Source organism: Anoplolepis gracilipes, chromosome 3, assembly GCF_047496725.1.
Source record: "Anoplolepis gracilipes chromosome 3, ASM4749672v1, whole genome shotgun sequence".
In the NCBI taxonomy this organism is placed as follows: domain Eukaryota; kingdom Metazoa; phylum Arthropoda; class Insecta; order Hymenoptera; family Formicidae; genus Anoplolepis; species Anoplolepis gracilipes.
This window is the reverse complement of record NC_132972.1, coordinates 16,669,880-16,814,058: the sequence shown is the minus strand read 5'-3', so window position 1 is coordinate 16,814,058 and position 144,179 is coordinate 16,669,880. Positions and strand designations below refer to the sequence as shown.

The following is a 144,179-nucleotide window of genomic DNA, read 5'->3' as shown; positions in this document are numbered from 1 at the left end:
GTGAAATTCAAACGCAGAGTATAAGGGCCAATTTCACCATCTCTTTTTCTTAAACTTATCTGAAAAAGACAAAGATATAGTTTAACCTGTAGTTAGAGTTAACCGGCGATGGTGAAATTGGCCCTAAGTCAGCCATTCTGCTAAGGCCCTTACTCTTTGAGGCAACACGCGCCATTATAGCGCATGCGCAAAAAGAGATACCATATACACTTGTACATAAAATTAGAGCCGCCTTATATATAAGGAATTAGCAGTCTAGTAATATATAGAAATCTGTGGTTATTATCCATTAGCACATATTTAATTACACAATTTTAACTATATTTGACATACATATGCATGTAGATATGCAAACATAAAATTTACAAAAAGTGAGCGCCCGTTAGCCTTGTTACACTACTGCTTTCTTCAAGAGAGATCAAATAGCATCTTCATGCCATATCTCTGTACTAAAATTGCCTCTCGGTCCTGTCAACCCTTAATTTAAATTATTTATTTATATAAAATTTATAAAAATTCTTTAGCTCAATATGTTTCTCAGTAATTATTTCATATCCTTATTCTCAATAATGTTTATTTAAAAAAGTCATATACATCTCTCATATAAGTTATAAAATTTTTTATAGATGACACAACACACATACACGCGTGTGCACGCTCACATATGTACAAAACAATACTCTATTTTAAATATAGATTATTTATCCCACATTGCAACTTATCAAAACATTAATATTAGGTATACAGTATACATGAGTCATATATGCACAAGGCATACAGTATATATACAGTCGATTTTTTCTATTTTCTAAAATTTATCTATTTCAAGCCAATTGTTTTTTTTAAAAGTCATTCTACATCTACATTAATCGCATCACAGCATTATAAGATTCTTCTCTTGCACTGCTTTTTCACATGCAATAATATATAACAGGCATTTTATAAACTTCTTTTGAAATATTACTTAAGTATTATCTTCTTCAAGATTAATATTTCAATATTAAGAAAAGTTTCAGTCTTTAGAAAATAATCTTAAAATAGAGAAAATCAACTGATATATACAAAATCTAATCTTTATACAAATTATAAAGCTCTGCAAGTACTTTACCTGACAAGCAAGCTTTTGCATCACCACTTTCAGAATATAAATCATCATTTTTTGATTGTGAACAATTAAAATGTTTAATATTAGGTGTTAACAAACAACTCATACGTGACTTTAAAGCCATATATTCCTTTAAAGGTGTCTCTTCTTTCTTGTTTTTGTATTTACTTGACTCAGGAATGCTTTTTTTAAGTGATACAATCATTGTATTAGATTTTATATTCGTGATATCCAGTTTATTTTCTAAATCCACAAAACTATCATTTTCTTTATTGCTATCAGAAGTAAGATCCATCTGATATGATGTCTGAATCTTGGAATTGTTCTTTTCACAGACATTTATTTTTACAAATTTTATTAAATTAGTATCAGGCGTTTTATGAATTTCTTTTGGAATATTATTTTCAAGATTAATACTTTCTTCAATATTAAGATTTTCCTGAACATTAATATTATCTTCAGTATTAATATTACTAATCATACATAGCGATTTTGTGTTTATATTATTAATTTTTATATGATCGTTTAAATTTTCAGTCATTTGCTGCATAATCGTGGTATTATCGCTTACCTCATCTGTTATATTTATTGTAGATAATATATCCATAATAGTAGTAAACATAAATCTTAAATTTGGCAATATATCTTTTTCTAATTTACAAATACTATGTTTCAGTTCAGATGCCAAAACTGTAAGGTTTGTCTTACGAATAACATATTCATCATTCTTGTTAATGCTATGGTTTAAATTCAATGATTGATTTATTATATGAATATCTTGTATAGATTGATGCAAGTCTTGTCTATAATTGTTTGTAGTCGTAGACAAGCATTTCTTTTCCTTAACATTAAGTGAATCATCAGGAATTTTTCTGACTGCATCATTCTTCGAGTCTGTACAATCTGAATGTAAAATATCTATCCCGGACTGATCGTTCACAGTAAACATTTGCGACGACATACGTTGTATTACTGTTTTGTTAACTTTTTTGTGTATGGCAGAATTAATTCGCGCATTTGCAACTCTCACAGAAGATGGGCAACTTTTTGTTTCCTCAGATATTCTAAGATACTTGTTGTCACACATAGAATATCCTGAGATGCACGTTTGAGGTAACATAGACTTGCTTTGCTTGGATTTGTTTTTAATATACAAATCTTTTACAGTATTCGGTGGCAGTAAACAACTTTTTCTTGTAGACAAATGTGAGTTTTCTTCTTTTAAATTATCATTTAAATCATTTCTGCTTGTTACGGGCATCCCAATTTTAATCGCTGGAACTGGTATTTTCGTGAAATTTAAATTTCGCCGTACATTTCTCTTACTACAAGATAATTTTCCAAGTATGTTTGTCTCTGTACAGAAAAAAATATAATAAATAAAGGAAATATAAAAAAAGAATATGGCAGTTGCTACAATAAATATATAATATATAAAAGAAACAAAAAAAAATCTAACAATATTAATAGTAAAGACAATACAAATAGTGAGGAAATTATTAATATTAAAAAAAAGTATTAATATTTAAGATACAAAACAGTAATATTCCAAAAGAAATTTATAAAACACCTGATACTAATTTTAATAAAATTTGTGAAAACAAATGTATGTGGAATGAGCAATTTCAGAATACAGTCATTGTGTCAGATCAATCTTATTTGAATGAGCAATAAGGAAATAATAGCATTATAGATTTAGAAAATGAGTTGGCTATACTGACCATTTTTTTTCTTATTTGACATATTTTTCAAATAAGGAGTAAGTCTTTCAGGTAATCTAATTTTAACAGCTGAATCTGAAAATATGTTGATTTGTTAATAATATAAACATTAAAATAAAGAAAATTCATATAAATATCAATTCACAATATATTCTCTCTCTCTCTCTTTCTATATATATACACACACACACACATATATATACATATATATACTGTTAAAAAATTTTTTGGTATATATAAAAAACCTGTCATTACTTGTTTGGCCATTTTGGGACTGCTTACATGATCCAAATAGTTCTTTAATTTTTACAGGTTTGGATATCTCTCGTACTAAAATTGAAAAAAAAAAAAAAACATTAATTTTCTTTAAATAGTACAAAGAAAAAATAAAAATTTATGAAATATAATATGACTATATAATTTTTGAGTATATTTATATATTAATTAATAGCATTATATATAGATTTTATATATTTATAATTTATTTTTCAATTAACTAAACTTGATAATTGAATTATTATACCAATAAGAATACACACAAAAAAAGAAAAATTTTGACTAACCTGTGCTCTTAGATTGATTCAACGTAGAATGATCAGATTGATATGCTGTACTTCTTATTCGAAACATTTTTACACAAATTGTGCTAAAAATATAAACTCATGTAAGTTTTAATAAAAATTATATCAAAAAACAAAATCTTTTTCAAAGTACTTAAAAAAAAAAACAAAGTGTAATAATTATATCATTCACAATATCTATATAAAATTGATTCTTTCAACCAGATTAATATAAAAGAAATGACTATAAAAGTGAATTTTATAAATGATCCATACAATTTATTTTCCTAAGCACAATTGTGCCTTTTGTGTCTTTAGTAATACAATACTTACTATAGAATAAATGTTTTGTAATTTAATTTCTGTTTCTTCAAGAGTATAAACACAAAAGATTTATCCTTTTAATTAAGAAATTGTCTGTTGTATAAAAGTAATTATTTTTCCAATTTGAATTCTTTTTATACAGCTTGGCTTTCCTCCATATTTTTTTTATTCGTCTTTTCACATTCTCATATGTCCTTTTATTAACTGCTATTTGAAGCAACAATGTAAATTATGCCAAACAAATCCTGCAGATGAAAACAATTGCAATCACTTCGCGATTCTAAATTATTCCGGACTCCGATGATTTCAAACTGGTCTACAGCATAACGGTCTGTGGTCTGTTGTTACCATAGACCACAGACTTCTAGTCTGTGCTATAGACATATAAAATGGATTGAGGACTGAGCACTGAGGGCCATTTGCACTAACGTTGATTAACTTTAATCACCGATTAACTTATATGTTCCTCTCTTTCTCTTGAACTTATCTGAAAAAGACAAAGATATAGTTTAATCAACGATTAAGCTAATCGAAGTTTGGTGCAAGTGGCCTTGAGCATTGCGATAGCTAAACGCGCGCCCGGTTTAGTGACTTTAAGGTCGGTATTCATAGTCCGATCTTATATTTAAGACCATCTTAAGATCCCGTTCAACCAATGAAGTAGCCGCATAGCATCATTTTATTGGTTGAACGAGCTCTTAAGACGACCTTAAATGAATACCGGCCTAAGTATACAGGGTGGACCATTTTAATCCATCCAGTCGAATATCTCGAAAACCAAGCCCGGGAGAGAAAAATGTTTCAGACAAAAGTTGTATGGTTTCGAGGAGGCCATAAGATGGTACCATTGGTTTGACCTTGAAAAGTCATTTGAAGGTCACGTGAAGGTCACTTCAAGTTTTTTAAATGGAACACCCTATATATTTTTACATATTCTTGTAGCTCATCTCGACAGCTTTCCAAAACACTTATGACAAAGTATTTTTCATTAAGTATTTTTTGAGTTATAAGGCTTCAAAGTTGCAGTATTTTGACATAAAATACAAGATATCTCATAAAATATTCATTTTTTGATTATCTTATTCTAATACTTTTATGCACACAATAACGAGACGAATCGATTGGTGTAAAGAAAATACATAATTATGTTAAAGTAAAAATGTGTGTTAGTTGCAAATTCAGATTTTTACTTTAACATAATTATGTGTTTTAATTATGCCAATTGATTCGTCTCGTTATTGTGTGCATAAAAGTATTAGAATAAGATAATCAAAAAATGAATATTTTATGAGATATCTTGTATTTTATGTCAAAATACTGCAACTTTGAAGCCTTATAACTCAAAAAATACTTAATGAAAAATACTTTGTCATAAGTGTTTTGGAAAGCTCTCGAGATGAGCTACAAGAATATGTAAAAATATATAGGGTGTTCCATTTAAAAAAATTGAAGTGACCTTCACGTGACTTTCAAATGACTTTTCAAGGTCAAACCAATGGTACCATCTTATGGCCCCCTCGAAACCATACAACTTTTGTCTGAAACATTTTTCTTTTCCAAGCTTGGTTTTCGAGATATTCGACTGGATGGATTAAAATGGTCCACCCTGTATACAGTCCAAAGAGTAAAAAGAAATAGGAGGGAGCATATGGCTCGAGCTAAACGGACAGAAATACCTATATATACCAGCATAAAAGTGGACACTTAAAATGGCTGCTTATGGGCGTCAAAATTGAATAGCTTTTCGGAGATGCTGGAAGAACAAAGTTTTAAATATAAATATGGAATATACTTAATATTTTTAATAAAATCAACTCAATAAGATTAAATTGAAATATATAATTTTAATATGCAACAAATAAAATAATATATATTAATAATATTGAAATTTTAACACATTGTTTATTGTCTTTTAAATAGTATATCTAAATAGAACATTAAATTCTTGTTATTATATTGATAACAATTATTAATTAATGAAATGTTATCTCATAATTTCGCGCTGTTGTTATGCCACAGGCCTGACAATGAATCATAATTTTATTTCACTATTTTTTTTAGAATTATTAATTGTGCAAAATAATACGCGCATGCATGTCTCTCTGACAACAGCAGCAGACGATACTAATAAGCGTCAAAAAAGTGGACACTCAAGATGGCGGCTTCCGTTAGCCCTCACCATCGATACATTCCCTCCTGTTTCTTTTTACTCTTTGGAGCCCATATATAGCGTTCTCCTTCTATTTCGCTATCGCATACACTCACGGGCTAGCATAGCACTCCCGTGCTCTATATATAATGGTCGGTATTCATAGTCCGTTCTTATATTTAAGATCATCTTAAGATCTCGTTTAACCAATAAAATGATGCTATGCAGTTACTTCATTGGTTGAACGGGATCTTAAGACGACCTTAAATATAAGATCGAGCTATGAATACCGGCCAATATCTCTATGATAAGAACGAACTATAAATACCGTCCTCTGAATACCGACCTTGATGTTTAATCGTGCGGTATCCAATATTACGTGTCCAATCGTGCCGTGTCCAAACGGGACGCTGCCTTCTAGTACTCGTCGGTAGTATATATATTAATTATTGCAATGTTACCGACGATTGATAATATAATTACGTTTTTACGCATAAATTGACACTTTTATGTAAACTATATAAACTATTGTAATTTAAATGTCATAATGCAAATTAACAATATAATTGTTGCTAAGGAGGTAAATTTTATCAACATTTGTCGATAAATAATCGATAAACTATCTTTTTCTCAACTAACTTCGCATATTTATACGAAATGCGACCGCTATCGGGCGTTACTATCGCGTGCCAGATTTTTTAGATTTCTCAGATGTGCTTCGCAATAGGAGCATGATGACACAATTTAATTTATGTTTTTATTCCCAATACAAATCATCGTCAACCGCGTCAATTGTCATCGTTTGTTGATCATATCATGCCGATATAATATATGCGCGAATAAGTGTTATTAATCAAGGGAGGACAAAAGTATGGCGCGTCCGAAACACAAAGCGAGCGCCGAAGTATGTGCAGACTGTGGGACACTTGGTGAGCAACGTTGTTTTTATGCCTTCGGACTTTTGAGATATTGTAGTTTTTTTTTATTTTAGGATACCTATAAGACATGACAATTATCTTTGTGTCAAACGTGTTTTAATTTTTCATATAATTATTTACTACAATTTTATATAATTTATATATGATAATTTTTCATAATTTTTAATTATAATTTTTTGTATAATGTATAATCAAAAATATAAACATATATACATATATTTCCTTAATAGAGCATTTTAATTAAAATATTTATTAATCATCAAATTATTCATTTATTTAAGAGAGAAAAATTTATAAGATTGGAAATGATTATTGTTTTAGAGCCAGGATGGGCATCAATAAATAGAGCTATTTTGTTATGTGACGACTGTTGTGGGATTCATCGTAGTCTGGGGCGTCATGTGTCGCATATTAAGTCACTGCACAAAAGTGTTTGGAATACATATTTATTGAATGTTAGTGTGCAATTACTGAAATATTCTTTTAGATTTTTTTATGTATACACATTATGAATGAATTCAGAGATGGTTATTTGTACTAAAAGTATGATTCTATGTTTGTTACTTACTGAAAGTTGAACAAGAATAGAGCATCTCTTCAAACACAGCTTATATTGTCATGTTTGAAGTTACTTGAAATATTTCAGATGGTGCATACTTTAAGTGACAATGGAGCTAATAGTATTTGGGAACATTCTTTGCTGGACCCTAGCAGTTTGAAAATTAGTAGAAGAAAACCTCAGGCTAAGGATCCCCTACAGTTAGTAATTTATATAAGAAATTTTATCTTGTGTGCAGAGAGAAAGAACAAAATTCTTTCACCTATAGATATGTTGATGTTTTGGAAGATCAGATTTAAATAAAGATTAGTTATTATGATTTTTTAAAAATATATTACTGATTCTAAATACTAGAAATATTTTTAAACATCAAGTATTTTTTATATGCTTTTTTTTACACAAAATTGTTTTTTATATTTGTTATATTACTTGCTTATAGTCCTATAAAGGCAGACTTTATTAAGGCAAAGCATCAACATCTGGCATTTATATTAAGACCAAGTAAGGAAGAATGTTGTACTGAGGAGGAACTCAATAGACAGTTACATAGTAGTGTTCGTACAAGCAATTTAGAAACTTCATTGAGGCTATTGGCACAGGGTGCTAATCCCAATTATTTTTACAAGGTATATATTTTAATATTTATTAAGATAATTTGTACAAGTATATATTTTAAAGTATATGTTATTAAACATATAATTGAATTATTATATATAGAAATATTTTTGTTGAATTATACACAGGGTGTTCGGTAATTCATAAAAAATCTCTCTGGTACAAGTAGAGCAAATCAAACTGAACAAAAAAGTTCTATATTATTTTGCGATTTTCGCAATCGATATTTTTTAATTATTGAAAAATTAATTAAAAAATATCGACCAATTTGTGTGAATATTAGCACGGCGAAAAAAGCCAACCCGCTGTCATGCGGTTGCTAGTCGCACGCATAGTAACCATATGACAACGGGCTGTCTTTTCGCAGAGCGCTAATATATTGGCGCGAATTAGTCGATATTTTTTTAATTAATTTCTCAATAATTATTGCAAAAATTGCAAAATGGTAAAGGGCTTTTTTGCTCAATTTGATCCGCTCTATTTGTACACGAGAGATTTTTTACGAATTACCGGACACCCTATATATATATGCTATGTATACATGTGTGTACGTGTTCGTATGTACAGGAAAAAGGAACCACACCCTTACACGTTGCAGCTCGGGCCGGACAAAATCTCCAAGTGGAACTTTTAATAGCTAATGGTGCAGATCCGAGTGTAATAGATCTAAATGGACAATTAGCTGCCGATATTGCTAAGTAAATAAAAAATTAAATATTGAATAAAATAATATCGTTGTAAATACTTAAAGGGTAAATATTGTCCATTACTTCAGGATGGCAGGACATATAGATTTGTCCGAACGCATAATTGAATGTATGTATGAAGTGACAGATAGACTGACGTATCACATATGCTCTCGTAAACCAAATCATCGAGGCGATGAACATCTCATTTCTGATCTTACCTTTAACTTAGATAAAAATGAACCAGCTTTGGAAGGAAAAAACAGATTACAAGTGGTATGTAGGAATTTATGTTGATTATTTACTTTAGTCATATTTTTTTTGTATTTTGCTTAATTTATTCTTTTTTTTTTTTTTTTTTTTTTTCAGTTGTCAAATCACTTATTGGAGAAATTAGCCATGGATGTTTATGATGAGGTAGATCGCCGAGAAACAGAAGCAAGTAGGTGCTATTTTTTAATTATTTAAATGCTTTATGTACAATATAAAAAGTACAAATATGCTAATCATAATTTAAATTGTTTGAATGATATACATATATATATTTTTGTCATGCTATTCTTATGGAAGGGTAAGTAAAAAAATTTTAAACTTAACAATATAATTCTAATTCCTAGTTATGAGTGTAAAAATACATTTATTAAAAAATATAATAATATATAAAAAAACAGACTAATATTTAATATTTTATGCATAGTCTGGTTTTCAACTGATTCTCTTCCAGAGAAATGTGCTGTTCCGTTTTTGCCAGTTAATCCACAATTATCGTCTACCAGAAATCAAGGAAGACAGAAATTAGCAAGATTTACGCCAAAAGAATTCGCCACACTTATAACAGATTTACTGGTTGAAGCAGGTCGAAGACATATACTTGCCAACAATGCATTTCAAAGTAATACTAGCAAATTAAAAAATATTTTATTTTTTGTGACAAAACTTTAAACATTTTGTTATATCACGACATATATATATATATCTTTTTTTATCCTTTAGATCCCGCGATATCTATGCTTTACAAAGAACAATTTGGTAAACATGGATCACAAATGTCTGATGACGAACCTTTGTATGATAGTGTTGCATCCGACGATGACTGTACTATTTTAACATCTACAGATAATACTTCTGATGTTGCAAAACAAGTTAAAATTAATAATGAGGTAAGCTTTAACAAGTAAGAAATTTAATAAATATTGTTTAATAAGTTTGTGAAATTTGTTCTTCATAACTTTAAAGTTAATACAAATGTAAACAAAGAGAATTGATTTTATTTTTAAATTAATAGTTGAAAATCTGATGTGTCTTTCTTGTTAGTATAAAATCAAGTATTTTATCTGATTTATATAGTACAAATTGTGATATATACATATGTTATGATAGTATACTAATTTTACAAAGTATTTTTTTTTTAAATTGCTTCAACAGAAGAGATGAGAAAATATTTTTTTTTTTTTTCATAAAAGATATGTGTAGGCTGCGTTTAGGGAGCATACTGTCAGTGTTATAAGTATGCTCTCTTTGTTCAACTTTCAATAAGTAATAAAGGATGATGTATATAAGACGAACTTAGCCATTATCTATTTATGATAAAAATATTAAAAGTAAAAAAAGCAAGCTAAGTGAATTATAAGTTTAAAATATAAATATTTCTCCTTCAATATCTTAACAAAATATAGAATGTGTAATACATATTCTTTATTGATATTTTTTATTGTAATTTTGAATAATAAAAAAATGAATTTTTTAATTTATTTATTTAAATATTGGAAAAAAATAAAAATTTTATGCAAGTAAAAATGCTTATCTTGTGAAAATTATTCAGTTTTTCTCAGTATACTTACAAATCTAACACTTGAAATTTAAGAGGCTCTATGTTTTTTTCATACAAATAAAGAATAAAAAATACATGCAATAAAAAAATTTATTTTAGGAAATTACATAAAATTTTTTAAATATTTTCTTTTTACCTGAAATTTGAAATAAAAATATTGGTATAGTTAAAACATTAAGAAATTTTTTACAAGATTTGAGTTCAGATACTCTGATATACTAAATTATAATAATTTTTTATGTCATTATAATATGTTAAAATAAAGATTATTATTATGTTGTCTAGGATGCATTTGCACCAATGGCCAAAGGTCTTCCATCTATGGTAGAAGTTTTGAAAAAACAATTAACTTTATCTGAATCAACTGTACGAGATCTTCGCGAACAGATATATACCTTACAAACCGCTGTCGAACAACTTACTCAAGAGAATAGTGAACTTAAACGTATGCTACAGGTAACTATGCAAAATTTTATCTCTTGCATGCTACAGACAAATAGTATTAACCAGTAAGTAATACATCATAATATTTAATTTTATTTAATACTGAAAATCGAAAAAAATTGATAATTTAGGTAAGAGGTCCGAGTGATGATAGCATAAATGGGCATGTCGGTGGAGAGCAGGAACCCGAATTAGAGCCAGTGCACGATATTAAAATGTCCACTATACGTGGAAATCAACGACCGGCATCTATGTACGAAACAAGGGAAGGCTTACGGAAACCAGTGTCCTGGTCAACGACTATTTATCAAGTAATTGACAATTTTTTAAACAACTTGGATATTAGTAAAATATATCGAATATTTATATAATTAATATATTGAATAATTATATAATTAATATTTATATAATTATATAATTAATATTTATATAATTATATAATTAATATTTATATAATTATATAATTAATATTTATATAATTATATAATTAATATTTATATAATTATATAATTAATATTTATATAATTTATATAATTTTTTTATATAAATATATAATATTTATTTCAATTTAGACCAAACGCGATACAGAGGTCTTATCACGGAATAACACGCAAAGTCTGTGGGAATATGGGGCGCCTAGTCTGCCACCTAATGAAGAAGTGACTCGGCGAACGGAACAAGTCACCAGACGAATCCAAGAGCTGTGGATGGCTATGCAAGATCCGAGCCAGCGAGAAGCTTTTGTCCCTTGCGCTGAGAGGATACGCGTGGCTGTTGCCGAGTTAACTGCTATATTTCCTCAAGTAAAATTCATTCTTTCTTCGAGCGTTCGTTCATTTTCTCACATTAAATTAAAAAGAAATAATTGATCTATTGTACCAATAGAAACCGCTGGAGGAAAATATCAAATCTGCCTTACGTCAATTAAATGGCAATACTGGGAGGCTTCAAGCGGAGTGCTCTGGTCTTCAAAGATGCACCAGTGATGTCGAACATATGGATCGTTGCCTGCAGCAAGTACGTTCATGCGCTTACGATATTGCCAAAGCAACCAAGTTACTCGTTACGCAATTTCAAACATAGGTTTTCTTCGTAGAAAAAAATATTGTAACTCAATATATATAAATATACAAAAAGGCTCTTGATGAACATGAAATTTAACGAAACAAATATAGAGCAAGAGGACCAAGAAAGACAATATCATTAGTGTAAATGTAACGAAATTTTTTTTTAAATATAAAAACACAAGCAGTTTAATGAAAATGAATAACAAATACAAAAAGATAACAAATTGGTATTAATAAATTTATATATAATGGTATAATTTATTATTCATTTTTATTAAACTTCTCATGTTTTTATGTTCTTGAAAAGCTTCATTGTGTTTACACTCTAATGATAATATCTTTTTTGCTCTAGCTCTATATCTGTTTCATTCAATAAATAAATAAGTAAATAAATATACACACACACATACATACACGACATACATACATACATACAGAGTGTTTCCTTTAACTAGAGCACTTAGAATATTTCTATTTTTTTTGATGATACAAAAAAAAGTCAAAGGTGAAAATTGTTCAATTCAAGTATTAATATCCAGAGAAGCAAAAATCTTTTTTTAATGTCATCTTTTATAAAATTTCAAGGTTACAGATTTTTTAAATGAGATGACATTTTTATTAATGTAGTGATATAGTTTATTAAAATAAAATTAACCACATAGGATATATTGACCTTCATGTGACTTTGAATCACAAAAATCACGTTTAGGAAAAAAACTGTAATAAAATTTATTGTATGTTTCAGTACAAAGATATATTTTTTAAAAAGGTACATCCTTTAATAGATATTTTTTTATAGATTTTTGACTTTTTTTCGTATCATTAAAAAAAGCTATCGTATCATTAAAAAATTTAAAGAGATATTCTAACAATAAGTGCTCTAGTTAGAAGAAACATTCTGTACACACACACACACACGCACACGCACATGCACACACACATGCGCACGCACACACACAGACACGCGCGCGCGCGATGTTTGAAAAATTACTCGCAGCAATTTAGGAAGTGATTCGGAACCCAAAAAGAAGGCTATAAACATAGGTTCGGAAATAAATTGTTTCCGAGTTATAGCCAGTTTTATGATAAAAACATCGTAATTTGTTTTTCATGTTCATAATTATAACAATTATAATTTATTTCATAGTGTTTTAATATAAATAACTTCATTTCGGACTAGTTTGGCATTACTCAATATGCACCACGTGAAGGCATTGGGTCCGCTTGGTATTCCACTTTTTCTTATTTTAAATTTAAATTTTTTTTATTCTTAATTTTTATCTTTTATTTTTTTTTCAATTTTTCAATATTTGTAAATATGAATTTTTACTGACACCCTGTATACACGCACATACACACGCGCGCGCACAACACACACGCACGCACGCGCGCACACACACACACGCGCACGCACACACACGCGCACGCACGCACACACACGCGCACGCACACACACACACGCGCGCGCACGCACGCACGCACACACACACACGCGCGCGCGCGCGCACGCACGCACACACACACACACACACACGCACGCACGCACGCACGCACGCACACACACACACACACACACACACACACACACACACACACACACACACTTGTAATAAATGTAAATAATTTTACATAGCACATCAAGCTTATTAGAAGTTTTATCTTTCAAGCCTTAATTATATAATTATACAATGTGCTTTATGTTATGTGCAGTATATTTACTTTTATTGTGGCGTTCATTTTTTATCATTTTCTATTAAATTTAATTCCGTTAAAATATGAAAGTAAAGACTTTACTCTTTTTTTATTCATTATTAAATTATTTAATTGTTAAACTAGATTAGTAAATTTATATTCTAAACTATCTAAATATGTGTGAATAACCTAATAAGTAAGGCATGACATTATTTGAAGATATATTTTGTAATGTATACTATTTAATATACCTGTGACAAAGACTGAATAACAGCAAACCAATGAGTTCTACACATTCTAAGTTTATAAATTTTGTTTAATATATGTATAAATTTTATTTAAGCATATTATAGAAGAGGCCTTACCAATTAAATATTAAAATAGAACACATAAATAAAAGAAAACATTCATTTTTACATTTGATATATATTCTATGTAATGGACATAGAAAAAAAATTATTTATAGATATAGCTATTCAAAAACATTGTTATTATTATTTATTATAAAAATAAGAGACATAAATCTCCTTAGAGATATGTAAGTATATTTTCATTAAAAAATATTTAACAATATATTATAATAGACTTTTTAGCTAAAATAAAATTTGTATTAAACACATTTAAAAAATTTTTCCAAATATCTGATACATTTCTCATCTGTATGATATCTTTTAATTATGCAATTAAAAGCATATAAAGTTCTTTACAATACTTACAATATCTTCATATCACTAGTTTATATAGAAATGACTAATAATATTAAAGTCTTTTAATTTGATTAAAATTATTCATATTTCCTTGTATGTTATTTTTTATCGTATTATATTATTATTTAATTCAAATAATTGTTTATTTTTATATATCTTACATTTAACAATTTTTTAGTATTTATTGACCAAACTGCTTTGAAATAATCAGTATAATATATTACTAATAAATTATCATATATTATTTTATTTTATAGTCGGACCTCTTATCCTACGACCCTCTTATGCTACAAAACCTCTTATCCTATGACAAAAAATCCTCTTATGCTACGACCGCGAATAGGGAATTATATCCCCACTCTCAAATTTTGTCGTAGGATCAGAGGTTTAAGGGGAAGATTCCGGACCCCCGAAAATATCGTAGGATAAGAGATCTGACTGTATATTGAAATATCGGCTAAACCGCAAAATTACCCAAACAATATCGCCTAAATTGGCACCTATCGCACAATCAAAATTTACAGCGCAAAGTTGAGCTCCGTAAAGTTAGCCGAACCACTTTGATTTTTTTATAATTAAAATTAACTAATCGTTTAGAAATCGTGTGGAGATGATCGGAAGTCTAATTAAAACGTTTGGAGGTTCATCGTTTTTTTTTAATTAAATAATTAAAATTTCGATGTAAAGTTTGCTGAACATTTTTATTTTTCGTCCAATCGAGTTAAACAAGAGTTTATTCGATGCAGAATCGTTAGGTGGTCACGAATAAATTCTTTACAATGTTTGGAGATCCATAGCATTTTCGAAAATGCTTGACTGTCATTGGTCAATTTGCTTGCGATCTTACGTTCTACGGCCATTGTAGATGACCCATTATGCATTATGCAAGAGTGTGTGCATGACATATAAAGCCTCGTCTACAATAGCCGTAGAACGTAAGGTCGCAAGCAAATTGACCAATGACAGTCAAGCATTTTTGAAAATTGGTCAATTTGCTTGCGACCTTACGTTCTACGGCCATTGTGGATGACCCATAAGCCGTAGTCGAAAAATTGCGGCTCCATAAAGTTAGCCGAATCACTTTGATTTTTTTAGAATTAAAATTAACTAATCGTTTGGTGGTCCATTGGTGGTGATTGGTAATCTAATTAAAACGTTTGGTAGTTAATCGTTTTTTTTTAATTAAATAATTAAAATTTTGAAGTAAAATTAGCCGAACATTTTTATTTTTCATCCAATCGAGTTAAACAAGAGTTTATTCGATGCAGAATCGTTAGGTGGTCACGAATAAATTCTTTACAACGTTTGGAGGTCCATAGTTTATCCGAAAAATGAAAAAAATCATGTGCGGTAAAATGACAACGGGCGACGTATAGTGATATGGACGTGCGCTGCGGTCACGCGCGCATGCGTTTTAGTAACACTTTCACAAAATTTTAAATAAATCCTTTCTAATTTTAATAAATCCTTTTTATGTTGCTATGCAAGTTGCAAACCCATGTGGAATCGTATATGCATTGCAAAGTACATGCTTAGATGGGAGTGCATAGGGGGACGGGGCTTCGTCCCGTCCCCATAAAAAAATATAACAAAACTTGAAAGCGTAGAAACTACCAAGGCTGACAGTACTGTGTGGAAGTTTCAATGTAAAATCTTAATTCAACTTATGTCCGAACTCATACTATATTTATAACTTTTTATTCATAATTTTACAAAATAAATACTGAATGCATCGATGCACGATTCATTGAGCCATTTGCCTAACAGTGCTTCAGTCAAATAGCATTTGCTTAGGAAAATAGCATTGAAACTTCCACACAGTACTGTCAGCCTTGGTAGTTTCTACGCTCTCAAGTTTTGTTATATGTTTTTATGCACTCCCCTTATGCACTCTCATCTAAACATGTACTTTGCAATGCATATACAATTCCACATGGGTTTGCAACTTGCATAGCTACATTATTAAAAATGATTTATTTAAAATTAAAAAAGATTTATTTAAAATTTTGTATAAGTTACTAAAACGCATACGCACGTGACCGCAGCGCACGTCCATGTCATTATACGTCGCCCGTCGTCATTTTACCGCACATGATTTTTTTCATTTTTCAAATAAACTATGTATGACCAAACGTTGTAAAGAATTTATTCGTGACCACCTAACGATTCTGCATCGAATAAGCTCTTGTTTAACTCGATTGGACGAAAAATAAAAATATTTGGCTAACTTTACTCGAAATTTTTATTATTTAATTAAAAAAAAACGATCAACCACCAAACGTTTTAATTGGACTACCAATCACCACCAAACCACCAAACTACCACCAAACGATTAGTTAATTTTAATTCTAAAAAAATCAAAGTGATTCGGTTAACTTTATGGAGCTGGGACCGACGAGAAAATTTCAGCGTCACTGTCACCAACATTGAGAAATGAATTCTTATTCAATGTATTGGTGTATGTCTGTATACGTACAAACATCATTGCATTTCAAGAGAGACGAAGACGACATTATTGTCTTTCATTGTCTCTCCTTAGCAAGCGGTGCTGCCAACTCAATTTCTTACAATTAGCTGCACTTGCACTTTAGGTACTGATACAATATTTTATTCGGTAATATTTTGCCTCGAAGAAGTTATATTTCTTTATAAAACTTTTTTAGCTACATTCCTTGCAAAGTTTATTACCCCGCTAAAGAGTCGGATTTTGCATTTTGGCTTTTAAAAAATTTATAATAATTACAATCGGTGCACCTGGTCTATATACTTCATTCACGATCAGTATACCTTATTCATGTCAACTTTATGAAATTTTATTTTAAGCCTTTTTTTCAAAAAATCGCTCTTTAGCGGGCTGCGAGCAATCCTTCTAAATAAGAATATCATTGTTAAATATGATTCTTTCTTAATTTATAACCGAATATATCGTCGAAAAGAATTTGTAATTCCGAAGTCTCCGCATGAGGTCTCCACCGTGTCGCCTGCCGACCCTTAAGCAGCAAACGGAACGATTGAAAATAGCGCTTATAAGCGTGAGCGATTACAGCGCGTGAGTGTTCATACGAAACGCACCCTATGTCCTTTTCTACCTGAACTTACCGCCACTCCGATTATGGCCAGTCTATCTTTACTATGTCTATGGTCTATACTTGTTACGTCTATGGTTATAGAATAGAGTTCACTATTCAGCTTAAACAACAACACTGGTCTGGAGCTGGAGAGGTTTGTCCCTCCAATTTGCAACATTATTATTCAATTGAGTTTTTCGTACAATTTAATAGTCAAAATGACGAAAGGTACAGTAAATATATATATATATATATATATATACTTTAATTTTAAATCTATATAATATAAAACTAAATATATAAAATAACTATATGAGTATAATACACAAAATTAATATATAAAATAAGTACATAAGAATGAATATAAAATTGAAATAACGAAATAATTATATAAGCAGATATAATAAGTGTTTAAACAACTTATTTATTGTATTTTATTTTCGGGAACATAAAATAGCACTTAACAATAGGCTATATGTTTTTACTATTTTATAGAAGAAAACTTGGAGAAAAAATCAGTGGAACGTAATGATAGCGATAAGAAAGCAACGTCCGATTCGGGACCTGATCCATCAGCTCCGATTACAAGGAAAGGAGTATTAACATCCTTTCTGACCAGTAAACCTATGGAAATACCAGAGCAAGACATTGTAATAAACTTTCGATTTATTTCTATGCATTCTATCGAATATATTTATACAACATTAGGTTTTATCCATATTTTTCTTACAGCTTGGTAAATGCAGGTTTGTTTCTGAATTTGAAAAGTTAAATCGTATTGGAGAAGGTACTTACGGAATTGTATATCGAGCCAGAGATACTAAAAATGATAAAGTTGTTGCATTGAAGAAAGTAAGGATGGAGCATGAGAAGGACGGACTACCAGTGAGCGGTCTTAGGGAAATATCAGTCTTATTATCATATCGACACGAAAATATTGTACATTTAAGAGAAGTAGTAGTAGGCAGAAGTCTAGAAAGCATATTCCTCGCAATGGAATATTGTGAACAAGATCTAGCGAGTTTGTTGGACAATATGCAAGCGCCGTTTTCGGAGAGTCAGGTTAAATGTATAGTATTGCAAGTACTAAAAGGTCTTCGTTACTTGCATCATAATTTTATTGTTCATAGAGACTTAAAAGTCTCTAATCTTCTTATGACTGATAAAGGTTGCGTTAAAATTGCCGATTTTGGATTGGCCAGATGGTTTGGTTTACCATTAAAACCAATGACTCCTAGGGTAGTAACATTATGGTACAGAGCACCAGAATTGTTGTTGCAAGCTAAAACACAAACCACTTCTGTTGATATGTGGGCAGCTGGATGCATATTGGGTAAGAAATTAATATAAACAGAACATTTTAATATTATGTTGCTTATAAGAAGCTAAATGTTACATATACATTGTAATTATAATTTTACAAATATTACAATAATTTAATGTTACAAACATATTGTATATAATTGTATATATATGATTTTAGGAGAGTTGTTGGGACATAGACCTTTATTACCAGGTAGAACAGAAATTGCACAATTAGAATTGATCGTGGACTTATTAGGTACACCCAGTGAAGCCATTTGGCCAGAATTTAACTCATTACCGGCACTGCAGAATTTTACGCTTAAACAACAACCATATAACAACTTGAAACAAAGATTTCCTTGGTTGAGTGCTGCTGGTCTTAGATTGTTGAATTTCTTATTTATGTACGATCCCAAGAAAAGAGCAACCGCCGAAGAATGTTTGCAAAGCAGTTACTTCAAGGAAGCTCCTTTACGTCAGTATATATATGTATATGAATATATATATATATATATAAATACATTTAGTTCTTAGTCTAGAATTGTTCTGAAACAGAGCTTATAATCGCTATCTAACTAATTCGATATTATTGCAGCTTGTGACCCAAAACTTATGCCTACTTTTCCACAACATAGAAATATGAAAAAAGCAGCTACTCAGAAAGAAAATCGGGAACAAGAATCTACTGTTACCGATCAAACCAATAATCTACCAGCAATTTCGGATCTTGTATGTACATCATATGATACGTAACATTGCATACATAACGGTTAGAGTTTTAGAGTTTTCACACACAACTTGCATAAGCTGCATGTGCATTGCATAAGATTGTATGGATCAAATATTGAGCCATATGCTTGATACTTATTGATTCATACAATCTTATACTATGTATATGCTTATACACTTTGTATGTGATAGCCCTTAGACTTAATTTAAAAATACTTTGCGCGCGCACACATACAAATATATATGTAAGATGTCCCAAAATTTGCAAATTAAAATACTGTAGTGGGAAAGTTCTTGAAAAATTAAGTAAAAAAATTATTTGCAGTTTCTTATTTTAAGCAATAATTTTTAAGATATATTATTTATAAACAGTAAGATTTACAGCTTTTTAGTCAATCACAGAAGGCCAGTCTGTAATTGGCCAGCATTTAAATTCTTTTATCTTAAAAACTATTGCTTGGAATAAAAAAATTCCAAATAATTTTTTCACATAATATTTCCAAAACTTTTCCTGCTATAGAATTTAGAAAAAATAAACAATACAAATACTAATAGACTTATGTAAGAACAAGAATAGGTTGCTGTATCTTAAAAAAATCAGATAATCGTCAAATAAAAATATCTTTAATCTTTATGAATAGAACGTTTCAATACTGATTAGTGTTTCTTCAACTACAAAATAACATTCATGAAAAATGAAAATCTCATGATAAAAATAGCATACATGAAGAATATACATAAATCATGTGAGTTACGTAATTTTAAACAAGTGCATGTATATTGAGAAACCTAGTATTGTGATTCGCAAATTTCGGGACATGTATATAAATTTTAATCTATGTATTTATATTTATTTATTTGTTTCAGCTTAGATCATTAGTTAAGAAAAGACGTGTCGAGTGAATGATTTATCATTTTTTCAAATCTACGTATTGATCTCTTGACATTTTCTTTGAAATATATATGTATATATGTATATCAATATTTTTTGGAATCCATAAATATAATATCCATAAATATAACAATGATATAATGATTAATAATATTACATGTAAACTTATTGACAAATATATCTTGCATAAAACATTTTAATAATAATGATGTGGCATTTGTTTTATTTGGAAAAATAATCTGTGAGCAACAAATTAATAAGTTGCATTACTGAAAGATGCTGATTTAACGAATAAAATAAAACCTATGAAATTTTACGTTACTTGTTCTGTATTTTTGATCAAAATACATCATTATTACATCTATATATTGTATCTTTAATATATCAACGGATATTTTATGTTTCATATATTTACAAAAACCGCATAATTTTTTTTTATAAAGTCATGATTATAATTAAAATATTTATTATATCAAAAGAGAGCTATTATTGCTAGTAGCGTTTTTTATATTCGCCACGAGGATCATATTTAGCAACAAGACGATCCCAATCCCTAGATCGTTTTGTTTTAAGATGATTTATCACTTTTTCTGCCATATCCTTTTGTTTATCATTGCACTTGCTGCAACCGTTCGATAAAGCATCCGGTAAAGTTTCTAATAAAGAATGAAACAATTTATATACATATATACTAGAACAGTTTAAGCACGCGCTACGCGCGCTATTTATTTTGTTTGTGTTTATATTGTGTTGTATGGTTAGGTATATAGTGTATGTTAAAGCTAAGCGTTAAAGTTTTTTTCCGCAATGCTAATTGATTGTTAAATATTTATGGTTAGCTTTAAAAAAGCATCCTTCTTTCTTTTTCTTTCTTTCTTTTTCTTTATTTAATATATTTTATCCCTTCTCCTTTTTTCTTATATCTCTTCTTTTTTCTATTAATTACACAAATATAAATTACATAATTAATATACATAATATCATGGGAAAATTTTACATAGGTTTATCATATACAATACATACATATATAATATATGTACCTTTCTTTTGTCTCTCTTTTTCTCTTCTTCGTTTTCTTTAATTTAAATTTTCTACAAATTGTCACACAACTGTCAAAATTTGACAGCTGCAGGCGACACGCGCGAAGCAAGTTACAAAACGCATTTGACAACGAGACTGCGAGACAACCAATCAGCATCGCGGAAAAGCGATGACGATATCAATAACATGCCTTTTTTTAGAGAGGGATATATACATATATATAAATGTTCCATTATAAAGTAATATGACTACAGCTGTAATTTAAACTATTCCGAGATAGCATGTAGAATATATATCTTATAAAAATATTATACTGTTAAGAATAAATTTTAAAAAAGATCAATATACACTATAACTTTAATATTGCTTATATATTAACGTAATTTCACGATTAAATACTATTACTAATATTTGAATGTAAAAAATTGAATATATATATGTAATATATATGCTATTTTTCATATTATTATTTCATATTATATTATTCTTATATATTTGAAACGCGATTAAATGTTATATACAGGCTGTTTTGGGCTACAATTAGAATAATTTTGATCTTAAGAAATAAAATATAAAGAAGTAATGTTACTTAAACAACTTCGAATATACACGTAATTGCGCGAGAAAGTGGATAGTAAACATTATGTAATAGAGAAAGGCAGGAAAGGAAGAAAGAGAAAGAGAATTATGTATTGAATCTACCGTAATATTGCAGCCATAATGTTATATGTGTTCATTGAATTAATATGGATATTTTTTAATTAAGAAATTAGGGAAAAATGTTGAGCAAACTGAATACAATTGTAATCGAAATGAAAAATAAGAAAGAAAATATCTTTTTCTTTACTTACTTCTTAATTCGCGACCTTCAGCAGTGCAGGGTCCTTCGTCCAAAATGCATCGGATATAATTATTAAGAACACGATTATTTTGAAGAATTCTGTCCACATCTATGTCATCGTATTTTCTGGTATATTTCTCAGTCGCGGTGACAACGAGAGTTATCAACGATGAAGCCAAAAAGATATAAGTCAAAAAATATTTCTTCATTATGCGGAAGATTATAAGTACGAAAACACACAATTTATTTAGTCTTCGGTCGGCAAGACTGCAGACAGGAGTTAAAAACTAAAGTGTCAATCGCCGACCAGTCTAGCTTTTATATAGTCGAACGGAGAACGATTCGAACGGAGGGGTTTATACCTGTCGTGCAACTTGAACGTCTTACAATTACCCTAGAAGTGCTTAGACAGCACACGATATTTATACATATTCTTAAATATTTTTACTATTTAATTTTTGAAATATATCAACATTTTATACATATTTTGTATATATTAAGAGAACAAAATTATGAAAACTATATTCGACAAATTATTAAAATATAAATTAAATATTTTATATAATATTTATGCAATAAGTAAAAAAATAAATACTTGTGGTAATAATATTTTACAAATATTTCTCAAATATGTGCTGGGATATAATAAATCTTTATAATCTGTTTAATCTAAGATTACAAAAATCTTTATAACATGATTGAAACATTGGATATAAATATTTTAAAAATATTCAATAATTATTATAAATGTTTCATATATGTATACTTATATTTTATAAAGATTGTATGCTTTATTATAACGTTTTATATTAAAATTACTTTTATTTATGACAAAGAACTATTTGAATACTTCCCGGGAAAAAAAAGTCCATATAAAATTGACCATATATGGATTTTGTCAATATCTGAGCATATCTTGTCAAATATAGTTATATATGATAATATGATAATTAAATAAAATCATATATGATATCATATATGACTATACTTGGTAAAATATTGACAAAACCCATATATAGCCAACTTTTTTTCCCGGGTTTTATTATACCATTATTGTTTATTTGCTCGTTTATACTTCGAGTGATAAAATGATAGCCTATCCTATCCTATACCTATATATATATATAGGTATATTCTCTTTTTTCCGAAATAGAATTTATACAAGATTTTATGATGATATTATTCATAAATGAAACAAAAAGGAAATAGATGACGGCAGGAGTTTTTCGTGGATAGGCTATCATTTTATCACTCGAAGTATAAACGAGCAAATAAACAATAATGGTATAATAAAACCCGGGAAAAAAAGTTGGCTATATATGGGTTTTGTCAATATTTTACCAAGTATATATATATATATATATATATATATATATATATATATATATATATATATATATATATATACAGAGTGGACCATTTTAATCCATCCAGTCGAATATCTCGAAAACCAAGCCCGGGAAAGAAAAATGTTTTCAGACAAAAGTTGTATGGTTTCGAGAGGGTCATAAGATGGTACCATTGGTTTGACCTTGAAAAGTCATTTGAAGGTCACGTGAAGGTCACTTCAAGTTTTTTAAATGGAACATCCTATATATTTTTACATATTCTTGTAGCTCATTTCGAGAGCTTTCCAAAACACTTATGACAAAGTATTTTTCATTAAATATTTTTTGAGTTATAAGGCTTCAAAGTTGCAGTATTTTGACATAAAATACAAGATATCTCGTAAAATATTCATTTTTTGATTATCTTACTCTAATACTTTTATGCACAGAATAATAAGACGAATCAATTGGTGTAAAGAAAACACATAATTATGTTAAAGTAAAAATGTGTAACTGTTAGTTGCAAATTCAGATTTTTACTTTAACATAATTATGTGTTTTAATTATGCCAATTGATTCGTCTCGTTATTCTGTGCATAAAAGTATTAGAGTAAGATAATCAAAAAATGAATATTTTATGAGATATCTTGTATTTTATGTCAAAATACTGCAACTTTGAAGCCTTATAACTCAAAAAATACTTAATGAAAAATACTTTGTCATAAGTGTTTTGGAAAGCTCTCGAGATGAGCTACAAGAATATGTAAAAATATATAGGGTGTTCCATTTAAAAAACTTGAAGTGACCTTCACGTGACCTTCAAATGACTTTTCAAGGTCAAACCAATGGTACCATCTTATGACCCCCTCGAAACCATACAACTTTTGTCTGAAAACATTTTTCTCTCCCGGGCTTGGTTTTCGAGATATTCGACTGGATGGATTAAAATGATCCACCCTGTATATATATATATATATATATATATATATATATATATATATGTATGCGTGTGCGTGTGCGTGTGTGCGCGCGTGTGTATGTGTTGCGTTAAAATATTTTCTTCTGATTGCAAATAATTGATATGTACAACATGTCGAGTCTTTGACCCACTCTTTTAATGCGTTACATCAAGAGAAACAGATTATAAAATTTGTGCTTTGGACAATATATTTATAAGATATTTTCGATAATAATTGTGAGAGATATTCTGTTATAATTTTGTTGTAGTTTATTTTAGCATAAGCTTTCTTTTACAATGAAAATATGACACACGCCACTTTAATAATATACAAAGTGATCCACTTAAGTCGATCATCTTAATATTTAAATATCTTGCTTGTTTAGATGATACGAGAAAATATTTCAAACAAAAGTTAGCTTAAAAAAGAAAAAAGATCTTAGGTGGGTTCATCTTGGTTTTTTTTATGAGTCGATTCCTCGTAATATTCTAAAATTAATCGTAAAAAGAGTATAAAGACAAAAATTTAAAATAGTTCATAAGATATTTTAATTCGACATAATTTTACATAACTATTAAATATCTCGTAAAATATTCTTTCTTGATTATCTTCCTCAATCAATTAATGTAAAGAAAATATATAGTTATATTTAAGAAAAAAAAAGGAATTTACAACATGCAGTTACATATATACCGGTAAAAATTTTGTTATGTATAATCATATATGATATATGACCATATAAAATTATATAGAAATATATAAAATTTTGTATAAGTTATGTATAATTATATATAATAATATATTACTTATAATATAATTATATATAATTTTATATTAATATTGGCTAGATGTCAGTCAACATAATACAAAATTATGTATACTATACATAATTATACATAACTTATACAGAATTTTATATATTTCTATATACTTTTATATTATTATATATAATTATATATGAGAAATTTTTTACCGGGATACTTTCTTAAAAACAACTATATATTTTTTTACATTAATTCCTTTCATTATTCTGTGCATAAAAGTATTGCAATAAGATAATCGAAAAATGTCCTTATAACTTTTTAATTAGAATATAGCGAAGAAACAATTTATATTAAAATATTAGAGTGGTACCATTTAAAAAAAACAAAGTATAACCTAGGCACATACATTCAAGATCAAATTAATATGCTTATCTTTTTTCCTCTTCAAACCAAACAACTTTTGTTTAAAATATTTTCTCATATTATATCTAAAACAAGCGAGATATTAAAGATTATTTAAGTGGATCACTTTGTATATTTTCAAAAACAATTTTATTTTAGATATTTTTCAAATTGTCTGTTATATAAAAAAATACAAATGCAATGAGATATTAATTAAAAAATCTGACACATATTAATAAATAACGCACATGAATGACACAAATTATTAAAACGTGTGACGCATGAAGAGAAAGTAGTTCCGATGAACTGCTATCGGTTTACCGATAAAACTCACTGGCTGTAGCTTCTTATCGCATAAAAGAATTTTTAAACAAACGTACTTTTTTCGACGTTAAAGATTCGAGACGTTTGAAACATTATATTCAACTGTGGTAAAATTTTTGCTCTTGTCGAACTTTGCAAAATAAACTTTTTTTTTATATATATTGTAATTCATATGTATAACTGATTTTATAAACACGCATAAAAATACAACCATACAAAAAATAACATAGTATAAATTTATTTTTATGACAAAATGTTTAAATTCTTTATGTGTATATATATATATATATATATATATATATATATATATATAATGCATATTTTGCTTTAAGAAGTTTTCTAAAGTACTATAATTAAAAACTATAATTAAAAAAACCTATTGCTACAAATCCTTTTTTTCGTACTGAAATTCGTCAACGGCTAGAGAAAAACATATAAGAGAATACATATAGGAAATAAAAAAATGTATACTTTTTTTGTTTTATGTATAAAAAGGGATAAAGAGAAAGTAATATTACATAAAAGATGATCTAACTCATCAATAACACTATCATAAAAAGAGCTGATTAATGAATTGATTTTTATTGCTAATATATGTATTTATGTTATATGATCATTTCCGAAACAAACTAAAATAAACTATCTGTTTTCATTTAAATGAGCAGGTGAAGTGTATATTTCTTCGATCGTGCGCTATTCCGTGGGATACCGCGATTGTAGAAATTGTATCAATCTGTGTAGGTTTATTTTCTGCTGCGAAGTGCAACGGCGACAATTGTCCTTCAGTACTACGGGTAGTATACCTGTATATAGAGAGAGAAAATACAATTTTCAATGAAAACAATTACATGTCTTAGGAATGTCTCTATCTTAATTATTTAATAATAATAATAAGATACTTCAAAATACATAAAATTCAAATATGCTTTCGTAAATTTATATAATTATAGACCCATTTATAATATCCCAGACACAATCCTTATCCTTATATAAAAAAAAGTATATTAATTGTTGGCGCTTTTCCGCGATACTGACTGGTTGTCTCGCTGTCTCGTGCATTGTGACTTGCTTCATTCGTGTCATTTGCAGCTGTCAAATTATTACGCAAACTTTGACAGTTTGTGTGACAATTTGTAAAAAATTAAATTAAAAAATGTTAGAAAAAATAAAGTTAAAGAAAAACAAAGAAGGGAAAAAGAGAGACAAATAAAGAAAGGTACATATAATATATCATAAGTGTATATATTGTATATGACGTACCTATATAACATGAATGAAGCAAATCGCAGTGCATAACAGAAACAGTCAATTAGCTTACGGAAAAGAAACTTTAACGCTTCGATATGTTCGCGTTCGAAGCTTTATGCTATTTTTTATAAAGAGAAAGATTAGATTATAAATTATTATTATATAAATATATAAATGATAACTATTATTTTACGTGTTATATATGTTATATATATATTGTATTGTGTGTACGTGTACATACATACATACAACACAATATAAAAATATACACAATATATAAACATACACAAAATAAATTACGCGCGCGTAGCGCGCGTTTATAGTATTCTAGTATTTATAAAATATATATGAAATATATATGAAATATTTATAATAATTATATTTGAATATTTTATAAATATTTATAAAATATTTCATACTATTTCCTAAATATTTTTATAATCTTGGATTAAATAGATTATAAAGATTTATTATTTAAATATCTTAAAACAAATATTAGGAAATATTTACAAAATATTACTAATATAAATATTTATTTTTTTATTTACCGTAAATATTATATAAAATATTTGATCCATGTTTTAATATTATGTTGAATACAGTTTTTATGATTTTTCTCTTGTCTAATATACATCAAATATATAAATATACAAAATATTTTATATATATTATATAAATATAAAATATATATGTTTCATATGTTTATGTTTCAAAAATAGCAAAATATTTATAAATATTTATCATAAATATCATATATATGCTATCTGATAATGAGATAAAAATAGAAATAATTGAGTATGATTTCTTTTATTTGTTCTCCAAATCCATCACAGTCCCCTGTTTTCAATAAACAGTAAAGTTCCTTATCGATGAAACGTTTATTTGCTAAATATGCCGAAATATCTTGTGCTCGGCAAAAAGTAACAAGTCCTAAGCTGATAATTATAATACTAATTCGATTGTTCATTTTTTTAATATAATAAATTACTTTGAAAGGTATATATATGTGAATCTAATACTTAATTGCTTGAATATAACAGAGATACTGCTCATTAAACTTCTGATAAACACTCTTTTAACCAGAGAGCACATATTTAGATCTCGTGACCTTTGAGCTTTAAAGCTATTGCACAAGTTTTTCCGTTACGTTACGTTAAGTATTGACTGTAGGGAGGAGTTCATTTGGACACACAGTACAATTAAACACAATCACTCATATTGATTGGTGCCTAAGGTAACCAGCACGTTTGACCAATCAAAAAGCTTATTTTAAATTGGCCAATAAGCATTATATCCAATTCAGTCAATAAAGGTGATTTTTGGTGATCGTTTGTTACATGTACCAAAGTTGCTATTGGTAGAGGCGGAATTTATTCTGGTAATATGTACCATACCAGCACCACAGTTAAACTGCGCCAGCACGCTAAAACATACTGGTTCTTTTCTGTAAGCGCGAATTTAAAACTATTTAAAAATAATTAAGGGTCTACCGGAGGCACTGTGGAGACTCCTATCGGCCGGCTGCGAACTACGGATTCGTTTTTGTTGTATTACAGCTAAAATTTAAAGAAAATCGCAATAAAATTATGATATTTTTAATCAGCAACATTGTCCGCAGGTTCATAAAGAGCGATTTTTTGGAAAAAAAGATTGAAATAAAATTTCCACAAATGTACTGCTACCCGCGGATCAGGTATAGCTGTTTCTTGAATTCGAATTAAATTTATTATAAATTTTAATAATCAAATTGCAAAATCCGGCTCTTTACAAACTTTCTAATTTTTATAAAAAATATATTTAAAAAAATTCATAAAGAAATATAACTTTTTCGAAGCTAAAAACGAAAAATTAGAATATGGCTATCTGTACCTAAAATACAGCTAACAAATCGATGTTGATAGCACCGCTTGCTAAGGAGAGACAATGAAAGACAATAACGTCGTCTTTGTCTCTCTTGAAATGTAATGATGTTTGTACGTATATAGACATACACCAATGCATTGAATAAAGATACCTTTTCATGCTGACGCTCAACGCTCATTTTCAGCGTCAAAAGACATCACGTGACCAAAAATAAAAATACCAATTCGTCAATTTTGATCACGTGATCTGTTTTGACGCCAAAAATGAGCGTCGAGAGTCAGCATGAAAAAGCACCTTAAGAATTCATTTCTCAATGTTGGTGACAGTGACGCTGGAATTTTCTCGTCGGCCGGTAGACCCTTAGGGTAAAATCACATGGTGCGGAATAGAAGTACGAAATAGAAAATGCGTCATAGAAACAGCCAATCAGAGCTTAAGTAGACCTTGCGGCAAAGCTCTGATTGGCTGTTTCTATGACGCACTCTTTATTCCGTACTTCCATTCCGCACCATGTGATTTTATCCTTAGACCATATATATATGAACCGCGCATGACCTCTGTACAGTTAGCCGAATCACTTTGATTTTTTTATAATTAAAATTAACTAATCGCTTGGTAATCGTTTAGTGATGATTGGTCGTCCAATTAAAACGTTTGGTCGTTCGTAGTTTTTTTTTTAATTAAATAATTAAAATTTCGAAAAAATTAATTTTTGGTAGCGTTTGCGTTGATAGTGCGATAGCGAGTTCCCCGAACGCATCCCATCTCTCGAACAAGCCGCGTATAATTAGGGATCCTCTAGTAAGGGATAGGACAAAGCCGCTAAAAGGTGCCATTAGTGGGATCCCGGAAATCGACGGTTAATATGAGGGCGTTTTTCAAATTAATTCATATTGTTTCTTTAGATAGATTCAATCTTCAGTTTGAGACAGATATAAAAAATTACTTAAAGTTAGCCGAACATTTTTATTTTTCGTCCAATCGAGTTAAACAAAAGCTTATTCGATGTAGAATCGTTAGGTGGTCACGAATAAATTCTTTACAACGTTTAGTGGTCCATAGTTCATCTGAAAAATGAAAAAAATCATGTGCGGTAAAATGACGACGGGCGACGTATGGTGATATGGACGTGCGCTGCGGTCACGCGAGCATCCGTTTTAGTAACTTATACAAAATTTTAAATAAATCTTTTTTAATTTTAAATAAATCCTTTTTAATAATGTAGCTATGCAAGTTGCAAACTCATGTGGAATCGTATATGCATTGCAAAGTACATGCTTAGATGGGAATGCATAGGGAGACGGGGCGAAGTCCTTAAAAAATTTGTTATGTATAATCATATATGATATATAACCATATAAAATTATATAGAAATATATAAAATTTTGTACAAGTTATGTATAATTATATATCATAATATATGACTTATTATATAATTATATATAATTTTATATTAATGTTGGCTAGATGTCAGTCAACGATAATACAAAATTATGCATACTATACATAACTATACATAACTTATACAGAATTTTATATATTTTTATATTGTTATATTATAATTATATATGAGAAATTTTTTACCGGGAAGTATATTTCATATTTAATTTAAAACTTTGTTCTTCCAGCATCTCCGAGCCATTCAATTTTGGCGCCCATAAGAAGCCATTTTGAGTGTCCACTTTTATGTTGGTATATATAGGCATTTCCGTCCGTTTAGCTCGAGCCATATGCTCTCTCCTGTTTCTTTTTACTCTTTGCTGTCTAGAGACCCTCTAATAAGAGTCTCGCCATAAGGCAATCTAGGCAAAATTCTGCGAGAGAGAAAGATATTTATTCACTTCCTCCTCTCCTTCTCTCTTTTATCTAACCTGACCCTAACCTCTTTTAATGCGCTGATATTATAATGTTTGTAATAGTAGTTTATGTTTTCTCATGAAATACACAAATATTATATATTTTAGGTTTTTATAATGCTTGTGATAACAGTTTATTTTCTCATGAAAATAAAGCAATTTATTATTTCATGTTTTATGTGTTTATTTTTTTTATTTTTATTTTATTTTGTTAATTTTTATACAATTAATAAGGATTAAATTTAATTAAGGATTTTATTTAATTACTAAAAATTAAATATAAACAGTTTTTTATTATATATATTATTTTGATGCTTAACATAAAAGGATTATAATATTTAATTTTAAAACGTTTATTTTTTATTTGTTACTGAAATATAATGTTTATGCTGTACATAGGTTTCAGGTCCACAGAATCTAGTAACTATATAAGAAGCTTAGCGGTCTAGTATTACAATCGGACCCCTTATCCTACGACATTTTTGGACCGGTATTCATAGTCCGAGCTTATATTTAAGATCGTCTTAAGATCTCGTTCAACCAATAAAATGATGTTATGCGGCTATTTGATTGGTTGAACAGAATCTTAAGACGATCTTAAATATAAGATCGGACTATGAATACCGACCTTGGAATCTTCCTCTTAAATCTCTGATCCTACGACAAAAATTTGTGAGTGGGGGGTATAATTCCCCTTTCGCGGTCGTAGCATGAGAGGATTTTTTGCCGTAGGATAAGAAGTTTTATAGCATAAGAAGGTCGTAGGATAAAAGGTTCGACTGTATATAGAAGTCTGTGGATATACCTATGAGTGTATCACAGACTTCTATATATAACTAGACTGCTAACTCCGACAAAATACATAACCCCGAAAAGTACAGTCGGACCTCTTATTCTACGGCTCTCTTATGCTACGAAACCTCTTATCCTACGACAAAAAATCCTCTCATGCTACGACCGCGAAAGGGGAATTATACCCGCCACTCACAAATTTTTGTCGTAGGATCAGAGGTTTAAGGGGAAGATTCCGGACCGAAAATGTCGTAGGATAGGAGGTCCGACTGTATGTACGAAACTTATGTGTATACATCATCATTAGTAGGATGAGTCACGCTGATTGGTTGAATTTAAAGCAATGTCACTCACACACGAGTTATATTCTATAGTAGCTATATTATATATCTATCCCTTCCTTTTCTCTATCCTACTAATGTTGTACATATTTTTCGGAGTCACTTTTTAGGTCTAATATATAAGGAAGTTAGCGGTCTAGTTATAGTATAGAAGTCTGTGGAGTGTACTCAACCAAGTAGATAGATAGATAGATAGATAGATAGATAGATAGATAGATAGATAGATAGATAGATAGATAGATAGATAGATAGATAGATAGATAGATAGATAGATAGATAGATAGATAGATAGATAGATAGATAGATAGATAGATAGATAGATAGATAGAGATAGATAGATAGATAGATAGATAGATAGATAGATAGATAGATAGATAGATAGATAGATAGATAGATAGATAGATAGATAGATAGATAGATAGATGATGATAGATAGATAGATAGATAGATAGATAGATAGATAGATAGATAGATAGATAGATAGATAGATAGATAGATAGATATGATAGATAGATAGATAGATAGATAGATAGATGGATAGGATAGGATGGATAGGATAGATAGATAGATAGATAGATAGATAGATAGATAGATGGATGATGGATGATGGATAGATAGATGATGATGATGATGATGATGATGATGATGATGATGGATGGATGGATGATGGATGGATGGATGGATGATGATGATGATGATGATGATAGATGATGATGATGATGATGATGATGATGATGATGGATGATGATATGATGATGGATGGATGGATGATGATGATGATGGATAGATGGATGGATAGATGGATGGATAGATAGATAGATAGATAGATAGATAGATAGATGGATGGATGGATGGATGGATGGATGGATGGATGGATGGATGGATGGATGGATGGATGGATGGATGGATGGATGGATGGATGGATGGATGGATGGATGGATGGATGGATGGATGGATGGATGGATGGATGGATGGATGGATGGATGGATGGATGGATGGATGGATGGATGGATGGATGGATGGATGGATGGATGGATGGATGGATGGATGGATGGATGGATAGATAGATAGATAGATAGATAGATAGATAGATAGATAGATAGATAGATAGATAGATAGATAGATAGATAGATAGATAGATAGATAGATAGATAGATAGATAGATAGATAGATAGATAGATAGATAGATAGATAGATAGATAGATAGATAGATAGATAGATAGATAGATAGATAGGATAGGATAGATAGATAGATAGATGGATGGATGGATAGGATGGATGGATGGATAGATAGATAGATAGATAGATAGATAGATAGATAGATAGATAGATAGATAGATAGATAGATAGATAGATAGATAGATAGATAGATAGATAGATAGATAGATAGATAGATAGATAGATAGATAGATAGATAGATAGATAGATAGATAGATAGATAGATAGATAGATAGATAGATAGATAGATAGATAGATAGATAGATAGATAGATAGATAGATAGATAGATAGATAGATAGATAGATAGATAGATAGATAGATAGATAGATAGATAGATAGATAGATAGATAGATAGATAGATAGATAGATAGATAGATATGATAGATAGATAGATAGATAGATAGATAGATAGATAGATAGATAGATAGATAGATAGATAGATAGATAGATAGATAGATAGATAGATAGATAGATAGATAGATAGATAGATAGATAGATAGATAGATAGATAGATAGATAGATAGATAGATAGATAGATAGATAGATATAGATATGATGGATGGATGGATGGATGGATGGATGGATGGATGGATGGATGGATGGATGGATGGATGGATGGATGGATGGATGGATGGATGGATGGATGGATGGATGGATGGATGGATGGATGGATGGATGGATGGATGGATGGATGGATGGATGGATGGATGGATGGATGGATGGATGGATGGATGGATGGATGGATGGATGGATGGATGGATGGATGGATGGATGGATGGATGGATGGATGGATGGATGGATGGATGGATGGATGGATGGATGGATGGATGGATGGATGGATGGATGGATGGATGGATGGATGGATGGATGGATGGATGGATGGATGGATGGATGGATGGATGGATGGATGGATGGATGGATGGATGGATGGATGGATGGATGGATGGATGGATGGATGGATGGATGGATGGATGGATAGATAGATAGATAGATAGATAGATAGATAGATAGATAGATAGATAGATAGATAGATAGATAGATAGATAGATAGATAGATAGATAGATAGATAGATAGATAGATAGATAGATAGATAGATAGATAGATAGATAGATAGATAGATAGATAGATAGATAGATAGATAGATAGATAGATGGATGGATGGATGGATGGATGGATGGATGGATGGATGGATGGATGATGGATGATAGATGGATGATGATGATGATGATGGATGGATGGATGATGGATGATGGATGATGGATGGATATGATGATGATAGATAGATAGATAGATAGATAGATAGATAGATAGATAGATAGATAGATAGATAGATAGATAGATAGATAGATAGATAGATAGATAGATAGATAGATAGATAGATAGATAGATAGATAGATAGATAGATAGATAGATAGATAGATAGATGGATGATGAGATAGATAGATAGATAGATAGATAGATAGATAGATAGATAGATAGATAGATAGATAGATAGATAGATAGATAGATAGATAGATAGATAGATAGATAGATAGATAGATAGATAGATAGATAGATAGATAGATAGATAGATAGATAGATAGATAGATAGATAGATAGATAGATAGATAGATAGATAGATAGATAGATAGATAGATAGATAGAGAGAGAGAGAAAGAGAGAAAGAGAGAGAGAGAGAGAGAGAGAAAGTTCGACTCCTATTCCGTGACTGTAGTCAAATTGAGGCAAACACCGTCTTATTTTCATGAAGAAAAGATCATAGCGTGAGTGAAGAGTGAAGCCGGACCGATAATAGACGGACATACAGCTAGCGACGGAAATTTGTCATCCCGGTACAGCAGCGTCAACGTTCGCGAGACACCAGAGAGTTAAAGCATCGTGAGAATCGCGAGTGCGGCGGCCGATTGACTGGCAACGACGTCGTCCTCGTCGTCGATGTCGTCGTCGTCGTCGTCTGCTGTCGGACAAACACTGTCGTCATCGCGTACGTCGTCTCCTTACGCGGAGTAAATCGGAGTACAAAAGCAGACCGAAAGAATAGAGTGATTTAGCTACAACTACGACGAGCCCACCACAATGAGCTTCCTATTGTAAGTCCTCTTTCACTTCGCGAATTCTCCTCCGATAATCTCCATCGAGTCGCCCTCCGTCCAATCAATATATATATGTTCTTGGAATACGACGAGAACGAATAAACAGGATGAAGTCACTGGAACTCCAAGGATTTCCTTTTCGTTCTATGACGGTTGACGACAAATCAATTTTTTCCTTCCGAAAAGCTTTGTTCATTCATTATTTCATTCCAGAATGTGTATACGTTTGTTTGTATATACTTTTATTCTTTTATACGTCTAATCTAATGATCATCAAATTTATCGTTCTGTATACAACGATAAATTCATCGAGAAGGAATGGAGAAGTGCAAACATCCACCGGTATAAATCAATCAGAGATAAAAATAGCGCGCGCTAGCTACTGTATGGAGGCTTTCTTTTTTTTTTTCTCGCACATCTTTCCATGAGACCACCATATTCTTCAAGTGTTACGATTATCGCTTAATGCATAATCTATGAATCATATCCATCTCGGCGACCGCGCCTTGTTTCTTGTCGTCAGAAGTCAAGATCGCGACGCGTTGCGCGTTTTGACATTCGCGTCATTCTCCACGATCGCGATCAGCTGAGCGTTGCGCCTTGCGGGCTGAGCGTGTTTGTACAAGTTTGTTTTTCTTTTACAGCTGCGTCTTTTCATGTTTGCATGTATAATGAGATCAACTTATATATATATATATATTTAGGTTTTTTTTATAAAAGGAAAAGAAAAGGAAAAAAGAATCTAGAAGAGAAAGTTTTATAACTTAAAAAAAGCTGTCGCATATGTTGTTCTTTAACTTCGCCTCTGGGTTGTATTTTTTACAATACAAAATAAAGCAAAGTTTAGTTGATTTAAAAAAAAAAGGAAAGAGGAAAAATATGAAAAAGAACATAGAAAAAAGCGACGTTTAATAAAAAAGTTTCATAAAATTATTTTTTATACGTATAAATATATGTTTCGTTTATGTATTCATATCATGAAATAAGCATGCATGTGTAGTTAAACTTTTGGAGAAAAAATTTGAAAAAACTTAAAAAAAAACATAATGAAACATAGAGAAATAATTTAATTATTGTGTTTTTTGTTTACTGTAAAATAAAATTTGTATATGTAAAAGTATTAAAATAAATTGTCAAAACTAGATTTTATATTGTACACATTTTTTTTTATTATGTTAAATGCTTAAGATGTGCTTGTTGCCCGATAAAAAATTTCTCATATATAATTATATATAATAATATAAAAGTATATAGAAATATATAAAATTCTGTATAAGTTATGTATAGTATGCATAATTTTGTATTATCATTGACTGACATCTAGCCAACATTAATATAAAATTATATATAATTAGACAATAAGTCATATATTATTATATATAATTATACATAACTTATATAAAATTTTATATATTTCTATATAATTTTATATGGTCATATATATCATATATGATTATACATAACAAATTTTTTTACCAGGTGTTTATTAATTTATTAATTTAAAAACTTTTCAATACAATAATATGTAAATAGTTTTCAATTAGTTGCCATTAATTTCTTGTCTGACATGATAATGTGATGAATGTTCTATATTCATAATTTTATATTTATTTTGTATGAAATGAATCTCATTTTTTGTTTTCTATACATAATATATATATGTCTTAACTTCATCTTTTAAAGTAGAAGCAATGTAAATAATAACATTTATCTGACGAATAATGATTTAAAATGTTAATAATAATAATTAATTTTGATAACATATAATATGACAAGAATAAGAATCATGAACATGACAATCTTTGTTAATATTTATTTTTGAATTTTTTTCTTTTAAGTGGGAGCAGGTCTTCAAAGACCTTTAAACCAAAGAAAAACATCCCCGAGGGCACACATCAATATGACTTGATGAAACATGCCGCTGCCACATTGGGTTCTGGAAATTTGCGATTGGCTGTTATGCTCCCTGAAGGAGAAGATTTGAACGAGTGGGTGGCCGTTAATAGTGAGTCGAGACATTCATTTTTTTTTACATTTTTATTATTTTATATTGGTCGAATTAATAAATTCTATCTCTCTCATGTTTTCTTTTTTAGCTGTTGATTTCTTCAATCAAATTAATATGCTGTATGGCACTATCACGGAATTTTGTACAGAGGAGAGTTGTCCCATCATGTCGGCCGGACCAAAATACGAGTATCATTGGGCTGATGGTCATACGGTGAAAAAGCCCATCAAGTGCTCGGCACCCAAATACATAGACTACTTGATGACTTGGGTGCAGGATCAATTGGACGACGAGACTCTGTTTCCATCGAAAATTGGTAATTATTTCATTTTTTATGCATCAACATTTCAAACTTTTTGTGAGAATAAATCATCGATAACTCTTTTTGTAGGAGTCCCTTTTCCGAAAAATTTCTTGTCAATCGCAAAAACCATCCTGAAACGGTTATTCAGAGTGTATGCTCACATTTATCATCAGCACTTCAGCGAAGTTGTGCAGCTCGGCGAAGAAGCACACTTAAATACATCGTTCAAGCATTTCATATTTTTTGTTCAGGTATATAATTATACATAAATATAAGATAATATGACAATAATATACATCAAAATACTTAGCAAAAAAATAAAACAATAAAAATAATGTTAAAATTTTTTATGATGATACAAAATAACATAGTTAAAAGTAACAATTTTATATAAAGAAAGAAATGTATTACTTAAATTTAATATAAATTAAAATTGGCATGTAACATGTTTAATTTTATTCTTCATATTGATCGAATCTAATTAATTTATAGGAATTCAATCTAATTGAGAGAAGAGAGTTGGCGCCTTTGCAAGAGTGAATAGAAAAATTAACGGCGAAAGATGCGCGATGAGTCCGCTTATCGTCTACGAGCTATTCGTCTCTTCAAAACCTCTCCAAAGAATCTGTCAACGCTGTTCTTTGTTAACTCGCACGTGTAACATTTATCCATTAATCGGTAATCTCACTTTCTGTCTCCAAGTAGGAAACGGAAGCACACCGTCATTCGGAACAACTGGCTAATAACATGAGTGAATAATTGCAGTATTTGCTCCGAAACTTTATTCTTCCGATGGCGATATATTCTGTATATTTGTTGGATTTACACACACACACACATACACACACACACACATACACACACACACACGAACACACAGTTACCATCAAGTGAATAAGGATAACTAATTTTGACACACATCTGATTTCATGACCATATTGCTTTTTTCGAGTTTACAAACATGTTATAAACTGATATGCGCGCGCGCGAGAGAGAGAGAATCAGGTCGTCCAAAAGCGTATGCGTCGATACAAAGTATAAATTTATCTCGAAAAAGAGATATTTTAAAAAACAGTAAATAGACGCATTCTTTTCCGCAAAAAAGAACAAACAAAACTATCACTCACGGAATTTGTTTTCCTCTCGGGTTTTGCACTTTTGTTATTGTTATCTATTGCTATTATCGGACGTAAAAATACTGTCACTATATATTACACGAATATAGAGATTATTGATTGTTTCATACAATTGCATGTATGAGAGTAATAGCATATCGTAAATTTTGTATATGATTATTTTCATGTTTAAGAATAGTTTTTATAAATATAGTCTTGTACACGAATTAACGCGTGTGCACACGCACACACGCACACACACACACACGCACACACACACACACACGCACACACACACACGCAATATATCTAGAAGATATATATATATATATATATATATATATATATATATCTATATATATCTTCTATATATATATATATATATCCTCTAGATCATATATAGAAAATTATTGAAAAAAATTAATCATATTAATATGTAATGACTACTTTACGGTATCATCCTGTTAAGCGCTTATGGACTTATTTATACCACTAGGATTTTTGTACACGTTTTGTCCCTTTAGAGAGTGATATATATTTCCTGCTTTAGATGTTTTTTAAATATAGTCAAAACCGTTTGCGTCGTCTTGCTGCAATTTTCCGTATATTTTCGTTAGTATTATTACAATTACAATTTAATATTTTTCAAAAAATCAACATAAACATTATTATGCTATATTTTATCAATTCTATTATAAAACGCGAGTGATTGCATATGATAAAAATTAATTTATTTTGAGAAAAGAGTTAACTGGCTTTTTTTCACTTTTGACGTTATAATCCAATGTGATTATAGGGAGGAAACGGAAGTCTTAACGAAAAAAAATATTACTCAATCTGTCTACTTTCTAAACGCTCATTGATGTAATGCGACATTTTATAATGCATATTGTGCACGTATTTGGCTTTGTTTTCCTTACATTTTACCATCTAATTGATTTTCCACTGCAATAGAAAATTTCTATCAAGTAGTAACTTTACACGATTCCACAAAGTTCGAATCATAACATCCGATGTTTTGATTATTTTTATATATAGTCGATTTTTTTACATAGTCAGTACTTAATGAAATATAACACTATACACAATATTTGGTCTAATTATGTACTGTGAATTGCTGCAATCTTAAATATCACTAATAATCGATCAATATCGCCAACTATTAGCCTCACTTATGTATGTATATACATAAGATATTTTATTCCTCATGAACCATTATCAGTATTAAGTAATTCGTCATTACTTTTGATAAATTATGATAATGATAAATCTTTAAGGAGATTCCAAAGTGTTAACGATAAGAGAGTGTTTAAACAAAAAGAATATTTTTTTCATTATAGTAGACGTTAGAATTCGATCGCACAACTTCATGTGTATGTGCGTGTATATGTTTGAACTTTTTATGTACATATGCAACTTTTTTATAAAAAAATTTAAGCTTTTTAAGACTTTTAAATTGTTTTATAAAATGCTGAGTCTTTTTATGAAAAAGTTGACTTCACAAAAAAAGATCTGCAACATATACGTAAGTATTATTATATATATATATATATATACACGCGCACACACATCGACGTATTTTATTATAACAAAATGGTGATTGACGGCAGTGATAACGATAGTACTCGTTGCCGAAGACGACGCATATATAGGTTAAATATAGACATAAATAGTAATAAGAGTAATAAAAATAATAATAATAATAATAATAATAATAATAATAATAATACATTTGGTACTTAAGAAAGATTAACAAAGCGAGAAAATTAACACGCATTTTTTGGAAGTGGTATAATAGCGCCCGTTTGTGACGGAGATAGTCGCCTAGAAGAATACTACTTTGCGTTTACGATGACATAACGGTTATAGATGAATTATTTTTGATCCTATATATTTGTACGCGTGTTATAGAGCAACATCGCGATTATTCAACACGTCGTTTAGACATTTATCTAAATTATGAGCCCTCTTCTTAACTAAAAAAAAAAACACGTTTTTGTTTCCTTTCAAGACAAGACCCGAGAATTTATATGAAAAATTTAAAAAGATTGATATTAGAAGAGCTGAATTTGCGAAGGTAGATATTCTCCTCGAGCATTCACACTGATTCTCTATAACATTTATAGAATTTTATTCGATATAAGCAAACTAAAGTAAAGAAATTTGTAAAGGAATTTTCTAATTTTTAACTAGAAAGAAAATGACATTGATTTTTATGTTAGTTCCTTTGGATCTTTTAACATTAAAAAAATTTATACAAATAATTATTTTTTAATATTGAATAGATGCAAAACACAGAAGAAAAAATTGACGCGAGAAAATTTAAAAGAAAAAATTAAAAATTTTCCAAAGGTTGATTTGTATTTTGATGTGCATTTTGATTGAATTTGATCGATATATTTGTTGTAGACGTGGATGCATCAATAATTTAATCGCGTCAAGCGAAAAGACTACTTTTTATCGTATAAATCTTCTAGCATTTCTTACGCGCCAGGAAAGGTGAGCTCGTGAAATAAAAGGGTTGTATTTTTTCTTTTTCGAATGGCCTTTTGTCGAGAGTTTTTCAGCGATCAATTGTTTGCTCGTCTGAACGCTAGTGACGCTAGTGTGATATATGTGTAATGTAAATAATATTTTTCACGATTAAATAAACGGGGGAAATCCCCGCGTCCAGATTCACGGCATATTACGGCCGCGTATAAAATATTTATAGTCTTGGATATAATCTTGTAATCTTTCTGTAATAAATATCGTTTCGATATTTGTGTTTGTTCTTTTTTTTATTTTTTTTATTATACAGGGTGTCCATAAAAGTCAAGAATTTGTGCAATATGTTAATGGGATCGAGTAAATAAAAAAAGTGTATATAAGTTTATGTCTGAAAATGCTTTATTAAAGAGTTACCGACTTTCAAAGAGCAACAAAATTAATTTTATTGGTTTTAATCTTTACAGACACTCTGTATATAACAGAAATCGCACAGAAGTTCGAATAAACTTCAAAGTTATTATAATTATAATACTGATATTATATATAAAATATAAATATATGTTTTAGTTAATAATTATATAATATATTAATTATATTAATTATATATTATATATTTCAGTTTAAGCAAAATTACTCTTTTTATAATTATTTGTCTAATTATTTTTGTTTCTGTATATATACATATATTATATATCGTCATATGTTTGAAAATTTGCGTAACACTTGTAAAAAGATGCTACATATAATTAGAAAGTCGTGAGAAAATCTTATTATTATCCCAAGCGTTGTTTCTTGTCTTCCTCTCTAATTATCCTTTTAATAAGATATACATATCTTTGCTTTCGAAAACACACGAAGGAAAGTCTTCAGAAGAAACTTTCCAAATTGAAATGCTATCGAATATAAACTTTCTTCTTCTTGTCGCTAAGAATTTTCAAACATTTTACAAAACATGTTTGTATATAACATTTATATTGTTGAGTGGGAAATTATTACATTGATGTTACATTACTGTTGCTTTGTGTTTACTGGGTAAGGAGTAAGATAATGCATGCATAATATTATCAAATTATTGTCTATCAGAATGATATGAATTATTCAGACGTCTTATATACAAAAAAATATTTCTTTGTCAACGCGTTTGAAATATTTTTATTTATAAGACATAAATTGTGCTGTGAATGAATTTTATATAATTTTATATAGAATAATTTGAATGGAAATGTGTTATTTTTTCAATGTATTTTAATTTTAAAAGTATTTAAAATTAATTACACATATTTTAATTTCAATTATATGAAAAAAATTTCTCATCGCGATTAAAAAATATTCATTGTTATACAGATTTTCATTTGTTGATTGGTATTCATTGTGACAGAATTTTAAATTCTGTCACATTTCATTCGAAAACAAATGAAAGATAAATATAATACAACGATGAGTATCAATCAACAAAATGAAAATCTGTCCCGGTAAAAAATTTCTCATATATAATTATATATAACAATATAAAAGTATATAAAAATATATAAAATTCTGTATAAGTTATGTATAATTATGTATAGTATGCATAATTTTGTATTATCGTTGACTGACATTTAGCCAACATTAATATAAAATTATATATAATTATATAATAAGTGATATATTATTATATATAATTATACATAACTTATACAAAATTTTATATATTTCTATATAATTTTATATGGTCATATATCATATATGATTATACATAACACATTTTTTACCGGGGTATAATAATGAATATTTTTTAATCCCGATGAATTTTTTCATTCAATTAAAATTAAAATATGTGTAATTAACAAATTTTTTCATACAATTAAAATTAAAATATGTGTAATTAATTTTAAATATTTTTAAAATTAAAATATATTTTTAAAAATATTTCTTTTTTATATGAAATTCAAATATTAAAAAAAAATTCTTTTATATAAAAGAAAACACAATGCAGTACATATATATGATTTGTGAAAAACAGAAATTATATAAAATTGAATATTTCTAATGATAAAAATTATTAGATTATGTGAGATGGAAATTTTTATAAAAATCGAGTCGAGTTATAAGTATATGGGTTTTGCGTATTTGAGTAAGTTACAGAATCATCAAATATTTCTATCAAAACTGAGCATTAATCATTTTATTGGTGCTAAAGATGAGCTCATAATAAAAAGTTTTATTTTACATATAATTGTCAATGAATAAATTAAATTATTAATAACAATGATTGATTACTTCTTTGATAAATATAACATGTTTGAAATGGATTCAAGTTTTGCAGTTAAACATTTAACAGCAAATGCTAATACACTACGTGAGTTCTACTTATCATATTTAATTAAAACAATATTAGTAGTAAAACATTATCCCTAAAAAAATTTCTCGAATTTAATGACATATGAGTGGTAATTAAGTAACGAGCCATAAATTGACATAACTCGACAACACAACCGTGCTGTTTGAAAAAGATTTTTTGCAGTTCTCTTTTCCTCATAATTAAAATATGTATAATTAATTTTAAATATTTAAAAAATATCTCTCTTTGCGAAATATCTAGAAAAAAGTTTTTTTATAAGAAAGGAAAAATCATACTAATATAATACTTATGAGAGAAAAAATACAAAAAATATAATCAGGTATTTCTAATAATAAAATTAAATCTAAAATATAAAACCATAAAAATAAAAATTATATAATTAAATGTAATATCAGATGAATTATATAAAAAATGTAATAATTCTAATAATAAAATTATTATATGTATTATATGAGATAACAATTCTTATCGGAAATCGTTAGTATAATTTCCTGAGTTTTCCTTGTAAACCAAATTCGTCTACGTGAAGTATATAATTTAGAAAGGGAAAAAGAAAGGAGATATATATTCAATTTATTATATATATATATACGGTGACGCGGGCATACATAAGAGAAGAAGGCAGTACAGCCTCTTAGAATTCTCATCTCGTACCTCATTATCGTTTCAATGAACCGTGCGCAGGATACACGACCTAGAACCTAGAAGAAGTGTCTACAAAGTGTTGCGTTAGCATCCGTAGCTGGATTACTGTGAACGACTGTGTGCGACTGCATCACCGACTGCGTCCATCATGAAAATAAAATCGTAAAATTGACTCTGTACTATTCTCCTCAGTAACAATATCTTTTTACGTTGTATTTTTACGTTAGCGATAATTTACGAAAAAAAAACGAGTACCTACATTTCGTGTAGAGTTCACTTTGGTTTTTCACTGTCTGGATTCTTAGAAAAATTTTATAAAAAATAACTAATAAGATTAAATATAACAATCAATCTCATTCTAGATAACGATCATCTTTTTCTTACCATGTCGGAAAAATTAATTTAAAAGTATTTACTTTTCATATTAATATCATATCATTAAATTATATTCATTAAAATATTTTGAAATATCATCATTTATGTTGATCTACAGTTTAATCTTTTTTTCACTCAATTATCTGGAAAGATTCTTTAGAAGAAATTCTTACTGAATTCGACATCACATATTGATTAACTAATGTTAATTAAATTATTTCCAATATAACGTTTCAAAATAATATTTCTCTATTTTTTGTTTTAGTTAATTATAAAAAAAAATTTGACTAATAAGATGATTTTTCTGTATTAATTATTTCGAAAAATTTAAGTAAAGAGATTTAGATTAGACATGTTTCCGTAACATTCGATTGTTATCATGAAACATGTCTTCCATAACTAATACAATAATGCTTTTTAACAGTCAGAATCGATTTAATTCAATGGTTTAATCGATGGTTTTTAATTATAGATAACCGAGACTGATCGCAATAGCATGACGGATTGCATTATGGATATTCAATGTTTTTCACGGTGATCTCTATTTTTATTGTTCTGTGAGTTTAAGTTACTTAATAAAATGTAAGATGCACATGTGGCAACTATATTCATGATTCAATTTTTGCATTATCTAGAAGATTATCTAGGAATCTATTATTTAGAAGACAAACTCTTTAAACCACACGGATTGTATATAAACGTGACTAATTACCTGATGTGATTAATTATTTTGAGAATAAATACAAAATTTCTGATATCTTATCTAAAGAAAAAAATACGATAGAGTTTTATGCGATAAAAATAACCGATGCCATGGTAAGATTTGATTTAAACTTTATAAATTTACTCTAAATTGATTTGTTTAATCAAAAATATTAAAAAGCAGCATTTGTTTCTTTTTATATAAAAGGTTGGAGTAGCGATAATAAAAGCATTAATAAAAGGTAGTTTATTCTGTCTCTACTGTTTGCTCGGCCCATTCTTCAAATTACAAAGCTTGAAGAAGAAACGACAATGTTCGCCGATTGATAATCAAATCTTGTTGCAATCTGCGACGGAAATCGCGCGGAAAATCCGCAAAAGAGAGGTAAGTGCCGTTATTTCTCGATAGATCACATAATCTTGAGATATTTTAACAAGACGTTATAAGTAGTATTATATTATCAGATCAATGCAAGATATCTTCATATGTGCTCGACAATAAATTAATAAAAAAAATGTATTTATGAATTGTAATACAATATATCCCGGTAAAAAATTTCTCATATATAATTATATATAACAATATAAAAGTATATAGAAATATATAAAATTCTGTATAAGTTATGTATAGTTATGTATAGTATGCATACTTTTGTATTATCGTTGACTGACATCTAGCCAACATTAATATAAAATTATATATAATTATACAATAAGTGTCATATATTATTATATATAATTATACATAACTTATATAAAACTTTATATATTTCTATATAATTTTATATGGTCATATATCATATATGATTATAGGTACATAACAAATTTTTTATCGGGATAGAGTATCTCAAAGCTATTAAGTGTCATTTCAATAACAAATTCTTTGTTGAATGGAATCAATTTTTTTTAAGTAAAAATATCGAGGAGAGTCATCATTTTTTGCAAGGATCCAATAATTTTTTTACATTTTATATACACACATATATATATATATGTAGATATATATATATATATATATATATATATATATATATATATATGTATATACATATATATATCTGTGTAATTAAATTTTAAATTAAAATGCTACTAAAGTAAAATCCATCTAAAGAATGTGCATACATAATTTTGTTAATCTTTTGATTTCATCAATTTTAGTTTAACTGAAAAATTCTTTTCCAATTATTTATAACTCAAAAATTAATTTTATTTGTTTCAATATTTTTGTTAAAGAAAAATCACTTTTCAATTCTGAATAAAAAAACTACTATTATAAACGAACAGATAGTTTTGGTATCGAGTAACAAAAACATAATAAATTATTTTCGGAAGGTTGGTTGCGAGGAAGTGATCACCGCGTACGTAAAGCGATGCAAGGAGGTGAATTCGTTGATCAACGCAATCGTGGAGGATCGATTCGAGGCGGCGATTCGAGAAGCGCGTGAAATCGATGAGTTTTTGAAGTCGACGACGATGGACGAAGCGAGAATTGCGAGGGAGAAACCGCTGCTGGGTCTACCTGTTACGATTAAGGAAAGTATTGCTGTTCAAGGTGGGTCACATACTTCAATCCTCTCTAATGTAATGAATATGCATACCTTTCGACGAACGAAATCCTTTCAATGGTTTTATTTGTAAAATATTATTACTACAACACACAAAGTTATTTAATGTAACGTGAATTTTTGAGGATATTTTCAGATTGATATGTGTGTGTGTATTGTAACTATATCAATTTACGCATTCATGTTAACCGCGCGTGCAAATTTTCGAATTTGCGATGTACACTTTACGTAATACGTTTAAAGAATCGTTCACATTTTCTTATAAAGATGAATATTTAATATTTACTGCATTTCAGATACACATTTGCATTTAAATGAATATTAAATTAGAGAAGCTATTATTTCAATGTTTATTCGACATTATAATTTGTAATTCATTGTTACACGATAAAAAATGATAAGCACCCGACGACAAAAACAATAAATTTGACTAGATATGATCATTAATATTAAACAAAATTAATGATGAGCAAAGTTGATACCAAAAGAGTTTCAACCATTTATATATTATACACATACATATATATAACGACAAAAACAATAAATTTGACTAGATATGATAAGTATTATTTGTACTCATCATATCTAGATGAACACGCGCGCGCGCGTGTGTGTGTGTGTGTGTGTGTGTGTGTGTGTGTGTGTGTTCAACTAGACATGAGTACAAATAATACTTATCATATCTAGTCAAATTTATTGTTTTTGTCGTTATATATATGTATGTGTATAATATATAAATGGTTGAAACTCTTTTGGTATCAACTTTGCTCATCATTAATTTTGTTTAATATTAATGACGTAATTTTAACTTTTTTTCTGTGCGAAGAATTAAGATTTATATAACTTTGTAAATTCCTTTTTTTCTCTGTATCTATCTATCTTTCCACGCCGTTTGTTTGCACATATTACCATGTTCACGGTAATTTATGTGATTTAACAAAGTTGTTATTCCATGAATAAATTCATAAAAAAAAGTTCTTCTTAGAATTCGTACTTATACTATGAGTGCATTTAAGGAGACATTACTAACGTGTTCAGTCTTTCTTCAACTTTCAATAAGCAACAAAGATAGAATGATGTTTTTAGCACGAATAATATTTTCCCCGAACGCATCATATATCTACTATTGCGTCACATAAATTTATTATTTAATGTATACTAATTATACTATATCAACTCAGGGATCCGGACCGAACTCGGAATTGGAACCGAAAACCGTTTTGTAACCCTTTTTTTAGATGAACCGATACCGAAACCGAAACCAAATTTTATAAAATTTATAACACCGAAATCATAACCGAACCAATAATATTATTTACGATTAACAATTTTTTTCGGTTCTTTTTCCGGTTCTTAATTTATATATGTATAGATCTGTTTTTCATAGTTGAATCAATATGACGACTTAATGCTGGATTGAAACTGCTTAATTTTTTAATAATAAGTTTTTAGAAATATTAGTTTGGAGTAAAATAACATTATGCTTTTTTAGATTTTTTAACTGTTCTAAATTTATTATTATTATTGTTAATTATTATCTCTACGTCGCTTATATCTTAATTCTTTTATCTGAATCCACCAAATTAATTACATTTTAGTTTATCTTTTACACATGTATATGCATAAAATAAAACATTGTATTTAATAATATAATTTTTTATTTTTATTTCTTGTCATCTGCAAATATACAATTTAATAAAATAAATATAAAAAAAGTGATTTTATTAAATTTATCATTACACTTCAAACTCTTTCCGTACAAGTAACTATAACCGAAAAAAAAGTTTAAAAAAACCGTAATTTTTTTCGGTTTCGGTTTCGTTCACTGGTCAAGAAACCGAAACTGAAACTGAAACACTTATTCGATGTTTTATTAAACCGTAACCGGTACCGAACTGAAAAAAGCTTTCGGTCCGGGTCCCTGATATCAACTAAATTTAGGTTTTTGGCACTTGTATGAAACTTATCGTTTTTTGTATTTTTTTATGTTGAATTTAAATCCGCTTATATACACAGTAAAAAATAAAATGTTAATTTTAACATTTTTTGCATGTTTCAGAAAGTCCACTCTAAATTTTAAGTTAAAATAATTCATTTATTGTGTGTTACTTATTGAACTAGAAATGTTATATTAATTCACACAAAACTTCACATTTATTTTTGTTATTGTGATTTTAAATGTGATGAAAAAGTAACATACAAATTAATTAAAAACTACAAAGAGTAGTTACAATAACTTGTAAGAAATGTTGATAGAACATTTTAAAGTTCATGATTACTCGAAGATTTATTTTAACTTTTCTTAGAATGTTAAATTGATTTTAATGTTGATTGTTTGAAATAATTATTAGTTAAAAGCATTCAAAATAATATTCCATTTCTAACAGACATACACAAAGCGTTAATTTATAAAGTTTACATAAATGTAATACATGAAAATATTATAAAAATAATAACATATCAGCTGTATGTTAATTTTACATTAAAGTAGTAATCAAAACGTGGTAACACAAGAAAATTTTAACATATCGATGCACAATTTTTTACTGTGTAAGTCTTCTAGGTACGTCAGAATTTTAAGAAAAACTCAGTTTTAAATGTATTAAAAACGACAATTTGATAGACTGGGATCCAACGGTTTGAATCTAAACACGCATTTTTTTAAAAAATCTTTTTGATATTTTTCGTACACGGTAAAAAATTTTCTGTTAAATTTAACACATTTCTCGTGTCCCAATTTATCCACTCTTTTAATTTAACAGAAGGCAAATATGTGAACAAATAACACAAATAATATGTAAAAAATTAACACAAAAATGTGAATTAATGTAAGATTTACTTGTTATTGTGTTGTTTTAACTCTTAGAAACGGTGAATATTAACGCAGAAAAATTAAAATAACATAACGACAGTATGTTATATTAATATAAGAGTATGTTATATTAATATAAAAAATTTAACACAAAAATTTCTATACAAGAAAATTTCAACAAAAATACAAAATGTTTTTTACCGTGTACAGTAAGCTACATATAGCACATCGCAATCGGAAGTTATTACTGATGCAAAAATAACAAAATCGCTCTTTTTATCATATTTAGTTAACAGTAAGTATAACACAGTTTTTTTCATAAAAATCTAACACCGAACTTTCTGCATTTTGAATATATAGAGTACAAGTCCCACACTTGATTTTGAACTGTCATAATTACATGTAACACGTCACTGAGAAGTAATAACTGATAAAAAACTATCAAAATTATTATTTTTAACACATTTAATTTAATTGATTTTTTTCTAAAAATCCTGACGTACTTAAAGGATTTCTGCGGACGCACTTAAATTCTGCATAAAAAATCTATAAAAAAGGGTAGGTTTTCTGCTAGTGCCAAAATGCTTGTCGAATAGTGTTATTATATATACATCAGCATTATTCGTAGTGATATTTCCTGGCTAAATTGAATATGCAAATGTGAAAAAACATATCTAAATCTTTAAAAGGATTATAAATCGAATAACACAGCACATCTGTTATTAAAAACGTTATAAAATATATCTATATTCTATAATAAACTTATAAACTCTATTATATTCTACGTAACACTAACACATTTCTACATAATTCCTATTTATGGAATATTAAAGATTAGCGCCAATAAATGTTGATTTAAAATTTTACAAACAATAATATGTTCTTTTCTCTTATAATTTGTACACTCTATGATATATATAATACATTTTCTAAAACCTAATAAAAAATATATTAAATAGAGATGAAATAATTTCATAGATTGTAATTTTTTGCATTTAGTACATGGTACACGATAAAAATAAACGTTTACTTGTATAGGGATGAGTCATTCGGTGGGAGTAAAGGATACTCCTTCGAGGGCGACGAGTGACGCCGATGTCGTGACGAAGGTTCGTCAGGCTGGTGGTATTCCTCTTCTTGTTAGCAATACGCCAGAATTGTGTTTGTGGTGGCATACGTTTAACAAAGTCATTGGTACCACTAAGAATCCTTACGACATTCGGAGGACTGCTGGCGGCTCTTCTGGTGGTGAGGTTCGTCTATATATAAAAATATATAAATAAATAAATATACAGGGTGTATACCTGGTAAAGGTGGGCATTCTCTTGTGGGCATGTAGAGAGCAGGTACAAATAACCTTATAAGTTCCTATAAAATTTTTTTCTATAATGCATTTCTATCGAGATATTTGTCCCTAAAGTTTAAATTTGAGAATCATTTTTCTTAAATAACTTTTATATTACTTTATAGATCTTAATAATGTATATAAGTGAAGATCTTTAAAATAGTGTCACAGATTTTTTGATATTATCTCGGAGAACCAAAATCGGTTTACCTCTCTTTTAACTTAAATACTGTAATGTCGGTGGACTTTTTTATTTTCAAATTATGTTTTTAGATTCTTCACATCTTTCTTTAACAAAAGTATTCTCGTTTTATTTCTATAGAATTAAGGTTTGACCTTTAAGAGTCATTTGAAGGTCACGTGAAGGTCACGTGAAGGTCACCTTAATTTTTTTAAATGAAACACTCTATATATTATTGCATATCCTTGTAGCTTATCTCGAGAGCTTTCCAAAACACTATAATCAAATGTTTTTTCATTAAACACTTTTCGAGTTATAAGGCTTCAAAGTTGTAGTATTTTGACTTAAAATACAAGATATCTTGTAAAATATTCATTTTTCGATTATTTTACCTTAATATTTTTATGCACAGAATAATGAGACAAATCAATTGGAGTAATTAAAACACATAATTATGTTAAAGTAAAAATGTGTAACTGCTAGTTGCAAATTTAGATTTTTTGTTAAAGATAACTATGTATTTTCTTTACACCAATTGATTCATCTCATTATTCTGTGCATAAAAGTATTAGGGTAAGATAATCGAAAAATGAATATTTTACGAGATATCTTGTATTTTATGTCAAAATATTGCAACTTTGAAGCCTTATAACTCGAAAAGTATTTAATGAAAAAATATTTTATTATAGTGTTTTGGAAACCTTTTGAGGTAAGCTACAAGAATATGTAATGAAAAATAGTAGGTTCTATTTAAGAAATTAAAGATGGCCTTCACGTTACCTTCAAATGACTCTTCAAGGTCAAACCAATGGTATCATCTTATGGCCCCCTCGAAACCATACGACACATGTCTGAACCATTTTTCTCTAAAATAAAAATAAGAGAGATATTTGGGGTGGACACTTAAAATGGGACACCCTGTATATATATACAGGGTGTCCCCGAATTGGCGGATCAACTCTCGTGGGTTGATAGAGCGTATTAAACTGAAAAGAAAAATCTTATATCATTTTGTTAAATTCGCAATAATTAATGAGATATAAATTAATAAAGATCGGCCAATTTGTGCCAGGATAAGCGCGCGGCGCGATGAAGCCTCCTACTTCCCAAGTAGCACAGGTTCGTTTTATAACCGTTTTCTAAACGTATCCAATATTTTTTCACCGTTAATGCTCCTGAGTACTCGCTGCGAAACTTCGATGTCGACGGTGGCGACATATAGTTCTGTCTCTTTCTCTCTTTTGAGAAATATGTCAGAAGCGAGAAATGACAGCCTAATTTATATTGCGACCTACGTAATTATTTGCTTCTTGCTAGTGTTGTGACGTATTTATGAAACTTGTGAAAATGGACGGCTGCCAAGCTGTGTAAGGAATAAACTGTGTAAAGTAACATTTTCCTCTCCTTTTGACAGCTGTCAAATCGCGTGTTTTTCCGCATTTCAAGGATTCTTTTCGAACTCAATTTACAGTTATTTATTAATTGTCAGGAGAAAGGAGTACCAGCCGTCCATTTTTACAGGTGTGCTGAAGAGTATTATTTCGTTGAAATATGTTTTTATTTACATGTCAGTCGCAACATAAATCAGGGTATCATTTCTCGCTATTTCTCGCTTGTGATGTCACGATTTCAATATGGTCGCGGTGACTACTCAGGAGCTCAACAGAAACATTTTTAAAATCATAGTTTAAGAAACGTATTTTTTACGTTTTTATAAGGCCTGATTGCATCAACATTATTTTGGCTTTAAACGAGACTTAAATATATATCTGTCTTTATTAATTTAGAAAGAAAAATAAAGATAGATATATGTTTAAGTCGCACTTAAATCCAAAATAATGTTGATACAATCGGGCCTAAATAGAATAAAAATTAATTTTATAATTCAAAATTATATATATATATATATATATATATATATATATAATTTTGAATTAAAAAAATTAATGTATTTTTAATTTTAGATATTCATATTCATAGTCCAATTTTATATTAAAGACCATCTTAATAATAAATATAGTCTTAATAATGTGTTGTAATTCAATCACAGAATCGTATTAACATATCTTAAGATATTATACTTAAAACGATCTTCAAAATAAAAATAATGGACTATGAATATCGGCCTGAATAGCGGGGCGATTCTCTCTCTCTCTCTCCCCCCTCTCTCTCCCCTCACCCCCATCCCTCCCTCTCTCTCGCCCCTCTCCCCCTCTCTCTTTCTCACCCCCTCTCTCTCGACCCTCTCGTCCCTCTCTCCCTCTATCTCTCTCACCCCTCTCTCTCTCTCTCCTCTCTGTCCCTCTCTCCCTCTCTCTCTCTCTCTCTCTCTCTCTCTCTCTCTCTCTCTCTCTCTCTCTCTCTCTTTCCATTGTCTTACTAACAATAAGTACTAAGGTTATATTCCATTTATTTGGAATGATTGCAGAGTTATTGCATATATTTGTTGTTCAAACAAGAAAAATTTTATTGTGAATATTATAGGAACGACTTGTGAATATTGCAAAAGTGAAACTAGTAGTGAAAAGATAGAAAAATATTAGTAGTGTGTATACTATAAAGTTAATCAATTCTCGTGCATAGATCATAAGAAAGGTTATGTTGATCAAAACCTTTGAGTATGTCTAAATACAAAGATCAAAATGCCGGTCCGGAATATTGATATAAAGAATCTCTTTTTTACGACGAATAAGGTAAGTTGTTAATTGGTTTAATAATTTTATAGTTTACTGTTCTGTATATATGTATATATATATATATACAGGGTATCCCAGAACAACCTTCCGTCCGTAAAATGATGTATTTCTGACACATTTCTAAGACAATTTTTCCTTTACCAAAATTTGATTTGAAGCGTAGTTTTTGTGTTATAAGCAAAAATAGTTAGCAAATCACTCGTCGAGTATAGAAGGCAGGCAGGAGCGGCGCGGCGCACCGCGAGCGCGGGCGCAGCTGACCGTCCGACGGGTGATTACCGCCGCATGAGTCGCTAACTATTTTATCTTATAGCATAAAATTATGCTTTAAATAAAATTTTGGTAAAGAAGAAATTGTCTTATAATTACGTCAGGAATACGTGTTCCTTAAAATAACATTACTTTAATGACCAAAAGTTGTTTCGAATCGCCGGCCGTCGGACGCTGCGATCAGCTGATTGCTACACGCGATGTGTGTCTGAGTGTGTGCGTAAAAAGAAGGAACAGAGTGAGTGAAAGAAAGAGAGAGAGAGAGAAATAACCGCCTCCGCGACGGTGATGCTCCTTCGATTGTCATCGACATTGTCGTCACGACTTCAGACTGATCGATATATTGATTTTCCGGCTCAGCTGAGAGACACATCGCGTGTAGCAATCAGCTGATCGCAGTAATTATAAGACATTTTCTTCTTTACCAAAATTTTATTTAAAGCATAATTTTATGTTATAAGATAAAATAGTTAGCGACTCATGCAGCGGTAATCACTCGTCGAACGGTCAGCTGCGCCCGCGCTCGCGGTGTGCCGTGTCGTTCCTATCTGCCTTCTGTATTCGACGTGTGATTTGCTAACTATTTTTGCTTATAACTTAAAAACTAAGCTTCAAATCAAATTTTGGTAAAGGAAAAATTGTCTTAAAATTGTGTCAGGAATACGTGATTTTACGGACGGATGGTTGTTCTGGGACACCCTGTATATATAATATATATATACAGGGTGTCTCAGAATGACCATATCACCTCTCGAGTGCAGGTAGAGCGGGTTAAATGGAATAGAAAAGTCCTGTACCATTTTGCGATTTTCGGAATAATTATTGAGAAATTAATTTACAAAGATCGGCAAATCTGGCGCGAGTATCAACCCGCTGCAAGAAAGATGGCGAGAAGGACGGCCTACCACAAAAAAGATGGCGAGAAAGACGACCCACCGCTAGGCCGGTCGCTAAATAATAATCGCTAATCTATTGTTCTTATCAACGCTTCTCGTCTATACCCCTGGGAACCGCGAGGCAATGGCGCCTATTTACGCCGCGCGCGCTTAGCGACCGTCCTTAGGATCGTCATTAGTGATACGGTCATTTTGAGACACCCTGTATATATTATATATAATATTTTACAATTAATAAAAAGATATTAAATTGTGTGAAATAATAATCTGATTAATCTAACATTTTTTATTGTATCAGTATACAGAGTGGTAATAATCGCCTAACCTTTCATGAGCAGATAGAGCAGGTCAAACCGAATAGAAAAGTCCTCTACCATTTTGCAATCTTCGTAATAATTATTAAAAAATTAATTAACAAAGATTGACAAATCCAGGTGAGGACAAGCGCGCGACGAGAAAGCCCATCCTACTGCTACACGGTTACTAGGCGCTCATTGAATGATAGAAGGAGCGGTCTACGACTAGCAATGGCTGTGTATGAGTAGCGCGCCTAGTAACCGCGTAGCAGTAGGATGGGCCTTCTCGCCGCGCGCTTGTACTCGCGCGGATTTGTCAATATTTGTTAATTAATTTTTCGGTAATTATTATGAAGATCGTAAAGGGCTTTTCTATTCGGTTTGACTTGCTCTATCTGTCCATGAAAGGTTGGGCGATTATTACCAGACACCCTGTGTATTAAGAATATTTATTATCAAATTCCCGGTATGATATATGACCATATAAAATTATATAGAAATATATAAAATTTTATATAAGTTATGTATAATTATATATAATAATATATGACTTATTGTATAATTATATATAATTTTATATTAATGTTGGCTAAATGTCAGTCAACGATAATACAAAATTATGCATACTATACATAACTTATACAGAATTTTATATTTCTATATACTTTTTCATTGTTATATATAATTATATTTGAGAAATTTTTTACCGGGTTGTATGTCTTTTTCATTTCTTAATTAAAATGTTGTCATTTTTTCAGGAAAATATATATGTAAATATATTTTGTCACTTACATATAATACTTGTTAAAAAACAGAAGAACAGAAAAAATATTCTTGTTTAAATATGGATAAAGAAAAAGAAGTTAAATTTCTTGACAAAAAACAAACTAAAAGGAATATATAAAAACAAAGGAATATATAAAGTACATGAGTTATTAAGTGAACTCAATTGGAATGAAACAAAATCGACAACACATTCAGTCATTGACTCACACTTACAATTAGAACTAAACTTAAATATAGATCAAGATTTGGATTTAAGTTTAAATTTCAGAAATAATGAGACAAAATCATCAATATCACATTTAGTCATTGATTTGCATTTAGAACTAGGCTCAGATCAAGATTTAGATTTTGAAATATTTCAAGAATTATATATCACTGAAAAACATGATTCTTCAGAAAACGAAACATTATCTGATGATTTCCTGAATAAATTGAGAAACTAGACCTTAACACATAATATTACATTATCAGCATTAGATGAATTATTATCATTACTAAGACAATTTTATTATGATATATCTGTACCATTATCTGGAAGGTATTTGTTATACATTCCAAAAACTACAAATTCAATTGATTTGCAAAGTGGAAAATTTACTTACTTTGGTATGCGTAAGCAGTTATATCTCCTATTAAAGAAAGAATCATGCTCAAAAATTATTGATTTAGATTTTAATATTGATGGGTTACCCTTGTTTAAAAGTAACAACATAGTTGCTGTCTAATTCTTTGTAAATCATTAAGTTTAACTTCATCAAATAAATCATTTATTGTAGATTTATTCACTGGCAAAGGAAAACCAGAACCTCTTGATTGTTATTTACAAGATCTAATACACGAGCTTAAGGATGATATATTAAAGAATGGTATTGAAATAGATCATAAATTATTTCAAATTAGAATCAGGTCTCTGGTATGTGATGCTCCTGCACGAGCTTTTCTAAAATGTTGTGTAGGTCATAATTCTAGGCATGGGTGTGAAAAATGCGATATTGAAGGGAAATACATTAATAAAATGATTTTTCCATGTAAAAGTGGACAACTTAAAACAAAAGAAATTTTTAATGAACAAATACAAGAGGAACATCATAAAGAAAGATCTCCATTATTGAATTTAAACTTAGATTTAGTGAATCAATTTCCATTAATTCCATTCCATGCATTTGGTATATTTATGTTTGTAAAATTTAAAGTTAGTTTTAAATGTCTGCAATATTAATTTTATATTGAAGAAAAAATTGTTGATGAAATGTAATAAGCACTTTCTGCTTATTCTGTTTAATGTTTTGTTTATTTCAAATTATAAAATGTATTCGTTAATAGAATTTGCAATAATTATGGACAAAAACCTGAAGTTGAGGTGGTCCCTAATATTTGGTTAGAAAAAGAGGAAGAAATATAGTATTGTTTGTGACCTCAAAAAATTTCTACAAAACTAATCTGTAAGGCTATCGAAAAATGCTCTTTACCGGAAAAAAAACTGGAAAAAATATAAATGTAGAATCTTGCATACATATGATAAATTTTTTGTTTATATTTTATAAAAGTTGTTTTGCTTTATAAAAAAGTAAAAATATTTATACTCTTGCTTTATTTACAATTATTTTTAAGAACATATATTAGAAACTTAATTTATTATTTATTAGAGTATTTCGTATCTTTGTATTTTTCTTTTTTTACAATATATACCACATATCATTTTATTTATTTTTATAGTATAATTTTGTTATATACTGTCAGAGATTATTGGTATTATATATTTTATTATTATATATTTAGCAATATACATATATACATATATATATATATCTTTTAAAAAATAAATAAATATATATATATATATCTTTCTCTCTAATTCCTTATCAGCACACATGTTCAAAAGATGTCCATAAGAGATTCATAGAATGTTAAAACATATTTTAATATCCTGTGAATCTCTTATGGACATCTTTTGAACATGTGTGCTGATAGGGAGTTAGAAAAAGATATACAGGGTGTCTCATAACTAACGAGCCAACGCTCATGAACGGATAGAGTACAGTGAACGGAACAAAAAAGTATTAGATCATTTTGCGATTTTCGCAATAATTAATATTTTAATAATTATTGCGAAAATCGCAAAATGACTTAATACTTTTTTGTTTAGTTCACTGTACTCTACCCACTCACGAGCGTTGGCTTATTAGTTATGAGACACCCTGTATATATGTTTTTTTTTTAAATTTTTAAAAACAAGACAAAATTTTGAATACATGGTAAATATAACTCATTAAATCTCTTTTTATATTTTGGCATTCCGTTTATTTTCCTTCCTATTTTTTAATCTATATTTTTTTTATTATATTAATGTGTTATTATTCTTTTAAAGATACACATTTTAGCTATATCAGGTGGTACAACGATTGCACAGATAACAAGAAGATCATTGGAAAAAGTAATAACAAATAATTACGCTAAAAACTTTAATTGGGCAGGAAGAGCACCTAAAAAAGCCTTCAAAGTTTTAAAAATGAAAGATTTGATCATAGGTTTGTCTTTTTTCTTTGAAGCCAGCATTGATAACATTTAGCAAATGTGTTTTATTATTACACACACACATACACGCACGCATGCACATAAATATATGTACATATATATACAGGGTGTATCATACTAACAAGCCAACGTTCGTGAGTGCGGCCCACCGCTAGGCCGGTCGCTAAATAATAATCGCTAATCTAATGTTCTTATCAACGCTTCTCATCTATGCCCCTGGTAACCGCGAGGCAATGGCGCCTATTTACGCCGCGCGTGCTTAGCGATCGTCCTTAGGGCCGTCCTTCTCGCCATCTTTCTTGCGGCGGGCTGATACTCAGGCCGGATTTGCCGATCTTTGTAAATTAATTTCTCAATAATTATTCTGAAAATCGTACAGTAAAATGGTACAGGACTTTTCTATTCCATTTAACCCGCTCTACCCGCTCACGAGCGTTAGCTCGTTAGTTATGAGACACTCTGTATATATGTATATATATTAAATATAATTTAGTTCAATTTCATTAAAAAAATATATATATATAATGTGTATATGTGTATGTGTATGTGTCTGTGTGTGCGTGCGTGCGTGCGTGCGTGCGTGCGTGCGTGCGTGCGTGCGTGCGTGCGTGCGTGCGTGCGTGCGTGCGTGCGTGCGTGCGTGCGTGCGTGCGTGCGTGCGTGCGTGCGTGCGTGCGTGCGTGCGTGCGTGCGTGCGTGCGTGCGTGCGTATGCGTACGTGTGCGTGTTATGAACGCATTATTTTATTATTATTTCGTAAGAAAACAATCTCTCGTAAGAGAACAAAATCTTTTTCACGCATAAAAACTGTTTTTTTCTTTTATAAAATAAATATACGTATACAATATGTTCATATATAGTAGTTTATATTGCCTGTAATATTATAATAAGATTATAATTAAAAATATATTATATAAAGTACAAATCATAATAAAGTATTTTAAAATAAAGTTCTTATATAAAAAAACATATAATAATTATACCAAAGAAAATAAATAAAAAATTAAAAGACATACATAAAATGAAAAAAAATTAATATATACATAAAATGAAAAAAAATTGACACATTTTTCCAGGAATATAATTTTTTTGTCTTGTACTTATTATGTTTAAATCTCAACATAGAACAATTTTATCTTAAAATTATTTTAAAATTTAATAAATGTTAACCTAATTTTAACTTGAAAAATAAAAAAAATTACAACAAAAATAAAATTAAAAAAAAATTAACTTTTTTTATTTATTCCAAGAATATAATTACTTTCTTGTACTTATGTTACAATCTGAAGAACTGTATTATCACAGAACTGTGTTATCTTAAAATCTAATAAATCTTAACTTAAAATTTTTATTCTTGTTGAAAAGTTCTTCTTGCTTTAATTTCGGCTAAAGTAACACGCATAGAGGATAGCTTTAACGAATCTTTGATACAATTTTCAATTTTGTTGACTGCAGCGTTTGGTTCAACGTTTCTAACAGTAGCTGTAAGAAATTTATAAATTATTATACATTATTATTTTATATATAATTATTAAACATAATAGTTTTATGTAATAACTGTACGATATTATATATATATTTTAGATTATTAGATCAAAATTGCTGGTACTTAATTAATAGCCAATAGTATGATTAAAACGACCAAACTAGCCAAAAAAATTCTTTATAAGTTAGATATTAAAGTCGCTAGTATTTAATTATAAACAACGGGTTAATTAAAAACGACCTGACTAGCCAAAATTCAATTTATTTACACGACGTTTCGGCCATATGGTTGTGGTCCTTTTCAAGTGTAAACGTAAATTAAGAAAGAGAAGAAAGAATCCAATGGGACATGTTTAAAGGTAGAACTTAATGATGGAATAATTAAATATGTCATTTAGTTAAAAACAATGGTTATTAAATTTGAGATGAACACAAACAACGAGACACGTCATGTCAGCATGAGTTTTTAAACGAAAAAATTCTTTATTTAATAGTACGACGTTTTGATCATTTGGTTGTGGTCCTTTTCAAGTGTCACTATAAATAAATATATAATAATAATAAATTAAGCACAGACAATAAATGTGATAAAATCGATTAAAGACAATTAATTAGTACGTAGGTACATTTGAATAAAACAAAAGATGTAAAATAACGTGTTGTAAACGTGAAAGGTAATTAAACATTTCGCTGATGTGAAATATTAATAAGACAAACCAACACAGTAAAGAAACACGTCTTGTCCAGATATTTTATATAACGAGAAATTTGTAAAAAAGAGAGAAATAGTGGAAATGTTTTTTATCAAGAAATTTAACAACAACATAATTAACCTACAAAGAGACACGCGCGGAAAATCTAAATAATATTTACGACAAGATAATAAAAGTCGTTTAAGATGTTTTTAAAAAATTCTCAGTTCAGTTTTAAGATTCGTTTTGACAAGACGTGTTTCTTTACTGTGTTGGTTTGTCTTATTAATATTTCACATCAGCGAAATGTTTAATTATCTTTCACGTTTACAACACGTTATTTTACGTCTTTTGTTTTATTCGAATGTACGTACTAATTAATTTTGTCTTTAATCGATTTTATCACATTTATTGTCTGTGCTTAATTTATTATTATTATGTATTCATTTGTAGTGACACTTGAAAAGAACCACAACCAAATGGTCGAAATGTCATACTATTAAATAAAGAATTTTTTGGCTAGTTTGGTCGTTTTAATCATATTATTGGCTATTTTATATATACAGGGTGTTTTATATATACAACTAACGAGCCAACGCTCGTGAGCGGGTAGAGCGGGTTAAATGGAATAGAAAAATCCTGTACCATTTTGCGATTTTCAGAATAATTATTGAGAAATTAATTTACAAAGATCGACAAATCCGGCGCGAGTATCAGCCTACCGCAAAAAAGATGGCGAGAAGAACGTCCTTAAGGACGATCGATAAGCGCGCGCGGCGTAAATAGGCGCCACTGCCTCGCAGTTACCAGGGGCATAGACGAGAAGCGTTGATAAGAACAATAGATTAGCGATTATTATTTAGCGACCGGCCGGGTGGGAGTCTATTGACCACGTCGTCAATTGGCCAGTTTAAAATGAGGCTCTCTGATTGGTCAATCGTTGCTGATGACCCTAGGCATCGGTCGATATAAGTGGCTGTGATCAATCGTGACGTAGTCAAACGGGACGCTCCCGACCGGACTAGCGGTGGGCCGTCTTTCTCGCCATCTTTTTTGTGGTAGGCCGTCCTTTCTTGCAGCGGGCTGATACTCGCGCCGGATTTGCCGATCTTTGTAAATTAATTTCTCAATAATTATTCCGAAAATCGCAAAATGGTACAGGACTTTTCTATTCCATTTAACCCGCTCTACCTGCACTCGAGAAGTGATACGGTCATTCTGAGACACCCTATATATATATATATATATATATATATATATATATATATATATACATATATATACACACACATATATATGTATATATATATGTGTATATATATACAGCGTGGACCATTTTAATCCATCCAGTCGAATATCTCGAAAACCAAGCCTGGGAGAGAAAAATGTTTCAGACAAAAGTTGTATGGTTTCGAGGGGGCCATAAGATGGTACCATTGGTTTGACCTTGAAAAGTGATTTGAAAGTCACGTGAAGGTCACTTCAAGTTTTTTAAATGCAACACCCTATATATTTTTACATATTCTTGTAGCTCATCTCGAGAGCTTTCCAAAACACTTATGACAAAGTATTTTTCATTAAGTATTTTTTGAGTTATAAGGCTTCAAAGTTGCAGTATTTTGACATAAAATACAAGATATCTCATAAAATATTCATTTTTTGATTATCTTACTCTAATACTTTTATGCACAGAATAACGAGACGAATCAATTGGCATAATTAAAACACATAATTATGTTAAAGTAAAAATCTGAATTTGCAACTAACAGTTACACATTTTTACTTTAACATAATTATGTGTTTTCTTTACACCAATTGATTCGTCTTATTAAACGTTTTTTTTTTGTTAAAAAATGACGTTTCCCTTAACGTTTCTTAAATGAACATTTTTACCAATCAGAAACGTTTTCGTAAGCCGGTTTTAAAACGTTTCGCAGAAACATTTGTGAAACGTTTTTGAAACGAATACGTGCTACATACTTAGGTTGTTACTTAATACTAGGCGCGCGGCGAGACAGTAGGCAGAGCGCTTTACAAAGGACGTAGAAAGGACATACAAAGGACGTACTGAAAGAGATACGTAAAGTGCGCGTTGCGTTTATATGTCTCGCCGCGCGCCTAGTATCAAGTAACAACAGGGAGGTTTCTTCGCGCCGCGTGCTTATACTGGCACTGATTGGCCGATCTTTATTAATTTATATCTCATTAATTATTGCGAATTTAGCAAAATGATATAAGATTTTTCTCTTCAGTTTAACACGCTCTATCTACCCACGAGAGTTGATCCGCCAATTCGGGGACACCCTGTATATACACATAGAGTGAAGAAAATGAAAACCCTAAAAAATCTCGAAAAATATACATTTTATAGAAAAAGAATATAAGACAAGATCAAGGAAGGATCTGGCTTATTATATAATTCATATTTTATATTAAAAAGTATGGTAAATATCCTGTTTAGGGGAGGATGCTACGATGTCTTGACATATGTTGTCAAGGTCATCACCCTCAGTAACGCTTAAAAGGTTTTAGCCGTCGCTCGTTGTTTACTAAAAAGTTACATACAAAAATTGACGTTTTTTGCAATTATTTTATCAAATACTGAAAATTTTTAAAAATGTTTTAAATAAAAATTGTAAGTCTCTTCAAAATACACGTTTTATATCCTATCCATTTTTATTATACGAGTGATAGTTTTCGAGAAAAAAACGATAAAGACTATAAACCTCATACAATATTAATTATAATATCATATATAATATAGTCCCACTGTATCCGCGCATACACTTTCCTACCCACACAACAAATAGGTTGGGTTAGGTTATTTTTTTTGGAAGTGGTGCCCCCCACAGGGGGGCGGAACCCTCTGTATCCACGCATACACTTTTCACGCATAGAAAGTCTACGCGCGGGCACAGTGGGTTCCACCCCCCTGCGGGGGGCTTCACTTTCAAAAAAAATAACCTCATCCAACCCATTTGTTGTGTGGATAGGAAAGTATATGTGTAGAAAGTGTATACGCAGATACAATGGGTTCCACCCCCCTGCGGGGGACTCCACTTCCAGAAAAAATAACTTAACCCAACCCATTTGTTGTGTGGGTAGGAAAGTGTATGCCCGGATACAGTGGGACTATATTATATATTATGTTATAATTAATATTGTATAAGGTTTAGAGTCTTTATCGTTGTTTTTCTCGAAAACTATCACTCGTATGATAAAAATGGATAGGATATAAAACGTGTATTTTGAAGAGACTTACAACTTTTATTTGAAACATTTTTTTAAATTTTCAGTATTTGATAAAATAATTGCAAAAAACGTCAATTTTTAACAATTTTTGTATGTAACTTTTTAGTAAACAACGAGCGACGTCTAAAACCTTTTAAGCGTTACTAAGGGTGATGACCTTGACAACATATGTCAAGGTTAAAGACATCGGAGCATCCTCCCCTAAACAGGATATTTATCCAAAATAATAACAAAAATATTATTCGATTTTCTGTTTTTGTTGTGTATGCTTACTTAACTAATCTGTAACAAAATAATCATCTCTCTCCAAAGCGAAGCACTTTATACATTACACTAAAAACAAGTTACATGATTATTTATTTTTCTATTATTTTGCTTGTTACCATCTTATGACATACAGTGGACAAATGGGCCTATAGATAACTAGGCCCATGAACATCATTCTCTATGACAGTCTTTGACTTTGGCATTATTCTAAATGAAGCAACAAATTCTTTCATACTATCTTCACTTAATATATCTCATTATAAATGAAGCAACAAATTCTTTCATACTATCTTCACTTAATATATCCCCATTCCATTTTACTCATGTTTGATACAAACAGAAGATATAATAAACGTATATATATATATCTGTTCTCGACCAACTCTTAAAGCAAAATTAAATCGAAAAAAGCCCATTAGATCAGGTAGATTAAGGTTCAGAAAATCTCTCGGGATCTTTTCAGATCATAACATTTGAATCTGTACATCCATGATACAATTTATATTCAATATTACCTTAAAGATTCAATGAATGTTATATGAAATCTACTATTACTGGAATACTGGAATTACAATATGTATCAATGTCATAGCTCAAATGAAATGAAAGCATGTTCGTGGGCTCAGCTACTGATACTTGGATGATTAATTATCACTCACAATCATTCGCATAAAACGTTGGATTGTTCACCCAAATTAATGTCTAATGATCAAACAATACTACTTGGGGTACTGCTCAAACCGATCGGTTGAGTATTTTCAACTAATGTGGACTTCATACTTGACGATGGAGCTTGAATATCCATTGCTGCTGTTCTCATTTCGCCAAAGGGTGCCCTAAAGTATAGATATCTTATTAATTTTTTTCAAAAATTCATATTTCTTTCTATCAATATAATAAACAAATTATATTTTATATTTAGTGTTTTGCAAGCACATATATATCATTTTACAAAAAAGAATCAATGTCATTCTACACTAAAACAACTAAAAATTATCATATAGACCATTTATATAAAGTATTTATTCTTCTATTGTAAAATCCTGAAAGAATAACATTTTGTTCTATTATCATGACATTAACGAAAGTCTCACTCTTACAATATTTTTTAATATTTTTTTAAATAACAGTTTAGACGAAACTTTTGAATTAATGAAGAAAGAATTTTTGAAAGAGCTCACATATTGGCTGGGTTTGGAGAAAACGCTTACGCGCTAAAGACATTCTATCTTTGTTACTTATCGAAAGTTGAACAAAGACAGTACGTTGAAGAGCACGCTAATAGCGCCTCCTCAAACGCAGCCATTGTATTTACAATTATTCAATTTAAGTATTATGTAACAAATATTTAAATTAAAATTATATATATACAGGGTGTCCCCGAATTGGCGGATCAACTCTCGTCGATAGATAAAGCGTGTTAAACTGAACAAAAAAATCTTATATCATTTTGCTAAATTCGCAATAATTAATAAGATATAAATTAATAAAGATCGGCCAATCCATGCCAGTATAAGCGCACGGCGCGAAGAAACTTCCCAGTTGTTACTTGATACTAGACGCGCGGCAAGACATAAACGCAGAACGCACTGTACGTGTCTCTTTAAGTACGCCCTTTGTACATTCTTTGTACGTCCTTTGTAGAGCGCTCCGCCTACTGTCTCGCCGCGCGCCTAGTATCAAATAACAAGTAGGAGGCTTCTTCGCGCCGCGCGCTTATCCTGGCACGTATTGGCCGATCTTTATTAATTTATATCTCATTAATTATTGCAAATTAAGCAAAATGATATAAGATTTTTCTCTTGAGATTAAGATTTTCACATCTTGTATATATATACAAGATGTCCGACAATTCGCGCAACACCCTTTAAGGGAAGGTAGAGAGTGTTATTGTGAACAGAAATCCTGTATCATTTTGCGATTTTCTCAATATTTAAGGAAATATTAATTATAAAAAATCAGCCAATGAAGTGCCGCGAGAAGCTCGCTTCCCACTGTCACTTGATACTAGGCCCACGAGGAAACAGTGAGAGGAGCGCTTTGCAAGCGCGCATTATGGCCGGTATTCATAGTCCGATCTTATATTTAAAATAGTCTTAAGATCCCGTTCAACCAATGAAGTGACCACATAGCATCATTTTATTGGTTGAACGAGGCCTTAATACGATCTTCAATATAAAATCAGACTATGAATATCGGCCTTATGTGTGTAATTCTTTCGAGTGCATAGTGAAGCGCGCTCACAAAGCACTCCTCCTAGAGACCTTCTAATAAGAGTCTCGTCATAAGGCAATCTGGGCAAAATTCTGCGAGAGAAAGATATATATTCACTATTCTTCTCTCTCTTACCTAACCTAACCCTAACCTCTTTAACGCGCTGACCGCTGATGTTATAATGTTTGTGATAGTAGTTTATGTTTTCTCATTAGATACACAAATATTATATATCTTAGGTTTTCATAATGCTTGTGATAACAGTTTGTTTTCTCATGAAAATAAAGCAATTTATTATTTCATGTTATGTGTTTATTTTTTTTATTTTTATTTTATTTCGTTAATTTTTATGCAATTAATAAGGATTAAATTTAATTAAGGATTTTATTTAATTACTAAAAATTAAATATAAACAGTTTTTTATTATATATATTATTTTGATGTTTAATATAAAAAGATTATAATATTTAATTCTAAAACGTTTATTTTTTATTTATGTTACTGAAATACAATGTTTATGCTAATAGTAAAATTAATATGATTCAAATATGAGCGGGAATTGCCCAGATATAGAGGACCAATCAAAAGTGGATATTTTATGGCAAGACTCTTATTAGAGGGTCTCTAGCTCCTCCCACTGTTTCGTCGCGGGCCTAGTATCAAGTAACAGTGGGAAGCGTCTTCGCGCGGCGAGCTTCTCACAGCACTTCATTGGCTGATCTTTTACAATTAATATTTTCTTAAATATTGAGAAAATCGCAAAATGATACAGGATTTTTCTGTTCAGAATAACACTCTCTACCTTCCCTTAAAGGGAGTTGCGCAAATTTTCGGACACCTTGCATATATATACAGATGTCCGGTAATTACGCTCAGCAAATGATATTATATACAAGGTGACATAAAATACAAGATATCGTAAAATATTCATTTTTCGATTATCTTACCATAATACTTTTATGCAGAATAATGAGACGAATCAATTGGTGTAAAAAAAACATATAGTTATCTTTAAAAAAAAATCTGAATTTGCAACTAGCAGTTACATATTTTTACTTTAACATAATTATGTGTTTTTACTCCAATTGATTTGTATCATTATTCTGTACATAAAAGTATTAGGGTAAGATAATCGAAAAATTAATATTTTATCGAGATATCTTGTATTTTATGTCAAAATATTGCAACTTTGAAGTCTTATAACTCGAAAAGTACTTCACGATAAAACATTTAATTATAGTGTTTTGGAAAGCTCTCGAGATAAGCTACAAGAATATGTAAAAATATATAGGGTGTCCCATCTAAAAAAATCGACGTGACCTTCACATGACCTTCACATGAAAATTCAAAGTCAAACCAATGGTACCATCTTATGGCCCCCTCGAAACCCTATAACTTTTGTTCGAAACATTCTCTCAGAAAATGCTTTCCTGCTGAAATATTACAGTGGCTAAGTTAAAATGGGTCACCCGGTATACAGCGTGTCCCACCTAGAAGTGGTCACCTCCTTTTATCTTTTAAATTAAAAGAGATAGATCATAACAAATATATATGAAATTAAATGGCTTGAACTAAACTTAATTGTGAGTATAGTGGTTGATTACAAAATTTATCTGTATTAAAGAACGGAGAGATATGCATAATTTTTTTATGATAATGTAGATATTTTGATGTAATAAAAGTTGTGGCACTATTTAAAACGAATACAACGATGTATAATTTAATATAAATATTTTACATATTATACGAGGTTTTCCGGCTTGAAATATCGCGGGCGACGTCTACCATTTCATTTTCGACCCTGCGATATGGCCAACTTCTGACTCGTGCATTAGAAGTTGACGTAAAAAAATGACAACATGACATACGTAAGATAATATGTAAAATACGTATATAATATGTAAAATACGTATATAATATGTAAAATATTTACATCAAATTATACATCGTTGTATTCGTTTCAAACAGTGCTACAACTTTTATTATATCAAAATATCTACATTATTATAAAAAAATTATGCATACCTCTCCATTCTTCAATACAAATAAATTTTGTAATCAATCACTATACTCACAATAAAATTCAGTTCAAGCCATGTAATTTCGTATATATTTGTTATGGTTTAACTCTTTTAATTTAAAAGATAAAAGGGGGTGGCCACTTCTAGGTGGGACACGCTGTATATATATATAATTATATAAATTAAACTACGTGTTTAAAAAAGAGAATTTTTCTTTTTAATTAATCAAAAATATATTATTTTTGTTGACAAAATTTGTTTGTGTATACTCATAATTTGCCTTCAAAGTTTATTATTTTCAAATTAACTATCATAGTGATGAGACTAGAAATTTTTATTTTTTTAGGACAAATATGTTCCAAATTTTCCTGTTTTCAAAAAATAAAGTAAAAAGAAAGCTATAAAAACCTACGCGTTATAAAATATATAATATCTGATGGATTTTTGCCATTTTAGCAGATGTTAGCTTATTTTATTAATTATACTAATGAAAAAATGTCTTAAATACATAAGTCGGCAAATGTATTTTTTCTCAATCACAAATATTAATCAAAAAATTCCAATATGAATAAAGCAATGAATAAAGCATGTTAATATTAAAGAAACATTACTCAACATTACACCAATACTACAGCAGGATTTTAAAAAATATAGTTAAATATTGAACAATGAAAGGAATATGGAATGAAAATGATAATATTAGTGCACATTTTAATTGCTGAAAAAAAACAGCATACTAACATTACAATTAATTCGATGTAATTATACAGAAAGAAATTAATCGCCAATTTTCTAAATTGTGTATGTTGTGTTTGTATGTGTGTGTGTAATAGAATCGGAAATTAATTATTATTACACATGTCAGAAAAACTTTTTATTTCTAATTGAATATTTTTATAAACTTTATCTCTAATATTCTTCTAAAATGTTAGAATATTTAGAAATTGATTTCTTTGCCTGTATGAAGTTAGCCCCCCATTTTTTGATTTTGGATATTTTTTGAATTGTTCCAGGCTGTATGTTTGTTCTATATTGTTCTAAAATTACAAGTCGGAAAAAAAACGCAATGGAAGAAAAAAACTGTTTTTTTAGTGGTCCCCCATTTTTCGAAAAACTCAAATTTTTTTGTTGTCCTGGATTGTTCTAGTTGTTCCAAATATTGTTCCAAAGTTACAAGTCAAAAAAACAAAAAATAATTATCTGTCTCCAAGAATAAAGTGCCCTTTGTATGATTATTCCGGAGAAACTGAGAGTTGTTCCAGATTGTTCTATGTTTAGATGTTATTGTTCTACAGTTTCGGACCGTTAACGCGACTTTATCAATCAAAAAAGACAAAATAATTATCTATCTTCAAGAGTAAAGTGCCCTTTCTATGATTGTTCCGGGGAAGCAGAGAATTATTCCAAGTTGTTCTTGTTCATCTTCAGCTTGAATATGTAATTTTGTGTTCATAAAACAATAATGATAGGTGTAAACATAAAAATAATCTTTGGACGCTCTATGTTATTTTTTTGCTATATTTTCTTAAATCATTCTTTGGGGAATGTAATACTTTGGAACAATATTTGGAACAACTAAAACTGTCCAGAACAACAAAAAAATTTGAATTTTTCGAAAAATGGACAGGACCACTAAAAAAACAGTTTTTTTTGCTTTCTGTATTGCGTTTTTTGTTTTTTTGATTTGTAACTTTGAAACAGTATAGAACAAACATAGAACAATCTGGAACAACTAAAAAAATATCCAAAATAAAAAATGGGGGGCTAACTTATATATCATACAGGCGATTCCTTCTGCATATCTAATACAATTATAAAGGTTTTGATTAATTAATTTGTTTATTAAATTTAATAACGATTGACTCAATCTAAACAAATAAAAGTAGAATTTAATAACGTTTTGCAACAAATTGATAATAAAGATTTTATCTCCAATTAAATCTCAACACATAGTAAAAGGATATACAAGATTATATCACATTAATTAATACAATATACAGAGTGTTTCAGACCACCTGTCCATCCCTTTTATTTTGAAAAGGGGTGATGCTAAGAAGTTGAAAAAGACATATTTATTATGAAAGCCTATCTAAAGGTTCTGATGGTGGTACAGTCGGACCTCTTATCTTACGACCCTCTTATGCTACGAAACCTCTTATCCTACGACAAAAAATCCTCTCGCTACGACCGCGAAAGGGGAATTATACCTCCACTCTCAAATTTTTGTCGTAGGATCAGAGGTTTAAGGGGAAGATTCCGGACCGAAAATGTTGTAGGATAAAAGGTTTGACTGTACTTTCAATTTTGGGAATCCCTTGAAAATACCAGAAAACGGGGGGCAACTCAAAAATTTTAAATTGCAACATGGAGCAACATGAGTCTCGTTAAAGTTTTAAAAAAAAAACTTTTGTTTGAAAAAAAATTTGATATCACTTAGCATTAGAGAGAATTGATTAAAAAATGCTTGCAATGATTGTAACGCTCGAACTTATAAATTACCTTAAAATATCGATATTTTGGTATGGATTACGAGCCAAACATAAACATGAGTCAAACTCGTGATACGGATCACGGACCAAACATAAACATGGATGATTTGTTATGGTTTCAAGAAAACGATTGTTCGGCGCATTTCCCAATAATTGTAAGGTGCATAATTAATCAGCTTTTACTTCTGCAAGTCTTGAGGGCGATTGACAACATGAGACGAAGGATGAAAAGATGTCTCCATCAAGGTAGCAGGTTTTGAACATTTGTAATTAATTTTTTATCATTTCCAAGCATCACAATAAATGCAAATGTTTTTTGTTAATTTCTTGGTATCAATAAAAGATATCAAATTTTTTTTTAAACAAAAGTTGTTTCTTTTTAAAACCTCTATCCAACGATACACATGTTGTCCCATGTTGCAATTTAAAATTTTTGAGTTGCTCTTTTTTTCCGATATTTCCGGGGTTTCCAAAACTGAAAGTACCATCAGAAACTTTAGATAGCTTTCATGATAAATAAGTCTTTCTCAACTTCTTAGTATTACTCCTTTTCAAAATAAAAAAGGTGGACGGGTAATCTGAAACACTTTAATTGTGTGCGTGTGCGTGTGCGCGTGCCCGCGCGTGCGTGCGTGCGTGCGTGCGTGCGTGCGTGCGTGCGTGCGTGCGTGCGTGCGTGCGTGCGTGCGTGCGTGCGTGCGTGCGTGCGTGCGTGCGTGCGTGCGTGCGTGCGTGCGTGCGTGCGTGCGTGCGTGCGTGCGTGCGTGCGTGCGTGCGTGCGTGCGTGCGTGCGTGCGTGCGTGCGTGCGTGCGTGCGTGCGTGCGTGTGTGTGTGTGTGTGTATGCGCGCGTGTGTTTACAGCATTTCATTATACGGGATGTCTCATAACTAATGAGCCAACGCTTGTGAGTGGGTAGAGTACAGTGAACTAAACAAAAAAGTATTAAGTCATTTTGCGATTTTCGCAATAATTATTAAAATATTAATTAAAAACGCTTAGCGAACAATATTATATATATCTACAAGATGTCCGGTAATAATCGCCCCACCTCTCTAGGGCAGATAGAGCAGGTAAAATTGAACATAAAAGTCCTGTATCATTTTGCGATTAGCGTAATAATTATTGAACTATTAATTAAAAATGCTCAAGGCATGCTGAGAGCTATATGTGGCGCGCGCTCATACGCTGAGCGTTTTTAATTAATATTTTAATAATTATTGCGAAAATCGCAAAATGATACAGGACTTTTATGTTCAGTTTGACCTGCTCTATCAGCCCTAAAGAGGTGGGGCGATTATTACCGGACATTTTGTACATATATATAATATTGTTCGCTAAGCGTTTTTAATTAATATTTTAATAACTATTGCGAAAATCGCAAAATGACTTAATACTTTTTTGTTTAGTTCACTGTACTCTACCCACTCACGAGCGTTGGCTCATTAGTTATGAGATACCCTGTATAATAAGTATTATATACATTGCAATATTTCTGTTTTAATTATTTTTACTGTTCGTTCTTAATTATATGCACACACATATATATATATATATATATACAGGGTGTCCCCGAATTGGCGGATCAACTCTCGTGGGTAGATAGAGCGTGTTAAACTGAAAAAAAATCTCATATCATTTTGCTAAATTCGCAATAATTAATGAGATATAAATTAATAAAGATCGGCCAATCCGTGCCAGTATAAGGGCGCGGCGCGAAGAAACCTCCCAGTTGTTACTTGATACTAGGCACGCGGCAAGACATAAACGCAGAACGCACTGTACGTGTCTCTTTCAGTACGCCCTTTGTACATCCTTTGTACGTCCTTTATAGAGTGCTCCGCCTACTATCTCATCGCAAGCCTAGTATCAAGTAACAAGTAGGAGGCTTCTTCGCGCCGCGCACTTATCCTAGCACGTATTGGCCGATCTTTATTAATTTATATCTCATTAATTATTGCGAATTTAGCAAAATGATATAAGATTTTTCTCTTCAGTCAACACGCTCTATCTATCCACGAGAGTTGATCCGCCAATTCGGGGACACCCTGTATATATATATATATATATATATATATATATATATATATATATATATATATATATACAGGGTGTCTGGAAACTACCGCAACATATTTTAAAGGCAGATTCTTTGGCCAATTTAAAAACAATTTTTCTTTAGCGAAAATGTCGAGACTATAATAGTCTTCAAACGGGAAACGATTATATTTCACGAATGACAGGGCTGGGATTTCGCGCACTCAGGCACGGCGAAATGACAAGTGATAATAGTGCTCTTATAAATAGCGCCTTTTTTCACGATATTGTAAAAATTTTCAATAAACATTGTCAAAATATTTTTTGCCGCTTTTCTATTGCATTAGTATATTTTTTTTAATGAAAAATAAGTATAAGAACTAAAGATAAATAAGTACATAAATAAATACATAAATTTTATTACTGCCCGTATTGTTATCTACAAATAATTATTAAATAATACGGCCAATGATCGAGCAAATTAATTTGATTCAAATAAACATTTCTGATGTTTCAACTTCATCTGTCAAAGTGTCGATCAATATTATTATCATGAAGGTGTTCACAATGCTACGCGGTGTGACAAATAAAATGTAAAAGAAATGAGTTTATTATTTATTTATTTTGCATTTTTGGATACTTTTACAATAATTGCATTAATTATGAACGTACATTTAGAAACAAAAACAGTTTTATATTGAAAAAATAAAATTACAGAAAATACTTAATAACAATCAAACATTTAACAAATAAGTTATTAAATTACAAAAAAAACTTTTACAGCAAATGTTCGAAATGACCAAGCAATCGCTACAATAATACAAGAAACGATTAGCAAGACAATAAATAGTCTATTACGATGCGCACAATTATGTATTAAGTGCCATAGTGGTCATTTCGAATATTTATTGTAAAATTTTTTTATTTAATAATTTAAAATTTGTTAAATATTTCATTATGTTATTAATTACTTAAATATTTTCTGTAATTTTATACTTTCAATAGGAAACTATTCTCGTTTATGAATATTGTGTTTACAATTTACGCATAACTTATTATAAAAATATAAAAAATGCCAAATAAACAAATGTTAACCTTATTTAAATGTCACGGTAGTTTCGGGACACCCTGTATATATATAATTAGAAATTAACTGTAAAAATAATTAAAACAGAAATATTGCAATGTATATAAAACTTACTATACAGGGTGATTCAAAACAACCTGATGTCCTTAAAATGACATATTCCTGAGTAAATTCTGAGACGATTTTTCCTTTTACAAAATTTTGTCTGAAGCTTAGTTTCTGAGTTATAATTAAAAATAATTAGCTATTTATCAGCCGAGTACAACGGACAAGCAGGGACGGTGCAACGCGTCATGAAACAAATGATTCTTTAAAGTCTACGGCACACGACGCTTGTTTTCGTGCTGAATTGTTAGCTGGATTGCGTGCTTGCTATCGTGTGGGTAGTACTGCTGCCAGTGCTGTTAACCGTGTTGCTGGCTTGACTTCAGGCGATACGGACTTGTGTACTGGCTTCTGTTATAATATTTATAATATATATACAGGATGTCCCGAAATGACCGGTAAATATTTTAATGGCAGGTTCTTTGAAACATTTTAAGGCGAAAAATTTAATACAAAAATGTTGAGGTTACAATAGTTTTCATACTAAAAGCGATTATATTTTACAAATGGTAGGGCTGAGATTTCACGCACTTAGGTACGGCAAAATAACAAGCGATAAGAGAATTAGATAAATTCATAGAAGCACTTTTATCATTGGTTATTTTGCCGTACCTGAACGCGCGAAATTCTAGTCCTGTCATTCATGATCTTTAAATCTTTCTAATTTGAAAACTATTTTAGTCTCGACATTTTTGTATTAAACTTTTCGTTTTAAAATATTCTAAAGAACCTGCCATTAGAATATTTACTGGTCATTTCGGGACACCCTATATATACAGGGTGTCCGGTAATAACCGCCTCATCGCTCATATACAGGTAGAGCAGGTCAAACTGAGTAGAAAAGTCCTATATCATTTTTCGATTTTCGAAATAATTATCGAGAAATTAATTTAAAAAATCGGCGAATAAAGCGCGAGTAAAGCGCGCGCGGCGAGAAGGCCGTCCCACTGCTACGCGGTTACTAGGCGCGCTACTCATACGCATCCATTTCCAGTCGTAGACCGCTTCTCCTATCATTCAATGAGCGCCTAGTAACCGCGTAGCAGTAGGATGGGCCTTCTCGCCGCGCGCTTGTACTCGCCCAGATTTGTCAATTTTTGTTAATTAATTTCTCGATAATTATTTCGAAAATCGAAAAATGGTAGAGGACTTTTCTACTCAGTTTAACCTGCTCTACTTGTATATGAGCAGTGAGGCGGTTATTACCGGACACCCTGTATATATATACAAGGTGTCCCATAAAGATTGAATCAACGTTTGTGAGCAGGTAGAGCGCATTAAACTGAGCAGAAAAGTCCTGTACCATTTTGCAATTTTCGGAATAATTATTGAGAAATTAATTTACAAAGATCGGCAAGTCCGGCGCGAGTATCAGGCCGCTACAAAAAAGATGGCGAGGACGATCCTAAGGACGGTCGCTAAGCGCGCGCGGCGTAAATAGGCGCCATTGCCTCGCGGTTACCAGGATTTTAGACGAGAAGCGTTGATAAGAACAATAGATTAGCGATTATTATTTAGCGACCGGCCTAGCGGTGGGTCGTCTTTCTCGCCATTTTTTTTGTGGTAGGCCGTCCTTCTCGCCATCTTTCTTGCAGCAGGCCAGATTTGCCGATTTTTGTAAATTAATTTCTCAATAATTATTCTGAAAATCGCAAAATGGTACAGAACTTTTCTATTCCATTTAACCCGCTCTACCTGCACCCAAGAAGTGATACGGTCATTTTGAGACACCCTGTATATATATATATATATACAGGGTGTCCCCGAATTGGCGGATCAACTCTCGTGGGTAGATAGAGCGTGTTAAACTGTAGAGAAAAATCTTATATCATTTTGCTAAATTCGCAATAATTAATGAGATATAAATTAATAAAGATCGGCCAATACATGCCAGGATAAGCGCGCGGCGCGAAGAAGCCTCCTACTTGTTACTTGATACTAGGCGCGCGGCGAGACAGTAGGCGGAGCGCTCTACAAAGGACGTACAAAGAACGTACAAAGGGCGTACTTAAAGAGACACGTACAGTGCGTTCTGCGTTTATGTCTTGCCGCGCGCCTAGTATCAAGTAACAACTGGCAGGTTTCTTCGCGCCGTGCGCTTATACTGGCATGGATTGGCCGATCTTTATTAATTTATATCTCATTAATTATTGCGAATTTAGCAAAATGATATAAGATTTTTTTGTTCAGTTTAGCACGCTCTATCTACCGACGAGAGTTGATCCGCCAATTCGGGGACACCCTGTATATATATATATATATATATATATATATATATATATATATATATATAATATATATTTATATTTATAATTTTTATTGTGATAATTGGGCGTGTTCACATATAAACATGTTTCTTCCTTATAAGCTTCTATTAAGCATAAAATAGCTTCTTTACTCCATTTTTTATTTTCGTTTCCTTTGCATTTTGTGGATGTCATTTTTCTTTTCAATTAACCTGCGAGAGTATACTTTAATGAAATTTTTTTCGTATAACTTAATCTGCGGTGTTTTGATTGGTTCTCGCAATGAGCCAGCACAGGATCATGCAAAAAAAAAGCACCTGTTCTATCACGAAAATCTAGCAGATAAGTCAGCAGCGTAACTACAAACATATGATTTCCAGCCTAGTAGACAGCAAGATTGTCAGCACAAGCACACGCAAATAATCCAGCAGATAAAACAGTTAATAATATCACACGATAATAATTATTATTGTTATACAATATTATACAATATCGTTTGAAATTTATTGAATTATTATTGCATTCTATACAATATTAATGACCATAGAAAAGCCATTCGTCTCATGATGCGTTGCACTGTCCCTGCATGCCCGTTGTATCCGGCTCGTAAATAGCTAACTATTTTCAATTATAACTCAGAAACTAAGCTTCAGACAAAATTTTGTAAAAGTAAAAATCGTCTCTCGTAAAATTCGCTCAAGAACATGTCATTTTAAGGACATCAGGTTGTTTTGAATCACCCTGTATAATGAAATGCTCATAAAAAGTTAAAACAATAAATAATGCAACATAGCCTCTAACTGAATAGACAAGCATCACTAATTTCAATATTAAGAGATATTTGAAACAGTATGGCTTGAACATATTGCAAATCTAAGTCTTATTTTTTTAATAAAGAAAAATTTATCCAATTTTGAAAGAGAATTTTAAAAATTTAATTGTATTATTTTCTCTTTTCTTAATATTGATTAATTTTATTGATTAATATTGATTAATTTCTCTCCATTTAGTTATCTGGAAGACACTATTTTGTATAAATTATCAGATTATCTTCAAATTTCGTTATTTGATGTTTTCAATTATATAGATTTAAAGCAGTAATACAATAAAATATGATACAAATTATAAATGGAAATTTGTAATAAAATGTTGACACATTTAAATGCAATAAGTAACATTAAATATTACATATTATTGCCTGGTTAGTGAAGTGGTGCAATGAATATTTGATGATTTATGTAGGCCTCCAGACATCAGGATCCTCCATGAGAGTAGTATGGTGATCTGTAGTAGGAGGCACTGTACCCTGTGGGGAACCCACACCCGACGTCATTCCTGCTGGGTCGGGCCTGGACCCTCTGTGTTATTAGGTTACATATTAGTATTTCATTAATAAATTGCTTATTAAAAAAAGTAACATTTTGTTCACAATGATTAAAATTAAACCCGAGCTTGTCTTGTTAAAGCTTTGACACAAAGTTTTTCTTCACATAAATGTTTTTGAGTTCATAAGAATTTCATAAAAAGAGAAATTCTTTGTAAAATAATTTTGTAAAATAATTTTGTAAAATATATTTCCCCACACAAACCAAAGCGTTAAAACGAGTTAAAACGAAGACAAACACAACACAAAAATATGTTCTTCCACCTTTTGGCGCAAGCAAAAAATAAGTAAAACACTGTACACTAAAAACCACATCACATATTATCCAGTTTTATATAAATGTAATGTTACATCGACGCCAAACTGTGTGACAAATAATCCGTTGATAAATAAGAGAAATAGATGAAATAAATGTGATTCATATCTATTTCTTTAAACTTCAAAAATTTGATACTTTAAGGTTAAGGATTCCAATGCCATCAGCCATTTCGTATTATAACCTCAAGAGAACATCAATGTAAATGTGTTCCTTAGCAATTTATAACCATATTAATAATTTTTTGGCATCTATAGAATTAGTTTGACACAATAATATAGCTTTATGATAAATATATAAAGCCTCATTATGAGGTAATAATATTGATGGTACAATTTCTGATTTTATAAGTCTGCTTTATCAAATTAAATTTTGATAAAAGACTATTCATACAGATATAATTCATACAATTTGTATCTGTAAATTTTTTTTTTTTTATATTGATATAAAGTTTTTGCTTAGTTATTCTATAAATCATATCCGTATTAAGTTTACAGAAAAATTATACATCACTTACTTTTTGCCCAGGGACATCAATCCATATATTATACCCGTTGTAAATATCAAACCACTGCCAAATATACTACTCATTCCAGGGCATAGGAAGACTGCTGGCAATGCTATTCTAGATCAACAAACACAAGACAAAGATATAATTTAAATTTATATGAATGTAACATTATAAAAAAAAATATAATATAAAAATCTCATTGTATTTGTAAATTATGAGAAAAAAATAAGATGAAAAGAAAATACAAGCAATAAGCAGCTGCTCTATTTCAATATGGTTTCTTCTCCACCCAGTCACTTAAATTCTGTACAAAGTCGATGAACAAACAGCAGCAAGGCGTTTCAATCATTACAACTAGAAAACCGGCTATCATTTGCCACATACCGCTAATTAAGCAGTCGATTTGACCGAAAAGTATCGACGCGCAATTCCAAGCTCCGAGAAAGATTGCGACTGTAAATAAATAAGATAATTTTTTTTTTCTACAAATTGCGTTTTAACAACTGGCAGTCTGAAAAGCCGATTTCTACCTCTATAATGTTGCATAATCGCACATATAAATAAAACAATACTAAAAAATTCAAAAATAAAGCAGGCTAAGAATGAAAGAGAAAAGATATATTTTCCATATCAAATAATACATTTTGCGTGCACGCACACATATACACACACAATGTATAAAGAAGGAGAGATAGAAAGAATGTAGAAGAGAATATCACATATTACATGTGTGATAGGAAACTCACTTATACTGCCTACGGTACCGAGGCCACGACCAGCGTACTTCATCCACCAAGGGACATCATCCTTAGCAACAGGATCCTGTCCAGGCCTTTGCATGATCGAGGCTATTTTTTCGCCGAAAGACTAAAAAAATGCACATACGTATACGATATAAATTTATATGCGCATACACGTTGTATTTAAAAGTGAATTACCATCTCTTCGATGTTATTTTCTAGTTTTCGTCAGCTGAAATCGTTGACAGCCCCTCTGTTGGCTGATGTCTACCGATATCTGTTGATATTAGTCGATGCATGGAAAATCGACCCGTTAGTTCCGCATTTCCTCTAATGAGGGCGCGTATCTACAGCTATATGCTATTTTGGCGCAAATTTCAAAAAAATAAGAAAGAAATGTCCTGCGATTCGTGACAAAATTTTTTAAAGTAAAAAAAATAAGATTAAGCAAAACTTTTTTTATAAAATTTATTCGTGAATATTTATTAGGAAATATACATACATTTTCATATTAGTATATTAAAATAAAAAAATACTAATCGTTCTTTCACTTTAATAAAAAATTTCATTTTAGGCTCAATTTTTTTTGCTTATAATTGATTTAATTTATACGCAAATAAAAATTTATTATACTAAGAGTGCTTTTAGAAATTTATTATTCGATTTATATTTTAAAAAAAGAAAAAAAAGAGAAAAATACCAAAAACGAGTTTGTAAATTGCGAGATTTGTATATATGTACATAGCAATAAACTTAATTTTTAATCAATTTTTGAATTTCTACGCAAGAGGTGAAATATAATGAAAAAAATGTTCTTGTAATTATATCATAAAACGTATCTATCTTGTCATCTTTTAAAACGAGAACCTATTTTATCTTCAGTATATAAAATATTTTAATACTACATACATGTTTAAATATAATAAATACAATGCACGATGATTAAAAAAAATTATATAATGAAAAAAGATAATCTTTATATATGTGTATAACACTTTTTTATACAATATATATATATATATATATATATATGATACTTATTTGATTAATGAATATCACAGAGAAAAAAAGAGAACAGCGCTCTTTTCTTTTTCGTGTATTTCAACTTTTGTTTTCCCGTTCTTGTTATTTCAGTAGATCTTACCCACAGACTTCTATGTAATATTTTATCATCGAATAATTTCTCACTTTGGCTTTCTAATTTTTCCTCTAGAAACTCAACTACTCTGGTCTTTTCTGTTAAACAAATGTTATTTGTTCAAGCTGTGATTCTAAATCTTCAATTTTATCTTCTTGTTATTTGTCAGATTTTCTCATGATATGCATATGATATATTTACAATACAGTTTTTTCTTAATGTTTTATTTATTTATTCGAATATTTATTAAAAAACATACATATTCAGATTAGTGTATATTAAAATTAATTTTAAGGTACTAATATGAACGTGTATGTCAGAATAAATATTCGAATAAGTGAATAAAACATTGAAAAAAAACTGTACTGTAAATATATATCGTATGCGTATCATGAGATCTGAAAAATAACAACACAAAATTGAAGATTTAAAATCACAGCTTGAACAAGTCAACATTTGTTTAACAGAAAAGACCAGAATAATTGAGCTTTTAGAAGAAGACTAAGAAGACTTTTACAAGAAAGACTAAAAAGCCAAAGTAAGATATTATTTGATGACAAAATATTACAATAGTTTTAATTTTATTTTAGACACATTAAATACTAAGTCTTCCCATGACACACACACATACATACATGATATATTTATACTGCAATTCCTCGATATTTCATTTTTTTCGATTTCTCAAATTTCGAGTAATTGGTAATGGAGAAGGTTCGATGTCTGTAAACGAATCGTTCTCCTGGAATAATTTCTTCTTGCGAGATCGTGTTTTCTCGACAGACATTTCCGGGGGCGGCAAAGCCGTGCGTCTCGTGCTGCGTTTCGATTCAGAGCCAGATAACTCGATGACCGGAATATCCTCCTGCTTAACGATTTTCGTGCCTCGTCGTTTTGTTTGACGTTGAACGGAAGCTTCGTCTTCTGATGTAGTATCGTTGTCACCCTTCGCTTTCACACTGATAGGACTATCATACTTCTTTAGTCTATCTTGAAGAGCCTCTATACGATTCTGCAACTTCTTATAATCATCCTTATTCGGCGTAGGTGTCAATTGCCTGCGGAATAATTCCTGATACCTCATCACTTCCCTCTTTTGTCTTTCCAATTCCTCCTGCTGGTTCTTCACCAAACCTTCATACTTGATCACTGTCTCATCTCTGTTCTTCATGAAAGCATCCATCTCGCGTTCCCTCTGCGTTAAATTATTTCTTAACTCATCGTTTATATCTCGCAACCGTTCAATCTCCAGTTGCCGTTCCTTGGCATTTTCATCGAGTAATTTAAATATTTTTGCATTCCTCTCAGAATTTTCTAAACGAATATTTAATTCCTTGACATATTGTTCCTTTTGTAAAAGTGTTTCTTTCATCTGGCTTAATTCGTTTATAGTACCCTTCAACTCTGTTTCCATCATCTCGGTATTTTCATTTTTCTGTATCATGTGCTTCAGTTCCTTTTGTAAAGTCATAATTTCAGTATCTTTTTCTTGTTCCTTGAGAATTACATCCTCCAATCGATTTTCCAATTCCAATAGTCTTTTATTATTCTCGTCTAGTGCCTTTTGTCCACAGTTCTTTTCCATTTGACATACTTCCAAGTTCTTGGTTAACTGACCAATGTGATCCTTTAACATGACTATAGTTTCTTGACTTTTTTCCAATTGTAACACGTTCTCTGTATATTTGTCTAATTGTTTTAAATTTACTTTATCTATATCATTATCTTTCTTGTTTTCTGGTTTACATTTTAATATATAGTTATCAAATTCTTTCTGAGTTATTTCTAGTTTCTTCAAATATTCTTGAGCATTATTCTGTGCAACTGAAAGATTCTTTTCTAATTTATCAATTTCATGTTTGTAATCTGTAATCTTTTGGTCTGAAGCCTTGTCAGAGCTCAGCAGAGTTTTTTCCACTTTTTCTTTTTCTTCTGTAACAAGTGACAATTGTTTTTCTAACACTTCCTTGGAACGTATATATTCATCTATAACAGCTTTATTTGAGTAATCTTCTTCTTTTAAAGATTGCACTGTCTTCTTTATATCATATAGATCATCTGTCAACTTTTTGACTTTTAAACATTCCTGTTCGTGTTGTGTTTGAAGGTCCCTGTACTGTATATTTAATTCTTTCAGTTGTAAATTTGCATTATCATTCAAAACTTCAACAGTCTGAACAGCTTCTTCTTTTAACAAAGGTACTTCATTACAATTAGTTTGAATATCTTTCGTTGCTACTATTGTTGCAATAGTCTGAGTATCTTTTTCTACTTTATCTTCAATATTACAACTCTTATCATTCATTATATCTGTCTGACAACCTATTTCCACAAATGTTTGTATAGGTTTACTACATGCAATATTGGACAATAAAATTTGCGACATTTCAGAATTTTTTCTGGAAGATGTTTCTTTTATACAATTTGAGTCAATTTTTTCAATTTCATTAACAGTAGCTTTTGCACTTGTTTCTTCCTGGATATGTTCTATAATATTATTCAAATCTGATACATCATCAACAATTAATTCTTCTTTTACAATAATTTCTTGATATTCACCTTGAACAGATATCTCTGACAGTTTTGATTGCTCTAAATAAGAGTTAACTAAATTTAATTTTTCTTTTTTCAACTGATTAATTTCTTCTTGCAATTGTAACATCTTATCCTTGGTATCAAATAATTTTTTACTTTGGCTTTCTAACCTTTCTTCTAAAAGCTCAATTACTCTGGACTTTTCAGTTAAACAAATGTTGACTTGTTCGATCTGTGACTCTAACTCTTCAATTGTATCTTCTTTGTCAACTATAATCTCTGCTTGCTCATTAATACAAAGTTCTTTTTTCTTTATGTCACTTGTAATAGTAATATATTCTTCTTTTGCTTCATTGAGAAATTCTTTGAGTTTCTTTATTTGGTTGTCTTTGGTGAGCAATTGTGATGCCATTTTCTCTATATAAGCTTTACCCTCTAAATTAAAACAGATATCTTTCTGAGCAGCTTCTAAAAGATTTTTCGCTACTTTTAAATCTTCCTTTGTCAGTCCCAATTCAAAACAAGCTTTATTCTTTTCTACGATTAAAGTTTCATTTGTTATTTTTAGTTCAGTTAATTTCTTCTTTAAACTTTCATTTTTTTCTCTTAGTTCTGCATTCTCTTTACTTAATTCTTTAACAATTAAATCAAAATCATTATCCTCATTATTATCTTCATCATTGTAATCGCTGCGGCTCCTTTTATTTCTGTGCAATTGATTCAACTTTCCTTTGTAAAAGTCTTCAACTTGTTTCACAGCCCATTCAAGAGCATCTTCGTGTTGAATTTCCACGTCGTTTATACGTTGTTTCCAATCGACTTCAAGCTCATTTATCATCGCAATATATTTATCAGCCATTTCTTGTCGACTTTGAAAATCTCGGATTAAAGCTGAATTTTTTAAAGCAGCAATTTCATTTTTCAACTTTTCATTTTCATTCACGAGATCCAGATATTCTTCTGTAGTAGCACATTTCGAAGCTATCTCTTCCGCACTATCTGTATGCTCCCAGTCTACACTTTCCAATTCTGCAGAATCCCAATCAATTACTTTTTGTATATTCTGTGTAATTATTTGTGAAAATCTCGATTTTAATTTCTTTTGTATTTGTTTCTTTTTTTCTATAACAATTTTTTTCGCAATAGCAGCGAAATTTAGGACGTTTTGAGTTTCCACATAGAGATTTGGTAGAGGATTGACGTTAACGATCAAAGTTAGATGTTCCTTCCCTGATAATGCTCGTTGGAATAATCTGGTTAATTTAGATTCTCTGAATGGTCCAATAGTGTCTGTTTTCGTTGCTTGCCCTTCGTGAATGGATTTTAAGCATCTGCCTAATACTAGTAAACTAGTATTAATATTTTGCGCTTCTTTCAATCTGTCTCCAATGTTCAATGTCTTCTTCAAACGTTCCGAGCCCGCCAAATCGCAAAAAGAAAACCTGTATAAATATTTAATTAATATTTTAATTCTAAAAACAAATATTAATACTATATGTATGTATTTTCATGATCAATTGCAAGTGACAAAATATTTTTTTTTCTTTCACTTACAACTAAAAGAAAATTATCGTAACTTGATAAAAATATTTTAAAATATTTTTCTTTATATCTCTTTCTTAATTTTTTCTATCACACAAAGATCTAAAATTTAATAATATATTTTTAAAGTATTTTGTATATAAAATAGAAGTATGGAATATGTATAAATAGAATATACATACGTGCTCACTTCAACTTTGTCAGGTAAACTTTCTACATAATATTTTAATAATATAATTGTGAATATGCAATGAGATCTTGAACTTTTAGCATTTAATGCAGTTGCAGCTATTTTCAAATTATATTGTCCTGCCATCAAAATCTGATAAGCTTCTGCTGCTGAATTAACATAAACAGTTTTTAATCCTTTGATAAATGCTCTGCCATTAGAGTCCATTCCCAATTTTAAAGGTATTCTCTTTTTCTGACATTCACTTGATAATAAATCATATACAATCTCATTATAAATTTCTGCAAATGAAACCCATACTGAATAATGAGCATCATAGCACTGACTGGGACGAACTGATTCTTCTTGCAACAATTTTTGCATTTGTTTGTAGGCATTAATATACTGATGTTTTTCCATAGAACTAAATGTTAGCAATTTAGTTTTTGCTTCAAGTTCCTGTGCACGTTCAAGTGCATTAAGATTCACTACATTGCAATGATGCAAAGGTTTATAAGGTGGATTTGGTCTTGTTGTAATATTATTGAACACAAATTCCAGTGCACGTGGTATTAATCCAGGTGAAGTAGTAGTTCCTTGCAATGTATATGATTTTCCCGAATTTGTAGTACCTGCAAAATCAAATTATTAGTATTAAACATTTATATATATATATATATATATATATATATATATATATATATATATATATGCAAAAAAACAAATGCAATATTTTTTACCATATGTCATTATAGTGCAATTATGTCCAGCTAAGAAATCAATCATCTGCTGCTGTACTGTTTGCTCAAATAATTCCAATTGAGTGATTTCTGGCCCAAATGTTTGTGAAAAAGTAAATTTTCTGCATACAATTTCATTACTTCTAGATTGCTTAACACAACTTATATTGTTATCCAGCAATGGTAGTTTTGTGATTAATGTAGTGGAGTTCATGATCTTATATGCCTCTTGCTGTTCCTCAGTTAATTTCAATTTCTTTGGAATTGGTTTAACTCGCAGATATACTTTAATGGTTTGCAAGGTCTGCGAGTCAGAATGTTCAGATGTATTTTCACTGGCAGAGTTGCTTTGTTCCACTTCATATAATGAAAGTAAATTCTTTTTTGTATCCTTTGATGGAAATGGTCTCTGACCATAAGCTAAAATACTTGGATCTCTGCCAAACAGATATGACATTTCTTCTGGATTTTCAGACGGACGGATTGAATCCAATGTGTTCTCCATCTATATTAATTTAAAAAAATATATGCAATTATACAAAATTATTTAATTGCTTTACAAAATATATGAAACAACTGTTTAAAACATCAGTAAAGTTGTGTTTCTTCTCTATTGTTATATTTATACTTTATTCGTCACTTCAAATCTTACAGTTTACTATTATTATAGGAATATCGTCACAATAAATTCAAAGAGAAAACTACATTGTCATGAGTGAATAATAATAATAAACTTTATTACTTTGTTATTATGGTTTTACCATTGTTTGAAACAATAATATTGGTAAAAAATCAGATTTCTAAATTTTTGCCAATTTGGTATTACCATTTTAAAGAGATAGTAATCTATATAATATAATGTACTAGTTTTTACAAAGTAATCAGAATATATTATATACACATATATATATATATGTTGTGTATATATATATATATATATATATACTAAATTTCTAATTTTTATTCATATATATCATTGATTTTATAAAATTATTACAGATTTTGTTTATTAAATATTTTCTTTAAACACACACATAATTTCTATACTTCAAGGTATACAAACTAAAGTATATAAATTTTAAGAAAATCATAATTTTATTAAAACATGAATTATATCTTTATTCTAAACATAAAATATATAATCGTACACACATTCTTACAAAAGTTTGCGTATCATCTAAATTTAATTTTACATTTAATCTTTCGTTTAATTTAATTTTAAACAATCGTTTATAAACTGCATTCGTTGAAAAACATACCTCATCAAATCGGTCGAAAAATACTTTTGGTCTCAAACACAAATAAATGCGTGTGTTACGCAGTCGTGTACATAAACTGAACAATCAATGTTGGAAAAATGAATTGCTGCAAAATACACAAAATCGTAATATTTATTATTTCTATAACGCCCCGTTCCGTATACTCATCCGCGAGAAACGATCAACGGTCATTTAATTCTGAAACTTATTTGCTTGAAAAGACGCTTTTACTGGATTGGTGGTCGATTTAACGGTGTTCACTGATTGGCTTAATCGCAACAAATAACAGCCACAGTTTAACTGTGTAACAGCCACAGACTTCTATATAATACTAGACTGCTAACTCTTTATGTATAAGGCATAGATATCGGAAGATAGAGATGGAGCGTGAGTTCGCGGGGGTTAAGCCTTTTCAGGGAGGGCGACGAGGTAAACTGTGAGCACTTTCTATTGGATGGAATGATGCGTGTGCGTAATGCATAGATATCGGAAGATAGAGATGGAGCATGAATTCAGTATTTAGACAAGGGGGATGAAGCCACTGAGGAAGGGGCGAAGAGGTAAACTGTGAGCACTTTCTATTGAATGGAATAATGCGCGCGCGTAATGGCGTTTAATACGAAATAGAACTCCTCCCTGTCGGACGCGGAAATGCTGGCCGCGCGACAAAAGAGAACGCGGTAGTCAATTAATTTATTATAACTGATGAATTTATTGGCTATAGCGTTATTTTTTGCCGCGCGGCAAGTATTTCCGCGTCCGGTGGGCAGGAGCTCATATTCTAATATCTCTGATTGCTAGTATTACACAGCTATATATGTTTAATAAAAACAGTCATCGAATTTATTATATTTTACGTTAAAATGTCCTTTTTTTAATAATAAATAATATCATAATAAAAGGGTCACTAATAATAATTATTTTAAATTTTATTGCAAACTTTTATTCAAATTCAAATAATTGCAATCGATATATTCTTAATGGAGACTTTATACATATACATTTTATTATAAAAGATAGTATAAGATATTATAACAAGCTTGTTTATACTTATTGGCAAAGTACATAGTCATATATAAGATACACTCCTTTAGGAACATAGTCATAAGATATAGATATAAATATAATAATACTTATTCTTTAAGAACATAAATATACTGCAAAGTTAAAAAATATATTAATAGTTATAATTATATATGTTAGATAAAGCTTGTTAAATTTATAACAAAATCTTACAGACAACTTCATTAAAGTAAATGGTATAGATCAAACGCTTTTTACCATAGACATCCCAGGTAGCACAGGTTCGTTTTATAAACGTTTTCTAAACGTATCCAATAATTTTTAACCGTCAAACACCAATAAGAAACGTTTTAACAGAAACATTTTTAAAACCATAGTTTAAGAAATGTATTTTTTACGTTTCTATAAGGCCTGATTGCATCAACATTATTTTGGCTTTAAACGAGACTTAAATATATATATATATATATATATATATATATATATATATATATATCTGTTTTTATTAATTTAGAAAGAAAAATAAAGATAGATACATGTTTAAGTCGCACTTAAATCCAAAATAATGTTGGTACAATATCGGGCCTAAATAGAATAAAAATTAATGTTTTAATTCAAAATTATATATATATATATATATATGTGTGTGTGTGTGTATATATATACATATAATTTTGAATTAAAAAAATTAATGTATTTTTAATTTTAGATATTCATATTCATAGTCCGATTTTATATTGAAGACCGTCTTAATAATAATGTGTTGTAATTCAATCACAGAATCGTAATAACATATCTTAAGATATTATACTTAAAACGATCTTGAAATAAAAATAATGGACTATGAATATCGGAATGAATAGCGGGGTGATTCTCTCTCTCTCTTTCTCTCTCTCTCTTTCCCTCTTTCTCTTCCTCTTTCCATTGTCTTACTAACAAAAAGTATTAAGGTTATATTCCATTTATTTGGAATGATCGCAGAGTTATTGCATATATTTGCTGTTCAAACAAGAAAACTTTTATTGTGAATATTATACAAACGACTTGTGAATATTGCAAAAGTGAAACTAGTAGTGAAAGGATAGAAAAATACTAGTAATGTGTACTATAAAGTTAATCAATTCTCGTGCATAGATCATAACAAAGGTTAGGTTGATCAAAACGCCGGTCCGGCGAAAATATTGATATAAAGAATATCTCTTTTTTACGACGAATAAGTTGTATATTGGTTTAATAATTTTATAGTTTACTGTTCTGTATATATGTATATATATGTATATTTATAACACAATATTAATACTAAAAAAAGATATGAGATTAGACGTCAAATATCACATCTACAAATAATATTTTACAATTAATAAGAAGATATCAATTTGTGTGAAATCATAATCTGATTAATCTAACATTTTTTATTGTATCAGTATATATTAAGAATCAAATTATATTGTGTTTTTCATTTCTTAATTAAATAGTTGTCATTTTTTCAGGAAAATATATATGTAAATATATCTTTGTCGCACATATAATACTTACATAAAATACTTGTTAAAAAACAAAAGAACAGAAAAAATATTCTTGTTTAAATATGGATAAAGAAAAAGAAGTTAAATTTCTTGGCAAAAAACAAACTAAAAGGAATATACAAAAACAAGTACATGAGTTATTAAATGAACTCAATTGGAATGAAACAAAATCGACAACACATTCAGTCATTGACTCACACTTAGAACTAAACTTAAATATAGATGAAGATTTGGGTTTTAGTTTAAATTTTAGAAATAATGAGACAAAATCATCAATGTCACATTCAATCATTGATTCGCATTTAGAACTAGGTTCAGATCAAGATTTAGATTTTGAAATATTTCCAGAATTATATATCACTGAAAAACATGATTTTTCAGAAAACGAAACATTATCTGATGATTTTCTGAATAAATTGAGAAACTGGGCCCTAACACATAATATTACATTATCAGCATTAGATGAATTATTGTCATTACTAAGACAATTTCATTATGATATATCTGTACCATTATCTGGAAGGTCTTTGTTATACACTCCAAAAACTACAAATTCAATTGATTTGCAAAGTGGAAAATTTACTTATTTTGGTATGCGTAAGCAGTTATATTTCCTATTAAAGGAAGAATCATGCTCAAAAATTATTGATTTAGATTTTAATATTGATGGGTTACCCTTGTTTAAAAGTAACAACATAGTTGTCTGGCCAATTCTTTGTAGATCATTAAGTTTAACTTCATTAAATAAACCATTTATTGTAGGTTTATTCACTGGCAAAGGAAAGCCAGAACCTCTTGATTGTTATTTACAAGATCTAATACACGAGCTTAATGATGATATATTAAAGAATAGTATTGAAATAGATCATAAATTATTTCAAATTAGAATCAGGTCTCTGATATGTGATGCTCCTGCACGAGCTTTTCTAAAATGTTGTGTAGGTCATAATTCTAGGCATGGGTGTGAAAAATGCGATATTGAAGGGAAATACATTAATAAAATGATTTTTCCATGTAAAAGTGGACAACTTAGAACAAAAGAAACTTTTACTAAACAAGTACAAGAGGAACATCATAAAGGAAGGTCTCCATTATTGAATTTAAACTTAGATTTAGTGAATCAATTTCCATTAGATCCCATGCATTTGGTATATTTAGGTATAATGAAAAAGTTGTTAATATTATGGGTATCAAAGGGAAAACCTTCATTTAAATTATCTGGAAGAGCTATTAATAATTTATCAGATAGATTAATTTTGTTGTCTTCTTATATAGTACATGAATTTCCTAGAAAATGTAGAGCTATATCGGACTTAAATCGTTGGAAAGCAAATGAGTTTAGATTATTCTTGTTATACGTGGGTCCAGTTTCTTTAATAAATATTTTGCCTAAACAACTTTACAATCATTTTTTAATGTTTCATGTTGGTATTACAATTCTGTGTAACGATAATCATATTTTTGAACATATTGACTTTGCAGAAGAAGTTTTGTATAATTTTGTAAAGTATTTTGAAAAATCCTATGGGAAAGAAGAAGTGACATATAATCTTCACAGTTTAATTCATTTAGTAACAGATGTAAGGAATCTTGGTAATTTAAACACAATTAATTGTTTTCCCTTTGAAAATTATTTGGGAAAATTAAAAAAACTTGTAAGATCATCTGCAAATCCTCATGCACAACTTTGTAGACGTATATCTGAATTATTTAATTATTCAAAGACTGAATTACCAATAACTAAATTAGAACCTAAGCAAAAACATTTTGAAGGACCTACACTTAGAGATAAAACTGACTTGATTTTACAATACAAGAAATTGAAAACACCGACATGCGTTTTGACGATTTTTTCACCTGACAATTGTGTTTCAATACAAGGAGATATTATTGTTCAGATTGTAAATATTCTGTGTTTGAAAGATCAATTTTATTCTATAATTTGTCGTCGATTCTTGAAAGTTTCTGAATTTTATGATTATCCATGTTCGTCCAAATTATTGAATATTTTTAAGGTGTCTCACATATCACCTGATATAGAAGAATTCCCTTTTATATCAGTAAAATATAAAAACATATTATTACCCGCATATGAAAAAGGAACTTACATTGTGTTTCCTCTTCTTCATGAATTGTAGTTAATGTATTCCTTTTATTTTATTGTATATAATTTTATATACGTATATTATTTATAGGTTTATGTGAGTATATATTATTTTATTTTGTAAAATTTAAAGTTAATTTTAAATGTCTGCAATATTAATTTTATATTGAAGAAAAAATTGTTGATGAAATGCAATAAGCACTTTCTGCTTATTCTGTTTAATGTTTTGTTTATTTCAGATTATAAAATGTATTCATTAATAGAATTTGCGATGAATTATGGACAAAAACCTGAAGTTGAAGTAGTCCCTAATATTTGGTTAGAAAAAGAGGAAGAAATATGGTATTGTTTGTAGCCTCAAAAAATTTCCACAAAACAAATCCGTAAGGCTATCGAAAAATGCTCTTTACCGGAAAAAAACTGGAAAAAATATAAATGTAGAATCTTGCATACATATGGTAAATTTTTGGTTTATGTTTTATAAAAGTTGTTTTGTTTTATAAAAAAGTAAAAATATTTATACACTTGCTTTATTTACAGTTATTTCCAAGATTTAACATATATTAGAAACTTAATTTATTATTTATTAGAGTATTTCTTATCTTTATAGTTTTCTTTTTTCACAATATATACCACATATCATTTTATTTATGTTTATAGTATAATTTTGTTATATACTGTCAGAGATTATTATATATTTAGCAATTACATATATATATATATATATTGTTGCATCCGCGGAACGATTTTGAACGTTCCGTTCGTGCGCGACAACCGTTCCTCGTTCACATATCGTCAATCAATATATTTCTTCAAAAACGGATGTCACAACAATATACATATATTTATCTCAAATCTTTCTTAAAATATTTATAAATATAATTTTTATTTCAAATTAAGATAAATAATTTTTATTTGTTTTGTATTATAAACGCTTTCAATTTTTGAATTAATGATATTTAATTTTAAACTTTTTTAAAAATCTATAGTTGATTTTATTATTAGTTTCTTAATTTATTTTATTATTATTTTATAGTTTATTTTACTATTATTTTAGCTTCTTACAATGATGCGAGGAAAAGATTAATAGATGCTGAATTCACGTCTACTCTAGAAACTGATGTAGAATTGCATGAAGACCAACGGCCAAAAAGAAGATTAAAAAGACCTCGAATTTATTCAGATTCTTCAGAATCTGATAACAATGAAGAGGTATTATGCAATAAAATCCCATCTCTTCCTACATTAAAAATAACATCAAAAAATAGTAATTTATCAAGATCTATGATCACTTCCTGCCAACCATCAACATCAACAGCTGACAGTTTTTCAAAACGTATATCTAATGGAATTAGTTTTTCAACGTCTTCAGTAAGAGCAATTAGTCCTCCGCAGAAAACATTGAGAACTACATTGACCAGTTCAGATGAAAGAGCAATTAGTCCGCAAAATACATTCAGAACTACATTGACCAGTTCAGAATTTCACAAATCAGGTAAAATGTTAATAAACTTTTCTGTGTACAAGACTATTACTCTAACATATTAATAATTTTTATAAGAAACGTATAACTTAATAATAATTTTGCTTTTGAAATATACTGCACAGAATATTCTGAATAATCTGCACTATCTATATAAAAATTACTTTTTAGAATAATTGTGCTTTAATTAATTATTATTTTGAACATTTGACTTATTATTTATTATGTTGCTTTCTATATATTGTTTAATTCAGCATTTACTATTTACTATTTAACTTTTCTATATTCTATTACTTTTGTGTTTAAATCTTATTTTTTACATTTCTATAGTTAAGAGTTACTCTTGTGGAATAAAAAACTAATTCAAGATTACACTTTTTCGTAATTATTTTGATGATGATGTACATCAACATCAATATAATTAGATATATATATATATATTTTTTAAAAGAAAAAATTTCTCTAACATAGCATGTTATTTTTAGATTTTTCTTACGTTGTTCTAACAAAATTAGTGAACTTAGAAACTTCTATGAACTTGCTTCTTCCAATGGTCAAACAACTTACAGCACATTTTCGACCATCGAGAATACCCCATGTGGAGGATGTTCCTGAAATACCAGTTGACACTGATGAAAGTTTGGAAAATATTGAAAGATTTTTAAAAACAAAACAAAATTTTGAATATTTACATGGTAAATATAACTCATTAAATCTCTTTTTATATTTTTGCATTCTGTTTATTTTCCTTTCTTTTTTTTAATCCATATTTTTTTTATTATATATTAATGTGTTATTATTCTTTTAAAGGTACAGATTTTAGCTATATCAGGTGGTACAACGATTGCACAGATAACAAGAAGAACATTGGAAAAAATAATAACAAATAATTACGCTAAAAACTTTAATTGGGCAGGAAGAGTACCTAAAAAAGCCTTCAAAGTTTTAAAAGCGAAAGATTTAATCATAGGTTTGTCTTTTGTCTTTGAAGCCAGCATTGATAACATTTAGCAAATATGTTTAATTATTACACACACACACACACACACGCACACACACGCGCACGCACGCACGCACGCACGCACGCACGCACACACACACACACACACACACACACACACACACACACGCACGCACGCACGCACGCACGCATGCACATAAATATATGTACATATATATACATATGTATGTGTGTGTGTGTGTGTGTGTGTGTGTATGTGTGTGTGATATTGTACAGTTATTATAAAACTATTATGTTTAATAATTATATATAAAATAATAATGTATAATAATTTATAAATTTTTTACAGCTACTGTCAGAAACGTTGAACCAAACGCTGCAGTCAACAAAATTGAAAATTGTATCAAAGATTGGTTGAAGCTATCCTCTATGCGTATTACTTTAGCCGAAATTAAAGCAAGAAGAACTTTTCAACAAGAATAAAAATTTTAAGTTAAGATTTATTAGATTTTAAGATAACACAGTTCTGTGATTGAAACATAAGTACAAGAAAATAATTATATTCTTGGAATAATTAAAAAAAGTTAATTTTTTTTAAATTTTAATTTTGTTGTAATTTTTTTTATTTTTTAAGTTAAAATTAGGTTAACATTTATTAAATTTTAAAATAATTTTAAGATAAAATTGTTCTATGTTGAGATTTAAACATAATAAGTATACAAGACAAAAAAGTTATATTCCTGGAAAAATGTGTCAATTTTTTTTCATTTTATGTATGTGTTAATTTTTTTTTCATTCTTTGGTATAATTATTATATGTTTAAATGTTTTTTTTTTAAATAAGAACTTTATTTTAAAATACTTTATTATGATTTGTACTTTATATATTTTTGATTATAATCTTATTATAATATACAGGCAATATAAACTACTATATATGAACATATTGTATACATATATTTATTTTATAAAAGAAAAAAACAGTTTTTATGCGTGAAAAAGATTTGTTTTCTTATAAAATAATAATAAAATAATGCGTTCATACCCATACACACACACACACACACATATATATATATATATATATATAACATTATTTATATATATATATATATATATATATATATATATATATATATATATATTTTAATAAAATTGAACTAAATTTAATATATATATATATATATATAATAAATATGATTGTTTATTCACAGATTCAATAAAATAATGCATACATATATATATATATATATATATATATATATATATATATATATGCATTATTTTATTGAATCCGTGAATAAACAAATTTTTTACAAATAAAGGAAAGAAAACGGTATTTTGACCGTTTCTTAAACGTTTTTTTTTGTTAGAAAATAACGTTTCCCTTAACGTTTCTTAAGTGGACATTTATACCAATTAAAAACGTTTTCGAAAGCCGGTTTTAAAACGTTTCGCAGAAACATTTGTGAAACGTTTTTAAAACGAACCTGTGCTACCTGGGATTTGTATATATGTCTATGCTTTTTACATAGTCTTAAACAATACAATTTTATTAAATAAATAATGTTTGCTTTTAGATTTATCTATAGAATTTAATGTTATATAATATAAACTGATTTTGATATAGTTTTGAGCAATGGCCCGAATTAAATGTACAATATGATTTTCTAAAGGAGACTGATCAAATGTATGCTCTCGTAATGAATGAAATAAATTAGTATCAAGGAACGATTTCAACACATCATTAGTAATATATGTTTCATAAATAAATTTTTTTAGTTATAAATCCAATTGTGCTTACATGAATTGCATGTTTTATTATTCTTTCGTATTTATTACAAATTGTAATAACGTCTTTTGATGATTGTATTAATGCTCCTTGTCTAATATTTTTTACAGAAATCAAATTATTATTATTAGTGACCCTTTTATCATGGTATTATTTATTATTAAAAAAAGGACATTTAACGTAAAATATAATAAATTCAATGACTGTTTTTATTAAACATATATAGCTATGTAATATTAACAATCAGAGATATTAGAACATGAGCTCCTGCCCACTGGACGCGGAAATACTTGCCGCGCAGCAAAAAATAACGCGATAGCCAATAAATTCATCAGTTATAATAAATTAATTGACTACCGCGTTCTCTTTTGTCGCGCGGCCAGCATTTCCGCGTCCGGCAGGGAAGAGTTCTATTTCGTATTAAACGCTATTACGCACGCGCATTATTCCATCCAATAGAAAGTGCTCACAGTTCACCTCGTCGCCCCTCCCTCAGTGGCTTCATCACCCTTATTTAAATACTGGGTTCATGCTCCATCTCTATCTTCCGATATCTATGGTATGAGGCAGCTCTAATTTTATGTACAAACAAATATGTATAACGTCCCTTTCTGCGCATGCGCTGTAAAGGCGCGTATTGCACGCATGTATATACATACTAAGTATGATAAACAAGCTTATATAAAAGATATAAAATAACTGCACATTTGTATCCTATAATTTAATATTTATATTTCTTACTTTTTTTACTAACACGACATGTGTTCTGACAAGAATTAGAGACCGAAAGCAGGTTAGAAGTACATGTACATACTGATCATAATGGCGTCGGCACATGTCAGCGCATGCGCAGAAAGGGTCACCTTAGCACTAATAGTATTTCCCCGAACGCGCTCTTATTAGTACATCAAATTTGAGGACACTTTATAAGCAAAATCTAGGGAGTTAGCAGTCTAGTATTATATAGGGTGCGTTCCATATAAACGCTCACGCGCTGTAAGCGCTCACGCTTATAAGCGCTATTTTCAATCGTTCCGTTTGCTGTTGAAGCGCTTAAAATTGCAAACGGAAAGTTATTCTTTTTGGGTGCATGAGCATCGTGAGCGAGTGTCAAAATGGCGGAAAAACAGATTGTTCTTTTGTGTTCACTAATTGTAATAATGTTCGAAATATTGTTTGATGACGATGGAGATTTTTTAAAACTTAATACAGAAGTAGAAAACATTCTTTTAATTCTTAATAAGTATCGCGAGAAAACTGCAATATTACGCCTAAAGAATTACGTAGAAAAGATTTTACCATCATATACCGATGTACAATTTAAATCACATTTCAGTTATTAATCATATATTAATCACATTACAATTTAAATCCATTTTTCTATTCATCATGCGATACCACGGGTGCGTTCCATATAAACGCTCACGCGCTGTAATGGGTTATCTACAATGGCCGTAGAACGTAAGGTCGCAAGCAAATTGACCAATGACCGTCAAGCATTTTCGAAAATACTTGACTGTCATTGGTCAATTTGCTTGCGACCTTACGTTCTACGGTCATTGTAGACGAGGCTTAAGCGCTCACGCTTTTGCTGCCCTACCTCGATGAAATACCTCTTTTTAGCGTATCTTTTTTTTCTTTTACTCTTATGAATGTTAGCAATATAGTAGTATTACATATATGCATATTAACGACAGTTATCCTTTTCTCAGTGATGGATACCCTCACTACCGTTTTCCATCCTCATAAGCAATCTATTCTAGTAAGTCTATGCATCACGTGACCAAAAATAAAAATACCAATTCCTCAATTTTGATCACGTGATCTGTTTTGACATAAAAAATGAGCGTCGAGCGTCAACATGAAAAGGCACCTTTACGGTTTAAGTTTTGTTATGTTCGGGCCTTTACTTGAGGATCTCTATTAAACTTAGGGCCCGTTCAAGGAGACGTTATTAGCGCTAACAGCGTCGTTCTATCTTTGTTCAACTTTTAATGAGTAACAAAGACAGAACGACACTGTTAGCGCTAATAGTATCCCCTCGACACGCCCTTAATGTGCGAACGGTCGAGTTTAAAATTCAGTAAAGTCACTTTTGCCTTTATTTTTTGTTTCTCCCCTTCCTCCTTTCACATTCCTTTGTCTTGAGCACCAAATCCGAATACTTGATTTTATTCTTGAATGCCCGTCACGACACAAATATGTTGTTTTAAAAAAATTTAAAAAGTAGATGTATAGCTATCTGCAGTTGTTCATAGTATTAGCAATCGCGTGCGAGATGTATAATTATTGAAACAATATGAATACAATCACAGCTAAGGTAAACTAACTTCTGCAATGCTATAATTCAAACTATCTTTATTGCATTATCCGAAAGACGTGTAGCTTTGGAAAATTTACATGATTTTTTGATAGGTGCATTATATATATATATATATATATATATATATATATATATATATATATATATATATATATACATAAATATAAAAATTAATTATAATTATTAAATATAATTATTAACAATAGAAATTATCACCCAGGTACTCTATATATTGACATGGATGTTTGTCGCAAGTTATTATTTCGCCTGGGGTAGCAACCAGCCGAGCGTACCTGTTGCATCTGTCGATGAATCCGGTTGGTATCCAGATGGAACTTTCGCGAACGAAATACTTGAAGGAATAATGGAATGAAGAATGATAAGAAAGTACCGAGCAACGCTGTATATATTGGATTAAGAATTATGAAGCAGAATTAAATTTAGCCGAGGACTTTATTTTTTATCTAGTTTCCATCAGAAGCCAAAATGTTATTACCTAATAATAATTAGAAGTCGATTTTAACAAGAATATTCATTTACGCAAAATATAATATATATATATATATATATATATAAATGAATAAAATATACCTTTTTTTTTTTTTTTTTTTTTAGTACCTCAATCTTGTAAAATCTTCCATATGAGCATTTGTATACCCAACTTTTTTAATATAAATTTGCCATTTACATATTTCTCACTTTTTCATTAAGAAATTAAATATGTATATATAAAACTAATGATTTTATTAACAACGCACGCACGCACGCACGCACGCACGCACGCACGCACGCACGCACGCACGCACGCACGCACGCACGCACGCACGCACGCACGCACGCACGCACGCACGCACGCACGCACGCACGCACGCACGCACGCACGCACGCACGCACGCACGCACGCACGCACGCACGCACGCACGCACGCACGCACGCACGCACGCACGCACGCACGCACGCACGCACGCACGCACGCACGCACGCACGCACGCACGCACGCACGCACGCACGCACGCACGCACGCACGCACGCACGCACGCACGCACGCACGCACGCACGCACGCACGCACGCACGCACGCACGCACGCACGCACGCACGCACGCACGCACGCACGCACGCACGCACGCACGCACGCACGCACGCACGCACACATAAATATATAAAATAAAATTCTTATAGATTTTTATTTATTATTAATTAGGATGTCACATGTTTTTCATGTATGGAAGAACCTTCCTCATTCTTTCCATTCTCCTGATTATTTTCAAGCTGCACTGGCCACATTGCATGGTAAATACCATCATATGAAATTAATTCTTCATGTTTACCTCTTTCGACAATTTCGCCGTCTTTAAGGACGAGGATCTCGTCCGCATGAATTATCGTAGATAATCTGTGCGCTATAACAATAGTAGTTCGTCCGGCGCATACTCTATTTAATGCCGCCTGTATATTACGCTCTGCCTGTGTGTCTAGAGCACTTGTAGCTTCGTCCAGTAGCACTATTTTCGGCGCTTTCAATATTGTCCGTGCAATTGCGATACGTTGTTTTTCGCCACCACTGAGTCTAAGCCCTCTTTCGCCGACCTACAGGAGAAATTAAATAATTTAAATTAATCCGTTTAAAATAATTTTGCAATGCAAGCAATTCATTACAAGTGCAATTTTATCTAGTTAAATATAAATGTAAATTTATTTTTTTCTCTTTATATTAAAATTAATAATTTGTAAGTTAAAGATTTGCCCTGTTAAATTAAAATTTTTATTTTCATGAATTTTTATGTACAGTCAGTATAAAATTTTCATAATTACTATAAAAGTTAGGTTAATATAAAATATTTACAATTTTGAAATTAAATTATACTCTGCAGGGCAAATCTTTATGTTAACTTACAAATTTATTAATTTTATATTTTAAAAGTGCTTTGAGCAATATCAAATTCATGAATTTCGAAATATATTAGATTTATTAATTTTTAACATAACTGATCTGTTTAGTTCCTCCTTAAATTTATCTATACTTGAAATATCCAAATCTCTATTTATTAATAAGTTAATAAAGATAAAACAAAAAGAGGAATTAGCAATATATAGAAAAAATTACATTCAAAAGAACATAATTCTATTGTATCATATCTAACACACCTGTGTCTCGTAACCATTTGGAAACGTGAGAATTCTTTCGTGGATATCTGCGTACTTTGCAGCAGCGATTATATCTGCCTCTGGTGCATCAATACAACCATACTGGATATTGTATCTTATAGTGTTGTTAAATAAGACTGTATCTTGTGGTACAACACCTGTGAGACAAGGATTTTTGTAAATATTAATAATTATCAAGTAAGCATAATTAGATCAACAAACTAAATAAAAAAAATCTATGATATGAAAATACCTATGGCACTTCTGAGAGATTTCTGTTTAACAGTCTTCAAATTTTGTCCGTCGATTAATATCGCACCTTGTTCTACATCATAGAAGCGAAATAGTAATCGCATCACGGTACTTTTTCCAGCACCGGATGGACCAACAAGCGCGACCGTTTTTCCCGCAGGTACGGTAAAGCTAATGTTTCTGAGTACGAGTTTCTCGGGAGTATAGCCGAACGATACATTTGAGAATTCCACTTGTCCACGCTTAACATTCAACAGTCCGGCTCCTGGTGCGTCTATTACTTCTTGTTCTTCTCTGAGCAGTTCGAACATATTTTCCATATCGACGAAATTTTTTTGAATAGCCCTTCGAATGAAAGAATTTACGAGTAAATAAAACGATTTGTTCGAAATGACAGTTTATAATTAAAATTATAATCGGCAGCATAAACAAATCGTTACATAAATCTGTTTTTGTATATTTTACCTGTAATATGTCCCAAACCAATTTAATGGTACATAAAGTTGTATTATGTAACTAGCGAATAAAACATAATCGCCGACCGTTAAGCCTTGATGGAAAACAACCTGTAGGAAAATAAATTTATCAGTATTACACATTCTATAATTATAATTAAAAACCGTTTTTACAATTATGACGCAATTACCAACCATATGTAAACATAGCAACGACCCAGATAGTAAACCACCACAGACAATAATGTTTTGCAAAGTATTCAAGATATTCAGTGTAATAATCGATTTCCATTCCTGCACTTGGAAGTCTAAAATTGCATTTTTATAGCTTTCTACTTCATACGTTTCAGCAGTGTAATATTTTACTGTTTCAAAATTAAGTAAACTGTCAACGCTACGTGCTTTTTGAGCATTATCAGCCAAATTCATACGTCTCTGGAACTTCGTACGCCATTCTGTGACTAGAATCGTGGCAACTAAATTGATAAACAAATTTAGCGTGAGATTTCACAAGAAACTATGAGAAACTTATGTTAAAAGATCTGCACAATTATATTATGTATAGATTTAAATTAATAATTTGCGATTAATCGATTTTTATTATAACAATCTAAGATAGCTTATTTTTACGCGATTATAATTCGTGTTGTAATTCTGATCATTAAATACAGCTGGTTACAAAATATATATTATTATTATTGGATAACACTCTTCACTTATATTACACACTTACCAATATAGAGAATCATAGTCGTAAAAACGATGAGACCAAACCATTTATTAAATGCACTAATGAAAAATACGACAGCGACGATAATATCAATAATAGTTGGTACTATCGAAAAAAGAATATAATTCAGCAGATTATCGATCGAGTCTGTGCCACGATCCATGACTCTCAATACTTCACCAGTCTTTCTTCCGAGATGCCATCGTAAGCTTAACCCATGTAAATGCCTGGAAAATATTATATATAAAGTAAGAAAATATGTAAAATGTAAAAATAAATCCTATTCTACCTAAATGTAAGGATTTTTAGTTTTTAGTAATTTTTATATTTATAGAATATTATAGAAAGCAATATAATTTTTAACTCACCTAAATAGTTCCACCTCTACTTCACGAGTAGTGTATTGTTGAATGCGAATCCAAAGAAAAGATCTTAAATTATTCAATAGACCCATACCTCCTGTACCACCACCTTGCAAAAATTTGAACAATACATATAACAATACTATGTCCCATCTGTAATAAAAAGTGACAATAATTGATGACTACTAGCACAATAAGAAAAATATATTGTGGATCAATAATAGATATAAATAAAATGCACACCTAAATTTTACAGGTTCAATTATAACACTATCCACAATTTTTTTATTGTAGATTGGTACATAAAGATTTATCAAACGTCCAGCTAGCAATAACATAAAGCAAAATATCACTCTCAACTGAAGTAACAAGTCTGATTTTGGCCATATAAATGGTGCCAAGACTTTAATCTTGTACCACAGATTTACCCATGTGGAAACATTATCATCTGGTCTCTACAAATATATCTGTAGGGATTAACATTTTCTTAATTGTATGTTACAGAAATTACTTACTCTGTGATAATATCGGGATTGCGTGGTCGAGCCATCATTAAGTGTACGATAATCAGAATCAAAGTTACCAGCAATGCCAGGTGCTCGTAGACCAAGAGCAAAGATTAATAGATTACTAACATAACGCAAAACAAATAAAGCCATTTCAATCTGGTCTGTTAAACTGTAAAGAAAAATCAAATTTAAATTGAACAAAATTGACTGACTCCTCTAAGGAGTAGTATTTTGACTAAAATGGTGATTGATAAAGATTTATATTTTTATAAACTTTATTCATGTTACATATATATATATATATATGTATGTGTATATATATATATATATATGTATGTATATATATATATATATATGTGTGTATATATATATATATATATATATATATATGTGTATATATATATGTATATATATATATTCACTTTATTCATACACCAAATAAATGCAATCTTTTTTTTTCTTTTATAAACTTACGAATTTAAGTGAAACCACCATTCTAGCTTTCCAATGTTGACAAAAACAAGATTTTCAGCAACAAATGCTAAGGTCCAAAAACCTAGTAGCACCAATCCATGGCCATGCGGCGGTACACTTGGTAACAGTTTATGTCTTTCAACTTTTAACATATAAATGGAATATGGATAAACAATTACTGTCAATACTATTGAAAATATCTATGAAGGTAATTCAAATTTATCATATATGTAAAAATAAATGATTTTTCTTTCTAGAATTCTCATTTAAATATTGCTCTTATGTTGTATGTCTCAGATAAAATATAATAGACAGAACAAGCAATATTTATAAAATATATATAAAATATTTGTTACTATTTGAATATTTTATAAATATTTATCAAAATATTTTTGTAATCTTGGATTAAACAGATCATAAAGATTTATCATAAATATCTCAGCAACTATTTAAGAAATATTTATAAATTTTATTACAAATATTAATTTCTTATTTACTATAAATATGATATAAAATATTTTATCTATATTTTAATATCTTGAATAGTTTTTTTATTTTTTCTTCTAATATATATAAAATATATATAATATTTATATATTTTAAAAACAAATACTAAAAATATAATTATAAATATTTATCAATAATATCGTGAACTGTCTAGCTATCAAAGATAGAAAAAAAAATAAAGATAACAATTTTCTAAATTATACATATATAAAATATAAAATTTAATTCTATATAAAATTCAAAAAACATATATACAAAAAATCTTACCATATATCCATATACCATTCTATTATCCAAGACTGTAGCTTGTAAAATTATCCTCAGTATACTCAGGAAGGGAACAAAATATAAGGAAAATTTTTGCAAATTATAAAATTTGCTTCTTGGCAATATACGTTCATCAGCATCCGTTCCATATTTGTGGTATATCCACAATTGGATGGAACCAAATATAATTAAATATAAAGATATTATAGCAATGCTGATAGTGTCCATGAAACACTTGGATACACCATGATCTATCCAAATGTCGTTGAAAGTTATGTTCGGCGGACAATATTTCATTGTTTTTGCAATCATATTCGCCGATAGAAATTAATTTAAAATAATTTCATATATTTTTACACCTACAAGTCATCCATCTACACACACATGTTTTTGCATTATCATCCTTCATACAACTCAAAGCCCAATATTTTAAGATTTAAATTAACACAGCTGAAACATGACTATTGATATCAATCTTACATTAGTGCATAAGTTTTTTGTTGCTGAATAATATTAAAAACATTTATACGTACTGTGCAAAATATTTTTCTTCGTAATCATATTACACAAAAATGTGAAATAATCACAAACTTCTATCATAGTATAACTAGTAGGGGCACTCCGAACGCCGAGCTTTTTTGGGGTTTGCGTCGATCCGTTCTGCGCATCCGCCATGTTTTTGGGAGGAACCAATCAGACAATTGTATATGTGGTAGTGTGAAATCTGTGAGAGTGCATCACAGAGGTAACACTACAATATATGTGTGAATATATAAAACTATAAATTATTTTTATTTCTTTTATTTTTTACATAATTTTGTAACTTTTTCTTAATTTTTTAAAATTTATAAAATTTTTATACATTTCTTTCACGACATAAATGTAACGCAGATTCCTTGAACGATTGATACGCCATTGAATATTAGTTCAAAAACATGGCGAAATATCATGTGATTAATACTCGTATTCATAGTCCGTCCTTATCTCAAGAGTGGAGGAAACCTTAATGAAGAATTCTTTGAATCTCCAAGGCTGTCTTATTTCATAGATGAATCTCGAGTCTTCCTTCCAAAAGGAAAAAATATTTTAGGGATTTTTAGGGATTTACTAGAGACAACATTGTTTTACGCGCCTGCAACTAATTTCACATATAAACTTTCAAGTGATTGAGTTACAAATAAGTTAAGTTAAAAGTATATTTATTTATTATTTTTTGTGCAAGTTGTGATCGCATTGCAAATATAATGGATAATAAAAATGTTCATTATACGGAACGGGAGAGAATGCTCTTGGCGCAGCTTGTTTCAGAAGAAAAACCTATCGAAAATAAAAAGACAGGTGCTTCAGATCTAAAAGATAAGGTGGATGCATGGGAAAGAATCACAAAAAAATTTGCTAGCGAAGGATGTACGCTTCGCTCTAGCAAATAGCTGAAAAAATGCTGGGATAATATGAAACAAAGGTAAAAATAATGATTTTACTAATAATTTTATTAATGATGAGGTTATATAATTATTTTAAGTGCACACATATTCTTCTTCTTATATACACTTTTATATACTTGGCTTGTTATATAATATTTTAATAATAATTATATTATTAATTAATTATTTTAGAAAACGAAAATTAAATACAACAATGCGGCACGAACGCTCAGGTAGCACTGTTCGTTTTATAAACGTTTTCTAAACATATCTAATACGAAAAGATGCGTTTAGAAAACGTTATAAAACGTTTATAAAACGAACATGTGCTACTTGGGCGGCTTATGACAGGTGGAGGTTCTGCATCAGTACAACCGAATGATCCAGTGATGGCATTCATGGATGCAACAAATGCAAAAATAGATGTCGAAATTGATTACCCATTTGACAGCACAGCAGTATTTGAGAAAGAATGTATAAGCATATAATTCTTATTTTTTTATTATTCTATTATTATACATATATGGTAATAATAATTTATTCTTTATTTTTTGCTTTTCAGATAATGTAAAGATGGATTGTGCGTCTGAAAGAATAGTCATCGAAGATGAAAGTGAGAAAGAGAATGAGAACATTGATGATATCTGTCATGAAGATTATATCCATCAAAATATTTTATCTACATCATTTAGCACACCAAAAGAAAAAATAGCTACTTCAAAGAATAGCACATCAGTAGAAAAAAAGGCCACATCAAGCATAAACAATGGCATCAGAAAAAAAGTCACTGCAAGTGTTAACGCATTAAAAGAAAAAAAAGCTACTTCAAATAATAAAACATAGAGGTAAATTTTATGAATTAGGTTATATTAATTTTTTAACAGATTATATAAATAATTATTATTATTATTAATATGAATAAGATTTTATTGTCATTTTTTAAAATTAAGGTAGAAAAAAGTACGTAATAATCTTTATTGCAATAAATTAATGATAATGAAATACTAATAATAAAATAATTTCGATTTTCAGAATATCCGTGACGAAAAAGAGTTACAATTAATAAAAATACGCGAAGCAATTGAGCAACAGCGCGAGCTTCATCGTAAAAAAATAAAGATTGCTGAAACAGAGGAGCAGATTGTTCTTGTAAAACTTTTGAAGGAGGAAGAAGCGCTCAAGAGTAATACATGTAAATAATATATCTATAAATATGATAAAATGACTTTTGTTAATAATATGCTATAAATACAAGTTATGTTTTTTATTATATATTTCTATATGTTTATATGTATTTCAGTTTATACAAAGTTATGTAAAATATTTAATTATTTTTATAAGTGACTAAATAACTATAAGTGTTCTTAAAAATAGATGTTATTCTTGATAATTAATATAAAATTCTATGTTTGTTATCAATTTAATGGAAATATATATATTTCTTACAAACAATGAAATATTGTCTGTTTATATTTTTAAACGTCACTTTGAGGGCTGTGTTTTGTTGATAATCATTGTCAGTATTGAAAATCTAAAGTGTATGTGACAAATTAAATAGATTTACAGTATTGTCAGTGAATACCAAAATGCGGTTTATATAAAAGAATAGTTTATAGAGAGAAAGAGAGAGAGAGAGAAAGATTTATTATAAATAAATATAACATTCTTTAAGTTAAAATGTATACTTAATATATCATATATTTGTTTTATTTACAATTTGATCTTGTATGTACAAATCTAAATTTATTTATACAAATTAATCTTAAATTTACATGATGACAACATTATTGTTAAATCATTCATTGCAGATATAAAATAAATATAAAAATATAATTATAATTCGCTATTCTGTTTTACGAAAAATGTGTTAAAATGAAAGCATTTCTGTGTGCAAGTCCTACTCCATTTTGTTCTTGATTTATAATGTCTTCAAATTGTATATTCTCATACAACTCCTCTTCGATTACTTCCTCCAGATTATGTTGAATAGATATATTATGCAAAACTGCAGTTGCACAAATAATTGCCACCGATGTGCTCAACTTTGTTCTTAAACCATAATGCAGATATGGAAATCGACGTTTCCAAACTCCAAACAGTTGTTCAACGATAACTCGTATTTTGTTTATGTGCAGTATTATACCGAACTTCTGAATCTGTCTCAGGTCTTAAAACAGGCGTCAGTAGATACCTGTGGCATGCATATCCACTATCACCAAGTAAAATTCCGTTTGGTGTCCCAACTCGAAACGACAGCGCAAACCGCTTCTATCAAATATTACAGCATCATGAGTTGAACCTGGATGTCCAACAACTATATCGAGAATTTCTCGTTGAGGACCAGCTACAGCCTATAAAACAAATATATCATTAAATCTAACTTCATATAAACTTCATGATTATTTAGCAAAATAAAACCGTTGAAAAAACCTGTACATACCTGTACCTTTAAAGAAAACCATCCTTTTCGATTTCGGAATATCTCTCCATTATTTTCTCCAGGATTCGCAATACGTATATGGGTGCAATCGATACATCCTATTATGGATGGAAAGTTGGCCATTTCATAAAATTGATTTTTATTCCTTCGACGTTTTTCTTCGGTGAAAAAATTATATATACACTTAAGTGTGACGCTAAAATTCTGGAAACTCGTGCAACAATTCTCGATACTGATGCTTGACTGTATCCTCGTAAATCTCCATTAACAATCTGCAATTAAAACAGCATATAAATAAAATAAAAATAAATTATCTATTTTAATTTATATATATATATATATCATAGTGTCGGAACAAAATTTACAAACCTGAAAGCTACTCGTTGCATAAAAACGCAGTGTTATTAAGAGCTGCATTAACGGAGAAATCGGCAGTCCTCGATTATTGAACCGTCTTAACTTATCATTCACTAAAGGTAATAGGATCTCGATTATGGCTCCTTTGTTAAATCTATATCTTTTTCGAAAAGGAACATCTTCGAAAAATTCCATGGGATTTTCCCAATCACGAATATATCTTTTCGCAAGTCGCAACAAAATCCGATCCTCTACATTTTCATCTTCAAATCCTTCGTCAGAATCGTTAAAAAATTCGTTATCCATCATGCACTTTTAATGTGAATGCGTAACATTACAAATAATAACAAATTGAAATGTCAGCTAACTTGAAAAGGTTATGTTTGCGCATCATCCGCTAAAAAAGGTTAAAATCTCCTCCTTAAGGAAGCTCGTGACCTTCCTTGAAATAAGGGAGCTAATAAAATTACTTGTTTGGCCAAGAAAGGTTTATGAAACGTCGAATGAGAAATAAGGAATCCTTATTCCTTAAGGAAGGACTATGAATACAGGTATAAAGGTCTGCCGGACCGACTCCATAAAGTTAGCCAAATCACTTTGATTTTTTTATAATTAAAATTAACTAATCGTTTGGTGGTAGTTTGGTGGTGATTGATAGTCCAATTAAAACGTTTAGTGGTTCATCGTTTTTTTTTTTAATTAAATAATTAAAATTTCGAAATAAAGTTAGCCGAATATTTTTATTTTTCGTCCAATCGAGTCAAATAAGAGCTTATTCGATGCAAAATCGTTAGATGGTCACGAATAAATTCTTTACAACGTTTGGTGGTCCATAGTTTATCCAAAAAATGAAAAAAATCATGTGCGGTAAAATTCAAAATTCTTTTAAGGCTGATTCACACTTCGGCAGATAAACAGATAAATGTGAAGATGAGCGGTCCTCCTCACACTTCCACACAGTACTGTCAGCCTTGATAGTTTCTACGCTCTCAAGTTTTGTTATATGTTTTTATGGGGACGGAGCGAAGCCCCGTCCCCCTATGCACGTCCATCCAAGCATGTACTTTGCAATGCATATACGATTCCACATGGGTTTGCAACTTGCATAGCAACATAAAAAAGATTTATTAATTATCAAGGATTTATTTAAAATTTTGTGTAAGTTACTAAAACGCATGCGCGTGTGACCGCAGCGCATGTCCATGTCACTATACGTCGCTTGAATGACAGATTTCATAGCCTCAAAAGTGATCATCTTAAAAAATTTATATCTTGCTTTGCGTGGCAGAGCGACGATTTTTTCTGCCAGATTCGTTTGTTTCGAGCCAAAACCTATTACTAAAAAAATTTTCAACAAAATCGGTGAGGAGGACCGCTCATCTTCACATTTATTTTTCTGCCAAAGTGTGAATCAGCCTTAAAAGAATTTGGAATTTTACCACACATGATATTTTTCATTTTTCGGATAAACTATCAATCTCTAAACGTTGTAAAGAATTTATTCGTGTCCACTTAACGATTCTGCATCGAATAAATTCTTGTTTAACTCGATTGGACGAAAAATAAAAATGTTCGGCTAACTTTACATCGAAATTTTAATTATTTAATTTAAAAAAAACGATGAACCTCCAAACGTTTTAATTAGACTTCCAATCATCTCCAAACGATTTTTAAACGATTAGTTAATTTTAAGGGTGAAATCACATGGTGTGGAATGGAAGTACGGAATAGAGAGTGCATCATAGAAACAGCCAATCAGAGCTTTGCCGCAAGGTTTACTTAAGCTCTGATTGGCTGTTTCTATGACGCAATTTCTATTTTGTACTTCTATTCCGCACTATGTGACTTTACCCTAAGGGTCGACAGGACCGACGAGCAAACTCCGAATAGGGAGCTTTGTAAAGTTAGCCGAACCACTTTGATTTTTTTAGAATTAAAATTAACTAATCGTTTGGTCATCGTTTATTCATGATTGGTCATCTAATTAAAACGTTTGGTCATTTATCGTTTTTTTTTAATTAAATAATTAAAATTTCGAACTACAGTTAACCGAACATTTTTATTTTTCGTCCAATCGAGTTAAACAAGAGCTTATTCGATGCAGAATCGTTAGGTCATCACGAATAAATTCTTTACAACGTTTGGTCATCCATAGTTTATACGAAAAATGAAAAAAATCATGTGCGGTAAAATGACGACGGGCGACGTATAGTGACATGGACGTGCGCTGCGGTCACGCGCGCATGCGTTTTAGTAACTTACACAAAATTTTAAATAAATCCTTTTTAATTTTAATAAATACTTTTTATGTTACTATGCAAATTGCAAACCCATGTGGAATCGTATATGCATTGCAAAGTACATGCATAGATGGGAATACATAGAAGGACGGGGCAAAGCCCTATAAAAAAATATAACAAAACTTGAGAGCGTAGAAACTATCAAGGCTGATAGAACTGTGTGGAAGAATGCTATTTTCCTAAGCAAATGCTATTTGACTGAAGCTTTGTTAGGCAAATGGCTCAATGAATCGTGCATTGATGCATTCAGTATTTATTATATAAAATTATGAATAAAAAATTATAAATATAGTGTAAGAGTTCGGACATAGGTTGAATTAAAATTATACATTGAAACTTCCACACAGTACTGTCAGCTTTGGTAGTTTCTACGCTCTCAAGTTTTCTCATATTTTTTTATGGGGACGGAGCGAAACCCCGTCCCCCTATGCATTCCCATCTAAGCATGTACTTTGCAATGCATATATGATTCCATATGGGTTTGCAACTTGCATAGCTACATTGTTAAAAAGGATTTATTTAAAATTAAAAAAGATTTATTTAAAATTTTGTATAAGTTACTAAAACGCATGCGCGCGTGACCGCAGCGCACGTCCATGTCACTATGGGCGCGTTCGGGGAGACACTATTAGTGCTAACAGCGTCGTTCTATCTTTGTTCAACTTTTAATGAGTAACAAAGATAGATTGACGCTGTTAGCGCTAATAGTGTTTCCCCGAACGCGCCTCATATGTCGCCCGTTATCATTTTACCGCACATGATATTTTTCATTTTTCGGATAAACTATGGATCACCAAACGTTGTAAAGAATTTATTCGTGACGACCTAACGATTCTGCATCGAATTAGCTTTTGTTTAACTCGATTGGACGAAAAATAAAAATATTTGGCTAACTTTACTTTGAAATTTTAATTATTTAATTAAAAAAAAGCGATGAATAATCAAACGTTTTAATTGGATGACCAATCATCACCAAACGATGACCAAATGATTAATTAATTTTAATTATAAAAAATCAAAGTGATTTGGCTAACTGTACGGAGCTCGCGTTCGAGGAGACACTATGGGCGCGTTCAGAGAGACGCTATTAGCGCTAACAGCGTCGTTCTATCTTTGTTCAACTTTTAATGAGTAACAAAGATAGAACGACATTGGTAGCGCTATATAGTGTCTCCCCGAACGCGCCCTTTAGGTTTAACGACTGAATACTAGCAAACCTACCCAAAAAAAACACCAAAGACGTATAATTAATTATTAATTATTAAAGTACAATAAATAAAATGAATTTCTCTGAAGAGCAAAAAAAGCTATTATTAAAATACATGAGAGAACATGCCGATTTTGGTAGGGGACGTCTACGTCATTCGGGTGAAAATAAAAGGCTAATGGCAAAGGAAATTTTAAAAAGGGCCACCACAACATAATCTATGTTATTATTATTTACCGCGATCTTCTGTCAATGTAACTACAAATTTTAGGTTATAATTGGTGAAAATTATATATTTGTGCATGTATTTGCTATCTTTCTCTTACTAATGTAAAATTCATGACGAGCAAATTCCCAGGAATATCTTTGTATTTTCACGAGGTGAATACATACAAAATAGAGGGGATTGCTCACTTTTCGCATTTTCACTCCATTAGAAATACATAATGACCTAGTTTACATCGTCGAAACGTTGGTACGCGTATTAAATTTGGTGCGCACCAAAGCTTTAGTACGGGCGCGTTTACATCGAATGTACTAAGCATGTACTAAGTAAAAAATATAATACGAATTTAATTCATGTTGATTGCCTCCTACTTGTGGTATTGAGAATTGCAATTTAAGTTATGCTCAATGCTAAATTTCTTCCAAAATGCGTTTACATAGTCATTTGTGGCTTTGTTTACACCGACATACTTTGATACGCGTACTAAATACTACTGGCCAATCATAGCCATTCCATTCTTTAGAAGACTGGCCATGATTGGTTAGTATAGTACTTAGTACGCGTATTAAGTGCTCGGTGTAAACTAAGCTTGTATCATTTGGTACGCGTATTAGTTTAGTACAATACTCCTACTGGATAAGCTTAATTTACACCGAGCACTTGATACGCGTACTAAGTACTATACTAGCCAATCATGGCCAGTCTTCTAAAGAATGGAATGGCTATGATTGGCCAGTAGTATTTAATACGCGTATCAAAGTATGTCGGTGTAAACAAGGCCATATGCTATATATATATATATATATATATATATATATATATATATATACTTATATATATTATACTTATTACTATATGCATTAGTAGATATGAGTATCTGCATTTATATTGAATAAATTTAATATATTGTACAGTCGAACCTTTTATCCTACGATCCTCTTATGCTACGAAACCTCTTATCCTACGACAAAAATCCTTTCATGCTACGACCGCAAAAGGGGAATTATATCCCCACTCTCAAATTTTTATCGTACGATCAGAGGTTTAAGAGGAAGATTCCGGACCGAAAATGTCGTAGGATAAAAGGTCCGACTGTATATACTAAACCATATTTTATTGTACAAAAGACACAGTCTCTAATATTTTATTTTTTAAAACAATTTTTTTAAGTTAAAGTACGTTAATCATAAATATTTTTATTGGAAAATATCATTATGCGCATAAAATATTACGTGTAGCATGTTATATATATATATATATATTGTTTTAAATTCAACCCATCTGCGTGACTGTCATACCACCAATGATGACGCATGCGCATAAGTTTTGTACATACTTTTCGGTGCTATGCATAGACTTACTAGAATAGACTGCTCATGAAGGTAGTGGAGGTATCCATCACTGAGAAAAGGACAGTTGTCGTTAATATGAGTGTTTATCTCTTTCTAACGCAGAGTAATGGAAGAAGTATAGCGACCAATAACCGGTGTCAGAGCGTGTTGTCATAGTATGCATGTTATTGATGTGAGTGCGTTTCATGCAGCACGCATGCTTTGCTACAGGTGCGTTCCATATGAAAGCTCATGCGCTGTAAGCGCTCACTCTTATAAGCGCTATTTTCAATCGGTCCGTTTGCTGCTTAAGCGCTTAAAATTGCAAACGGAAAGTTGTTCCTTTTGGATGCATGAGCATCGTGAGCATGTCAAAATGGCGAAAAAACAGATTGTTCTTTTGTGTTCACTAATTGTAATAATGTTCAAAATATTGTTTGATGACGATGGAGATTCTTTAAAACTTAATACAGAAGTAGAAAACATTCTTTTAATTCTTAATAAGTATCGCGAGAAAACTGCAATATTACGCCTAAAGAATTACGTAGAAAAGATTTTACCATCATATACCGATGTACAATTTAAATCACATTTCAGTTATTAATCACATATTAATCACATTACAATTTAAGGGTCGACAGAACCGACGAGCAAACTCCGAATTGATATTGGAAACCTCGCGCGGTGGCAATGCGAAACTCTGGTTTCAAGATTACCAACGCTTAAAAATGAAATCTGAGTTTCATGTATAGATGTGTGTACGTATACGTACAAACACCACTGTATTGCTCGCGCGGACACATATAAGATAGAAAAGGATCGCGCAATCGCGCTGTTCTTGTTCCTCCTCAAACATATTGGGATTACCGAAATACGGCCTGAAAATTCTTTCTGGCCTTTCGTAGCAGAAAGCAGTAATGCAACAAGACTGACGGGCGCCTAGTTTTTGTAAATTTTATATTTACATATGTAAATACCTGTATATATCTGTCCAAATTGTAATTAAAATTACATGTACGATAAAATATTGTATGATGATAAATAGTAAGAGTAGGATAATAAGTAACAAAATGAATTAATATACAGTAAAACACGGGCCCCTATTAGACTTGACAATTTACTGCTTTTTCGCTATCAATATACTTCGTATTATCTACACGATAGAAAGACAAGAATAATACTTATATTTCACATTTACTTTTGATTATAATGATATTGTGTGCCAATATTTACTCCACTAATAGCGTTAAAATATTTATGAATAAAATATATATATAAATATATTATTGAGTACAATACATTACCTTTTTTTTTTGAGAGGAAAATGCTTTATGCATACCCCACCGGCCGTTCCGAAAGGGTTATGTAGGACTCGCACCCACTAAAAACCCCTTTTAGCGCTTATCTAACAAAATTTTTCGCGCTACTACTTTCCAAGCGATTCAGGATGTCATTGATCAATATAAATAAAAATTACAAATATTACGATTTTATTATGACTCTTTATATATTTTAGCCGTAATATTGTTCTTGCGAAATCATAGGTCGCATCGTGCAGATGATATATATAATAAAATAATAAAATATTGATAGCGAAAAAGCAATAAAATGCCAAGTCTAACAGGCGCCCGTGTTTTACATATTATATGTTAGTTTACTTTGTTAGCAATTATTCTATTGTTATTATTCATCATCATCGAACAATATTTTATCGTATATATAATTTTAACTACACTTGACATATATATACATATATGTACATATGCAAATATAAATTTCACAAAAAGTAAGCGCTCATTAGTCTTGTTACATTACTGCTTTTTGCCACGAGAGACTAGAAAGCATTTTCAGACCGTATTTTGACCGATATGTTAGAATAGAAGAACAAGGATAGCGCGATCCTTTTCTATCTTGTCTCACGCGATGCTGCCAACATGATTTCTGTTAGCTGTACCTTAGGTGCAGATAGCGATATCCGCTCCTACAATATTTAGCTCATAAAGAAGTTATATTTCTTCGTGAAACTTTTTTATGTATTCTTTATATAATAACGCAGGTCGCGACAGAGCCAGATTTTACATTTTTGCTTCTCAAAAATTTATAATAAATTGATTTCAAATTCAAGGCGCAGCTACACCTGACCGCAGTAACTCGCGATTAGCAGCACATTTTTCGAAATTTTATTTCGATTTTTTTCTCAAAAAATCGCTCTGTAACGACCTGCGAAATATCCTACTGATTACGAATATCACAATTTTATTAAGATTCTCTTTGTATTTTGGCTGTAATACTGTTTTTGCGAAACAGTAGTTTGCAGCCGGCCGATAGGAGTCTTCACAGTGCCTCCTGTCGACCCTTAATTATAAAAGAATCAAAGTGGTTCGGCTAACTTTACGGAGCTAGCACAAACTCACAGACTTCTATATATAACTAGACCGTTAACTCCGGCAAAATACATAACCCTGAAAAGTATGTACAAAACTTATGGCGGTATACATAGTCCGATCTTATATTTAAGGTCGTCTTAAGAGCTCGTTCAACCAATAAAATGATGCTATGTGGCTACTTCATTGGTTGAACGAGATCTTAAGATGATCTTAAATATAAGATCGGACTATACCGACCTATGCGTATGCGTCATTGGTAGTATGACAGTCACGCTGATTGGTTGAATTTAAAGCAATGTCACTCAAAAATGAGTTTCCTATAGCAGCCATATTACATATCTATCCCCTCCTTTTCTCTATCCTATCAATGGCTGCGTTCAGCAGAGAAAGCAAATCAGTGAGCGCTTAGTAATTCTTTATTGTGATTGGTTTCTGTACTTAGATCCATCGAAGATCTAAATGCAAGAACCAATCACAATAAAGAATCACTAAGCGCTCACTGATTTGCTTTCTCTGCTGAACGCAGCCAATGTTGTACATATTTTTCGTGGTCACTTTTTAGGTCTAATATATAAGGAAGTTAGCGGTTTAGTTGTAGTATAGAAGTCTATGCACAGACTGTGATAATCGATTTAGGTCGGTTACAAGATAATTTTTTTATTGTATATTCATCGTTCAGTGAATTTATATACTTGATAATATCTTCTATAAGAAAGAAAAAAATTTTTTATTATAATTCTTGTGTTAGGAAGATTATAATTGATCGTAAGTTGTTTAAAACAAACTGTCAAAAACTGGCTGGTATATTTAACCCTCCGTTAGGCGCAATATTCCATAGATATTATTTTTAAGTTACTAACATATCAATTTCTTTATCCATTGTAATATTAATCAATTTTTTCTATATATATTTATTGTTTTTTTACATATTTAATACCTGGTTTGTTAGCTAAGTGTTAAAGAAATTGTTTGAAAAACGGAAAAATAATGAAAAAATATTGCGCTTAACGGAAGGTTAAGCTTATCGCATATATAATCCACTAGGTATATCGTTTACAATATAGGTATATATAAATTTTTTTTGCTAAATTTATTATTGATTTACAATTGAATTCATATATTTGTAAATCTTTATCTGTTTCTTTTTTTATCACTTATAATTAATTGTTAATATTCTAACTTTTTAAAACGTTCTTTCGTTTATTATTTCTTATACTTGCGTGTGAATTATTTTTAATTACTGTATTTCTCATTTAATATGTATATATAATTATTATTTAAATATTATCAAGAAACAGCATGGCAGATGCAGCAATGGACAATTCTGGAAGACTTATGAAGATGGAGGTAGATTACAGCAGTACTTGTGACACAAAAATATCAGAATGCAAGAAGCTTGCTTCTGAAGGAAAGCTACACGATGCTTTAGATCAATTGTTAGCTTTAGAGAAACTTACTAGAACTGTTGAGTATATTAATATTGTATAGAAATACTATATAAATACTTGTATATTGATATAAAAATCTTATTTAAACTATTTCATATAGGGTGCTGATATGGCGTCAACATCGAGACTTCTTGTAGCGATAGTTGAAATTTGCTTAGAAGCAAAGAATTGGTCAGCACTTAATGAACATATAATCTTACTGTCAAAGAGACGCTCTCAACTTAAACAGGCTGTTACAAAGATGGTACAAGAATGTTGTACTTATGTAGACAAAATGCCTAATAAAGAAACTATGGTAAAATTGATTGAAACTCTTCGTTCGGTCACAGAAGGAAAGGTAAATATATATTTTCAACTTTTCAAGCTAAACTTATGCAAAAGTCTTTTACAGCAAACATTTACACAGACATATTGGAGCTATTTTCATTATTAAATTCTGATATATAAATTAAAAATCTTGCATTTTATTTGCATTGTCAAAATTTATTTTTTTAAGATCATTTAACAAGAATAAAAATTTACTTAAGTAACTTCACAAAAGTATTTAAATCTTATTAATATTATACTAATTAATATATAATATTTATATACACAAATTATAAATTAAATGGGAAATAGATATATGTAGAAGTGGAAAGAGCAAGGCTCACTCATCGTTTAGCCAAAATAAAAGAAGCAGAAGGAGACATTGCAAGCGCTGCAACTGTAATGCTTGAATTACAGGTATAGTGTTTACAATATGGAAAAAAGAATTTTGCTAGAATACAGTTATTGCATATTAATACAAAAGCAATTTAACTTTACTATCATAAGCAATTATTTAATATTGCAAGAAACCTATTATTAGTAAATATATTTGACTATGTAGTAAAATGATTTGTTATAGTAAGATACTTTCTTTATAGATTAAGCAAAATAATTTGTATAGCAAATAAAACTTTTTAACAAATTTTTCTGCAATCTATATTGTAACATAATGTGATGAATACTAGCAAAATCTTTCCTAATATAGATATACTTTGGTAGAAATTGGTAAAAAATTGTGCAAATTAAAAAATATTTACATTAAATAACATATTGCATATAGGTGGAAACATATGGCAGTATGTCACGTCGGGAGAAAGCTTCCCTTATCTTGGAACAGATGAGACTTTGTCTGGCAAAACAAGATTTTATGAGAACACAAATCATAGCGAAGAAAATTAATGTTAAATTCTTCACCGATGAGAATGACGAGGAGACGCAAGCTTTGAAATTAAAATATTACGAGTATGTTTCATATCCAAATTTATTATACAACAATTTTGAGAAGTTGCATTTTGTATGTTTTAGTTTGATGATGGAGCTGGCTCGTCACGAAGGTTGGCATTTGGAATTGTGTCGACACAATCGAGCAGTATTGGAAACACCAGCGATTCAAAACGATTCGGAGAAAAGACATACCGCACTTTCACGAGCGGTTCTCTATCTTGTACTTGCTCCGCATGAGCCTGAGCAGGCTGATTTAACTCATAGATTGCTCGCCGACAAACTCCTCGACGAAATACCTACATACAAGTAATGATTATAAATCACTTATATTGAAATATATAAATATATGTTTTTCGATTCTAAAAAGAATGAATCTGCAGAGAACTATTACGTTTATTTGTAAATCCTGAATTGATAAAATGGTCAGGATTATGCGAAATTTACGAGAAAGATCTCAGATCAACTGAAGTCTTCTCTTCTTCAACCGAAGAAGGACGCAAACGATGGGCAGACTTACGGAATCGTGTTGTAGAACATGTAAGACTATACATGACACTATAACATACATAAAGTTCCTCGGATACATACTATTGAAGAATTAATTTATTCGATCTATTTCAAAGAAAAAAAATTTACACAATATTTTGCTTCTGATTTTTTCTTTTTTTTTCAGAATATTAGAATTATGGCCAAATATTATACCAAGATTACATTAACTCGCATGGCTGAATTACTTGACCTCCCAACAGAAGAAACAGAAGCATGTCTTTGCAATTTAGTAGAAACTGGAGTGATCAGTGCACGTACGGATCGTCCAGCTGGCGTAGTACGTTTTACTGGTACGCAGGAACCAGCCGCTCTCTTAGATACATGGGCTGCATCATTATCAAAACTAATGGGCCTTGTGAATCATACCACACACTTAATTCATCAAGAAGAAATGTTAGCTGTCGCACAATCTTAAAATTCGTATATATCATGCATTGGATGTATATTGTATTTTTTACATTATACGTCTTATTCTCTTTCAACATTAGCACTGTCTCTATGTATGATTTGTAGATTTATTAACGACTAATCATATACAAATATTATTTTGAATTGTCAAAAAGTGCTGTAATAAATATATTCTTCTGTGTACTTGTAATTTAACAATCAAATTTAAAGAAGATATAACTTGCTTGAGACATTCTCTATAAAAAATGGAAATTCTTTATAAAAAAAAAACATTGGCAATATTTTCTACTTTGATCAATTATTTTAATGTGGTATATAATAAATACAAAAAATGTATTTAAAAAAATGCTTTTTATTATATTTTTAAGAACCATATTGCAAAATCTGGCTCTTAGCCTCTTTTCAATTTTTTTATAAAGAAATTTTTTAATTACATTTTATATTGTAAATTTATGTACAATAATTCTCTTTTTCTGACCATAGAAAATAATATATATTTTTAGAGAGCTAACCATTGAGAGTTGTGCGTGTGTAATATGTGAATTACAATTATTTCAAAAACATGAATAGTAAAAATATTTATAAATTTTTATCAATAATATTATGAACTGTCTGGGTATTAAAGATAGAAAAAATGGTAAACCTTGAGAAAACCTATTTTTCAGGACTTTGACCTTGACATTGATATTGACATATGTTATCAAAGTCATGATCCTGAGTAACATCCAAAAGGTTTTAGCCGTTTAGTTGTTGTTTATTAAAAAGTTATAAACAAAAGAATTTTTACGAATGATATACAATTTTTGATACCATATACATTTTAGAAAGCGCAATTTTAACGTATCTTTATTTAAATGTGATACATTAAAGGCCGCCGCACACACTTTTACATAACGCATAATGCATATACATAAGGAATTCGATTGGTTGAATTCCTTATGTATGTGTTTATAGACCAATCAGTTTCCTTATGTATGTGCATTATGCGTTATGTAAAAATGTATGCGGCGGCTTTTAGAATAGTCTTATTTTAAGTTACATTAACATTTTTATAGTAGTTGCGATAAAGGATTTGAAATTCGCCGCTCTTTATATGCTGCTTAACGAAAAATGGTGACTTTCGCCAGATTATATATATGTAATAAGCATATATTGCCAACCATAGATATCGGAAGATAAGCTCCGTAAAGTTAGCCGAAACACTTCGATTTTTTTATAATTAAAATTAACTAATCGTTTGGTGGTCATTTGGTGATTGGTAGTCTAATTAAAACGTTTGGTGGTTTATCGTTTTTTTTAAATTAAATAATTAAAATTTCGATGTAAAGTTAGCCGAATATATTTATTTTTTGTCCAATCGAGTTAAACAAGAGCTTATTCGATGCAGAATCGTTTGATGGTCACGAATAAATTCTTTACAACGTTTGATGATCCATAGTTTATCCGAAAAATGAAAAAAATCATGTGCGGTAAAATCACAAACTTCTGTATTATATAGAAGTCTGTGGGTAAAATGACGATGGGTGACGTATAGTGACATGGACGTGCGCTGTGGTCACGCGCGCATGCGTTTTAGTAACTTACACAAAATTTTAAACAAATCCTTTTTAATTTTAATAAATCCTTTTTATGTTGCTATGCAAGTTGCAAACCCATGTGGAATTGTATATGCATTACAAAGTACATGCTTAGGTGAGAGTGCATAGGGGGACAGGGCGAAGCCCCGTCCCCATAAAAACATATAACAAAACTTGAGAGCGTAGAAACTACCAAGGCTGACAGTATTGTGTGGAAGTTTCAATGCTATTTTCCTAAGCAAATGCTATTTGACTGATTTCGCTGCTAGGCAAATGGCTCAATGAATTGTGCATCGATGCATTCAGTATTTATTTTGTAAGATTATGAATAAAAAATTATAAATGTAGTGTAAGAGTTCGGACATAGATTGAATTAAAATTATACATTGAAATTTCCACACAATACTGTCAACCTTGATAGTTTCTACACTCTCAAGTTTTGTCATAATTTTTTATGGGGACGGGGCGAAGCCTATGCACTCCTATCTAAGCGTTCTTTTCCAAGATGTACTTTATGTATCTTGAGTGTCTACTTTTTTGACGTTTATTAGCATCGTCTGCTGCTGTTGTCAGAGAGACACGCATGCGCGTATTATTTTGCACAATTATTAATTCTAAAAAAGAATAGTGAAATAAAATTATGGTGCATTGTCAAGCCTGTGGCATAACAAAGCGAAATTATGGAATAACATTTCATCGGTTAATAATTGTTATCAATATAATAACAAGGATTTAATGTTTTATTTAGATATACTATTTAAAGGACAGTAAACAATGTGTTAAAATTTTAATATTATTAATATATATTATTTTATTTGTTGCATATTAAAATTATATATTTCAATTTAATTTTATTGAGTTGATTTTATTAAAAATATTAAGTATATTCCATATTTATATTTAAAACTTTGTTCTTCCAGCATCTCCGAAAAGCCATTCAATTTTGGCGCCCATAAGCAGCCATTTTGAGTGTCTACTTTTATGCTGGTATATATAGGCATTTCCGTCCGTTTAGCTTGAGCCATATGCTCCCTCCTGTTTCTTTTTACTCTTTGCTTTTTACTCTTTGAGAAAACGATTAGCGTTGGTAGTAAATTGACTAAATAATAAACTTGGTGTTAATAAACTTTCTACCACCGCGAGTTTTGATTGGGTTTTGCTTGTCTGCTTTCTGCTTTTCTGATAAAGTGTGAATCAGCCTTAAAAGAATTTGGAATTGTGATAATCTAATAATTAATAACCACCAAACATTTTAATTGGACTACTAATCACCACCAAACGATTTTCTATCATGTAAGATTAATTTGAACAAAATTGCTTAATAAATAATGTATTGGTCCGGCTATTTTACAGTCATCGTCGTCATTTTCCGTACATGATTTTTTTCATTTATCGGATAAACTATGGACCACCGAACGTTGTAAAGAATTTATTCGTGACCACCTAACGATTCTGCATCGAATAAGCTCTTATTTAACTCGATTGAACGAAAAATAAAAATGTTTAACTAACTTTACATCAAAATTTTAATTATTTAATTTAAAGAAAACGATTAACCACCAAACGTTTTAATTGGACTACCAATGACCACCAGACGACCATCAAACGATTAGTTAATTTTAATAATAAAAAAATCGAAATGGTTCGGCTAACTTTACGGAGCTTGCTGGAGGAAAGGCGGAAATCTAGGGAATTAATAAATATATTTTGGAATTGAATAAATGTAGTACCCAAGTAGCACATGTTCGTTTCATAACGTTTTCTAAACGTATCTTTTCGTATTAGATACGTTTAGAAAACGTTTATAAAACGAACAGTGCTACCTGGGTATATTCTTGTAGTATTGCATTGTAGACAGGAAAAAGGTTATAGATTTTGTGATATAATTATAATAATAATTATATGTATATATTTTTAATAATATTTGTTGCACATCATTAGATATAGTATGGCTCTTGCGTGATGGGTTTTGCAAATTGCTGCTATAAATGAGAAAAGAAATTTATTAAGGATACAAAGAAGACAATTACGTGATGCCGCCAGTCCTTTAAAAATTCCAAAGTCACAATTTCTTTCTTTATATCGGAAAATAAAAAATTTTAGCAAAAAACGTTAAAATAAAGAAATTATAAAGGAAAACATAAATGTAAATTACATAAATATTATGATTTCATCAGCATCATCATCAAACAGCCCTCTGCGTCCACTGTTGAACATAGGCCTCCCCTATCTCTCTCCATCTCCGTCTGTTTTGCGCCGTCTGGATCCAGTTATTAGTTGTTCATTGTTCGTTTGATGTCGTCTGTCCAGCGGGTAGGTGGTCTTCCTCTGTATCTTTTGTCCGTCCGCGGTATCCATTCCAGTATTCGTTTTGTTCATCGGTCATTCTGCATTCTGACGACATGATCAGCCCAATCCCATTTGAGTCACGCTATGATGTGGACAACATCCTTAACACCAGTTCTTGCGCGTAGGTCTTCGTTTCGTATGATTATGTAAAAGGATACTCCAAGCATAGATCTTTCCATTTTTCTTTGTGCTGTTCTAAGCTTCTTGGCGATTGCAGTTGTTAACATTAGAGTTTCAGCGCCATAGGTCATAACCGGTAGGACACAGCGGTTGAAAGTTTTTCTCTTCATGTGTATATGGGATGTCACTTCTCCTGAATCTTCCCTCAGTTTCCCAAAAGCTGCCCATGATAGAGTAATTCTTCTTTTTAATTCGCACGTTTGATTCCCATGTAGCACATGTTCGTTTTATAAACGTTTTCTAAACGTATCCAATATTTTTTAACCGTCAAGCACCAATAAGAAACGTTTCAACAGAAACATTTTTAAAATCATGGTTTAAGAAACGTATATTTTACGTTTCTATAAATAGAACAAAAATTAATGTTTTAATTCAAAATTATATATATACACATTATTAAGACTGTACTTATTAAGACGATCCCCAGATAGCACAGAAAACTAAAAGATGTCTAAAAGATGTCTTCTAAAAGTCATAGTTACGTTAAGTCGACGAAAAGATGACTTTTTGATCATCTTTTCGACAAGACAAAAAAGATCTATTTTATAATATACTAATATAATATAATTTTATAATATTTTATAATATTTTATAATATAGTGTTCTTTTGTTTGCCGCTACGTGGCGTGTTCAGACTTAACTCGTATTCAAGTTTTCATAACATGCATATAAAACCTAAAAAAACAGGTACTAAAAGTATAATTTAAATTATGTCTTTTTTGTTAGTTTGACTTCTGATGTAATCTCGAGAAGAGATTCAGAACATGAAAATAGATGGATTATATCCATATTTGCATTATTTTATTGAATCTGTGGATAAACAAATTTTTTACAAATAAAGGAAAAAAATCGTATTTTGACAGTTTCTTAAACGTTTTTTTTTTTGTTAGAAAATGACGTTTCCCTTAACGTTTTTTAAGTGGACATTTTAACCAATTAGAAACGTTTTTAAAAGCCGGTTTTAAAACGTTTCGCAGAAACATTTGTGAAACGTTTTTGAAACGAATATGTGCTACTTGGGTTATCTCTTGAAATTCGAATTTCATGGCCAAAATATGTATAACAGTCCATTTTTCGATTTCGTTTCCGTCTATGTTTATGTTTTGGCTGGGAACAAGATTCGTCATAAACTAACGTTTTTGAGACGTTGATATTCAATCCAGCCCTTGTGCATACTCTTTGCAGATCCTGTAGCATCAGTTTCATTTCCCCTAAGTTGTCTGAGATCAGCACTATATCGTCTGCGAAGCGTAGATTTGTAAGATTTTCACCATTTATGTTTATGCCTCTATGGCTCCAGTCAAGATGCTTGAAGGCACTTTCCAAAACTGTAATAAACAGTTTAGGGGACGTATCGCCCTGTCTTACGTCACGTCTAATAGGTATCTGGTTGATATTTTTGTGCAGTTTCACCATCGTTGTTGCGTTTTTATAGATGTTGTGAATAAGTTTGGTGTATCGATAGTCTATTCTGCATTCTTGGAGTGCCTTCAGGACTGCCTTTAGTTCAATTGTATCAAAGGTCTTGTGGAAATCAACGAACGCCAGGACAAGGGGTATTATGATTTATATAATTTAAAATAAAAATAGTTTTCATGTATGGAATTTTGAATTCATTATAGTTTGTCTATTTTATTTTATGTAAGAATATAAATCTGTATAAATAAATTCTACCCGTCACTAATTCAGGATGTTGTTTTAAATAATTTAATAAAGTATCCTTTTGTTTCATGATCACATTCATATTTAATATTTTTATCTATAAATTGTTATAATTATATTATAATATTACTGTTGTAGGTTATATTATATATTTTATGCATAGACATTTTATGGTTATGACTGTTGGTTAGTTATTTAGTACAGCAGTGCTGTACTAAATAACTACCCAGGTAGCACATGTTCGTTTTATAAACGTTTTCTAAACGTATCCAATATTTTTTAACCGTCAAGCACTAATAAGAAACGTTTCAACAGAAACATTTTTAAAATCATGGTTTAAGAAACGTATTTTTTACATTTCTATAAATAGAACAAAAATTAATTTTTTAATTCAAAATTATATATATACACATTATTAAGACTGTACTTATTAAGACGATCCCCAGATAGCACAGACAATTAAAAGATGACGAAAAGATGTCTTTTTTATTAAGTTATCTTTCTGACAAGGCTAAAAGATGTCTAAAAGAATATCTTTCTATCTACAAAAAAAGTCATTTTTTAAAATATGTCTTCTAAAAGTCATAATTAATTTTAGTCGACCAAAAGATGTCTTTTTGATCATCTTTTCGACAAGACAAAAAAGATCTATTTTATAATACGTGTTCCTTTGTTTGCCGCTACGTGGCGTGTTCAGACTTAAATAACTCGTATTCAAGTTTTAATAACATGTATATAAAGCCTAAAGGAACAGACACTAAAACTATAATTTAAATTATGTTCTTTTTGTCAATTTGACTTCTGATGTAATCTCAACAAGAGATTCCAAACATGATGAAAATAGATGAATTATATCCATATATACATTATTTTATTGAATCTGCGAATAAATAAATTTTTCACAAATAAAGGAAGAAAACCGTATTTTGACAGTTTCTTAAACTTTTTTTTTGTTAGAAAATGACGTTTTTTAAGTGGACATTTTAACCAATCAGAAACGTTTTCAAAAGCTGGTTCTAAAACGTTTCGCAGAAACATTTGTGAAACGTTTTTGAAACGAATGTGTGCTACTTGGGAAGCTTCTTTCTGTTAATAACATTGCAGAAAAAACAAAATTGATTAATCAAATTTGGAAACATCGAAAGAATATTCGATTTTTAATTTGAAATATCGAAAAATATCGAACCTCGACTAATCGAGAGGAATCAAGATATCTAGGCTGCGTTCCGATATTCACTGCCAGTATTAAAAATCTATAGTGTACGTGACATAAATTATAGATTTTCAGTACTGACAGTGAATATCGGAACGCAGCTCTATTCCTAGTAAACATGACCAGCAATCTTGGTAGAAATTGGCTGCGTTCAGCAGAGAAAGCAAATCAGTGAGCGCTTAGTAATTCTTTATTGTGATTGGTTTCTGTACTTTAGATCCATCGAAGATCTAAATGCAAGACCCAATCACAATAAAGAATCACTAAGCGCTCACTGATTTGCTTTCTCTACTGAACGTAGCTATTGACTGCGTTCAGCAGAGAAAGCAAATCAGTGAGCGCTTAGTGATTCTTTATTGTGATTGGTTTCTGCACTTAGATCCATCGAAGGTCTAAATGCAAGAACCAATCACAATAAAGAATCACTAAGCTCTCACTGATTTGCTTTCTCTGCTGAACGAAGCCATTGTAAACTGTAAACAACGTAGTTGACAGGTTAAACAATATCAAGTACATATGTACGATATACATGTAAAATATATAAATATACATATGTAATATATATAAATGACTTGAGAAAAGTAACTGTCAGGTCTGTCACAAGTAAGTAGCAATTAAATTTATCTTATATATTATTTATTATCATATCTTGTAAGATTAAATCAGTTATTGTGAGGAGATTACAAATTATCATTTTCATAAAGTTGAGTTATCACATTCACGTAATTTTATGCTCCTATATAAAACGAATGTTAGTTGCATTTATATAACTTATTTTAATGGAAGAACTTTGTCTATATGTTGAGTATAGACAAGTCTGTTTAAAGAGAATTAACAGAGAAGTAGATATCTTCTGTCTCATTTCCAGCTGTAGAACCCCTACTCCGTGTTGTTCTCATGGGGAAGGAGAACAGCCTATTTCTCATAGAGTTTATACTAATGGAAGGATCCTGGCATACTGAAATAACCCAGTAAACACAAAGCAACAGTAATGTAACATCAATGTTATAATTTTCCACTCAACAATATAAATGTTATGTACAAAGCATGTTATATTGCAATTACATTGTTGAGTGAGAAATTATAACATTGATGTTACATTACTGTTGCTTTGTGTTTACTGGAAAGATTGACAGAGAAAGCAGATAACCTGATTAGATAGTAAACAGATCTATACTGTAGTCATCTTGTATAGGCTATTCTTTTTTCTTATGAAGATAACCCATAGGAGGATTACAAAAAAAGAAATAGAATATATCTCCTTTTCAATCTTTCTTTAGTACACCCTCCTATGTTTAACATATAAGTAAGGCCCCTTCATTAATATAAGCTCTATACTATTTCCACATTATAGGTCTGTCATTTTCATCATCAATGTTTTCTGCTCTCTCTGTTGATCCTCCTCATACATACCCGGTAAAAAATTTCTCATATATAATTATATATAACAATAAAAGTATATAGAAATATATAAAATTCTGTATAAGTTATGTATAGTTATGTATAGTATGCATAATTTTGTATTATCGTTGACTGACATTTAGCCAACATTAATATAAAATTATATATAATTATACAACAAGTCATATTATTATATATAATTATACATAACTTATATAAATTTTATACATTTCTATATAATTTTATATGGTCATATATGATTATACATAACAAATTTTTTACCAGGTATCAGAGCTCAGAGCCCCTGCCTTAGTATAAGTTCTATGGATTAGATATCGTTTATAGTGGTATGAAAAGGATAAGAAAACATAGATATTAAGAAAATAATATCAATACCTCTTAAAGAGGAATATCTTTCAATTGAAAGCACTTGTATTTAACTCCTACATGTCTAATAACAAATATTAAAAAAATAATATATATAATAAAATTAAAAGAAACAGCAAAAACAGTTTTTTTTATAATTTCTTAATAAGTTGGTCATCATGACTCATGCTATTTTTTGTATATATATAAAACAACTAATTTAATTTATTATAAAAAAATATTCATAAATAATTTTCATTATTTTGTGGACATATTTTATGTAAATAAATCTATTGGTAAATCATTATTTATTCCAAAAATATTAGTTTTGTTATGTTAAGAGTACATTAGATAAGATTTTAATTACAATATGAGTGTTTTTAAATATCTTGTACTTTTAGTAGAATATAAGATCTTTTTTATAAGAAAAAGGATATATTTATTATAGTTGATATTACATTAATTTCAGATCATAAATTTTTGGAAACTTTTGACAAAACATTATTTGATATTATGTGGGACGAAGACTTGAATGTTGTTGTTCTACCTACATTGTCCATACTGATTTTCTTTGTATTAACGATGTATTTCTTCCGATATCTCATAAATAGTTATATCCAGTTAGACCTAATAAGTAGTCATATTCAGATTAGAGATATTACAAAGGAACATAATTGGAAGCCAATGAGTGAAATAACCAAGGTATTTTCAAGAATTTTTATCAGATATTTTGATAAGTCGTTTTTTCTAGTAATAAAATGAAACTATTATTCATACCCATAAATTCAATATTTTCGAATATTTCAAATAATTTCTATATCGTTATTTTTAAATATAGTGTTTTTTCTACTTGCTAGGTAGACATAATAACAATAGTTTTCTACATCATTGCATAATCTTTTGTGTGTCATATATAAATCGGAATATTTATTTAGTCTATAAAATATTATTTATAATATGATAAAAGTAGCTAGTTTTTGTGTCTTGAAAAAATAATTAAATGTATTTAACATAAAGATATATAGAATTATTACATATATATATATATATATATAGTTAATTATTTTAGTCAGTATTTGATTATCATTAGTTGAGTTACATCATCAATATGTGAGCTTACATTTTTTCTCATGTGCACGTTAACTTGTATGATATATGTATCACCATAATATGATTACAAAATATTTATCATATTTCGATAACTATTAGATCATGACATGATGAAATCTGATCATCAGGCAGTGAAATCCGGGTACGTGATTCTCCCAGATATAGAAGCGAATTATTGTAGTATTTGTGAGGCTCTATTATGGAATCTTGGTTTTTTTTGTGATTCTTGTGGTGTGTGTGCGGATCGAGGTTGCCTAAAGCTTGCCAATAAACAGCTAAAATGCAAAGCGATAACTTCTAATAATGACCAACCAATGAAACATCATTGGGTCAAAGGTGTGCTACTAACATGACGAATATACATGTCCTCTTAAATATTTTAATATTTAAATATGTATACATATATATTTTTGTTTTCGTTGTGTCTAAAGGTAATTTACCAACTGATGCCATGTGTTATATCTGTAAAGAAGAGTGTGAAGAGTCCGAACCCGACCTCTGGGACTGGTGGTGTTGTTGGTGTCAGAGATGTGTTCATGAAGATTGTAAACCTGCCCTTTCTGAAGTAATAATTAATAATATTTTTTATTGATATCTTTTTCATTTCTTTCATCATATCTGTAGAGAATCATTGTGTGTCATTGTGCCTTAAACCCTCTACTCACGACCCGATTTGCAGGGTAATTAGGTAGGGATAATCGGGTGTTGCTCTCCACACGATCCAATCTGTGGTTAACTGCATTGCAAATACGTGTGAAAAATGGCTCCGTCAATTTCTAAATTAAAGAAAATCGGAATTGAGTTTACTGCCACAAAACGAAATACTGATGCACAAACGAAAAAGAAAATATTGGGTTGAAATGTTATTATTACAGAGAAAAAAATTTAGTCATATTAATATTCTTAAAGAATTAGATTCAGTTGATTTTAAAAACTTTCTACGGATGGATTATGACACTTTTAATGAACTACTGTATATGATCGTAATGAATCTTATTAGACACGTCACAGCATGTAGTCGTGTCGAAAATTGATTCAATTGTTCTACACACGATCCAACAGATGCAGAGCATTAGAATAGAGAGTCGGGAAATCGTATGGTTGCCCCGACCAACCGTCCAATATCGGGAGAGTTATAAATCGAGTCGTCTAACAAGTCTTTTTACTTTTTTTTTCTCACGACAGCATTCACATTAATTTTCTAATTTCAAGTTTTACACTCATCTACCAGTTAATGGCCAGCATTCACTAAATTCCCTAACAAGGGAAAGTTGAGGCCAAAAAAATCAAAAAAGAAGAAGTCTAGCAAGTCTATAACACGACCCTGGCTCCGTGCAGATTGGGTTGTGAGTAGCAGGTTTTAATCATATTACACAAGCTGTTTGCGATGACTCTTTGTTTTTTAATAAATAATTAAAAAATTTTTCTTATTAGAATTTCTTGATTTTAATAAAATGTCTTAATAATAAAAATAGCAATCTTAAAATAGTGCTACATCGGCACCTTGCAGCGATAACTTTTGATTTCGTTCATTATAAAAAGGTAAAACAGATTGATAAATATATTCACTTTTTAGATATGTGATTTCGGAAAGTTCAAATTAATGATTATTCCACCAGGAAGTTTGGAGGTGATAAATCGACGTAGCACAATGAAACGCAGGTTACATATTCGTTCTATTATACCACCGAATTGGCTTGATTGGAATCCAATCATCGTTGTAGGTAAATAAAAGAGAAAGAATAAACAATAAAAATATAAATATGTATTCTCAAGATTTTTTCTCGTGTAGGAAATACAAAATCTGGGAACAACGATGGTAGCCAAATTTTATCTTTGTTCAGAAGATTGTTAAACCCCGCGCAGATCATGGATTTAGCTGAGCGCGATCCGGTCGCTGCTCTCGAATGGTGTCGTTTGTTAGGAAAAACCCCAGCTACTATACTTGTAGCCGGTGGTGATGGAACCATCGCCTGGTTACTGAATACTATTCATAAACTTGAGTTGAAAGTATACATTTTTTAAAAATATAAATACATATTTCTACTTGCGCATAGATACAAGTCAAACAAATGTTTTTCTATGACACAGCCTGTTCCGTCTGTAGCAATAATTCCCTTGGGGACAGGCAATGATTTATCTAGAGTATTAGGATGGGGAGAGGAACACGATTGGAATCCAGAAAGGATCCTGGAGAAGGTACAAAGAGCAGAGAAAGTAATGCTTGATAGGTACATATATGTACATATAAAAAATGAAATATTTTCGTTTCTTTACATTACATTTAATTAGATGTACATGAAGCTTATACGATTTAGATGGTCCGTGATAATAAAACCATATGGCGGCCTAGGATTAAGAGGTTCGTATCGAACCTTATTTATGTACAATTACATAAGTGTGGGTGTCGACGCACAAGTTACTTTGAATTTTCATCGCACAAGAGAGAGCCGATTTTATCTCTTCAGTCATAAGATATTTAACAAAGTAATTTCTTTATTAAATAAATAGATCTTTTCTTTATGCATGCAGGTTGAATAAAGCAATTTGTATCTGTTATAGTTGTTGTATTTGTGTTTTGGCACACAACAAGTCGTCGAAAGAGAATGCAAAGATCTTGATAAACATTTGGAAGTCTATTTGGACGATAAGAGGGTAAAATTACCTTCCATTGAAAGCGTAGTAATACTTAACATTCCCTCTTGGGCAGCTGGTGTCGATTTATGGAAAATGGGAGCAGAAGGTTAATATAATCGAGATAGACAAATATCTTACAATTAGTAATACCATTATTATGTTATTTATATTTATTTCATAGACGACGAAAGTTCAGGAATACAAAGTATCAACGATGGCAAGTTAGAAGTAGTGGCTCTTTATTCTTCATTCCACATGGCCCAGCTACAAGTAGGTTTATCGAAACCGTACAGGATCGGTCAAGCTAGTACAGTGAAGGTATTTTTAAAGTTTTAGCAATTTCAAAAATCTCACATCTGCACAATTATACATGTAATAAATATTGTTGTCATTCAGATAAAATTATTGCGATCATGCGCCATGCAAGTGGATGGTGAGCCTTGGTATCAGCATCCTTGTGAATTCAATATAACATACTGCAATCAGGCATCTATGTTGATGAGGGATAATTTTTAAGTACATGCGACTATATTATCAATTTGCACAAAGCATTTATTTGTACTGTTCGATTATTAGTATACATATACAGGGTAGGCCATTTTAATCTTTCACTGAAATATCTCAGAATCACCTATAAGTTTTAGACAAAAGTTGTATGGTTTCTAGGGAGACATAAGATGGTGCCATTAGTTTGACCTTGAAGAATTATTTGAAGGTCACATGAACGTCATGTTTAATTTTTTAAATGGGACACCCTATATATTATTGCATATTCTTGTAGATTATCTCGAAAGCTTTCCAAAACACTATAATCAAATGTTTTTTCGTGAAGTAGTTTCCGAGTTATAACTCTTCAAAGTTGTAATATTTTGACATAAAATACAACATATCGTAAAATATTCATTTTTCGATTATCTTACCCTAATACTTTTATGCACAGAATAATAAGATGAATCAAGTGGTGTAATTAAAACACATGGTTATCTTTAAGAAAAAATCTGAATTTGCAACTAGCAGTTACACATTTTTACTTTAACATAATTATGTATTTTAATTACGTCAATTGATTCGTCTCATTATTCTGTGCATAAAAGTATTAGGGTAAGATAATCAAGAAATGAATATTTTACGAGATATCTTGTATTTTATGTCAAAATATTGCAACTTTGAAGCTTTATAACTCAAAAAGTACTTCACAAAAAAATATTTGATTATAGTGTTTTGGAAAGCTCTCGAGATAAGCTATAAGAATATGCAATAATATATAAGGTGTTCCATTTAAAAAAATCGACGTGACCTTCACATGACCTTCAAATGACTTTTCAAGGTCAAACCAATGGTACCATCTTATGGCCTCCTCAACCCTACAACTTTTGTCTGAAACATTTTTGTCTAAAACTTATAGATTCTGAGATATTTCAGTGGAAAGATTAAAATGGCCTATCCTGTATATGCTAGTAATAAGAGGCCGGATATAATTTAACTATTAAACGATGGTGTTTAAAATATATTGTAAAATATTGTGAAGATGAACAATTCTAGTCAATGTTATTGCAAGAAAATGTACGTGAGTCGCAGATTTAAAAAACGGAACATTACGATATATCATGGATATGATAAGTGAAGCACTGGTGCGGGGAAATTTTAACTTCTAAAACATCCTTTCCGAGGAAAATTTCATTCGAAATATATAATACACGTAACGTATATTATATTACATTCAGTAAAGTTTTTCTCGGCGAGGATGTTTTGGAACGTAACGTAAAAAACCTTCATATTTATATAAGCCGTGGATATTGTATATCTCCATATGTATTTCATGCACATATCTAAGTATTTTCTCCTTTATTTATATTCTGTCATTTATCTTTTATATTTATTTTATTTATTTTTTTCTGGATATATTTAATATTACTTCATAGAAATTTTCAGTTGAAATGGCGCAAATTATACACGGACAGTTAGATAGTAAAAGAATTTATAATGAATATTTAGATAGAATAGATAATAAAAAAAATAAGGAACAAGAAAGGAGAATGAAGATAAAAGAAGTAGAAAAAAGTAGAAGAAAATTAACCAGAAAATGAAGGTAGAAAAGCAAGATAAGGTTAATAGAGATAGAGAGAGAAAGGGAGAGAGATAGGGGAGAGAGAGAGAGAGAGAGGGAGAGGGGAAGGGAGAGAGGAGAGAGAGAGAGAGGGGGGGGAAAGCAGTTAAGAGGACAATAGCTGAAAGAACGGGCAAAACTGCAGCGAAAATGCAAATGCAAGGAGAAAGCAAGACATTGGAAAAACAGGAATTTATGAAGACTCTGGAGTGAAGTAAATAAAACATTTAAAACAAGAGACAAGGTGAATAGGATAGTAGTAATAACAACCTTAGACAGTTCGGAGCAAAAAAAGAGAGGTAATGGAAAGAAAGACCTGAGAAAAGGAGTATGACTTAAGGATGATTTAACAAAACAAGAAAGAGAAATACAGAAGAGCTTAATCTGATAGTCGATCATCGAATTCTATCACATCGTTTTAATTTCTTGGTCTGCTATTATTATGCTTTATTATTGATTTATTAAATCTCGCTTGTCAGATTCCTTTGGTTTTTTCAATATTCGATTTATGAAAGAAAAAAATCGTGATATCCACCGGATGTAACATTATATTTAGATTTAAATTTAAATATAGATACAGATTTAAATTTAAATTTAATTTAGTGATTTAGAGATAAATTTGAAGATGCCAATTATTAATTATTAATGTCTGAAGATAATGAAGAAAATCGAAAAGGAAAAAGATAAAAAGATGATAGGAGGAGAAAGTGGATAACTATAAGTGACAAAACAGAATGTAATAGGATTAAAGAACAAAAGACTTAAATATTTTATGATGACGTTGAGGTTTTCGTTTCATAATTAAAATTTTATGTTTATGTTTTCAATTGTAGGTTTTATGTTTTAATTTAACAAAATGTTATAGGAAAGAAGTATGATAAAATATAAAATGAAAATGTGAGAAATAGAAGATGAAAATAAGGTAAAAGTATAATAATGTAAAGTATAATCCAAAAGTTATCTTAAGTTGCAAGGCGAGGAATAAATAATAATAAATAACAATATTACTTAATCTGTTTAAATAATAGAACATGACAGCAATAATGGTTTATATAAATAAGTGTGGACATGCTTCACCTCTTTGAACTTTGAACTAATAACGCTCCGTCCTTTAAGTCTGTGACATGAATATGAATATTATATGTTAAATATTTTATAATTCTATTATTGATATCACGCATTTATAATAAAAATATATTATCAATAAAATAATAAGAGAATAAAGATATTTCAATGTTTATTAAACATTTTTTTAAGTCTATTTTTTTAGAATGTTAAAAATGCTTAGAAAATATAGAGAAAATGTCACATCTCACAGATTTTATCACTACTTAAATATATATATTATTTAGGAGGAGGTATTCTAAATAATCTCCCGCGAGAATCAAGTGGAGGACGCTATTGATTCAAGAGATAAAAAATTTAAGTTAGACAGTAAAATATATCGTAATAATTTGTTATTTTTGAAAAAAGAGTACTACAAAAGAATCTGTTGACGATTGTCACGCGTGGACGAAGGAGAGGCACAGCCTCTGTCCCTGCACTCTCCCCTTAAAAAAATCAGGTTACTACTTTCTGGTGAGATTATAGGAAAGGGATGGAGTCCCATTCTTCCTCGTTTGTTAATTACCATAAAAGAAAGCTTTTGTTTTTTCCTGTCTATATGTCTTTACTTTATGATAAAAATAAATAAATTTTTTAGTAAACGCGCAGTCCCTCCTTCTACACCCATTACGAAAGGAAAATTAACTTAATCCTAACTCAATTTATTTCTGATTTTAATATGTAAATGTAAAGTGACCAAACGTTTCGGATTGTGCGGGACAGTCCCGGATTTGAGCCCTTTGTCCCGCATTAAAACGTCCCGGATTGTCCCGGAGAGAGAGAGATTTAACCTTTCCAACTTTTTAACATATTTTTACCTAAATAATAGAGAAACGTCAACTGCGTCCGTCTTGATTGGTGCGATACCTAATATGGTGACTACAGCGGCATATTTATATTTCGTCCAGTGATCTCTATCCTATACTAGAAGGGCTAGTCCTTACCAGAAATAAGTTGGCGCTGGAAGTTCATATTTTTTAATAAATTATAGCTCAAACGATTGCTCCTGCATTGCTCCCTTAGAATTTGCAATTGCTCCATTATTAAATAAAATATTTACAAAAAACGTAAAGCTTTCTTGGAAATATGTATTTCCCATATCCTATTGCAAGTATATCCAACATAAAACGATTGCTCCTTAATTGCTTTTTATTGCTCCACCGTAACATTCATGATTTAAAGCATTATTAATAAATAATTAAAAATTATTAATTGGACAAGTGACAACGGCGCCACCTGTCGGCCACCGATCGGAACTACAGGGCTCAACAACGGGAATCTTCAAACACAAAATAACAATTTTATTGTTTATAATTATACTTCAAAGAATTTAACAATGATTTTTTGATAGAATTATTGCTCCACCATTTCTTTATTAGAAAATTCAATTGCTCCGTTTGTAGCATTACATTTTCCGATGCAGTAACTAAACACTTTCTTGGAAGTATATTTAGCAACGTTTTTTTTGGCACAATTTCATTTTATAATTTTATAAAATATTAAAATATTAATGCACATCAATGTAAATTATTAAATTAGGTTTAGAGTTTAATTTATTGTAAACCTATTGTAAACAGGATTTTATAATTGTACATATAATCTAAAGCGTAGTCTACAATGAGACTTTAAAACGTAAGACTTAAGAAATTAACTAATCATATTCATGATTCTTTTCTAAACTCAATTGTGATTGATTAATTTCTAGGTTTACAATGAATTAAACTCTAAACCTAACTTAATAATTTACATTGATGTGCATTAATATTTTAATATTTTATAAAATTATAAAATGAAATTGTGCCAAAAAAAACGTTGCTAAATATACTTCCAAGAAAGTGTTTAGTTACTGCATCGGAAAATGTAATGCTACAAACGGAGCAATTGAATTTTCTAATAAAGAAATGGTGGAGCAATAATTCTATCAAAAAATCATTGTTAAATTCTTTGAAGTATAATTATAAACAATAAAATTGTTATTTTGTGTTTGAAGATTCCCGTTGTTGAGCCCTGTAGTTCCGATCGGTGGCCGACAGGTGGCGCCGTTGTCACTTGTCCAATTAATAATTTGTTAATTATTTATTAATAATGCTTTAAATCATGAATGTTACGGTGAAGCAATAAAAAGCAATTAAGGAGCAATCGTTTTATGTTGGATATACTTGCAATAGGATATGGGAAATACATATTTCCAAGAAAGCTTTACGTTTTTTGTAAATATTTTATTTAATAATGGAGCAATTGCAAATTCTAAGGGAGCAATGCAGGAGCAATCGTTTGAGCTATAATTTATTAAAAAATATGAACTTACAGCGCCAACTTATTTCTGGTCTAGTCTTTTGTTTAAAAAGTTCCAGAGAGAGAGAGGGAAGAAAGTACTAGAGTTCCTATAAGTAGAGTTGTGCCAATCTGGCAGAAGTCACCATTTTTCGTTAAGCAGCATATAAAGAGCGGCGAATTTCAAATCCTTTGTCGCAACTATTATATAAAATGTTAATGTAACCTAAGATAAAAGACTATTCTAACTTTATTACTTTATTTATCTTTTATACAAGGTGATTCAAAACAACAAAAATATTTTATGCAAATTTATTCATATTTGTATATTATATATAATGTTAAAATATTAATGTATTATATACAATTGTAATATTTTATGGTACTATTATATTACTTTGATATTTACATATTTGTTCATAAATTACTTTTATCTTGTATTTTAATAACTTACTTGATTATTTTTGTCTTGCGTTGCAAGTACTTAGTGACAACACATACATATACACTCATTTTTATTATACACTGTAAAAAAATGTAATGTATTACATAAAAATATGTAAAAGCGTAAAAATAATAAGTGTAAACTTATACGATAAATAATGAAAATATGTACATTTTATACTTATTTATTTATATAATACATTACACTTTTTTACAGTGTGCACTGAGAGGTACAATACATTTTTATATTATACAGGGTGTCCGGTAATAACTGCTCATATACAGGTAGAGCAGGTCAAACTGACAAGGCGAGTATACGACGTGCCCCTCACCGATTCAAACGAGGATTGTAGTACTTAATTAGAAACAAGTTCTGTTGAAGCGAGAGAACGCGCTTCTCAAGCATTCGTCTGAAAAAAAATGTTGAAGATTTGCCAGCATTTCTTAAGACGTTGCGATAAAGCATTATCGAAGCGCCCCGGTAGCTTGATTGCTAGCTTCTTCTTTTGTAACTGCAAGATCCTTGAATCGAATCTCGCCGTGTGTAACTATTTTTTTTCTTTTATTTTTGTGTAATTTATTTTTTTTGTTCCTAGGAATATTTTATAATATTAATAAATAAATATTACAGTTTTTTTTTAATGATTGACATTTAATTTTTAACATTTTGTTCCATATATTAAAAGAAAATTCGAATGCTTTCTGTCAAAAAATATAATATAAAGAAATGTTTAATATTATACGAGAAATATATTACTACTAATAAAATAAATAAAAAAATTTACAATAATTATTTGTTTTCGTTAGCACATTAGCATTAATTGTAAATAATATATAAAGGTCGAAATATATGAAGAACGAAAATAAATCAAACAAATTTGTATAGCATACATTTTATATTCTTACAACAAACGTTACATATTACAAAATTGTTATATTAATTAGCGGAATCAGTAGTGCCTTTGCAAGATGCCGGATGGTATTGATCATAAAAACAATAAAAACATAAATTTATGGCACATCTTACACATCTAATAAATGCAGCATTTTTGCATGTACAGGGCGTTTTCAAAACGTCTATGGGAAAACAAACTTGATTTACATTTAAAAAAATTTCCCTTTCATCACAAAGTTTTGAAGCAAACCATGCATAACGTAACATATAAATAAATATTGGCGACGACAATTGGTGATAAACAATAGAGTGAATTTTAATACAATTGTCTCTAGATGATATTTCGCGATTCTGTTCAATCAAGTACGAACAGTTTTGAAGACGCTTGATTAAATTTTTAACTTGTCGATAGAAATAGACGTCACATCTGTGGCATATAGGCGTACATTTTAGGGGAATAACTTTAATAGTGCAAGTTCCTATATTCCTATTGTCTTTAAAAATATCATCGTATATACCCGGATTTGTAGTAAGAATAAAAAATGTATGCTATACAAATTTGTTTGATTTATTTTCGTTCTTTATATATTTCGACCTTTATATATTATTTACAATTAATGCTAATATGCTAATGAAAACAAATAATTAATGTAAATTTTTTTATTTATTTTATTAGTAGTAATATATTTCTCGTATAATATTAAACATTTCTTTATATTATATTTTTTGACAGAAAGCATTCGAATTTTCTTTTAATATATGGAACAAAATGTTAAAAATTAAATGTCAATCATTAAAAAAAAACTACAATATTTATTTATTAATGTTATAAAATATTCCTAGAAACAAAAAAAAATAAATTACACAAAAATAAAAGAAAAAAAATAGTTACACACGGCGAGATTCGATCGAAGGATCTTGCGGTTACAAAAGAAGAACGCTAGCAATCAAGCTACCGGGGCGCTTCGATAATGCTTTATCGCAACGTCTTAAGAAATGCTGGCAAATCTTCAATATTTTTTTTCAGACGAATGTTTGAGAAGCGCGTTCTCTCGCTTCAACAGAACTTGTTTCTAATTAAGTACTACAATCCTCGTTTGAATCGATGAGGGGCACGTCGTATACTCCCCTTGTAGAAAAGTCCTCTATCATTTTTCGATTTTCGAAATAATTATCGAAAAATTAATTAAAAAAGATTGGCGAATCTGCGCGAGTAAAGCGCGCTACTCATACGCATCCATTTCCAGTCGTAGACCGCTCCTCCTATCATTCAATGAGCGCCTAGTAACCGCGTAGCAGTAGGATGGGCCTTCTCGCCGCGTTTGTACTCGCCCAGATTTGTCAATCTTTGTTAATTAATTTCTCGATAATTATTTCGAAAATCAAAAAATGGTAGAGGACTTTTCTACTCAGTTTAACCTGCTCTACTTGTATATGAGTGGTGAGGCGGTTATTACCGGACACCCTGTATACATATCCACATTATGTATATTATACATATTTACATATAATCCATTATTCAATTCAACGTTTAAAAAGAAACCTTAAACTCGAAGGTACTTTCATATGTGAATGCATTGATCTGTAATAAAAATTAATGTTTAGTAAAAATTAATTCAGAAAATACATAACAAAATAAATAAATAAATTTAGAAAGTGTCGGACATTTTTCAATAAAATATACTTATTTATTTATATTTTACAAATATATTTTGAAACGTATTGTAGATATAATACTCTTTTAAAAACAAAAACATGTAAATAATGAATTTTATTTTAAAACTAACTGTAAGTAGTGCTCTTTGAAAAACAAAAACAAAAATAATGAATTGTATTTTAAAACTAATTAATTATAAGTAGTACTCTTTCACAAAAATATAAACATATAAATTAAAAATTATATTTTAAAACTAATCAACTGTAAATAGTATTCTTTCAAAACCAGAAATATGTAAATAAAAAATTATCACAAAAATTGCACTACATATATAATATTACATAAATATTGTTACTTAACATAATAATGCATTGATGAACTTGATGGGTTATTATGTGCTCCGATACACGGCATCCCCATGAGAGAAGCTATTTAGTATCCGCCTTAATTCTATCCTTCTTGCCCCACACTCCTTATATTGAGCATGCACGGGTCGCCTGCTGCGCAGCAAAAGCTGCGGATCTCGTCATAGCGTTGAGTTTTTTCCGCCATAATAACACGCAAAATTTTATCCTAAACAAGAAACGGTTTTTCTGGTAAAAGAAAATGTCGTATTCAGAAGAATCACCGCTTCCTCCAAGCCAGGGTGAGAGGGAGATAAACGAGAGTGAATCCTACGACAGACGAAGCAGCGAGAAAAGTACAAATGAACATGTAAAAGGAAGGAAGAGAGGTTATTTTAATCTGGTAGATTACGAGGACGATTCTGACAAGGAGAACTCGAGCCCTTCGAGAAAAAGACTGCACTGTCATCCGGTGATTCCATCCCTGGAATCTCTGCAAAACCAAATTAACGTCTTAACATCATTATTATTGCAGAAGCCAACCGCCACACTGGTGAGTACGTCAATCAGAACTAATTAAGCCTTTTTAGAAAAACTTGAGACAAGATCGTGTGCAAAGATATTAGACCTATTATATTAGGGACAAGATATTAGGGGACAAGACTGACGTGGATGAAAAAAGATGCCTCCATCCAGCGAACAAGGAGCGTCTAGAGAAGCTCAACGGCTTACAACGATTTAAATCCGTTGAGTGGAGGGAAGTTAGATATTCCAAAACCCTTAGAACCCTCCCAGCCTCTCTAGGATTTATGGATCTCAGGGTAAATGAAGAGTTATGTCATTTGGATAAAAAGACAGATTTACTATTACCTATAGACCGAGTTTTAGGCGGTCTTTGTAACGCCATCCTAGAACAGAAAGAATTATTACAAAGTGAGCTTCAGAGCATTGTAGATTGGGCTTTTGCAGACTCAACAGACCTCTCTCCTGAGTTGTTGTTTGACAGATTGTTAACAGTGTTTGGACCAGGCTCTCAAATGTTCAAGACGTCAGATCAGATTCTGCAAGTTGTTTGCGGAAAGAGAGCGGAGGTTATCGAAGGTAGAAGAGAACGTCTTTTAGGAAAACTTCCAATCAAGACCACGCAGGCAGCGCTGCGGAGGATTCCCCCAAGCGCGGAATACCTTTTCGAGAAAGAAAAACTTCAATCATTAGGATGTTCACAGACATGGCTAAACATTCCTTCATACTTTGCGAGCAGGAAATCTTCAACTAGAAAGGATCCTCTACAATCGAAGCTGTCCACTCATTCTTTTCGTACGGGCAACAAAGCATCCCAAAACTCAAGGGAAGGTTTCACCACCCAACGAAATTCTTTAAAATTCAAGGGTGGAGTTAAGAAGGAATTTAGAGGTAAATCCGAAGATTTCTCCCGTAAAAAGACAGGTAAATGACTATTTAACAGTCCGAAGCTTCTTGGAAGGTCAATTAATAATCTTCCAAGAAAGATGGAAAAATCTAGGAGCACCACCGCACATTATAAGATTGATAACGAGGATCAGAATCCCATTAGTGTTAAAACCAAGCCTGATCAACAGTTGGAGATACTCTCGGTTTATCACAAGAGTATCATCGGAGATGTCAGAACAAATAAATCTCGTAAAACAACAAGGAGTGTTGGAACGTCCCAAAAGAGAAAGTCCGAGTTTCATATCAAAGATGTTCTTAATCAAGAAAAGCAGCGAAGGGCGTGCGTCCTATTTTTGACCTGAGAGGGCTCAATGTTCACGTCAAAGTAAGAAAATTTCAATTGATCTCACATTACAAGATTCCAAGTTTTTTGCAAGACAACGATTATATGACCAGGATAGACATAGCACAAGCATACTTCCACGTGCCAATCGCCGGGAATCATCGACAACTCCTTCGTCTCATATACGACAAGGAGCTTTTTCAAATGACGTGCTTGCCCTTTGGCCTCTCATCTGCCCCTCATACCTTTGCGGTTATAACGAATTGAGTTGCAGAGATCCTTCGTTCGCGAGGTATGAGGGTAGTCGTCTATTTGGACGACTTCCTCCTCGCCTCCCAGGACCGAGCCAGGTTGGACTCCCAAACGAAGGAAGCAGTAGATCTTCTGGAATTTCTTCTGGAACCTTCACAAGAGGAAGACCACACACTTCTAACCACAGACGCGGCGGATACAGGATGGGGAGCACAATTAAATGGGACTCTTCTGTCCGGAAACTGGTCAGCGGAACAAAGAAAATGGCACTCGAATCGCAAGGAAATGTACGCAGTGTACACGCATCGGCATAAATGGTGTCCGTCGGTAAATGTGTATGTACGTACGTGTATGACAACCGAGAGCGTCACATACACATGCAGCGCGTACGTACGTGTCACTTGAAGCGCGGCGGAGTTCATGCAGCGGAGGAGAAAAAAGTGGGAGGCAATCCGATGTTGCATCCTTAGCGCAAGCCGCACGATCGAGAGAGAAAGCATGACAAGACGTGATGCCGATTAGTGGTGTCCTGTAGCACTGCCTCACTCACTCTACGCTTGAATGCAGGAGGAATGAGCGAGAGAGTTATAGGACACCGCGTTGTCTCTATATGCGTCTCGTTCGCTCTCGCGCTTATGTCATGCTTTCTTTCTTATTCCTTCAAGAAACGTGGCTGAACCCTGCGCATCGAATGCCGGCATTCGTAAAATTATAATTATATTATATTAATATTAGAAGTTCGGTTTCATATATAGCAAAAAAACATATGATTATTCTAATTAAATATTAATTTATTTATGATTGCGTATTTTTTTTTCTATTTATGTAAAAAAATTTGCTAAAAAATATATATATACATGTATCATTATGAGTAATTTTGAGATTCACTAGAACAGTAATTGTAAACTTGCATCCGTTTGTAATTAAATTTATAATTACATATAAATAAACGTGTAGAAATGATAATTCGTGATTTAAAATATTTTTCGTAATTGTATTATTACAAAACTCAAATTTTAAATTCCCGATAAAAAATTTCTTATGTATAGTTATGCAGAATTGAATATTATTATACAGAATTCAACACAATTGTGTAAAAATATGTATAATTATTATAGATGATACCGTATAAAACGTTACGTATATTTATATATAAATGGATTGATAGCTACAATTAGAATTATGTATATATAAGCTTATACATACTTATACACAATGCCTGCAACATTTTATGTATAATTATTAATAATTATATATAATCATATATAAAATGGACAAATTTCGTATATAAATTTGTATAATTAGATACGACTATTTTTGTCTGATTATATATAAAAATTTTTTACCGGGTTTATAACACAATATCGATATCTGATCGAATTGATGGTTTGTCACAAATGAACCAACGAGCATTTAACTGTAAATTTACAATACTTATATAAAAATGTAACTACTTTAGGAAAGATAACGTTATGCTGCGTAATATTACAAAAATTTAGATATCTTCATAAAATTTTTTTAAATATTAATGATTAAATTATACATATATTAATATTTAA

General features: G+C 30.2%; 11 protein-coding genes, 2 long non-coding RNA genes and 1 pseudogene across 22 annotated transcripts; 8 read left to right on the top strand and 6 right to left on the bottom strand.

Moving 5' to 3' along the window:
• Positions 1-557: 557 nt before the first annotated feature.
• On the bottom strand, positions 558-4,108 carry LOC140664062 (uncharacterized). Its single transcript, XM_072888786.1, has 5 exons — positions 3,720-4,108; positions 3,390-3,472; positions 3,082-3,156; positions 2,827-2,901; positions 558-2,461 (listed from the first exon to the last, which is right to left on the bottom strand). The coding sequence occupies exons 2-5, from the start codon at positions 3,454-3,456 to the stop codon at positions 1,068-1,070; spliced, it is 1,611 nt and encodes a 536-aa protein (XP_072744887.1). The 5' UTR covers positions 3,457-3,472; positions 3,720-4,108; the 3' UTR covers positions 558-1,067.
• A 2,284-nt stretch (positions 4,109-6,392) lies between these two features.
• LOC140664057 (ARF GTPase-activating protein GIT1-like) lies at positions 6,393-13,031 on the top strand. The gene is made up of 13 exons (XM_072888781.1): positions 6,393-6,788; positions 7,119-7,252; positions 7,444-7,556; positions 7,796-7,982; positions 8,539-8,669; positions 8,747-8,933; positions 9,027-9,099; positions 9,382-9,549; positions 9,651-9,817; positions 10,774-10,944; positions 11,064-11,243; positions 11,505-11,735; positions 11,818-13,031. Exons 1-13 carry the CDS (start codon positions 6,731-6,733, stop codon positions 12,013-12,015), a joined length of 1,998 nt encoding a protein of 665 aa, XP_072744882.1. The 5' UTR covers positions 6,393-6,730; the 3' UTR covers positions 12,016-13,031.
• Positions 13,032-17,375: 4,344 nt separating this feature from the next.
• LOC140664064 (cyclin-dependent kinase 10-like) lies at positions 17,376-20,598 on the top strand. Its single transcript, XM_072888789.1, has 6 exons — positions 17,376-17,694; positions 17,962-18,116; positions 18,199-18,799; positions 18,950-19,246; positions 19,367-19,500; positions 20,368-20,598. The coding sequence occupies exons 1-6, from the start codon at positions 17,685-17,687 to the stop codon at positions 20,401-20,403; spliced, it is 1,233 nt and encodes a 410-aa protein (XP_072744890.1). The 5' UTR covers positions 17,376-17,684; the 3' UTR covers positions 20,404-20,598.
• A 122-nt stretch (positions 20,599-20,720) lies between these two features.
• Positions 20,721-22,684, bottom strand: LOC140664075 (ejaculatory bulb-specific protein 3-like). Its single transcript, XM_072888805.1, has 2 exons — positions 22,285-22,684; positions 20,721-21,048 (listed from the first exon to the last, which is right to left on the bottom strand). The coding sequence occupies exons 1-2, from the start codon at positions 22,481-22,483 to the stop codon at positions 20,885-20,887; spliced, it is 363 nt and encodes a 120-aa protein (XP_072744906.1). The 5' UTR covers positions 22,484-22,684; the 3' UTR covers positions 20,721-20,884.
• Positions 22,685-35,067: 12,383 nt separating this feature from the next.
• Positions 35,068-41,652, top strand: LOC140664069 (MOB kinase activator 1B). Its single transcript, XM_072888796.1, has 5 exons — positions 35,068-35,461; positions 37,303-37,469; positions 37,561-37,788; positions 37,864-38,027; positions 38,269-41,652. Exons 1-5 carry the CDS (start codon positions 35,448-35,450, stop codon positions 38,314-38,316), a joined length of 621 nt encoding a protein of 206 aa, XP_072744897.1. The 5' UTR covers positions 35,068-35,447; the 3' UTR covers positions 38,317-41,652.
• A 2,447-nt stretch (positions 41,653-44,099) lies between these two features.
• Positions 44,100-51,793, top strand: LOC140664068 (fatty-acid amide hydrolase 2-A-like). Of its 2 annotated transcripts, XM_072888795.1 has the most exons (6): positions 44,100-44,529; positions 45,215-45,299; positions 45,378-45,558; positions 45,653-45,829; positions 46,777-46,996; positions 50,860-51,793. In XM_072888795.1, the coding sequence occupies exons 3-6, from the start codon at positions 45,556-45,558 to the stop codon at positions 51,102-51,104; spliced, it is 645 nt and encodes a 214-aa protein (XP_072744896.1). In that variant the 5' UTR covers positions 44,100-44,529; positions 45,215-45,299; positions 45,378-45,555; the 3' UTR covers positions 51,105-51,793. The 2 variants fall into 2 exon arrangements, with proteins under 2 accessions (XP_072744896.1, XP_072744895.1); XM_072888794.1 differs by lacking the exon at positions 44,100-44,529 and having other exon boundaries at positions 45,037-45,299.
• A 12,120-nt stretch (positions 51,794-63,913) lies between these two features.
• LOC140664071 (calcium channel flower-like) lies at positions 63,914-79,966 on the bottom strand (annotated as a pseudogene).
• Positions 79,967-80,354: 388 nt separating this feature from the next.
• Positions 80,355-87,302, bottom strand: LOC140664052 (uncharacterized). The gene is made up of 4 exons (XM_072888774.1): positions 87,055-87,302; positions 85,796-86,300; positions 85,069-85,687; positions 80,355-84,786 (listed from the first exon to the last, which is right to left on the bottom strand). Exons 2-4 carry the CDS (start codon positions 86,298-86,300, stop codon positions 81,477-81,479), a joined length of 4,434 nt encoding a protein of 1,477 aa, XP_072744875.1. The 5' UTR covers positions 87,055-87,302; the 3' UTR covers positions 80,355-81,476.
• A 2,265-nt stretch (positions 87,303-89,567) lies between these two features.
• Positions 89,568-93,885, top strand: LOC140664056 (uncharacterized). 3 transcript variants are annotated; one of them, XM_072888780.1, is made up of 4 exons: positions 89,568-91,804; positions 91,947-92,165; positions 92,822-93,202; positions 93,676-93,885. In XM_072888780.1, exon 1 carries the CDS (start codon positions 89,666-89,668, stop codon positions 91,739-91,741), a length of 2,076 nt encoding a protein of 691 aa, XP_072744881.1. In that variant the 5' UTR covers positions 89,568-89,665; the 3' UTR covers positions 91,742-91,804; positions 91,947-92,165; positions 92,822-93,202; positions 93,676-93,885. The 3 variants fall into 3 exon arrangements, with proteins under 3 accessions (XP_072744881.1, XP_072744878.1, XP_072744879.1); XM_072888777.1 differs by having other exon boundaries at positions 92,765-93,202; XM_072888778.1 differs by having other exon boundaries at positions 92,765-93,202; positions 93,760-93,884.
• A 5,563-nt stretch (positions 93,886-99,448) lies between these two features.
• LOC140664055 (ATP-binding cassette sub-family B member 6-like) lies at positions 99,449-104,651 on the bottom strand. The gene is made up of 12 exons (XM_072888776.1): positions 104,501-104,651; positions 103,968-104,417; positions 103,194-103,393; positions 102,726-102,888; positions 102,454-102,665; positions 102,217-102,363; positions 101,852-102,075; positions 101,314-101,594; positions 101,129-101,229; positions 100,665-101,008; positions 100,412-100,569; positions 99,449-99,853 (listed from the first exon to the last, which is right to left on the bottom strand). Exons 2-12 carry the CDS (start codon positions 104,277-104,279, stop codon positions 99,464-99,466), a joined length of 2,532 nt encoding a protein of 843 aa, XP_072744877.1. The 5' UTR covers positions 104,280-104,417; positions 104,501-104,651; the 3' UTR covers positions 99,449-99,463.
• A 284-nt stretch (positions 104,652-104,935) lies between these two features.
• On the top strand, positions 104,936-106,628 carry LOC140663781 (uncharacterized). Its single transcript, XR_012046327.1, has 4 exons — positions 104,936-105,429; positions 105,584-105,865; positions 105,954-106,236; positions 106,424-106,628. It is a non-coding gene; the product is annotated as an uncharacterized lncRNA (long non-coding RNA).
• A 585-nt stretch (positions 106,629-107,213) lies between these two features.
• LOC140664091 (uncharacterized) lies at positions 107,214-109,257 on the bottom strand. Of its 3 annotated transcripts, XR_012046386.1 has the most exons (4): positions 108,557-109,257; positions 108,201-108,460; positions 107,832-108,103; positions 107,214-107,742 (listed from the first exon to the last, which is right to left on the bottom strand). It is a non-coding gene; the product is annotated as an uncharacterized lncRNA (long non-coding RNA). The 3 variants fall into 3 exon arrangements; XR_012046387.1 differs by having other exon boundaries at positions 107,838-108,103; positions 108,201-109,254; XR_012046385.1 differs by having other exon boundaries at positions 108,201-109,252.
• A 6,968-nt stretch (positions 109,258-116,225) lies between these two features.
• LOC140663955 (26S proteasome non-ATPase regulatory subunit 12-like) lies at positions 116,226-119,374 on the top strand. 2 transcript variants are annotated; one of them, XM_072888576.1, is made up of 8 exons: positions 116,226-116,404; positions 116,932-117,103; positions 117,188-117,424; positions 117,706-117,810; positions 118,175-118,356; positions 118,420-118,644; positions 118,719-118,875; positions 119,012-119,374. In XM_072888576.1, the coding sequence occupies exons 2-8, from the start codon at positions 116,939-116,941 to the stop codon at positions 119,300-119,302; spliced, it is 1,362 nt and encodes a 453-aa protein (XP_072744677.1). In that variant the 5' UTR covers positions 116,226-116,404; positions 116,932-116,938; the 3' UTR covers positions 119,303-119,374. The 2 variants fall into 2 exon arrangements, with proteins under 2 accessions (XP_072744677.1, XP_072744678.1); XM_072888577.1 differs by lacking the exon at positions 116,226-116,404 and adding an exon at positions 116,565-116,703.
• Positions 119,375-126,725: 7,351 nt separating this feature from the next.
• On the top strand, positions 126,726-133,618 carry LOC140663954 (diacylglycerol kinase epsilon-like). 4 transcript variants are annotated; one of them, XM_072888571.1, is made up of 12 exons: positions 127,313-127,692; positions 127,963-128,024; positions 128,513-128,745; positions 129,282-129,489; positions 129,585-129,718; positions 130,730-130,877; positions 130,946-131,163; positions 131,245-131,384; positions 131,472-131,640; positions 131,716-131,896; positions 131,972-132,108; positions 132,187-133,618. In XM_072888571.1, exons 3-12 carry the CDS (start codon positions 128,557-128,559, stop codon positions 132,304-132,306), a joined length of 1,644 nt encoding a protein of 547 aa, XP_072744672.1. In that variant the 5' UTR covers positions 127,313-127,692; positions 127,963-128,024; positions 128,513-128,556; the 3' UTR covers positions 132,307-133,618. The 4 variants fall into 4 exon arrangements, with proteins under 4 accessions (XP_072744673.1, XP_072744676.1, XP_072744672.1 ...); XM_072888572.1 differs by lacking the exons at positions 127,313-127,692; positions 127,963-128,024 and adding an exon at positions 126,726-126,879; XM_072888575.1 differs by lacking the exons at positions 129,282-129,489; positions 129,585-129,718 and having other exon boundaries at positions 127,310-127,692.
• The last annotated feature ends 10,561 nt before the right edge of the window (positions 133,619-144,179 follow it).

What these genes read in the sequence shown, in the direction of transcription:
- LOC140664057 (XM_072888781.1), top strand. Translation starts at nt 6,731, where the DNA reads ATGGCGCGTCCGAAACACAAAGCGAGCGCCGAAGTATGTGCAGACTGT. An exon ending in GGAATACATATTTATTGAAT is followed by an intron (nt 7,253 to 7,443) that starts GTTAGTGTGCAA and finishes GAAATATTTCAG; the next exon opens with ATGGTGCATACTTTAAGTGA. An exon ending in GAAAAAACAGATTACAAGTG is followed by an intron (nt 8,934 to 9,026) that starts GTATGTAGGAAT and finishes TTTTTTTTTCAG; the next exon opens with TTGTCAAATCACTTATTGGA.
- LOC140664062 (XM_072888786.1), bottom strand. Translation starts at nt 3,456, where the DNA reads ATGTTTCGAATAAGAAGTACAGCATATCAATCTGATCATTCTACGTTG. An exon ending in GTCCCAAAATGGCCAAACAA is followed by an intron (nt 2,902 to 3,081) that starts GTAATGACAGGT and finishes ACATATTTTCAG; the next exon opens with ATTCAGCTGTTAAAATTAGA. An exon ending in GTCAAATAAGAAAAAAAATG is followed by an intron (nt 2,462 to 2,826) that starts GTCAGTATAGCC and finishes TTTTCTGTACAG; the next exon opens with AGACAAACATACTTGGAAAA.
- LOC140663954 (XM_072888572.1), top strand. Translation starts at nt 128,557, where the DNA reads ATGTGGGACGAAGACTTGAATGTTGTTGTTCTACCTACATTGTCCATA. An exon ending in TTCATAAACTTGAGTTGAAA is followed by an intron (nt 131,164 to 131,244) that starts GTATACATTTTT and finishes TCTATGACACAG; the next exon opens with CCTGTTCCGTCTGTAGCAAT. An exon ending in ATGGAAAATGGGAGCAGAAG is followed by an intron (nt 131,897 to 131,971) that starts GTTAATATAATC and finishes TTTATTTCATAG; the next exon opens with ACGACGAAAGTTCAGGAATA.
- LOC140664052 (XM_072888774.1), bottom strand. Translation starts at nt 86,300, where the DNA reads ATGGAGAACACATTGGATTCAATCCGTCCGTCTGAAAATCCAGAAGAA. An exon ending in TTGCACTATAATGACATATG is followed by an intron (nt 85,688 to 85,795) that starts GTAAAAAATATT and finishes TTGATTTTGCAG; the next exon opens with GTACTACAAATTCGGGAAAA. An exon ending in GACAAAGTTGAAGTGAGCAC is followed by an intron (nt 84,787 to 85,068) that starts GTATGTATATTC and finishes ATATTTATACAG; the next exon opens with GTTTTCTTTTTGCGATTTGG.
- LOC140664075 (XM_072888805.1), bottom strand. Translation starts at nt 22,483, where the DNA reads ATGAAGAAATATTTTTTGACTTATATCTTTTTGGCTTCATCGTTGATA. An exon ending in TGAAGGTCGCGAATTAAGAA is followed by an intron (nt 21,049 to 22,284) that starts GTAAGTAAAGAA and finishes ATTCTTTATTAG; the next exon opens with AAACTTTACCGGATGCTTTA.
- LOC140664056 (XM_072888780.1), top strand. Translation starts at nt 89,666, where the DNA reads ATGGATAAAGAAAAAGAAGTTAAATTTCTTGGCAAAAAACAAACTAAA.
- LOC140664055 (XM_072888776.1), bottom strand. Translation starts at nt 104,279, where the DNA reads ATGATTGCAAAAACAATGAAATATTGTCCGCCGAACATAACTTTCAAC. An exon ending in GAATGGTATATGGATATATG is followed by an intron (nt 103,394 to 103,967) that starts GTAAGATTTTTT and finishes TTACCTTCATAG; the next exon opens with ATATTTTCAATAGTATTGAC. An exon ending in AATCCCGATATTATCACAGA is followed by an intron (nt 102,666 to 102,725) that starts GTAAGTAATTTC and finishes ATATATTTGTAG; the next exon opens with AGACCAGATGATAATGTTTC.
- LOC140663955 (XM_072888576.1), top strand. Translation starts at nt 116,939, where the DNA reads ATGGCAGATGCAGCAATGGACAATTCTGGAAGACTTATGAAGATGGAG. An exon ending in TAGAGAAACTTACTAGAACT is followed by an intron (nt 117,104 to 117,187) that starts GTTGAGTATATT and finishes TATTTCATATAG; the next exon opens with GGTGCTGATATGGCGTCAAC. An exon ending in GACGAAATACCTACATACAA is followed by an intron (nt 118,645 to 118,718) that starts GTAATGATTATA and finishes ATGAATCTGCAG; the next exon opens with AGAACTATTACGTTTATTTG.
- LOC140664068 (XM_072888795.1), top strand. An exon ending in GGAAAATCCGCAAAAGAGAG is followed by an intron (nt 45,830 to 46,776) that starts GTAAGTGCCGTT and finishes TATTTTCGGAAG; the next exon opens with GTTGGTTGCGAGGAAGTGAT. An exon ending in GGAAAGTATTGCTGTTCAAG is followed by an intron (nt 46,997 to 50,859) that starts GTGGGTCACATA and finishes TTACTTGTATAG; the next exon opens with GGATGAGTCATTCGGTGGGA.
- LOC140664064 (XM_072888789.1), top strand. An exon ending in CTTCAAGGAAGCTCCTTTAC is followed by an intron (nt 19,247 to 19,366) that starts GTCAGTATATAT and finishes ATATTATTGCAG; the next exon opens with CTTGTGACCCAAAACTTATG. An exon ending in TACCAGCAATTTCGGATCTT is followed by an intron (nt 19,501 to 20,367) that starts GTATGTACATCA and finishes TATTTGTTTCAG; the next exon opens with CTTAGATCATTAGTTAAGAA.
- LOC140664069 (XM_072888796.1), top strand. An exon ending in CGAGTGGGTGGCCGTTAATA is followed by an intron (nt 37,470 to 37,560) that starts GTGAGTCGAGAC and finishes TTTCTTTTTTAG; the next exon opens with CTGTTGATTTCTTCAATCAA. An exon ending in ATTTCATATTTTTTGTTCAG is followed by an intron (nt 38,028 to 38,268) that starts GTATATAATTAT and finishes ATTAATTTATAG; the next exon opens with GAATTCAATCTAATTGAGAG.